The sequence below is a fragment of the Emydura macquarii genome, unplaced genomic scaffold (assembly GCF_026122565.2).
Source record: "Emydura macquarii macquarii isolate MOO-44397 ecotype Brisbane River unplaced genomic scaffold, CSIRO-AGI_Emac_v2 contig_2768, whole genome shotgun sequence".
Taxonomy (NCBI): Eukaryota; Metazoa; Chordata; order Testudines; family Chelidae; genus Emydura; species Emydura macquarii.
Genome location: NW_027132905.1, coordinates 4,493,478 through 4,621,093, shown reverse-complemented (window position 1 = coordinate 4,621,093; position 127,616 = coordinate 4,493,478). Strand labels below are relative to the sequence as shown.

Here is a 127,616-nt window from a genome sequence, read left to right as displayed (position 1 = left end):
CACCTGTCTGTAAGTGTTGCTTTGCTGCATGTAGTTAGTCTAGTGAAAAAATACAGTGCCCAGGAACACATCATCAGGTACATTCATTTCTTGATTTTGGGCCAGCTGGCCTGGTAGAGTATCACGCAGTAACTGGAGGCGAGCTGTGCGATACCAAACTCCTCCATCAGGTGGCAATGTAACAAGAAGCCTCAACCTCAGACGTTAGCAGCTGCTGTGGGTGTAGAAAAGGGAGGCACTTGTGTCTGTTGGATAGGTGCAGTTTCCTTAGGTGTTGGACCTGCTGCATTTTTTACTCTTCATTGTGTAGGCCAGCAGCAGTCTGCAGAGACCACAAGAAGAAAAGTGGCTGTTTGCTGCTATGTAAGGGCTAGGATTCCCCGGTAGTGCACGGTCTGTTTCTCCTTTTAACCTCCCCCTGGGGCTGTTCTGCCTTCATTGCTTTCCTCCAGGTTGTAGACTCCTGATCCAGCACAACAGGGAATCTGAAGAAGGGAGTTAGTGGAGCAATAGTTCTGGCTCTGTGCCCTCATGGAGCTGTTATCTATCTGGCCCATGCATGGGTTTAAGATGCATGGAAATACCACACTGTGTCCTCAGAGAACACAGGGGTACCATCCAGCATTGATTGAGGGCAGTGATGATTTCTGAGAGAGCCCAGATTTGACTGAGAACAGCAGTGGGTCTGGAGAGCGATACTAACCAGCCTCTGACTAGGACAGTGCTGGGTCTACAGACGTGTCTGTAACACAGATCTGAAAGCAATCTTTTTATAATGCTGTCACTACCAGTCAGGCCTTGCCCTGGTAATTCCCGCTGTGCCCCATTGGGGTTAACTTCAAACAAACAAACACAAATACTGTGCTGCTGTAAGATGTGTGCTTAGCTTTTCCGTCCGCTGCATATTCTTTTATCGCTCTCCTCCTGCCTTCTTGCTCCGTTTACAGCCTGATCCCATTAACAGACTAAGCTTTTGGGGGCAGGAACCCTGTCTATTTAACAGTCTGGAAGGCACCTAGCACACCTGAACAACTATACAAAATAGATAACAGGGAATGATTTTCCAGGGCAGAGTGACTTGCCCTGTTGTGCCTCTGTAATAATAATAATGTACATATAGGCGTGGCAAAAATCAATTTTTATTTTTTATCATTTTAACGGATATTTATGTTTATTTTTAAACATTTTTTCCTACTTTTATCAGTTTCTAAATTATGGGTTTTAAGGATTTTTAAAAATGTTTTTAATCTCTTTAAATTTTCACAGTTGCTGGAAATTATGAGGTGTCAGACAATAGTGTCAGACAATTTAGCTGCGGTTAGTTCTGCTTTGGGCAGGGGGTTGGACTAGATGACCTCCTGAGGTCCCTGCCAACTCTAATATTCTATGATTCTATGATAGTTATTTATTGACAGTAGGTGTTGAGATTCCAAAAGTTAAAACTTTGTAACTTTAAAACACATATTGTCAATATCACATGTCAAAATATACAAAGTAAGTATCCTTAAATCAAACTCTAATACATTCTCAAGCAGCATTTTTCTTACTTTTCCTATCTGTGATTTTCTATCATCATCAATGGAAATATTTTTTCATTAGTTTTTGTGTGTATGGTCAAACTGATGTTTACCAACATTTACCAATAAAAATCTAATCTTTCCAAACCTATGTGCATAGAACAAGGGATAATGTAGCATATCTTGGAGTGGAACAAGTTATTTATCCCCTTTTGCTTTTTCCATGTACAAGTAACATCATAACTGAAGAACATTCAGTATGCTATTATTATTCATTTTTATTGTGGTAGCATTTAAAGGTCCCAATAAGTAACTTCCTGTTGAGAGGAAGAATGATCTAGTGGTTAAAGCACTGGGACTTGCAGACCTGCGTTCAGTTCCCTACTTTGCCACTGACTTCCTGCTCATCCTTGGGTAAATCACTTATTCTCTCTGTGCTCCAATTCCCTATTAAATATAAATGCATTACAGAACATGACATGCTCAAATACTATGGTAATGGGGGTAATCATAGATAGATTATGCTAGATGCTCTACAAGGTGACAGTTCTAATTTTTAAGACCAGTATTTTAAAGACATTGGGCTGAATTCATCAGACACCGGGGATGAGTTTGTGCAAGAAACAAAGGAGCAGAAGGAACCAGGAATATGTAAGAAACAAAGCAAATACATACCTTAAGCGGTGAATTCCAGAAGAGAAAACCTCTCTCCTTCATATACTATTGTACCTCTGGTCATGTTGATCTTACCAAGGACAACCCCTTTTAGCCTGTTGAGAGAGGGTGCATGATACCATCCTGGAAGCATTAGTCTCTATTTAATCTGGTATATCATAGTATGTGTGCAAACAGAATACAGCACACGCAGCTGGATGTCACTTGGATCTGTGCGTCACCTCCATGCCAAGCACTGGGAGTCACCGATAAACGGCTGGCTTTGAATTGGTTGATTTTTGAGTGAAAGTGGAATCATCTGCCCAGAATGCTTTTTTAAAAAAAGTATAAATGGCTTACTAATGTAATCTCAGGCCCTGATCTCCCAGCAGGCCAGCAGGTGGCTTTGTCACTGATTATATGTCCTTATGAGATGTCTCCGATGATATGCATACGTTAGCATTACAGCAGGGAAATAGCTAAACCCAGTGCAGCACATTTCAGTCCAAGCAAGAATGCCGTGTGACCTGATCTGCTGCAGCCCCCGACAGTACAGCTCAGGATTTATATAGCTCTCCCATGCCCAGGACAGCTCAGGGCACAGAGGTTAAAAATATCAATAATCATCTCTAAGTATAAAGCATAGTTCCTTGTTTGACCTGGAACGTGCTGTTGATGGTTGTGTTCCCCGTGCAGCCAAGTCTATCACAGCTGGGAGCAGTCTACATGAATCACAGGCTATTGCATGCACAGAGAGCTCTTCACACTCCCTACGTCCACATACAGCAAAGCAGTGTGGGGCACTAGCTATGCACTTCATCAGCATGACATCTCCGGGCCTCTGTCCAGCCTGTGTACCCAACCATATTCTTTCCCATGGGGCAGGCCTGCCATGTGGAGGGAAAGAAGCTGGAACAGGCGGATTCTTGCTTCTGTCGTGTTCTCAGGACACAGGGCGGTAACCCTATAAACAAGTGGTGGAATTCACTCACTGCACAGATGAGTGAGTTAAGCAGTAGGGGCCAGATCGTCTGATGGTGCAGATCAGTATAGCTCCCCTGATGTTAATTGACAGCAGCATGCTGTGGGTCTCTGGCACCAGGGGGCCAATACTTGCACTTGCACCCCCCCCCCCCATCAGTGGCATCGGCAGCACCTCGAGGGGGGGGGGGGGTCTGCGGGTTCCTGCTCTCCCCTGCTCCTGCAGGTGCAGCTGGGAGCGACAGGGGCAGATGCCCCCAGGCTGCCCAGCAGCGGAGACATGATGGGTTCTGGTCCCTGTGGCTCCCTTGTTGCACCCAGCACGGGGGCAGAAGGGCCGGGAGGACACTTGCTCCCCCCCACAGTGGGAGGCCTCGGCCACTGGCAGGCCTGAGCTGGGGTTGGCCCCTAGCCACCTGCAGCAGCAGGGTGCAGCTCCTCTTCCAAGGGCCCCCTCACTCCAGGCATGGCCCCCCCTCCGCGGTACGCCACTATTAATTGAGTTATGCCAGTTTGCACCAGCTGAAAATCTGGCTCTAGGTACTTTGGTGCAGGTTCTGACCCAGCATCCCTGAAAAATTGTGCAATGCAAACTGCAGGCTGCCAGTTAGCCATAGGTGCTACTGGGTACACGCAGTGCCCGACAACTCCTGCTTTCACAGGCCTGTCTCCATGCGCTGCAGGGAGTTATTACCGCTGCTTCCAGAGGAACAAAGATGCCGACTTTCACTGGTTGGGGATGGCAGCATAGGTGCTTGCTGAATTTGGGCTGACCCTCCTCCCTTTTCCTCAAGACCATACCCCTCTGTTTCAGGTAATGTCCTCTGTTGCATTTCCCATACGTTTCTGCTCTGTGTGCCCAGGGAGGATATTGCCACCTGTACACACGCGCACGGAGTGTATTACGGTGTGTCTACCGGCTGGGATATCAGGCCTGCTTGCGTGTTTGTCAGATCTAAGCCCTGCAGCTAGGAAATGGGATTTTTCTTTAGCTCAGGGGGTACGGGCCTGGGCCTTTGGAGCAGGAAGGTCTGAGTCTAGCCTCCTTAAAGCTCCGCGGGCTTTACGTCGCTTCCCCATTTATGCACCTGCAGAGTTACAGGCAGGTTTGAGCCTCCAGTGTCGAGAGCTAGAGGGATGGGTCTGCTCCGTAGCTCAGCTGGAACAGTGCACTGGGGGTCTACATCTGCAGCCTTCTCTCCACAAGGGCCGCCCAGAGGCTGGCCCCACAGACCTCATTTTAAAGGGACAAAGCATAATAAAGTGCCACCCCCCCCCCAGCTTGAGAATTATAAATACGGACAAATAACATATGGTCTAAATTTCATGGGCCAAATTCGCCATGGACATAAGCGGGTGCAGCTCCGTTGACTCCAGAAGGAGCATTCACCCCTGTGGCAGGGCACGGAGCAGGATCCTGTTAGGAGGGAAGCAGCTTTCAGAGCTGGTCAGAGATCGACCAGGGCATCTTTTGGTTTGTGGCGCTGTGTCCGTGGACTGCCTGCTGTGTGGGGCGGGGCCCCCAGGCCAGGTGCTGCTGGCTTGTGCTGGCAGAACCCCAGGGGCGAATCTGGCCCACTGACAGCAAGACTCTCAGCATCCCTTAGATCAAATAATGCAGCAGCACCGGACACCTGCAATTCTGTGCCGAGCCAGGCTCGCTCCTTTGGCTGATTGATGGTGTCACCAGCCTGCCTCACTCTCACACAGTCTCTGCTCTTGCAGAAAAATCCTCTTTGGGCAGAGGACTGCACTCTTCTCTCTCTCTCTCTGGCTCATTTCACGCTCCGTTAAATTATGCCTCCTGGGCCTGTATGTAGCCTCGCCCATCCCTCACTGCCTCAGAAAACCAGATTAACAGAAACAGCCCTGTAAAAACAGATTCTCTCTGGCCGCTGGGAAAATTTGAGTTCCTTCCTCTTAGGGAATGGAAGCAGAAGCTTCCCACAGCGCTCATGGACCTCTAGTGTGCAGAAACAATGAATGGGGCCAATTTTCTTGTAGATGAGGATCTTTATCTTTTCACATGACAGCTCTGCTTCTACCATAATCTCTTTTATCTCTCATCCTTATTTAGCTCTGTTTTTTCTTCCTCATCTCTTGCTCTATAATGAACTCTCTGTCTGAGCGGGTGTAGATATGTATATGTACACACACCTTCCCTGGATAATTTTTTATACTTAGTTAATAAGTAATGGACTAAATCTGCTACACAGAATTAGGCATTTTGAATGACTAGAGAGAATTCTTGTCTCCTCCCACGGGATGGGATAAGTTTGAGAAACACAAAGAACGTTTTGAAAATGAGAAGACAGAAAGAAAAAGCGCTGAGTGTTTTACGGATGATAGTGGGGGCAGACATAGCAGATTTAGGAAGCAATCTGGCTACTGGACGGTCCAAACTAAGGCTCCTGATTCTCAAACACTTACTCCCAGGAGTATCTTTGTGCGCATGAATAGTCTGCTTGGGAGCCAACGAGACTATTTGGGTGGGTAAAGTGAATCACAGCTGTCTTTACTGGGTTCAGGCCCCAATCGGTATAAGGTTTGGAGCCCTATAGGGGGGAAATTTTGTCATATCACCATCCATTGTTTCAAAACACCCATCCAAAGGAAAAGTATAATAAAGGAAGGGATATTCTTTGTATATATTTTCCAAACTCTGTGAATAGGGTGACATGGACTATGAAATCTAAATACAACAGAAGGTGGCAGTCGTTTCCCCATTAGCACATCTCTGATACTCCTGCGATCCCAGATATCTGAGTCAATATGAAAATATACGTGGGATCTTCCTCAGATCCCAGATCCTTGGTTAGGTCCCACTGGCATCTCCTGCTAAGGGGCTGGTTTTCAGGACCAAGCTCCACTTGGCAATGCAATGTTTTTCTTTCTTTCTTTAGAATGTTTATCTCAGGAGGTTCCAAGGTTTTAAACTGAAAACCAAAAACACATTGTCTTTGGCAGCAGGATTGGGCATTGGGGAAATAAAAAATAACCTGGACAAGGAAGAATTTGGCTGAAATCTGATGGGTTTCATCCAAAACCCTTTAGAATTATCTGCTCCTCACAGTAAACACATACTCTCATAGTTGGTGTGAAGCCAGTTCCACAAAGGCCAAACTGGAAGAGACACGGCTTTGCTGTATAAAACCAGCAGGGTCAAGGGTGTAATCAGATGGTTTGATTGTAATTCCAAACCATTTGCATTAAATCTTCGTAATTATATATCAACTGGAAGTGGGAGCTCCTTAGACACATTATCCTGCCCTTGCATCAACTCTCCAAGCAAAGGCAGAACAGTTCTAAGGCTATTTAAAATCACAACATTTTCTCTTCCCAGTTTCACTTTGCTCGGGATGAAAAGATACAATACAGGTTTTATGGTCCTGGTTCACCCAGGCAACTTCAGTGAGATAGATAGATAGCTAGAAATCCTCACGTACAGCCATCTATCATATCTACCACTGTAGAATGGAATCATGCAGTTGCGTTGGCTAAGTCATATATCTAATGTGTCTGTTTCTCCATCCATCAGTAAAATGGGAATAAAAATGGTTATGATGGTGCTGTGAGGATTCATGCATTAATGCTTAAATAGCACAAAAATAGATCACACGTTCTTGTGTTAGTGCTAAGTGTTATTATCCACAATTCTCAACAGGGGAGTTTATTTTAAATGGCATTAAAAGACAACAAAATTGTGGTAAGGGGACCGTAACCAGAGATTCGGGATAGGTCACATTTAGGGTGACCCCTCATACGTTCCCAGAATTTGAGACATTCTGGTGCTTCCGCGAATGGCATGGGCTCGCACTGACAGCAGTGATCCTGCCCCCGCCAGCATGCCCTGGCACGCATGGTGTGTACGAAGTTATGCCTGCCGGTGTGATACCGATATTGGAAAAAGCCTTTTCCTGGTTTGTCTCAATGTGGACAGGGGACAAACCACCCAAAACAAAAAAGAGGGGTGTCCAGGTTCAAAGGGACAAGTGGCCTGCCTAGCCACGCTCTTCTGCCTCGAGGGCCCTCGCCTGGGAAGCTCCACAGGGAACCACCCTTATTCTCACATAATGGGTTATTTTCTGCCTGAATTACATCCATCCTTCCGCACGCAAAGCCCCAAATGGACTTTGTGTGAGAAAATCTGGGGAGGAGGGGGATGGATCCCTCTTCCAGGACATGGTGCCACAGCACAGCCCCCTATGGCCATTGTTCCAGGCTATGGTCAGTAACAGTAGCCACGTCCCTACCTTATCCGCTCTACAGGGAATTCCCAGCCGCTGGATTCCCATAAGCCTCTGCAGCCAGCCCCCTCTACCCTGGCCTCTTTGGAGCTGGTACTGAGACCCTGTCTGTGGTGCTGTGTTTGCAGAGGCCCCCTGCACGCTCTTCCTTGCATGGCTTGTATAATACAGCGGCCCTTACACAGGCCTTCTGCAAAGGAATGAATTCCAGCCTGTTGGATTGCAGGAGTCAGGCTCACGCACAAGGGAGAGAATATAGTGGTGTGTCTGCCCCATTCGTGGCAAGGAAAGGAAGCAGGAGGCTGGGAAGACAGATAAAGCAAGAGGAGGTAGCAAACCGAGAGCAAGGCCAAGGAGATAAGAGAGAGAAAGGGGATGGGGAGGTAGAAGGGAGACAGGTTCTGGGGCGGTGGGACTGATTATTCAGTTTTCCCTTGGTACTGCTGCCTGTAGCTAAATATACAGAAGCACATTTCATATGGTCATAGAACCTCGGCCTGGCTTGATCTCCTTCCTCCAACAGCTCTTGTATAAACCATCACAGGCTGTCCTGCCAAGGGCTCTGACATGTTAACGAGTGAGATTCCCCACACCAGCTCTTCCCTGTACAGCCTGGAATCCATATTTCCATTCCATCAGGAGCCCCAGTCCTTCCCTCATCCCATCTCTGAAACAGGGAATATGAACGCTTCTGGCTGCTCTTTATTTGTATGCGTAGTCCACACTTTGCATACATTCCTCCTGACATTTCACACTCAGCACAGATGTATAGCACACCCTTGCATTGTCAAAGCAGCGTTGCACCTTCTACCTGCTGGTTAATACTTCTTTGGCTCCATTAACTAATGTTCAAATGCTCCCATCACGGAGGAGTTAATGCACCCCCAGCCTGGCAACTTTTATGTAAGGCTTGGAGGATGGTGCCTGCCGGCCCCTCCAGTCCTTGCCCCACCAGATCTGCAGACCCCCAATCATGCAGAGTTGTCTTTGTTATGGCTCAGGGAGGGTGGATGTTGCCACAGAAGTTTGACCCCCACAGTTATGTGGGGGTGGGATCTGCAAGTGCTACGAATATAGGCCAGACTGTCTGGCCAACAGTAGCTTAAATCACTTCTGTCATTTTGTACATATTCAACAGCCAGGATATCACAGCCAGGAAATAGAGCCTTCAGGCCACATCAGATCTCCAAATTACTGACAATTCTCTAGCTGGCAATTGCTATGTTCATTAACCACATAAAAGTTTTCCACAAAGTTCAGTCATGTACAGCACTCTCTGATGTCAAACATGGAAGTCTTGGGTGCAGTGAAGGGAGAGAAATAATTCATTTACCTCCACGCTGCAGCAAAATGCCTTTGAAAGCCTCCGTTTCAGCAGGAGAGGGGAAAGAAAGAGATGTTCACAGACGATCAAGATTTATGAAAGCAGGCAGAATGTCACAAAGTGCTGCGCTGATGCAAAATGCAAATTGATGGATACAAATGCCAACATTTACAGTTGCTTTCTGTGTCTATCGTGTCTGGTAGGGATGGCCATGAACTAGATTCAAACACACACAAACATTGGGGAAGCTGGGAATCTGGATCCCCATCTAGAGACAAACTTTGCCGCTCAGGGCAAGGTATTAATTAAAAAACGCCAAACTCTTCATTGTATTTTTCCCTGTTAGAGCTAATCATTTTTGGCACAACAGCAAAAAGTATCACCAGGACCAGGAATACAAGTTATACACACACCCAAACAATCCTCAGAAAGGAAATAAACGAATTCTCATTTAGCAGAGGGCAAAGATAATGGTCTCCTCTTTGCAAAGTAATTGAAGTAAGTATACCATAATCATTTAATCGCCTGAAAGATCCTTGGAAGTGTTCCCTTCTGGAACTGTCACCATAACAACCAACATCTGTAAAGAGGGAAAAAAGCCTTCAAAACAGGTTTGATATTTTCAACTATAAAGTGAAGCGGCACAAACCTCACCAAGGTGCTAGAGAAGCGTTAGAGAAAACGGGAACCTTTGCAAATTAGCAGTTGCACTGTGCATTTGGAAAATCTTGGTAGCAGAGAGAGAAAACTCGGAGGAGGAGCCAGCACTATCCGGCCAGGTGGAGGAAGGGTGTGACTCAGGGAGAGTAGCTCTGGGCATTGGGATCAGTTCTTGCCTCTATCACAAACTTCCTGTATCACCTGGGCAACTAAATCTTTCTGTGCCTTAGATCCCGGTGTATAAAATGAGGCTGCTATCTCACAGGGGGGTTGAGAGATCAATTCATTGATGCTTGCGGGGCTCCTATACTAGCGTGATGGTGGCTAGCAGAGTAGATAGACCACGCCGGCTCGCCGTGAACCAGCAGCAAGGGCTCGGCAGACCAGCGTGAGAACTGCTGCACTAAATAATACCATATACCAGAAGGCTGCTCCAGCATAACACTTTGGTATGTGCTGGATTAAACCGAGTCAAGGAGAAGGCCGTGGCTTCCAGGAGACAGGGTTTTGGTGACTGTATACAGGGCTCAAGCATCATTTTTTCAGGCCCAGTACAAACTTGTGACATGGGCCCCCTCCCACACACACACACACCACAATCCCTCATCCCATACATACAATCTCATAAGCCATGAACATTTTTTTCCTCATGGTAATGGGGGTTGCAGCCTGGGCCGGGCCCCCCCAGGGCCTCTGCGCCCTGGTAAAGTGTACCCTTCCCCCTCCCCATGTGGGGGCCCTGACTGTATAAATAAGAATGACGACATTACCAAGAAAGATCTTTAGAACATTACTCAGCATTTCTAGAGCACTTTCCGGCCCAAGAGCTCACATTCCTCAAGCCTTACAACAGCAAAATGAGGGTGGGAGGCACAATCCTCCTCCTTTCAGGGGTGGGCAAACTGAGGCACAGGAGGCTGGCTTCCCCAAGGCATGTCAGAACTGAGAATAACCATCCCAGGAGGCCTGGCATCCAGTTCAAGCTCGCGCTTTTGCTCTGTGCTGTTGCTTAAGCTGATGACATTTTCCTTTCCTGCAAAGACACTAAGGCTGAAATTCATTCCTGTGCAGGCGGCCGGCAGAAGGACGATGCACCCCTGAAAGCATCAAAATAGGGCCTAAATGGGACTTATGTATTGCACAGACTTTGTGCCGGGTCCTCTGCACTGGGGTGACTTTCACCCCAAATCACTGTCATTTTTTTCCAGGCAATCTCATCATTCCAACATCAGAGGAACAGACTTTTTATCCTAGAGCAGTTTTACACGCTGGCATGAGAAGTCCCAGCATAAGCAGTAAGGGCTGCCAACCAGATAGCTGGATTTATTAGGCCACCTTTCTGCCTGGCATGAAGAACACTGAAAAGGAATAGGATTGTGAAATCAGCGCCTGATGTGTTCTCTGTTCCTCAGAGAAGTCAATGCCAGGGAAATAAAATCAAGCCCTTTGTGCTTCGTAAGTTTGCTTTATGTTATTGCTGCTGCTTACTCTAGGGAGAAACTTGCTTCTTCGGTCTCCAGAATGAAGCGGCATTCAAGGGGGATTTATAAAACTACAGGCTTACCTTTCTCTGGGGAAGAGTCTCAAGGCAGAGAGGAAACCCTACTCAATAAATATTGAATTGTAGGCGTGTGTTCCCTGAGCTGTTGCTTGGAAAATATCCCACAGTCCCCACGGCAATTTGCTAGCAATGGAAACTCAGGCGTATTAGCACAGTCTATTTAATTAGCGATTGCGAATTTGCCTTTTTTGCCTTCTGAAGAGGTGAAGGAAGGACAAACCCAGAGCTGCGGCCTGTAAGGTTATGCACATTCCAGAATTCCCTCCCTTTAGGCTGTGCGCATTCCATTCTCCTCCTCCTCCCAGGAGCTTTACCCCCCTTACATGTTGGCTGTTGCTGATCTATTCTAGATGGAAGGAGATCGGGTACTATAAAGATTCCCAACCTCCCTCCTATATGGTCATGCACATTCCAAGGCTCCAGCCTATACGGGCGTGTGTGTTCCAGGGCTCTCTCCTATAAGGTGGTGGTTGGTTCTGAGCTGTCTTGCAGCTGCTTCCTATAAGGTCGATGGTCTTCCAGGGTCACTCCTGTTCCGCTGGCAGACTGCCTCTGGTCCTCTTCTGGGCAGTCAGGGCTCTACTGCACTTCAGGGTGAAGGCAGCAGTTGCTGGGCAGAAAAGTGAGATGGATGGTGAAATTTGAGCTACTTTAAGGGGGGGAAATCAAGTCTATGGAAGACCCCATCTCCCACCCCTTTGCTCTGTTCCAGGATTTCAGCTCCAAAGATTTAAAATGTCTCCTGCGTGTCTTATGTAACAAAGTCTTGTATGCTGATGATATGCAACCTACTGGGGTGTACCATCTCCCCCTCTGTGCCTTATCCTCGGAGGATAAGGGTCTCTTAGCGCTCTACGCTGGAGAGCCTGGTTCTTTAGTTCAAGCTGTGGGGATCTGTGCTTTCAGGTCTGGAGGGCCCCAGTTCTTGGTGGTGGCCGAGCTGACAACTGTCCCACTAGTATTTGGCAAGCAGTAAGACAATTCCATTCTCAGTCCACTGCAGGGCAGCAGCTGTTCACCCAGTGCTACGTCCGGCTGTTATTCCAGGGTTGGGCTCACGATTGTCCCCTTCAACCAGGCTGAGCCTCAGACGCTCTTTGTCACCCTTGCCAATGAGCCACCAATAAACAATGCCAGTCTCTGCGGCAGGTAGATAACGGGACACCTAATACACGTCTAGGAGATCCCAACCAACTGTGCATTTTATTCAACAATGCCTATGTTTTGTAACAATAGGACATAGTCGTTACTATCCGACAACTCTTCTGTGTCCTACTGCCATGTGATATGAGTTTTGTGGGGTCTCAGTCAAGTTTCTAGGGAACAAGAACAGCATGGGGGGATGGACTAGATCAGTGTTTCTCAACAACTGGTCCTTGGACCGGCACCAGTCCCTGAGATCTCCCTGCCACAGTATAGGAAGCCGGTCCCTCTTATCAAAAAGGTTGAGAAACACTGGACTAGATGACTTCTTGACATCCCTTCCAGCCCTCCCTTTGTATGATTATCTTAAATTAACTCCACTGACTTTACACCAGGAATGAACTTGGCCCCAAGTATCCCTAACACAACCTCCTCCCCGCAAAAAACAACTGCCACCTTTGCGGGCAGCCTCAATAGACTGACCAAGGGCTGAGTGGGCCCTGGGAAAGGAACTCCTTCATCCCATCTGAAGATGGTCTCTCCAGGGCCGAGACAGCTGGGGTTCTGGAGCTAAACGTAAGACTTCAGTCGCTGTCAGTCTAGCACCTTTCACCTGCACGACGTCCATTTTAAGGAAAGCAGACACTGAATTTTACTCAGGCAGTAAAAGTGCTGCCTTTGCTCTGGTACAGCCTGACACTTCTCTCGTGTTTACGCGAGAGCTGTCAACCACACTGCCCAGCTCCGTCTGCTCCTGCTGTCATAACCCTGTGTTTATCTCAGCAAGCTTTGCAGCCCTGGAAGTAATTGACATGTCACAAATTCTGCCTTGATGGCTTCAGCACAGGGTCATCAGACTGGAAGATTGGGGCCAGGAGGGCGAGATCCTGATTTCAGAACATGTGGCTTTGATGTAGCAATGACAATTATGAAAAAACACAGGGAGAGGGAGCAGATATATCGTCTGGCTATTTATGGTGCTAGGGGCCACAGAAGTATCTGAGTCTCTCACAACTCTCGTGTGAGGTAGATGAATTATCTTTATACCCCATTTTACCAATGGGGAACTGGGGCAAAGAGAGAGACATGCACAAGGCCACATGGGAAGTCTATAGATCAGGGAATTTAACTGAGATCTTCTATGTCCTCGGCTAGTGCCCTAACCACCTGGCCAACCTTTCACTCACGGAGCCGTGCTCTCAGGGTAACTTACTGTAGATGGTCTATTATTAGATTACTATTGCTCAATATGGTAACTGTACGGACACACCACGAAGACAGTCTCTGCTCTCAAGGGCTTATCTTCAAGCTATTATCCACTTTGTGAAAGCCATTCTTTAAGCAGTTTGGCACATAAATAAACTGCAACAACTTTCCAATAAATTAGCAAGCGCTAAGCATGGTGACTTGCAGAAACGACTGCTAAACGGAACAGGTCAAAGTCTGAACTCTAGTATGTGTCTAGAATCAACTCTGCTGACTTCTCTGCTAAGGATATACGGGGGCCCTGATACCACAGTGAGGGGCACCCTATAAGAACCTAGGTAGATGAGAGAGGCCTGCGTGGTGGATTGATCTTGCTGCTGTTCTGCTTCACTGCAGACGAAAGCACGAGCCGACACCAACACTACTAAGTACACTTTGCATGTCTGAACGGGATCTGAGGCCCGGATCCTTAGCTGGTCAACTGAATGAGGCTGATTTGCACCAGCTGAGAATCCATCTCTGAGAGGTTTGAGGTCTAGCAGTAGTACATGATGCAGAGTTAGAGCCTTTGTCAATCTGTTTCTCTCCACTTTACTCTGTGCTTGCTCATTTACATGGTCACTGACAAGGTGTTTCTCTCCCCTGCCTGCTTTCTTCTTCAGAGAAGCAGAACATCCTGCATACCTCTCTCATCTAACTGGGTTCTTATAGGGTGCCCATCACTGTGGTATCTGAGCACCCATATATTCCAGCAAGATCCTTTCTCTGAAACTACGTCAGTTATTTTTCTGACCCTGGAACTGTGTTGCCAGGAGTAAAAACAATTACTGAGAATGACAAATGCAGAGGGTGGACACAGAGCCACCTTTCTGGAGGTGATTTACTGGACAGATATTTGGCTGAGACCATCAAAATTTGTGGCACCTGTGGCCAGCTGTATTCAAAAGAGAAAATTGGCTTTTTGTGCCGTCATGTGTTGTCGTCTCTGTCTCTGATCAACAAAGCGCAGATTTCAAACCACACTAATGAACCTTTTAAACATTTTAGTCACATGCATATGGAATCAAACAGCTGTTTTTAAAATGAAAGGCTGCTTTTTAATGTGTGTCGCCACTGGAGCTCCCAGCCCCAGCTGAGTGCAAAAGCAGGAGTCTGGAAGCCTTGGTAACAAGCACTGTATGACAGATTCCTCACAGGGAGGGTAACTGATCATATTTTTTTCTTTATTGAAGGAAATTGAGACAGAATTTGCCTTCCACTCAGACTTTCAGGCCCGAAGAGAGCATCATGATCCTCTAATCTGACTTTCTACACATTGCAGGCCACAGAACCTCACCTACTCACTTCTGTAACAGACCCATAACCTCTGCCTGAGTTACTGAAGTTCTCAGATCATGATTTAACGTCTTCAAGTTATAGAGAATCCACCATTTACTCTAGTTTAAACTTGCAAGTGACTCTGTCCTCTGCTGCAGAGGAAAGTGAAAAATGCCCAGGGTCTCTGCTGATCTGACCCAGGGAAAAATTCCTTCCTGACTCCAAATATGATGATCAATTAGACACTGAGCATGTGGGCAAGACCCACCAGCCAGACAGTTAACCACAGTCTGGCTGGTGGGTCTAACTGTCAGCTTAACCACCCTGACAGTTAGGAAATTTTTCCTAAGGTCCAACTTAAACCATCCTTGCTGCAATTTAAGTCCATTGCTTCTTTGTCCTACCTTCAGAGGTTAAGAAGAACAGTTTTTCTCCCTCCTCCTTGTAACAACCTTTTATGTACTTGAAAACTGTTATCATGTCCCCTCTCAGTCTTCTCTTCTCCAGACTAAACAAATCCATTTTTTTCATTCTTCCCTCAGATGTTGTCTAGACCGATCATCATTTTTGTTGCTCTTCTCTGGACTTTCTCCAATTTGTCCACATCTTTCCTGAAATGTGGCGCTCAGAACTGGACACAGTACTCCAGCTGAGGCCTAATCCGCACAGAGTAGAGCAGAAGAATTACTTCTCACATCTTGCTTACAACACTCCTGCTAATACATCCCAGAATGTTTGCCTTTTTTGCAACAGTGTAACACTGTTGACTCATAGTAGCCCTTCTCTGCACCTGTTCCAGTTCGAATTCATCTTTCTTAAACATTGGAGACCAGAATTGCACACAGTATTCCAGCTGAGGTCTCACCAGTGTGTTGTATAATGGTAATAACATTTCCCTGTCTCTATAGAAATACCTCGCCTGAGGCATCCTATGACTGCATTAACCTTACAGGAGCAAGACTTGTAATCTGCCTCCTTCCATTCCAGAGCAGACCACTGGTCAATCAAACCCCACGTCGTATCTGTGGCTGTTGCACAAACTTTTTTGTGATAAGTTTTGCTCACTGGATTGCAAAATCTGTTGTGAAATTCAGAAAGTGGGGAGTTGCTTGCTTTTGTCTAATCAATGCCCACACTTGATGGCTTTTGGCCTGCAAAGATCCCCCGAGCAATTTGGCAGATTGCTTGAAAAAGCAACACATTGACCTCTAAAACTTGCTGCCATAGGACATTGAGGCTAAGAGCTTTAGCAGGATTGAAAGACTGGTAATTCATGGGCTGAATCTTCCCAAGTTTATGCATGGTGGTGTGTGTGTGCACAGCTCACATGTGCAAATATCTAATCTGCAAGTTGGAATACTTTTGCCTGTGACAAGAGTGCTCACCTGGGAAGATCAGACTATGAGAAGAATCTAGCACCCACAGTTCCACTAGCAAGGATATAAATTAAAAAGACTCACCATCCTCATGCTTCAGGACAAACTGACTGCCAGCTAGGATCAGGAAGGAATTTCTTCCTATGGTGCACTATTGCAGCAGGGGCATTATAGGGCCTTTCTGCACTCATTTCAGGTTTCCAGTACTGGCTGCCACTGGAGACCGGCTATTGGGCTAGATGGACCATAGCAATTGGCAGCTAGGATATTTGCCCAGTGCCAACCAGGCTTCCTGGTGCAGAATCTTTATCGTGGAGGAACCTGCTGGCTTTCCTAGAGGGGACCATAACTGTGCAGGTCATTTGGCCCAGCTCAAAAGGTATTTAGGTGCTTAACACTGGGAATTGGAGTACCTGGACCTTTGTGAAATCAGAGAGGAGTGATGCTTGAGGCCCCTCTGATTGGTACCGAGAGAAACCCAGGCTCTGCAGAGGGGACGACGAGCCATCACCCAGCCCTTGCTGCACCAGCAATTGAGCCACCCTTGAAAACAGTGGGGGATTTTACAGCAAATCAGCCTAGTTGTCCCTATAACTAATGAGAAGCTCAGGGTCCAGCTGGTGTTTCAGCACTGTGCTACCAGAGCACAAATCCAGTCATAATTACATTATGGCATGGAGAGATTAGGCAGGCTGGCACGCAGCCCAAGCCTGCTATGCAGCAAGGAGAGCCAGGCTCTTGGGATAGCATCTGTGCACGGAGGTTTGGCTAGCCGGGGGCAAGGAGGGTGGTCATCTCAGGGACTCTGGTACAGCAATGCAAGGTCCGCTTTCACGCACCCACAGGCCAGCCCTGAACCATGCTACCGCTGTGCCTGGTTACTCCAGGCCTCATCCTTCCTAGCTTCATTGTGGATGCAAGCCCTTGGGAGTCAGGAAGTGGCAAGCTGCCCGCAGCACTCACTGTCCCAGAGGGTCCGGTCTGTATGTGGCAGGGGGAGCCGTGGGGCAGCCCCTTTGTATACCAGCTAGAGTTGGCAGGGCAGCATGGGGTGTGCGTAGGGCACGCACTCTATGGCTGGTACTGCCCCTTTGACATTGCACACCTGCCCCGCCAGCTCTTAGGAGCCATAGTAGAGTCCTAATGAAGTAGAGGATGAGTCTGGATGGATACCTGCCAGATAGATACAGGTCTGGCCTCTCCTAACGGGCTAGAGAGGAGCACACACAACCCCAGGACAATGAGTGGCTGGTGCAAGCCGGAGAGCACTCCAATACTCAGGGCCCGTGGCCGGGCCAGCTCTGGGGGGCAGTACATCCTTGTCTGTCCTGTCTTGCATCGGTGACGGATTGCACTCAGCAGCAACAGGAATGTTTTATTTAAAAGGGTTTCTTTCATTTGTCAGGGTAATGATCCGTGGCAACATGCGCACACAGACAGCAAAGTCAGCAGCTAAGGCGATGAAGTGTTCCCGCCCCACGCTCTGCAGCCCCTTCTACTGGGAGAGGCTGGGGCGGAAGCGCAGCTGGTCTGGGCCAGGCGTTCTCAGCGTTCCAGGCCCTGTGGCCCGGTTTAGTTCTGGGAGAGGAGAAGGCTCTGACTGTTGCACTGATGAACTGATACAAAGCCCAGAAAGAAATCTCTCATCTGTGGCTGAAGCTGTTGGTTAATATTTGCAGGCATCTAATCTTTGGTGCTAAGCCCTCCCCTGGGACCCACTTGAACTGTGGGAGAGAAGCGAGCACAGACAGTTACATGGATTAATCCAGAGTCCATAAAAAAAAATAAAACCCAAAACTTATTTGGCCCAAGACTTAGCATTAATATTCGCTGGCATCCAATTAGCCGTGATGTTGCAACACCACATGCCAGAAATGGAAGGAACTCACCCTGTAGTTGGGAGCTGCATCCTGACAGCACCAGACAGAGGAGGATGTTGCTGGGGATAGTTTCTGCCCTATTCACAGGCATCTTGTTGCAGCCAAGGGGGAATCTCAACGAAGAGCCCTGGCATGGGTAGCAAGTGTTTCTTGCCAGAAGAGAAGGGAGGAGTCTCTCTTGCATATGGGTAGAAGCCAGCCATCCACTTTAGCCTGACGGCTCTTGTAGCTGATTCAGACAGTCTCCCTCCTACAAGAGGGGACTCAGATTTTTGCATCACTCACTACTACCCAATAGTTTCCCCTCCTGGGATGTGATCACCTGTTTCATTATCTCCCAAGGGGACAGCTCAGAGACAGCAATGGCTGAGCTTGGGGCTTCTCAGTTTCGGGGGCTGACCTGTTGCTTCTCTTCACCCAGCGAGCTACAGCTGTCCCTTTGGTCTTGATTTGGTTACATCTAAAACAAAATGGAACACTGTGGCAGAAGGGGGAAGAGACGCAAAACTCCCAGGTAAGGGTGAGTCAGCAAAAATGAACAAACAACACAGCTGCTGAATTTGCCAGCCTGGGGTTGCTGCTCTACTAACTGAGCTCTGTCCTGTACTTGTTAAGAGATGTATTAAAGGAAATGGCAGCCAAAGGAAGGATGGTCCAGTGGTTAGGACTTGCCTGGGACTTGGGTTGTGCTTTGCCACAGACTTCCTGTGTGACCTTGGGCAAGTCACTTAGCCTCTCTGTGCCTCAGTTCCCCATCTGTACAATCTGAATAGCAGCACTGCCCTGCCTCCCAAGGGAGTTGTGAGGATAAATATATGAAAGACCATGAGATGCTCAGACACTAAGGTAATGGGGGGCCCATATAGAATCCTAGAAATATAGGGCTGGAAGCGACCTCGAGAGCTCATCTAGTCCATCACCCCCTGCTAAGGCAGAATTAAGTATATCTAGGCTATCCCTGATAGGTGTTTGGAGAACATGTTAGACAACACCCAACACCCCCCTCCCCGCCCCGATGGGAGTTCTACAGTTAGGTTACCAGTTCCAGCCTTCTCAACACTTTAGGGAGAAAGAACCTTTGCTAGTATCCAGCGTGATACCATGTCCTGAAATACTGCCCATGTGTTCGAATAGTAATAATACTGTAATAGCAATTTACCACTGCATACACTCACGCCTCCCCTCCTGAAGGGTCCCAATGCACTGGGCAGATGTCACCCACTGGCACCACTGGCACATGACACATGGCAGGTGTGATACGGAGCACATTAAAGCAAGCACACAGGGTGGCTCATCAGCCTCATCTCCTCACCTGACCTTGGTAAGCAGGAAAAGGTTCAGCAAGCGGTATTGTTTTTTGTGTATCCTGGGCTGACACAGACCAGGGGCCATCAAGGGAAACCTACATTCAGACCAGAGTCTTCCGCAAAGCAGAGCAGAGCGCTGACTCCTGGACAGAGCGATTAGGTGGCCCTGATTTTTGAACTGGCAGAGTTCAGGCATGTTGTGCATACCACCGGCTAGATGAAAAGCATAGCCGCATGTGTCAGTCACGTCTGCTCCCAGCACGGGCCAGAGGTGAACAAGCATAATCCTTAGGCTTGTGAAATGATTACACCTCCGCCTGCGGCAGTAGTTTGCATAGATCAGGCCTGCTCACTCCCTGCACTGTGTTTATTGTGGTTTAGAATTATATTTCTGCTAAGGTGCACAGAGGCCTTTGGGTACAGCTGTCTAATCCACTGCTGGAAAAGTACGTTGATTACACTACAGAGCTATAAAGAACGCCGTGGTTTGAATCTACCCTACGCACCCATTTACTGACTGCTTGGACTGTGGGTGACTCGGACAGGTTCAGGAAAGGGCTAGAGGGAAGGAGGTCTCTGTTTAGGAAGGGCAGGACATGGCCGTTCCGTCTTGGGCCATCTGGGCCATTTTCCCTTCCCCTGATTATAATGACTCGCTGAGCACTCAGGACCTGTTCGAGCAGGCACAAAACCCCGGTTTGATGCTATTCGGCTCCCGATTCTCCAGAGCAGACCAGAGGGAGGAGGCGCCGCCTGCTGGAGCCACGCCTGGGGTGTCAGACCAGCCCGTGCCCCAATGGGTTCCTAGCGGAAGTGTCTCAAAGCTGACGCTGGATTTCCTTCTCCCCATTCCCTTACTCCTGCATCTCCTGTCCCTGCCATGCCAGCTGGAAAGGCAAACACAAAGCACCTGCTATACAGCCTCCTTTCTATTAGTTGCCCACCTGTGGGACTTACAGCATGACAGGAAACCCGGCCCTCTGCTGCTTGCCCCGTTCTGGTTGCAGGATATTCTGCTGGGCCCCACGGTTGCTGCCAGGCGAGCTGTCGTGGCGATACAGACATTCTGCTGTCACGACAGATATCCTCTCTCTTTCTTCAGTTACCTCCTTGCAGGTTTTACGATTCCAAAAAGAGAACAGCAACCGGAACTCTCCCCACCGCAACTCACCGCAGTGCCTGTTGTGCTAAATCAGACACATCCGCACTAGGCAGTAAGCTCCTGGAGGCAGAGCCCATGCGGTTTGGACAGGACCAGGCACATGGAAATCAGAAAGCTCCTTCAGGTTCCTAGTTCCAACTTCTGAAAAGGAACTAGCAGTTGCCATGTGGCTAAGGCCATTTCAAACCATTGCTATTTATATGACCGAAGCAGAGGCCCCACCCCAGACTAGGGCCCGATTGTGTTAGGTACTTTACAAACACAGAGGAAGAGACACTTCCAGGCCCAAAGAGTTCACACGCTAAGTAGGCAAGACAGGCATCAAGCGAGTGGAATGAGACTTGCCCGAGGTCATGCAACAGGTCAGGGGCAAAGCCAGGAATTGAATCCTGGTCACCTGCTTCCCCAGCCACTGTCCTAGCCACTAGACCACACTGCCGCTCCCTGGGAGGGGAGGCTGATGTGATGGAACATTTCAGCTTTTTCCACCTCTCCTCCACTGCAAGAAGCCCCTCAGTGGCTGAGCCATGTATTAACAGCAGCAGCAGGGTCCCTCCCCCTTTTCCTTTCCTGTTTGTTAAAACACACACACTCCCTCTTCTTTCTCTCATTCAGTGTCTCAGGGTGCATCCAGCTTTGTGTGGCAGAGATTGTCAGTCACTCCCCTGGAGGAAGCTCCGAGTGCCGGCAGGCTGGCATGTCTTCAAGCCATCCCTCCAGGAAGAAGTGTATTCCAGGAGCACAGACATCCACATGATTTTTATTTTTGTTTTCCAGGAGTTACTTTTAGAAGAAGGGCTTTGACCCTGCTTGCTATAGGTTGATCCACACAGAGAGAAAGTGTGAAGGCAAGGACGCAGCCCCATCCCAAACAGCGATGAGACAGTAACTCCAGGTAAGTGGCTTTGCTGTGCCGTCATTACTGAATTCAGAGAATGCTCTTGCATTTGCCCGGTGGCTTGGAAAGGGCTCATTCTTGGTACCCGGCTGAGATTTGGTAGGTTTTGTCCATGGCAGAGTTTAAGCAACAGCATCACCGGGGTTGATTTCAGGTGCTGGCTGCACTGAGATATGGCATTAAGACGACGCATGCAAGCAATGCTGAAAGGAGTTTTGAACTGTTCCTGAGCAAAAGCAGGGAGCCCGGAGAGCAGGATGGTCAGAGGGATAGGGGAGGGGGGGCTGGGGGCATCCGTAGAAACAAATCACAGACCCACAGAGCGGAATGGCAGGTGTGTGGCTATAACAAGCTGCTGTTGGAGAAATTCCGCTCCCTCCTGTAAATCTTTCCCTGCATCCTCTGATAGAAACCTCCTGTATGCTGGTTTCCATTGTCATTTACATAGGAGCACACTCCTGGAATGCTGCTATCACAACCAATGGCTCTGCTCCAGGAGCAGGGCTGCTATCTTTCCTCCCCTGTTGCATGTTGTTTTTAGGAGTGGTTGCTGCTTGCTGGGTTGGGGTAGACTCTTCAGCATCTGCTCCTCCTGTGTGTCCCACCAGAAGCTGAGTGACTGCTACAGGTTCGGTGGAAGTAGGCTTCTCCCATCCAACTTTTTGTTCAGGGCTGGTCGTCTCCCTCCTCCTCCTCCAAGATCCACTGGGGTTACACCTCACTCCTGGAGCAGAATCAGGCAGTCACTCACCCAAAACCACAGCTGGATGCTTGCAGGACAACCAGCGGATCCATTCTCTTACCTCCTGCAGCCTCTGATAGCTGGTGCAGAGAAAAGTGTGTCAGGAATCTGCTTCCCCAGCCCCAGCTGATCTCTGCCACACGGCAACCTTGCAGGCTTTCGTGTCTGTAAGGGTAATACCAGCTCCTCTGGGCTGGGAACAAAGTATGTGTGAGCTTCTCCCACAGCCACTGCTCCTACACCATTCCCCCCAGTGGTTTCTGTGAGGGCGCACTAGGACTGAAGTATATAGGACTGTCCCCTACAACTAGTGCTACCTCCTATTGCTGCTTCTCTTCTGAGCCCACAGCTGGGAGCTCCCCCAGTCAACATCCGTGCCCCATTTTCTGCAGAAGCTTCTGCTGGTCCTTCGAAGCACCTTAATGTGAAAATATGAACGCTTCGTGCTTGGAACCGGCAGGTTCTAGTATGGCAGTAAAAGCCCCTGGGGGTTTTTCCCCTTCGTCACTCAAGCAGCACTAGCCCATCCAACTCTTGATCTCTGCGTGTGTTTGGGCTGCTTTAGTGCTGTTGTCCCTCCTCGGTTTATCCTCTCTCCTCCGGGGCTCAGTCGCTGAGGTGACCAGGGACAATCCTGCCACTTTGCCGGCATTACATCCCCCCCAGTTTTCAGAATCAAGTAAGATTCCAACCCGGGCCCTCTGGGTTCTGGAGCACAGGAGGTGCCAGAGCGCTGGGGAAGTAGCCACTGATGGTGCTCTTGGATTCCTCAGGCAGATTCAACTTCCAGCTGGCTGACTTCTCTTGATTGTCCTCTTTCCCCCAGGCTCTCCCTTCCCCAGAGCCCTGTCACTGTCCTGCACAATACGGGGGCTTTGTGCTCCTCCAGGATCAGTGGCTGGTTTGCAGAGAGCGAGGAGCAGAGTGGAAAGTGGGCAGGTGGAAGGGTCTCTCTCACACACACACACTTTGGGGCAGACCCTCAAAAGGTGAAAAGCATCATAGCTCCTTCCACCGAAGGCCATCTGGTACTGGCCAGTCTCAGAGACAGGATCCTGGACTACATGAATCAGGGGTCTGATCTGGTCTGGCAATTCCTAGGTCTAGCCAAGGACGGCGGAAACCTAGCACGTTACTGCTACATATTTTCTGGAGGGCAGAGAGGGGCTCAGGCCCCAGATCCCCCCTGTAGGACAGTCAATAATGGTGTTGCACTAGGACGGACAGATCCAGCTCTTACAGTGCTCCTCTTTCAGGCAATGACGCTGTAACCATGAGGTCTGTCTGAAGCAGGCAAAGAGAGAGTGGGTCTAGTCCTATCCAGGCATTGGTCTAGTCCAAGCCCTAATTCAACACTCTTTTTTTGACCTGATGGGCCAGTTTGTGTCTGAGCCATCGTGGAAATGGGGTACAGCAGCAACAGGCCCGTGACCAGGTCCATGAAAATACAGACGTTATGAGCAGCCCTTTGAGTCCTCATGCTCCAAGCCAGCAGTAAAAAGAGACCTCGGGCAATGTTAATCAGAACCGTTACTCTAAGATTGAAGCAGGGAGAAGAGTCTGGCTCGAGGTCCCGTCCTTTTCCACTTTCAATTGAATGGTGACAGGCTTGCAGCGAAGGGCAGCTTTTGCCATTATCCCTCTCCCAGATCTGCTCCTCTTGCTCCATCACACTCAGAAACTGCTGGCTGGAGCCACCATAATCTCACTGCGCACTGCTTTTAATTAACAAGCTCTATTTTCTGTCTCCAAGGGGAAAGACTCTCCCTCTCTGTCTCCAGCTCTGTCCAATTGCCTCATTTTTCAGGAGATGCCCTCTGCCATTTCTCCTATCCTGCGTCTCAAAGGCACGCGAGGCTCTACATGTATCATGACCTATGATGGATGATTGAAAATAAACTGGGTTTGTTTAGTCTGGAGAAGAGAAGACTGAGGAGGGACAAGATAACAGTTTTCAAGTACATAAAAGGTTTTTACAAGGAGGAGGGAGGAAAAATTGTTCTCATTAACCTCTGAGGACAGGACAAGAAGCAATGGGCTTAAATTGCAGCAAGGATGGTTTAAGTTGGACCTTAGGAAAAACTTCCTAACTGTCCGGGTGGTTAAGCGCTGGAATAAATTGCCGAGGGAGGTTGTGGAATCTCCCTCCTTGGAGATTTTTAAGAGCAGGTTAGACCACAGGTCCCCAAAGAGTTAGCATTCAGGGACGGATGGCTGGGCCTGGGCTACTGCCTGCCCCACTCTGCCCCGGGCCTGGCCGTGGCCTCATCCTGTTTTGTCCACAGCCTCAGCACCCAGGCCCTGGCTTGGCCTCGGCCTCCGGTCATGGAACGCGGCCCATGGTGCCTGGCTCCTGGCCTTGGTCACCAGGGCCCATCACAGCCCCGCTCCCAGCTTCGGTGCCCAGCCCTGACTGCAGCCCCGCAACGGTGGCTTCGCTCCCATCCGCAGTCTCCCCGGCTCCACGGCCCCGCTCCTAGCCCCAGCTGGGGGAAAGCAAGGGGGGCACCGGATGAAAGTTTTGGGAACCACTGGGTTAGACAAACACCTGTCAGGGATGTCTAAACACTCAGTCCTGCCATAAGTGCAAGGGCCTGGACTAGATGACCCCTCGAGGTCCCTTCCAGTCCTACAGTTCTATATCCCCAGCCTGGACACTCACCGAAACAACGCACAGATCTGAATCAAGCCATCCAGGTGGCTAGTAGTGGGGGCTGTACCGGTGCACGGTATGGGGCACACTCACCACTGGAGCTCCCCCTCATGTCAGCACGCAGCATTGCAGGGATTCTTCCCACTCCAGAACCACTTTTTAGGGACCAATCTGGTTCTGCGGTAGAGTTCCTCTGCGTGATTCAGCCGGGTCACACTTCCAAGGTAACAAAAAGTCCTGCTGTAATTGGTCAGGCCCCTGCACAGGCCTTTGCTGGCTCCCTCTGGCCTGGCAGCACACTACTTCTCAATCAATCAATCAGAACAGAACAGCATTGCCGTCTTCCTTGGCAGGGCAGCACGTGCGAGGGCTTCTCCAGGCTCTAGCGCCTCAGTACAACTCAAAACTCCAAGCACAACTGAACACTACTGGAGCATTTTTCATCCCTCTCCAGGCATGCGCCTCTCAATCTTCTTGAGCTCCTTCTCTGCTCCCTATTTCTCTTGCAGATCCCCAGCCTCAAGACAGCTTCTCTGGAGGCAGATCCCTTGCTCCAAACTCCTACTACAGGAATTAGCTCTACTCTTGTGACTCAGCTGGGAAGCCACAACCCAGCTCAGCTGCTGTCTTCCATAGCCAGGCCCGACTCCGCCTTCTTAAGCCTTTTTATTATGAGGCTGAGGGTATTTGCCATTCTAACGCCTGACCCTATTAGCCCCACTCCCTCGGGGTGAGATGCAATTAATTACAGCACAGGTGGGGGTGGCCCTATTTCCCCTTAAAGGGGACTTGTGAGTCACCTGTGGCTCTCCAAGGTGAGCAGAGCTGCATAGTGAGGTCAGGCAGGTAGTCCAGGTCATTTAGAACGTGAATATTTCTGCAACTGGATTTCAGTGCCAACTGGAGCGGGCTCAGGGTCTGATCCCTGGGTGGAAAGGAACCTAAAGTAGATCACAGTGCCCAGCTGGGATGGACTGTCGCTGCAGACCTGATGGATCCTTTGAATAGATGCTAGGCTGGGGTTTCTATGCATCGCTGGAATCTACAGAACTCCCAGTTGTGGCTGCATTTCCACCAGAAATCCCATCCTTGGTCTGGTCCTGTCCTGCCTTGGGAACTGGGGTGCAGCCATTAAAGCCCGCACTGCGCACAGTCACCCTCCCACATTCTCATACAGGTAGGAGGTGGATTGTCACACCCAGGAGTGGCCACATCCAACATCCCAGTTCTCCTTACTGGGTGGGAGTCTCTCTCCCCTTCAGGCTGCAATTGCCATGCTCCGTGTGGCAGGTCTTCCTGAAGCAGAGGCTGAACCGTGAGGCATCTATATACAGGGTGATTCTTCCACCCCAGCAATGTGCTGAGCGCTGCACAGGACGCTCAGATACAAACAGCCCTTGCCCCAAAGAGCTTACAAGCGAAGAGTAGGGATAACTTAGGTGGCATGAGCAGGCCCAAGTTAAGACAAAACAAACCCATGCAAGTAATTGCTGAAACAGCTAACTATTGTGAATATGATTATGGAAAATGAGGGAAGCAGAAACTAACTGTTGTGGAGATATAGTACTATCTATCTATAGCATATAAAGTAGGCAGAAACTCCCTGAACTGATAAACTTGCCTTATGCAATCTGCAAAGCAATTGGTCCTTTCATCCAAGAAGTATAGATGTTAGTAGTTAGGACAGATGTCTCTAAACTGCGTAGTGAATGACATGAATTGTAATATCACCCTGCACTTAAACCCCCTGGCATGTGGGCCTGGCCAGCAGGTGCAGAGGGCTGTTAGATGCCTAGTAAAGTACCCTGAGTGACGAGCAGGAGTCAAACTGAGTGTTTTGGCTCCCAGAGAACTGGATAAGGTATTCTTCTAGAATTGGACAAGGTGGTCTGGACAAGCTGAGTGGAAAGGTCTCAGAGGGTATCCCAACACTTAGATGGCTTGGCTTATTCTCAGGGGCCACTTCCCACACGTGCCTACCTTATACCACAGGCAGGGCCTTGGGATGCAGGTCACACACCAGTGGAGAAACTGGGGGTCGCTGTGCGCAGTGTACTGAGCAGCACTCGAGTCCCGCTGTCTACGCTGATAAATCCGTAGGGCCCTATGGGCACTCGGGCAGTCACTGGTTTTTCAAGCCCTTCGGTAGTCGAAAATAGCTAGTGTGGTCCGATTTTCGGAGGGGCTGAGTCCTTGCAGCTGCCACTGACTTCAGGCAGAAAATCAGGCAGAGCTCACACACCTTTAACGAGGGCCGGGGCCAGCGAGGGGACTTGACCTGTGCATCCCCCGTCACACCCCCCTTCTCAGATGTTTAGAACCAGCTGACACTCCGGCAGCACGGTAAACTCCTCTCGCAGGCAGCCGGGCAGTGCTGAATTTGTAATGAAAGAGGTGCCGGGGCTCAAGTAATTTTTTTACTTTCATAACTGACGTGGCAAGTCCGGAGGTGCCAGGGCTATGCACTGCCAAGCTGAGAGGTGCCGGCACTCAGCCTTGGCACATATTAAGCACTGCAGCTGGGTGTCTCTCTCTCTACCCCTGGTGTCCCCTCTTGCTCCCTGCAGAATACAGACCTTCTCCAGCATGACTCTGCCTTTGAAGAGACAGAGGTGGTGGATTTCATCTCACCAGATGAACGGAACGGATCTAAATAATTCTGCTGTCAGAGGCACACGTTCGTCGAGCACTTTCCCAGTTGTTTACTGGAGTGAAGAGGGCTGAACAGCACTTGGGAATATTTCTGCTTCTGCCAGCCCACCTGTCCGCACTGCTACTGCTTCATTCCCACAAAAGCAGTTCCTAGCTCCTGAGATCTCTCCATTTAGCCTGGCAGCTTTGCTGGGACTTAAAGGTCTGGGCATAGCTCTCCCATCCCTATACGCATTTAGGGGGCTGTAGCTCCAGTTTGATTTCCCATTGGGATGAACCTCAGCGCAAGAGCTGTCGACCTCGAAGCAGCCCAAATGACCTCAGAGCAGCCCAAGGGTGGGGGATCTTTGCCTTCCTCTGCAGCATGGGACACTGGCTGCCTTAAACTAGAGTAAATGGTGGATTTGCTGTAACGTGAAGTCTTTAAATCATCCTTTCAGGACTTCAGTAACTCAGCCAGCGGTTATGGGTCTCTTACAGGAGTGGCTGGGTGAGATTCTATGGGCTGCAATGTGCAGGAGCTGAGACTGTCAGCATGGTCCCTTCTGGCCGTAAAGTTTATGAGTCTATTGAGTCTTAACTAAAACTCCTTAATTGGTTTTTAATTATTGCCCTTTGAAAAGCAAAAGTCCATTAAGACCTTTTATGGTTGAGGCAAAACAACCCTAATGATTATGATGTTTCTGGCTGCTCCCAGGTTGTTTATAGTTCCAGTCTCCAACTAAAGAAAATAGCTTGATTTTAAAAGAGGAAACTCTGCAGCCAGTTGGCAGCGGATGTGGGAAAAAGAAGAAGGGAAGGTTCGGGACCAGGGAGGGTGCCAAGGCTGGGGGGTAGCTAGCTAGCTAGCTACGTAATGTATGGGGCACAATAGAAGTGATGGAGCGGAGAAAGTCTGCACTGAAAACATGACCCTCATTCATTCTGTTTTCTGCGTCAGGCTTTGAACCGTAACTGTTCTTCCCTACCGCGGTTTGGCTCAGCCCAGCACCTGTTACCTGCGGAGGGTGGCAGGCTGGAGGAGGCTTTCTGGGCCGCAGGGAAGCCCTGGGGCTGGGTCACCACTGCAGTGTGCTGCCCATTGATCGGTAGCTTTGTTTCCATGGAGGCTTGTGCAACCAACTGTGTCTCTCAACGTTTTCATTCTTTGTGCGCTGATCAATACGTTCTCTATGGCCCAACTTCTCCCTGCTCAGCTAATGTCTCCATTCGGTGCAAGAGCAGAAGCCTCTGTGGTGTGAGCCAGCTCCTCTTAGTTTTCAGGGGGTGACAGGGATAAGCAGGGAAACGGGGTGGCCCCACCTAGGGTTTTCTCTGTTTTAGTTAATCGGGTCTCTCAGCTTCCTGCAGGGAGAAGAGAATGGCCTGAACAAACATGCCTGGGGTTTTGTTAGTGAAGATTTAGTAAAGGCAACTATCAAGTGGGGTTACCCTCCCATTACGCTACCAGGCCTCATGTTACCTTCAACACTGTCTTCTCTCCCTCATTACTTTCCTCCTGACCTCGCTTCCAGCTGAATGTGGGTGCTACCTTTGCCCCCTGCTGCCTAGAGTTACCCTTCCTCCTGACCTCTCCCGCTACCCTTCTATCATTTTAGATATGCCCCCCATGACCAGAGTATCTGAGCCCCTCACAGCCTTCAGTGTATGTATCCTCACAATCCCCTGGTGAGGCAGGCGGGGTACTTTGATCTCCCTTTATACAGCTAAGGAACTGAAACACAGAGAGGCTAAATGATTTGTCCAGGGAGCCTGGGGCAGAGCAGGGCATTGAGCCAGGGTCTTTACAAGACCATCCTTTCTCCCTCACTTGCAGCTGTTCAGAATTTACTCCGTCAATGCACCGGTTTTCCCTAGATGTGAAAATGCTCCAAAGGCAGAGAATCAACTCTTCTCGGTCACACCAGTGCAGCCTCGCTGAAACCTGCCATGGCAAAGGGGCTGCACTGATTTTGCTGAGAGGAGAACTTAGCCCAGCATCTCTGCTGTAGAAACCAGCGCCGCCAGTAGAGACATTGGTGCCAAAGTTGTAAATGCCAATAAAAACACAGAGTGCAGCTGGGACCAGTCTAAATTAGGCAGTTCTTTCACGGGGCTTCGCAAGCAGCATAACTCTGCAACTATCAGACCAGATTCCTGCAGCCGCTCCCAAGGGGAATGCTGATCCTTGTTCTGAGGAGTGATAAATAAACACAGAGCTATTTATTATTCATTACAACATAATTGCAGCCTCATTTACCATCATGCTGGCCATTATATTTTCTTCTATTTGTTTAAGGAACTAGCTTAAATCACTGCCCATTTCACATAACTCAGAGTCATCCACTCTTCACGGCAAACGGTTCTGGGACCCCTGCAACAACTGGGGCTGTCAGGCGGGGATCTGCTGAGCTGCCCAGAAGCAGACGGTTCGCCTGCTCCTGTAGAAACAAATGTGAAGCTGAGGCCACTTTGAAAGGAGGACAATAAGATGCCGTGCAGATGCCCCTAACTCCAAGGGTGCACTCTTTATTTTGGACCCATATTTCTTTTCCCTCAGCCGAGCAGCATTAAAATCCTTTCACTGAACTGGAAATGATTCATAAAAGAAAAGCTGAACGACAAATTTGCAGAAAATGTTATTTCTGCAACACAATCGATCTGGTTTCCTAACCAGGCCTTTGTTCAAGCATTATTCTTGGATCTTGGCCCTCACATTTAGGCCTGAGCAGGTGGAGAGTGTGACCCCTGCTCACCCCCATTTTTCTCTTCTCAGCTGCGGTTTTCTGACGGAGAAAGGCTGGTGGGGATTTAATAGCTGTATTGAATTTTATGCTGCTGTGTACGTACTGAATAAATCCCTTGCAGTGGCAACATTCTGTTATTGTGATCACAACAAAATCCAGCATTGGTGTACGCCGGAGTTGGATTGGCTGTGTGTCGTCATGCACAATGCTGCCAGAGGCACTTTTGTGTGAGTTGTTTGGGCTTTCGCACCTTGCCGGTGCGGGGGGCCTTATTCTCATTGGGACTCTTGTTCTTGTGCGTCATGCTCGGATGCTTGCTCACGCTTGGATATTCATGTATGGCACTTGGCGGGGCCTTGTTCACACTCAGGCATTCATTGCCATTCATGGCTCCGGAGCACACACATTCACATGCAGAAGTTCTTTCCTGCAGAACGCCAGTGAACGCTTCGGTGGCAGATTTCGGACCTAGCATCAGTGAGAACACTAGTGACGTGGTAGTGTAGACGTGGCTCCGTCTAACCCTATTCAGAGTAGGAGGTGAATTACAGGTTCTAGTTTACCTACAGTAGAGAAGGCAACTGCATTTTGGCCTAGACACTTACTCTAGTACTTGATAATGGTGGCCTATTCCTGCTCAGATGCTCACACTGAAATATTCACTAAGATACACAATGCTGCTAAAGGCAAGATGGCAGATGCTCATCCTCAGGTGCAGGACTAGTTAAGCAGCCCTGGTGGATATGCCACATGGACACATTGTTGTACATGAAGCTGGTGGCTGTATACTGAACTAGGATATAGGATTGCATCCATTCTTGTGTGCCATTCTTGTATTTCTTGTACATGATACTGGTGGATGCCAATTCATCCTTGGACACCAGCTGAGAAAAACAATGCCACAGGTTCCAGCCCCCGCCTGGTATTTTATTTGTTCTCTCTCCTGTGAAACCATTTTGAAAAACACAGCAGGGGCCTGATAGACCACACCAGGCAGAGTGCACAGAAGCAGCACTGTAAGCTGAAGCTCTGTCTCGGTCGCATCAGCCTGGCAATTGGAAAGATTGCTTGGTGGTTTGTTTTTTTTAAATGTTCAATTTTAAATAAATAACATCTGAAAAACTCATTTGGGAAATGGAATGGCCGCTGGCCTCGCCTTGGTGGGTGGGTGTTAATTTTAGCATATGTTTAAAATAAGGTCTAACATTACCCCTCTGAGTGGCCATGGTAACCACATATGGAAACCACAAGTTTATGAGGGAATAGGGAAAAGTCAGAGATGTTAAGACGTTGCTGCTGCATTTGAAATGCCAGCCTGGACACACCACTGTGAATTTAGGTGCCTGAAGCTGCTCTGCTGTTTGAAATGTTCTCACTATTATTATTTACTTTTACTATTCCAGAGGTGACGTTACAGACCTCCCACCCCTCCTGGAAGGACATACCAGACATGGGGCTCCTGAAGCAAGCCAACCGCACCCTGCTGACGGAGGAGCTGGTCCTGGATGAGAAGCTGCCACGAGGCTGGCATTCCAAGGGCATTGTCACTCCTAGCCAGGGTCTCCAAGGTTCCAGCAGCATCATGATGGACAGTACCAAGATCCTTGGGGTGCAGGTCATACTGATCGCAGCTTACTCCCTAATCATTCTGCTGGGATTCATCGGCAACTCCTTGGTGATCTACACGATAGTGAAATACAAAACCATGAAGACTGTAACCAACTTCTTCATCGCTAACCTGGCCCTGGCAGACCTCATGGTGGACACTCTCTGTTTGCCTTTCACCTTGGCGTACACACTACTGGACGAGTGGAAGTTTGGGGCTGTTCTTTGTCATCTCGTCCCTTATGCCCAAGCTTTGAGTGTCCATGTGTCCACCCTCACCTTAACTGTGATCGCTCTGGACAGGTATAGATGCATTGTTTTCCACTTGGACAGCCGGATCTCCAAGAGGCTCAGTTTCACGATCATAGCCATTACGTGGCTGGCTGGGGCTGTCCTGGCTGGCCCGCTGGCCATCTTCAGAGAGTACAGGTATGAGGAAATCCCATCCATCAACCTCAAAATAGCCGTCTGCTCTGAAAAGTGGCCTTCAGTAAATAACAGAGATGCCACCATTTACAGCCTTTCCATGCTCCTTCTGCAGTATATCCTTCCGCTTGCCATCATTTGCTATGCTTACATCAGGATCTGGTTCAAGCTGAAAAGTCATATCAGCCCTACCTCCAGGAGTGAAAGCCAGTGCCGGAGAAAGAAGACGACAAAAATGCTAGTGATGGTGGTGGTGGTGTTTGCAGTCTGCTGGCTCCCCTTCCACGTATTCCAGCTTGCCATCGATCTGGATTTGGTGCTCATCTTCCATGAGTACAAACTCCTTTACACGGTCTTCCATGTGGTGGCCATGTGCTCCACCTTTGTCAACCCCCTGCTCTACGGCTGGATGAACAAGAACTACCGAAATGGGTTCCTCACGTTCTTCAGCTGCCAGAACAAGCCTGAGAGTGTCTACACTGACGGTTCAATTAGACGCCAGTCTTACACCTTCAGGGCCACCACTCTGAATGGGAGCACCAAACACTCTGCAGGAAATGGGCAGCTGCCGACAGAGGTATAGAGATGAGAAATCCAGTATCCACAGGGGCGGAGACTGATCGAACCTGAACAGTTCCTCCCAAGGCTGATGCCTTTTAGAGGGAAATGTTGTGTTGCCAAAATATCGGAGCTACCATATCCAAACAGAAGCATCTACTGTATCTATCAAAACAATCAACCTCGTGTACTGTCCATTCTGTCGTATGAAACAGGTTCCGTATTCTGTCCTCTTAGCTCTGGGCTTACTTGTCCATAAGTACAGAGACACGTTTGTTTGTATTTAAGCAGGGGAAAATGTGTTGTACAAAGGATCTTTCCATTTAAAAGGTGAGAAGATTCTCCTCTACCATTTGTTGTGAAAAAGTTTTCATTAATTGAAATGAGATCCACCACCAATATGGAATCTATCGAGACTGGTGCACATTAAATATATTCTTTTATCTGGTATGTACTAGCTCTTTATTTGTGTCTCTTCCTTGGGACCCTTATTCTTTCCTCCTTAGACAATGACTCCAAATAGGAGAATCTCACTTTACCCTAGAAACATTTAGGACTCTGCTTATTACTGTTAAACTTGGAATCAGTCTTGGACAAGCAGGACTGAGTGCTGAAAGGTATTGACATGCAGCACATAACCTTGTTCCATGATTTTACATTTCCGGTCATTGCAGACGGGTCACTTGCCCAGCACTGCCTCCAACAGGAGAGACTTTTTCTAGAACGGCTGCGTAGGGGCAGCAGTGGAATCGGTAGCTTGTTCCATGATTGCTTAGTTTAGGCAAGGATTTAAGGAGGCCCTGTGCGGTGACGCACTCGGCAATGTAAGCTGGGTTTAGTCAGTCTGGGAGCTAGAGAGCCAGGGACGTTGATGTGGAGCTGAAACAACGAGAGTTCTGCAGCACTTTTTCAACTGCATCTGAGGAAGTGGGGTGCAACCCACGAAAGCTTACGCCTGCTGAAATTAAATGTGTTAGTCTTTAAAGTGCTACAGAACTCTCGTTGTTTTTGCTGTATACAGACTAACACGGCTACCCCTCTGGAACTCTTCGATGTGGAATTGGCAGATCAAGAACAAATGTGGGGACGGGAGAGCAGAAGTGGGTTGGCAGATCATAAACAACCTCTGTGTGGATCAATTAAGCTCCTGACTCAGGATTATTGACAATATTGCTTTCATCCAGACTCAGGGATGTGGGCCTCATAACTCAACGTCCAGAACCACTGATCACTGAGGGAAAGATAAGAATCACCACTGGAGGGCCTTGGCAATAACCCCATTTTTAAGACCCTACAAATAATTAGGGCACAGTCTGTTTAGTGTCAGATTTAGTTTCTTTATGAATGCTCCAGTTTGGAAGGCAGAACTGACCTGTTAACCCACCCACCGTGATAGTCTCCCAGTACTTATGTTAGGTGAAGTCAGGCAGAAAAAGATGTATTCTTTTAAACCAACCCCTACATTTTCCTCTTTCAGGCTGCGTCAGCTGGAGAAGCATATTTTTAGCTCTCCCATCAAAGGAGACTTGATTGCCACAGTGATCTTAACAGCTCGTCATTTGTGTCATTTGAAGTCAGTGTTCATCAGAGTGGAAAGTAACTCTCCACAACCCCACAAAAGGGACTTTACATTAACCCAATTTAAAAAAAAAAAAAAAAAAAAAAAAAAATTAGATTTGTAAATCTTCAGTGGAACAAAGAAAAATAAATGAGAGAAGGATGAAAGAACACAGGAATATAGGATTTGCCATACTGGATCAGATCAGTGGTCCATCAAGACTGGAGTCCTGGGAAGCTTGGGGGGAAAAATTGCTCAATGACTTATTTGCAGGTCCTGTTTTTCTACCCCCCTCCCAGTCTTGACCTGGCTCCAGCCACGCTCACTCCTCAGCTCAGCTTTAGGCTGCCACATTAGATTAGTTCCCCCCAGTCTTTTCATTCCACTTTTCATTCCAGTTGTTTGCATTAATTTAACCCCAGCCACATGGAAGCATAAAAAGTCTACGGGTGGCACATTATTCTTTCCAAACAGAGAGACCATTGCACTGCAAGTTATGGCAACAAGACCTCACTTATGTGCACGGGTGGAGTGTCTGGCGACACCGGATTTTAAATCAAACCCCATGTGGTTCTCTTTAGAGTGCTGGGGAACTAATGGAGATTCTGCTTGTGAATTTAAGCTATGGTGTTCGGCTATCTTCTTTTACAGGAGCAAACACTGACATGACAAGGAAAGCATGACACAAATTAATTACTCCTGCCTGTGTTTGCTAAGGGCTAAATCCTGGTTTTTTGAAGTCCATATTGAAGTTCAGTTAAATTTGAGGGGACCAGAATTATGTTCTTAATCACAATCCTGGCAAAATCCATTGCTATTTAATGAATTTGTCAGTTCAGTGATTTATCTTCCAAGGAAATCACTATGTATCTTCATCAAACCAGAGAGCAACAAAAACGTTTATCTTCTTAATGGAGGTTTAAATGAGTGTCAAGTATTCAGTTTTACCAACAAACATTTCATAAAGCAATTTAGCACTCAGTAACATATGTCATAGTAAAACATCAGCAACACAGATTTTGGAGCAGATCATTGTCAGCTGAGAAGCATGGAAAGCCAAGTTTCTTTCCTAAGTGCTTGCCAAATGTCTTGTCCTATGACACTACACAGAATGTCTGATTGCAGAACAATGGACATGACATATGAATGACCATTTAATTGGAGTCAGGCTTTTAAACCAAACATGGGTCAATAATTAAATAGGCCATGGTTCTTCACAAATAAAAACCAGTGATGTTTATAGCAGAACTTTCACTCTAGCAAATTTAGGAAAAATATTTGCTCTAAAATAAATATACTTAGCAAAGTTCTCTTTGCTTTACTGAATATGTTTGCACAGTTTTATTAAGGGATATCTTCCTGTCATCCAGCTGCCTTTTTTTTTTTTTGGCTACTGGAAACAACTGATCTAAGGGCATGTCTATACTGCGATTAAATACCTATGGCTGGCCTGTGTCATCTGACTCAGGCTTAACACAAAAACTAAGGGTCACCAAATGAAATTAATAGGCAACAGGTTTAAAATGAACAAAAGAAAGTATTTCTTCACAGAATGCACAGTGGAACTCCTTGGAACAACCTGTGGAACTCCTTGCCAGAGGATGTTGTGAAGGCCACGATTATGGGGTTCATAAAAGAATTAGATAAATTCATGGAGGATAAGTCCATCAATGACTATTAGCCAGAGGGGCAGGGATTGCTGTTTGCCAGAAGTTGGGAATGGGTGACAGGATGGTGTCACGCTGGCTGGATTGGGCGGGGGGGGGGGGGGGGTGCATTTATTTTATTATTTAACATCAATATGTCTAAATCATAGTAATTCATGTGAGATATGCCATTTCAGGTACTGTTAGAAAGGCTATGATGTGCTAAGTAAGATGATGATGTTTGTGTTCATGTGTTATATGTGTAATGGAAGTTATGGATATGTTTGATATATCTGTATTTCAAATTGTGCTGTGTCTGGGCCACACCCCAGACAGGATGGCTACAGCAATAGCCTGCTTAATGGCCCATTAAGAAATTCACAGATACAAGGGGAAAAGGAGACACCTTTTTAGGTAAAGAGCATAGAGTTTTTAAAAACTGACCTAGTGGCTGACTGGGAGCCGGAGACTGAAATGCAGTAAAGGGGGCTGTGTATATTTATATATTGGCTTCTTGATAACCAGTGTGGGGAATCAGAAGCAGTTTGTGGCTGGCTGGGAAGTCTGACTTCAGTGTCACCCACCAGTGCTGGGAGAATCTGCTCTCCTTTTGCAGCCTGCCCTGACCATGGCATTTTCAGGTGGCTGCCCTAGGCATGGACGGGTCACAGATGGATCACTTGATGATCACCTGTTCTATTCATTCCCTCTGAAGCACCTGGCATTGGCCACTGTCGAAATCAGAAACTCATAGAAGATGAGGGTTGGAAGGGACCTCAGGAGTTCATCTTGTCCAACCCCCTGCTCAAAGCAGGACCAACCCCAAATAGACAGGATACTGGGCTAGATGGACCATAGGTCTGACCCAGCATGGCAGTTCTTATGTGGGGCTTGGGCTATAGGGCTGTAAAACTGCAGTGTAGATGTTTGGATTTGGGCTGGAGGAGCCTGGGTTCTGGGATTCTCCCCCCTTGCGAGGTCCCAGAGCTCATGCTCCAGCATAACCCTGAATGTCTACACCACAGATTTTACAGTCCTTGAGCCCAAGTCAGCTGACATCGGCCAGCTGGGGGTGTTTAACTGCAGAGTAGACATGCTCTTCCATATGCAGTAGCACACGTGCACGCAGGGTTTCTGTGGAAATCACATTCCTACAAGAAAGAAATAGACCCCTGGACTTCACTGCCAAAGCAAACAGGACAAAGTGGACAGCGAGGGAGCCAAGCTCTCTATCAAACACATGTAGACTGGAGAATTAATCAGCACGTTCAGAACAATGATCACAGTCCAACCAAACGCGAACCGATTTACGTTTACATAAAGCAGAAATCTGATACAATTCAAAGGTCCCCCAGTGTAACTAACCCCTGCCTATGAAATGACACTAATCCCATGACAAGCCCCACAAAACTTGTAAGTCGCTACACTGTACATTTTTAATTTATTTACAAAGCACATAGGTAGGGTCTGTTCCCGCTCCTGTTGAAGGCAATGAGAAGTTTGCCACGGACTTCAGTGGCAATAGGATGGAGTCCCCAGCAAATGTCTGTGTTGGCACTATCGCAGGACAACCTCTCCATGTTTAATCCTCTTTTCTATTCAGACCTGAAGTTATAGTGTAATTTGCAGCTCTTATGAATGCCAAAAGAACACTGGAACCACATTGAAATGGCAACACAGTCATTTAGAAACAGCCGTTGTTGTTAATAATCGTCTCTCTCTTACAAAGTCTTCCAGGGCTCTCAGAAGCCCAGGAGTACCTTATCAAACCACCATTCTGCAACAAGTCCATATAAACACAATGCAGAACTGACAAAACAGCATGGTTGAGATTTTTAAAGCAGTGTAGCGGAATTAGACACACGACAGCCATCTTGTTTATTGGAAAGCATGTGTCTAAATCTCTTAGACTGCTTTGGAAAATCTTATCCCCGTTTGTTTTCCAAAGCGCACGTGATTATAACAAGTTAGTTTAAGTGTAAATATAAGAAACGTAGGTTTGGCTTTCATTTTTCTTTTCTGTAGGGTATTTTTTGGGGCATATCCCTATCATTATGTTGCAGGTTGGGTTCAACCAGCTTGCGCCTATTTGCCTTCACAGGTGGAAGTTTCGGTAGAGTTTGAAAAACAAAAGTTTGTCCATGAGTCTCCCAACAGATTCCAGGTTTAAATGTTTTCTGCAACTCATGCAGAAGTCTTGGGCGCCAATTCTCCTCTATCATTGGTTTTTCACTGACTGATCTACACTGGCTTCAGTCAGAAGAAGGGGGCAGCTGGCTGGGGGGGAGGGGTGGGATCAGAGGGAGACAAGGGCCATCTACGTGGAATAACTGTGCCTCCCTATTAGCTCTGTGCTCATGCAGCTCCTGTTTCTCGAAAGCCCAGCTCTGCTAGTCCATCCTGTCAAGACTTATGTATCTGACAGCTATCCTAGAGCCCCTCCTAAAGGGGGATCCCCACCAGCGGCGGGGAGGGAGGGAGGTCTAGCAAAAAGAAACTACATCCCCCTTCCACTGTGCAAATCCCAGCCCTGATGGAAAACTCTCTGTGGGGTCAGAGAGGAAGGGCCTGGCTGCTGCTGCACAAGGATTGGGGGAATACAATCAAGGCCAAAGACAATGTCACTTTGCTGAGCGCGGGGCAGCTGTAGGTACCGAGTGCTGTTGAGATACCAGTTAGAGGCGTGTATAATCTTAATGCCCAAGCAGAGCAGTTGAGTGTCTACTGGAGTTTATTCTGCCTTTGCGTGTCAGAGACTGCGCGCCTGTCGCACGGCTGATTGGGGAAGGTCCCTGTTCTATGGCTCGGGATGCAGTGATCATTCGAACAGAACGTTCTGCAAACGGGATTTGCCGGTCTCAGTCTTTGTATTAGGAGTTGGAGCCAAATATTCTAAAAGGGCCTCTGGGCTAGAGAGACCAGGCTAATCCCCCTTTGAATATTTGCAGCGCATAAAACTTGTCTCCTCCCTTCACTGTGAAAGCCTAAACAAATAATGTTAAAATGGTTTATATTTTGCCAGATGTGCTGTTGGACATAGCCCCAGAAAACACGGCCCTGGGCTTTTAAACAAAGGCTCTGCAGGAAAACAACCACCAGGTCAGGAAAAAGAGGAACCGATTCGAGCAGGAGATGGCTGGGATGCCCTGCTCCAGAAAGAGGTCAGTGACAGCTCAGAGCTTCACCTGAAATCCGGCGTTAAGCTTTTCATTATTAGCGCTTATTTGTTCCGAAGCCAAATTAACCTTTTGCTTAGACACGAGCTGCAATTTTGGTGCCTTTTCTGCCTGGAATTGTCGTCTTCTGCGAGTCTGTTTATCATGGGGGCATTGGGGTGTCCGTTTTCTGAAAGACCATTCTGGGTCAAGAGTAACTCCAATGACTTCAAAAGAGTTACTCTGGACTTACATTGTGAAGCAGAATTCGGCCCCATGTGTTAGAACAAACAGGGCTTCAGCCTCTTTTCAATTCCTCCCTTATCTATTTTTGAGGTTCTTCAAGTGCCAGAAATAATATTGCATACTCCTGCCACAGCATTTATCTGTCTCTTGAGCTTATTTCAGTGAAGAGATTTATATAGGAGGGGCTTGAGGGGAAAGTAGATTTTTAAAGCTTATCGTTATCTCTGTTCTCAGCATTTTGTAAATTAAAGATAAATCAGAGAAAGCCAGAGACAAAGTCACAGGGCCCCACAGGGCCCCCATTTATCTTCAGACATACACAACACATTTAATTAACTGCCCAGACACCCAGCCACTGGGTGCAGAAGTGCTGCATGTGTATGGGACTGAATGAGGTTGTAATTCTGTGGGAGGAAAGCACTTTTCCTCTGCTCATAATAATACCATTTGTCACTCACAATTTATATTCACCAGGAGATGCTTTTCCTGACTATATGATTTCAGAGCCAGTGCGGTGTAATGAGCAGAAAAGGAACAGTGTAGACATCTCCCGGTGCTCACAGGAGGAAAGGGTCATTAAGTCCTTTCTTGTTTATTGTATTTTTTTATTTTGTTTTTAAGGCTTTAGCAAAGATTGAGAACAGTAGAGAAGGAAGCCCTTTGTTTACCACCCGTTTATTAACGTGTAAGGGTATGGAGTCCAAACAGGGCCACTCTGCTAAACCCCCCAAACTTTCAGACACCAAGAGTGAATGAGCAATTCAGGTGCTGGCCCACTCCAAAGATAACCTAACTGACTGATGACATCCTCCTCCTCCTGTGCTCAGGTTATAACATTACAACTTCTGACACTTTAGAGGAGGCACCTATGGAAGAATTTTCTAGGGGAGTGTGTCTGTCATTGAAATGCTGAGCAGATACCACCAGCTGTGTATGTGTGAAGGGCAAGAGCACGAATAGCTGAGGGTTAGTGAAGTCCAGAGTCCAGGAGGAACAGAGAGACAGAGTAAATTTCACAGAGGGCCAAGTGCACGCTTAGTTGCCGTGACAGAGCAGAATGGGTCTGTATCAGATTATGAACTCCATTTTGTGTTATGTGCTGAACATATGTCTCTGACCGTGCCCCAGGGCAGCCTCTTAGGGGGCATTCAAGACAGCTCCTTTCCCTAACACCTGCCCTGGAGCAGTGCTTGACACCCTTTTGAAGGGCTATCACTGAGAAGCCATCAAGGCAGCAACCCAGGGCCATCGACTTTGATAGGCTGGTAGTTGAGTGACAATCAATGGATTTTCTACGGGGGGGTGGGGGGGAGGAGGTGAGGGGCAGGCCCCCCACCTAGGTGCTGAGGAAAACATGACTGGAGGGGGGTTGGAGCTTCCCCGTGGAGCATATGGTGGGGTAGGGAGGGGCCCTGCCTTTTGCAGGGGGACAGACAGACTGAAGGACTAATCCTTGCCCTAGGTAAGGGAGGACACCCGGAGGGTAAAGACCAGCGAGGATTCTGCCCTGTTTGAAATGCTGACAAACCTGACTCACGAGAAGGGGTGAGATCAGCCCAGGGGAGGAAGCGTTCGGACTTTTCTTTTGTTTGTCAAAGATCTGTGCCTCCTGAGAGCTTTAAGAGCAAAGTTGCAGTAGGTAAGCAATTCTTTCGCTAAGCCCATGTTTCTTGCTTGACCACCACGTTCTCCCTGAAGGGGCTAAACAAGAAGCCCAGAGTGTCCATAAGGGAGCTCTGGGGGAGCCTTTGTAAGTGAGAGGGCTGGCTTGGGAGGTCTCAAACACCCGCTGTGTGGTCCTGGCAAGTTGGGTGGTGGCACATCATGTTCCAGAGAGGAGTGTCTGACGAGACAAGATGTCGGAGCTAGGGAGTGTGCCCTAGGGTCCCAGAGCTAGAAACAATGACTAAACTCCACCCAGCCCCAATTGGCTTGGAAACACAAAGCACCCAGTGAGTGGATTCTCTCACAACAGGATGACCATCCAGGGGGTACTGAGCCCTGTTTTAACAGTCACATCCCAGCACACCTGACTTCACAGGGCTCCCTGGGTTGCATAGGCAGGTAAGGTAGAATCCCAGCTCTTCACAGCACAGAAGTTCAAAACCCCTTTGGAAATAAAACAGGAAACCCTGAGGATGGAAAATCCTGAAGAGAAAGCTCCATGGGCCATTCTAGTGGTTGGTTAATCAACATTTACGTAAATCACGGCAGCAACATCAGTTACTCCAGTCTAGCAATCTGCTTGCAAAGCATGGAGCCTGAGACACATTGACAGCTTCCTGACACTTCAGTCTATCAGAGACAAATATTTGATAGAAGTTTCCTCAGATCTGACTCTCAATAATTTGGGTGCTGATTGGATATGAGGGTCCATTTTCCTTTTGTGTTATCACACCAGTTCTACTGCACACAGCTAATTTACTCTTACTGAATTTCTGAATACATACAAAGTCAAGAGTTAGACAAGACACCAGAGATCGATTCACAGGGACTTGTCCTGTCTGTGGGTGCACACAATGAACTTTGGGGAATATAAGGTGAAGGCAAAAAGACACCCCTGCATGTGGGCAAGTAAACAGACAGCATGTTTTCATTCATAAAATCAGGATCTCCATCAGGCTTGGTTGAAATGCTACAAAAGACTTTTGGGGGGAGAGAAACTTCCTTAGACAGAGGGTTAGCTTGGTAAAGTAGGTTTAATCTCTAGGTTTAACCTCCATCCAGGGTAGGCATTTCACAGCAGAGTTTGAACGTGCTCTAATCCAGCTGTCGACCACAAATTGGTGCACACTGAGGCAGCACGGTGGTACTCCTGACAGTCAAACTCTTAGCACCAGAAATAAAACCTAGCCCAGGGAAATAAGTAAGGTATTTTCATTTAAAAGCCACAAGAGAGGCGGTTAAATCTTATGGTCCCACAGACATGTGCGCACATTGCCCCTAAAGCCCTTGCCAGATCAGATAGTGTTAACGCTGGATTTGTTTCCAGACAGGACCGCTATTATTTACATTTAAAAAATCAAAACCAGAGTCGTTAGCTAGAAGATCATCTCCAATATCAAGAGGCAATCAGTGAATAAAATAGCCTCCGCTAATGCATTTGAACAGCAATTCAGCATTTCATTCCAGTTTGGTTACCGGCGGTTTTGCTACTTGAAACACCCTTTTTAATTCCCAAGCAGTGGTTTCAGTGAACAAGGCTCATTTCTCAGGGCCAGACCGGCAATGCCCAATTAACCAAAGCGAATGGGGCAGAGCAAGCTGGCAAGAACGGATTGAAACGGTCAATTGCCAGGAAGGTGCCAGTGATAGGCTATTCCTTGCGGTAAAGATGTCACTTCCAAAGCAACAGTTTCCTGGTGACCTCTGACCCAGATAAGCCGTCTCCCTCTTGACTGATGCTGCAGTTCTTAAATCAGGAAGAATTCCCATTGGCTTCATTGAAAGTCAGTGCAAATTGGCCAACTCATGCCTTTAGCTCTTTTACAAATCCCAGGCCTAGTAATTCTCTTAGTAAATGCATAGAGGCTAAACTGGAGTCTGTGATAGGAACTGCCGGGTGCCTATTGGCCAGAAGGGCCTAGGAAGAATAGACCCCTCCAAAACCTGGGTATAAAACTATTGACTGTAGGCCCTTCACAACACAGAGAGGCTTTCTAAAAAACATTTAGTTTTCTAGGGAGTGTTCTGGTCCCATGAGTGCCCAGGTAAACAAAGGTTGAAAGGGACTGGAGAAATAAAGTATGCACACGGATACAGATCAATATACATTCTGGAATGAGTAACTGGGAACTCCTCGTTTCCATACCTGACAACTGTCTTCGCTGTGCAACAGGAAACCAGGGCCTTTGTTATGCTGTCAGCAGCGCTATTTCTATGCTGTGACTCACTAAGGGCTGCTTCCTCATGGGTAGAAGTGGCAGAACTTCGTAATGCTATTCCAGCCCTAAATGTTGAGAAAATGGAGCAAACGTTTCCTGTACGCCAGCCACATCAACTACTTTGAGTCTGACACACTGCAAGTCATGCCCCTATGGCATGAGGGGATAGCCAAGATCTGAGGCCTTGCTGGGCTGTTTCTATTAGGAAGAGAAACTGATCATATGAGTCATTATTCCTTTGTTACCATCCTGTCTATTTACAAAGAGTAAACACAAAGCCCTGTTTCCCAGAACATAGTGGAAACAAACGGCAGCAGACAGTTTCCTTGTGCACAGTTTCCAAACCTGCCCCTCCAGCCAGTCCCATGCCACAAGGAAATCTATCCCTCTATTCCCTCTCAGGGACACACTTTCCACTGCTTCTCTTGATGTATGCTGACTTCTGCTCTCATACACAGCTGCAATGCAAATCATTTCCCTAGCTCCCGCATTTCCCATCAGTCCCAGAGATATCCCTCAGATCTCATGGTTTAGCCCTGCTCAGGCGTCACCATGCAGCTGGTTGCCTTGGGCAGTAGCCTTAGTTTCCTGCTATCACTACATGAGGGGGCATTTAATTGCTCCTTTTGTTCAGCAGGAAAGATAGAGTTGTAGTACATCCATCAGCTTCAATCAGGTCTGTGGTTGTATGTAAAACAAAGACCCACTTGATGGCAGCCACTAACACCTTCCAGCATAATACAAGCAAGCAAAGTGAGTAGACAAGTTCTTCAGCTGGAATGATTCTCTCTTCAGAGCAGGGAAGAGACAACTAGCGCCTCTCTCCACATTTCTGATCTCTTTGGAAGAGGGGAAAATGAGAAACCCCCAACAGCTGTTCCTCATTATATTACTGCCCTCTCTCAAGGGGACAGCAAACTTCCAGTGCTCGTCCACCCTCCTATCCCAAACCTGCTTTATCCAGAGACTGGGAGCCAGTACTCCCTGTACTCAGAGGTCTCCCTCCCGAAGATCTCAGCTGTGTTACAGCTTCCTACTATGTGCTGTGTTACAATAGGAGGTTATATGTAGATACAAATGATTTAAAAGATATTTATTAAATGATGTTTCAGCACTTGCTACAAATTCCTTGTACTCTGCACCACATGAAATGATTTATGTATGTCTCTGCAGCAAGTCATAAGAGAAGAAGTTTTAAGAAGTCTTGTAGCTAAAGCATAGGAATAGGCAACAGCAGTTTTGCAATAGCACCTAATAACCCCGTCATAGACCAGGATCCCTTGTGCTAGGTGCTGTACAATCACACAATCAAAAGACAGTCCCTGCCCCAAAGAACTTAGAATCTAGTAGAGGTGGTCAGGAAATATCCTCATCCCCACGCTCACTTTTAATGCAAAACCAAAAAACTTTAACATTTTGGGGGACATTTGTTGAAGGCTGCTCCCTCCCCCCCCAATTTGTTCTTTGATTTTCAGCACCAGAAAATGTCAAGAAGTTGGGCAAAAGTGTTGTGTTTTACTGAAAGTTTTCACCCAGCCAGCCAAAATTACTCCGTGTGCAGTTTTTGGTTTGCAGTAGCTGAAAAAATGGAAAGTTTGGGGAGGTTTTGTTGACAACCTGAGAAGTACTGTGAAAAATGGAGATTTCTGTTTCAACAAATATTTCAGCCGTGTTTTCTATTGTGACCAGGGGACTTCTGATAATGGTGCACAGACTCCCCTGGAGTGCAAAATCTGAGTCTTATGGAGGGCAATCACCCCTGCCCCCAGGTGGGTGTTGCCTGCAGCAGTGTTACTCAGATCAGAAACTAATGCCAGGTGGAAAAGCAAACAATAGTTCCATGGCAAGCCTACCTTTCCTTCATACATTGACAATCAATAGTCTCTGGCTGGGTCCTGATCCTCACCAGCCCTTCTCTCCGGGAGCAAGAGATCTATTTTCCCTTCCAGCCAGGCAGCAACCTCTGGGCCCTCTCCAAGCTTGACAGTACATGCAGATGTAGCAGGATGGGGAATCACTGAGCCCAAAGTAGCTCGTTAAACCTTGCTAGGCCAGTGTAGGGTTTGGATACCTGATCACATCTGTCAGAAAACCGAACCAGCTGTGCATTTTAGTCCTGGCTCTCCTGTGAAATCTGCACCAAGCCTTGAACCTCTGTGCCTCAGTTTCCCCGTGTGCAAAATACGGATAACAGCTAACTTACAGAGGTATTCTGAGCCTTAATCCATTAATACTTTCAGAGCTCTCTGCACTGGCTAGTTGAATTGCGCTACAGAAGCGAAACATCATATTTGAACACATACTACAAAATTAAATTTGTCATTTGCTAATAGAGATGGATGTTGCTTTCATTTAGTGTTGCTAAAAAGCTCAGTGAAAAGCAGGTGCTGTCTCGGAGCTCTCCTGTAGGAATAAATTACCAGAAAATGCCAAACAATCTATGAATCCAAAGGGAATTTTCACTATCAGCAAAGGTGCAGAGAAGTATCTACGGTATTTAGGCAAAATCTGTATTGATTTTAATGGGAACTATGCTTGAGTAGAGACTCAAAGGACTGCAAAAAGATCTGTAGATCTTGGAGATAAAAGGTGCTATAGAAATATATTGTAAAATATGTTCTGCTCCACGGAGGCTACATTTTTAATAATCAGCATATTTTAACAAACTCTCACTGCTGACATGTGCTGTCTTGTATTTCCTTCCCCAATTGCCAAGAGGTACAAAGTGCAATTAGTAGCTTTCGCCAAGGACACAGCTGTAAGATTGCAAGCCCTGGACTGTGGCAGCAATGAATGGACTGAAGAGAAGAATGGTGCAAGCAGGTTATAAAGGAGGTTTATAATCTCACACATATCTTGGCAATCAGCAACGATGGAACATGAAATTTAGAAGCAGCATATAGATGACCTCATGAAGGAGAATATTTATCACATCCAGATTAAGCTGCTGGACAGCAGACTGCTGTATCTCAGCTGTTATGAATAAGATGATCGGATCACGTCCCCCTGGACCTGCAGCCCATATGCTGTCTGCCTGTTAACACGCAGTGGAGGTGGTCTTTTTTAAAAACAACCCGAATCCTTAATGCTTTGTACTTCACATCCACCCAAGAGTCTCAAAATGCTTTACACACACTAAGGACAAAATTCGGTCCGGAGATGTGCGCCAACCACACCTGGTTGTAGTGTCAGATCCAGAAGAGTATTAAACAAGATACAGGCAATGGCTCCAATTCTGAGCTATGCCAAGGGGGTGGGGGGTAAAAATGGCTTTATGCAAGCATTGCACCGCTGGAATTAAGGGCAGCCAGTGAGTGTGTGATGCTTCCCAGGGATACCCGGGGTCGTGAGGCACCTCATTACCACTGGCCCAGAGCATGAGAAAGCCTTGTCTGTGCCTGATGTGTTGCCCATGGAGTTGGGGAGCTGACCTACAAGCACTGTCCTCTAGTCCTTGCAGTCACTCTACGTGTTAGTGATTGGCCCACCCCAGTCCTCGAGGGCTCCGAGCATCTCCCTGGAGCATCCAGCCCGTTTCACTGGATACTCACAGATCCGTTGCTTCCAAAGAAGCAGTACACCTCAGTTTACCCGTTTCACCTGAGATCACCGCTCCACTTAGCGCAGAGCACTTAGCTGTGTTATAGTGAAATCAAGTCTAGTTTTATTTAACAAATCACAGAGACTCAAGTATTGGAAACAAATGGTTACATAGAAAATAAAATCATAGTTTGCATTCTAGGGCCTAGACTGAAGATACTTGAATGCCTTGTAGCGCTTGTTCATCCAAAATCTTTGCAGTGCTTTCATCGGACAAACGTTGTCAGCTTGCCTCCTAGCTGAAGGACTCAGTGCGTTTTCTTACAAGATAAGAGAGCAATCCTCTGATATTATTCATAAGCAGGACATCCCTACCTGTTTTATTCATCCTGCAGATTTCATCTCTGGTAGGTGTCGCAATCTTTCATTTCCCAACTGGCTGAAAATGCAAATAGGTATGCAGTGAAAGGCATAAAATACACAAATGGCCAAACAGGGAGATAGGTGTCCGTTACCTGCTGCCAGAAAGGAACCTTTTCGAGGTTTATCACCTCCTGGTAATCTGCCCTAACTTCAAGAACATAATTTTCAGTATAGATACGTAACTCCTTAAATAATATCCTTACACACATTCATGATTAAGATGACCAGTGGGTTACTGGCTCTCTGTAGAGATCTCACATGCTACCCTTTGGTAAGCTATTATGCAGATATCAGACCCAAGGGACCCCTGGAAAACCCTATACAACCCTAGTGCCCTCTGTCAGCTGGCATCAAGTGGTCCCTAGGTCACAGGCTGCAAGGATTCCTGAGGGAGCGGCTGGTAGCCCAGACTAGCTGGAACAGAATTCTTTTGTTCACTATAGCGCATTTGCTGGTGTTTCATCATCTAGTTTTAAATATCCCCACTATGGGGTATCCATTATTTCCTTTGAGAGGTTATTGCGCACACAAGTAGATTGCACCATCAGGAACTGCCTCCTGACATTCTGCCTACATTTTTCCTTTCTTAATTTCTTCCTATGATGCCTGGTTATCTCCATGTACCCTAATAAATCATTCCTCTTCCTCCAGAATATTTTCACCCTTCGGATATCTTTATGGTCATTATCACATTGCCTTCTCCTTAAGTCTCTCTTAGCCATGCTTATATGCATAGAGCTCTTTTAGTCTCATTTTGGAAAGATACCGACTCCAGCTCCCTGATAATTTTTCACCACTCTTTTCTGAACTCCCTCCAATTTGTCAAGATCTCCATGGCAATGAGATGCACAAACAAATGTTCAGGGAAAGAAAATGGACCTGAGGGTAGAACTAACCCACTGAGCCTCAAAAAACACTCCAGTGAGCTAGATCAGTGCAGGTTTTACAGTTGGGCAAACGGAGGTAATTCCTTGCTCTGACCATTAATCAATATGCCTTTTTATAACTGCCGTATAACGAGCCCTTGAGTTTTACAGAGGCGTGTACGCTCTATAGTTCACTCCCTTTATTGGTTTGGTTCTGCTAATATGTTTGATATGGACACTTTCTTCTGTCAATGAACTCGGGGTGGCAATCTGTTAGAGCAAAAGGTTTTGGTTCAACCCTTCCAGAGTAATCTTTTCAGAGAGGGACCATACAACCAGGCTAGGATTTGCCTGGAGTGATGCCACACAAACAAAACAAGACCTGGTGAAATAGAGCGTGCTTTTTGAAAGGAGTGTTGATAATTGAATATTTCAGAGTTACTATGGAATGTGATTTCATTCCTGGAAGCTCCCCTCCTGCATAATCCATAAATCCCCCACAAAGACACTGAGCTTTGGACCCTCCAAGCAGCTTTGCCGTGGCTCTTCATCTGAGCCATGTGCCCCAGGGTTTAGCTCACTGGGTTCTCCAGAGTGTTGACGGATGCCAAGTCGCTCAGAGGAAACTGAACATAAGGTATTGGCCTCAAGCTTTGCTTGCTGGAGACTTGTAAACATTTAGAAACGCTCTGTTGTGCAAGCAAAATAAAGGCTCCAGGCTCTTCATTTGTTTAATTGACTCAGCTGCTGCAGGTGATAAGGTAACTCCTGGCTTCAGTTTAAAGTGAAGGCGATTACAGCGAGAGGGGGGAAAAGGTGAACTGGGCTGCAGGCGGATGACATGGTGCAGACTGACACCAATCGTTTCAGTGGCCACAGACGCATCCCCACAATACCAGATATTCCAGTACTTCTGGGAATGGTATGACCCCACCCCTGCCAGTGTGTGCGTGTGAGGTCATGTCAGCAGGGGCAGAGCAGAGCCCTCTTCAAAATGGCGTCCTCCATGTGTGATAAAACCACTGGCCTTATACCAGTCCTGCACAGGGAACAAGCCACAAACAAGCCACACAAGTGACCTGTCTGGACCCCAAGGGTCTGGCACTCTCTCCTCAAGTGGAAATAGAAGATTACCAGCATTGCACTTAGGAACAATATTATCCCGTTCAAAACAACGGCATAGGCGCTGCAGCTATTCAGAAGGTCACTGCTAAAACATGAAAGGGGAAGAACTGTTCCAGGATCTCTCAGTTATTTCTCAGTCACTCCGTGTGCAGCCAGATTACGTTCAGTGAGGATGCACTGAAGTAAGTGAGCCCAGAACGAGTTCCTGTGTTTGTTTACCATGATACAATGGAAAATGCTTTACGAACAGGAAAGCTCCTTCCTTGCTGGAGCATGGTGACTGGATTAGAGAGTATAAGTAGCTACATGGGGAACAAATATGTATTAATGGACTCTTCCGTCTAGCAGAGAAAGGTATAACACAATCCAATGAATGGAAGTTGAAACTAGACAAATTCAGACTGGAAATACTGTCAAAACATTTGCCTTGAGGGGGTAACTAGCCATTGGATCAATTTACAAAGGGTCATAGTGGATTCTCCATCACTGACAATTTTTAAAAATCAAGATGGGATGTTCTTCTAAGAGATCTGCGCTAGGAATTATCTTGGAGAAGTTCAGTGGCCTGTGTAACACAGGACATCAGACTAGAAGATGAACACAATGCTCCCTTCTGGCCTTGGAATCTATGAATGAGCCGGATTCCAGCCTGCTTCAATGAACATACAATCTAGGAACTGCAGAGGAGAAGACGCTAGTTGCTCAAATGGCTGGACAGGGCAGTGAGTCTACTTTGTCCTGTTCTAGATAGGTTCTTATACTGGGTCTCATCATAGTATTTGAACACTTTCCAGTCAGGCATTAAGCAATGTGGCTCTCATCTGCTCTATCATCCTTTCCCTGTGGAGGGAAGTATGTGCAGTGGAGTGGTTTTAATCACACACACACAGGCAGGGTCAAAGAAGTGTGCCTTGTACTTGGAACAGAAGGTGGTGAGGTTTGTGGTAGTCCTTAGTTCCCAGGGGAGTTCACCTCAGTCTCAGACCACGCTCAGAGAAAGTTCTGTCTCCCACACAGATGAGCTTTACCCTTATTGTAGAAAAGGTGGTTGTGCAGGTAAGCAGTGTTCTCAGCCAGTCTTCAGCCCAGAGCTTTATATGGGCTTTTAAATATCCTGTGTCCAGCCCATGCTGTGCCTTGAAAATAAGGATCAGGACCTTGAACATGATTCAAAATTCTGTGGGAAGCCAGTGCAGCGAGCAAAGGACGGGCTTTACAGCTCATAGTAGCCTGCGCTGCTGAAAAGACGTGCTGCAGCGTCCCATACTAACTGGAGTTTCCTAAGCACTGAAGGCTTCATGCCTAGGTCTATCACCTTGCTGTAGTCCAGCATCCTTCAATACCTCTCAGCAGTCCAGCCACGAGGTGTTGAAGGCATGAGTAACTGAGGCCAGGTTATCATTTGTCACTGTGGGATGGAGTCTCCCAGCCAACCGGAGATGGTAGAAAGCATGACTCAAAACATGACCCCTACCTCCTGTCTCAGGTGAGATAGCAGCATCTCATGGCTAACAGAGCCGAATGCTGCAGAGAAGTCCCAGAAGAGGAGAATGGATGTCTGTAGTCTATCCATTGACAGGAGATCATCCATCAGTGCCACTAAAGTGGTTTCAATTCAGTTCTGGCCCGAATCCAGATACTGCCAGGTCTAAAGTATTAGCGTCAATCAGATGAGTTTAAAGTTGGCCTTTGGCTAGCTTCTCTGTGAGCTTCTCAGGAATGGGAGGTTTGACACTGGTTCTTTCCAACTACCACCCAGTGTATCCAGGAGGGGCATCTTCCGTGTGGATTGGATTACTGCATGTCTGAAGGAGGAAGGGAAGGTTTTCTTCTTTGAAAGAGGCATTGGCTATTTTGGCCAGAAGTGGCACCAGTTGTCCATAACGCTCTTTCAAACGCCACGACGGGCATCGGGTTTGATTCACAAGTCTTAGGTTGAAACTCTTTTAAGGTGTTCAGAACTTCTTGATGCCTGAATGTATTGAACTCTGGGTGGGAATGCAACTGGCTATTGGCTGATGGGTGTGTATAGGCATAACAGATCTATGCTCTCTCATGATCTTTAAGAAGCTGATTCATGATTTTTAAGTGCTTGATGTTAAGAATACTGGGAAATAGTTATGTTTCAACATCACCACCATACTCTTCTCTCTTTGTTCATGGTACAGCAAAGTTTGTGTGGGGGAACATGGTCTAATCACTAGAATCTAGTGGTCTGTCCATCATCTAGGAGCCAGGAGTTCCTGTCTTCCAAAACTGGCTCTAATACTAACTTTATCTATGACCTCAGTAAATCAGGTAACTGACTTCACTGGGAACTCAAGCACATGGAGCACTTCTGAATATTAGGCCTTCAGCCTCTCTGTGTCTCGGTTTCTCCATCAGTAAAAAGGGGATTGGAGGCTGCTGGTCCATCTCTCAGCCCAGGAAGGACTAACCCCACACCAAAGTCTGTTCACGCCCTTCCTTAGGGCACAGTTGTATTCTTCAAATATAAAATACCAAAGCAAAGCTAGTTCCCTGGCCAAAGAAAGCTGCAGGGGCCTTTTGCCTTACATCTTTCCCCCTGCTCCAGGGCCAGCTACAAGAACCCATTTACTGAGCACAGCTTCCCCATCCACTACTCCACTTACTGGTTTTAATAATCACTTTTGTTCAGATTCTGCTCAGAGGCCCAACGCCCCTTAAAGGACCAGCTGCCCTCTGACAGGGATAAAAATATTTACCTACCTCACTTGAGATGAGCAGTTAGTTACTGCACGTAAGGTGATAAGTACTATTACTGCCAGGGAAAGCTGCTTACTGAAGCTGCAGCCTTCAATTCCAGGACTCCAAATATCTCCTCTGTGAATCACTAGACCAAGCCTCAGCACAAAGGACATTCTAATTTCCAAAGGCAATGAGCCTGTAAATGGCTGCCCCTAACCAATGAATACATTTACCAGCTCAGTGAGACATATATCCTTAATTTGCGGGCTCTGAATGGATCTGAGCAGTATGTTACATTGGAAGCAGACCCATCATGCATCTAATTCATTAACATGGTCATTAAATAATGGATGCAGTCTCTCTATGTAATACTTCTTTTTACAAAACAATAAACAAAACCAGAACAAATTAAAACAGGCTGCTTTCGAAAGATAGCATTGTTGCTTAGGAGTCTCAGGGCCCAGCATGTCTGCAAGGCTTCTAATCAGACAGGCAGAGTAGCACCACATTAAAATCAGAAGGTAATATTATTTCTGGAACAGCAAACTAGGAAGAAGTACAAAATCCACATGACTTCTGCAAGACCAAGCAGTTAGCCTCAGTGTACAGCCTTGGGCTAGCGCTCTCTTTGGATGAGTCTCATTTAGCACTAGCAAAAAGACGAAGCCTTCATATAATGCAATCGGGCAAAAAAATCAGCCCAGTATCAGTGGAATGTAGAGATGTCCTGACCACGCCCCATTGCCTCTTTGCTGGTAGAAAGAATGGAATGGGGGAAGAGGATAGCACAAGTGCTGGTGTGACACGAACGGCTCGCCTACAGGGGCGGCTCGTGAACCGCCCGTTCTCGGAGGCTAGTAGCCTCCATCTCCACCCCTTCCACCCGAAGCCCCACCCCCTCTGTCAGAGCCCCGCCCCAGGCCAGGCAGGCCCCATCAATTCCAGAGCACCCCAGGCAGCACCAGTGGCAGGCGGCCTGAGCAGTCCTGGAGCCTGTGCCCCAGCGCTGCTCCAACCCACCCTATCCCCAGGCTGGCTGGCCTGCACCCCAGCACAGCCCCGCCCGAGCACCAGCCCATCTTCCCCCCCACGGACAGACTGCTGGCCGGGCCAGAACCAGCACCGACCCAACCCCGCCCTTAGAGTGCCACCAGCCCAACCATCCCCGGCGCGCTGCCAGCTCATGCCACATGCCAGTGCTGGTCCATCCAAGCGCTGGCCCGCCGCACCCCCAGGCTGGTCAGTGGCCGGCCTGCCCCCATTGCCAACCCGGCCCAGAGTGCCCCCAGCTCCTGAAGTACAACATGCCCAGCGCTGCCCCCCCGAGCGCCGAGCACCAGACCACCCCACAACTGCTAGAGTGCTAGTCCAGCCTATCCCAGTGCCAACCCACCCTGTCCCTGGGCTGGCCGGCCCACCCCAGCACGAATGCCGTGCTGGGCCAGATGGCCTCAGCCGTGGAGAGCCGGACTGGACTGACCTGCCCCAGTGCTGCGATGCCCCAGCCCCAACCACCCCAAATCCTCTGGCTGGGCGGCCAGCTGGCTGCACCCCAGGTCCCCCCAATGCTGCTGCCAAGCCCATGTGAGCGGGACGCAGCAGGAGGGGGCAGAGCATCAGCGGGGCCACGCCTGGCTGTCAGGGAAGACCAAGCCTCCCCTGGCCTTACATACCTGGCAATCATACTTGCCTATATTAAGATGATCCTTCTTTGTCTGATTATGTCTATCATTAGATGGCACCAGCACTGCTGGACAAAACCACCACACAGCATCCCAGGACTTGAACGTGTTTCTGTTAACAACTCTTGTAACCCAGTGACTTGCTGATACCAAGTGGCAGAAGACACACACGGGTTCCAAAGGATTTTAGAGGGGTCCCCTGGGTCAGATATTTGCATAACAATTCAATAAAAAGCATGGCTCTCAGTAGACCGGTCATGTGCCAGCAGCCCACCAGTCATCATAATCATTTCAAAGTATATGTATGGCTAATATTCAAGAACTATGCATCTATTCAATCTATTCAGGCTCAAGTCTCAGCACCAGCTGAGCAACATCCTTCTCCTTCAGCAGACAGCTCCCTCCAGACTAAGCAGCAGGGCCTGCCCTTTATACTTCCTGTTCCTGTCTTGGCCCCGCTCTTCTGTTTTTGGCATGGTGGGCGTGGCTTCCCTATGCCCACCTTCTGGAGGCTTGAGTGGCAGTTCCTCCTGTCAGTCTCGGAGGGAGGCCACGCCCCCTCACTACACCTATTTAAGTGCTGTGTGTCAAGCAGAGCAGTGATAGGAGGTAACTGGTAAACTGGGGGATACCGTTTATTTGGAAGCCGTGAATCTGAATACTGCGAGTGTCCAGTGGAACAGGGGCTGAACACTCCAAGGAAACTCTTGGAGGACTCGGGGTTTGGAATGTGCCTTGTGCTGCTTGTGGCCGGTGACAAGCTGACCAATGGCAGGCACAGACCAGACTTCCTCATGCTAAGGGCAGGTGGTGGTGCGGTGCCTCACAACCTTTGTTACACCAGTGAAGCAGCACACTACTTAACTCAAATAACTTACTAAAAAGGGGAGCAAATGCAAAACTGCTGCCCATTCAACTGAGGACGGAAAAGGTTTCCACTCAGAGAACAAGAGAAGTACTTTAGCAAAACCAGGAAACATATCCCTCATCTTTTTAAATCAGAAACAAGCAGAAAAAATACTTAAGGGTGGTTTGGGGGGGGGGGGGGGAAATCATCCACAGTTGCTTTAGGACCATAGAGATTGCAAGAGCAGATCAGACCCATACAGTCCAGCAGTCTGTCTCAACGAGTTCTGAGTGCTCGATGCTTCACAGGAAGGTGCAAAAACCTCTTGAAAGGACAATTATGGAATAACGTGGACATAGGGGAAGTTTCTTCCTAACCCCTTTCAGTTAGTGGCTGCTTTATTCTGCAACAAGAGGGCTTAGAGTCCTTTATTTTGTATCCTATTCAGCATTAATGGATGTTCTCATTATCTATACGAATAAAATACTTTTTCTGAATCCTACTAAGCTCTTGTACTCCAATGAATGGCCATGAGTTCCACAGATTAATTATTACTGTATTGTGTACAGAGGTATTACCTTTTGTCAATTTCAAGTCTGTTACCTTTCAGTTTCATTAGCTGTCCCTTGTTCTTTTATTATGAGAAAGAGTAAAAAAGAGCACCCAGCGACCATGCTCAATGCCATTCGTTACTTTGTTTGTGTCATGTCCCCACTTATCTGTCTCCTCTACAGAACAGTCCTAATCTTTCAATATTCCCCTCATATAGAAGTCAAAAAGGGTACAAATTGAATTTTTTTTTTTTAATATAAAGGTCACCTTTAAGGCTAGTAAACAATGATATAAGGATAACTGGACTATAAAAGCAATTTGAATCTGTACCCCTTATTTTACTGTGCTTAAGAAGATTTGACTAAATGCCTTGAAAATGCTTTATGTAAGCTCTTTAAAACAAATTCAGTTATCTTACTGTGAAATATGTCCCCAGTCTGATTACTGTTGGCTAGATTTTGTTTGCTGGGGACTCAAAAGTCAAAGCAATTTCAAAGTAAATAGACAGGCTGGTTTTGTTTTTTAATTTATGAAACCCCAAGTAAGCACGTGGGTTGGGTATATCAGGTCTCTGATAAATTGAAATATTTATGCTCTTGGAAGGTTGAGTGAGAAGTCAGTGCAATAACTTGCTACATTTAATGGTTATTTTGCTCTTAATGAAATTAGGAGAGACATTTTTCCTTGGAATCTAGTTTAAAATCAATCAGTGCTTGAATGAGAAAAGAGGAGGTAACAGCCTTAACTCATTAACAGTCTAGGTCCTGAGTAATTAATTACAACTTCAATAAAAGAAAGGCAGTTATACTTAGGAATCCAAGATTACATCATTTTTGTACAGGGATATTTTGGGATGGGATAATTATTCTGGTATTACCCCCATTTTTCCATTCCTCAAGGCCCCATAATAGAGATCTTGTCCTTCCAGCCCAGTAGAGATTGTGGTGCTTCCTTGTGGACCTTATCAATACTACTTTTGGGATGACTCATGACAATCACGCCAGGGTGAAAAAACATGATATTGTCTGTGCAGTGACTAAGCATGCTGTCTCTGCAATGTTCTGCCTAGTACTGAATGTATGTTACCCCTGATTTCTACTAGATAGAAATTGAAATCTGCTCAGGTGTTTGTGACTATGTTGCTCTCCAGTGGACAGAGCATATAAACCCAACTACTAATGGAGATTCTTTTTTAGCTAAAGCAATTGAGGATGGTGTTTTGAAGCAAAAGTTCTAGATATTCTATACTACTTGCTGATCACCATAAAATCTCTATCAACTATGAGTAGCCAGGGGTTTGTTAGGCTTTTACAACAATATCTAACTCCTTTCCAGTATAATTCTTAATTTTAACTGAAGAACAAAGCCTCAATAATGAGAATTTCCTAAACATCCTGACCAAAGTATCTTAATCCTAATTGGTACAACTATGCTATTCCTATCCTGAGCTGCCACATACTCCATCTCTGTTAATACCCCTAATTTTCCAATGACAGTCCAATCCTGAGCAAAGACTTTGTCGCATTAGAAGGGGGACTAAAGCTCATTATGGTCAAAGATGGTCAAGGATGAAACAATCTAACTCATTTCAGCCTAACTCTTTTCAGGCCAGGTTGAGGTCTGATCTGGTAGCTCAGTAAGAAGTGCAATATGCTGTTGAACAGGAGACCATCAGGCTCAGCTTCTGAGACATGCATTTCAGGAGTTAAGAACATCCTGAAGATATTTTGAGCTTCAGAAGGCATCTGACACTATCTTTTTTCCATCCGTTGGGGAGGTGGGCAGGGGGTCTGGCTATTAAATGGCATTGCTTTGTTGGGGGAAGGTTATATGGCTTTTTTTCAGTTGCTCTGTGTGTGTGTGTGTGTGTGTGTGTGCGCGCGCGCGCGCGCACAGATTGAAGACATGGGTGGAATTTCTACGACTCCTTCCACTCAAAATGGTCCATCTTTCTTAATCCCTGCTTTAGCAAGAGAAGAGCTTTCTGGTTAGCATGAACCTTTGTTAGGGTTTGGGGAGGTCAAGGAGGGCATGTACGCCCCCAAAATAGAAAAATGTTGTGTAAGTAAATGTACTGCATAAACAACCAGAACTACATTAAAAGCCTAACAAATCTAAAAACAAGGAGGCTCCTGACAAGCCCTACTGAATGCTTTAAAATCTGTGAGAAACTACTGTTGTTCCCACTCCGGATCTTTTACACTATGTATATAATTAAGAACATTGAAAACGTTAACATGTCTGGGATCTGGTGTTTGTCCTTGCAAACACTTCTCAAACAAAGCTAAATAGTAACAGGACCATTGTTGCTTCTCCACCGGCACCATTTTAAAAATAGTAACACCTTGTTTCAACATTTCTGCAAAAAAGTGATCCATTTGCAGGAAGACAACACACATCTCTCTCTCTCTCTCTGTATTATATTATTTTCATTAGTCTATTTCTCAGACTTGCATCTTCATCAAAGTGCTGAAATTACTATCAGGAAGAATCATAGGACTGGAAGGGACCTCAAGAGGTCATCAAGTCCAGTCACCTGCACTCATGGCAGGACTAAGTAATATCTGGACCATCCGACAGGTGTTTATCTAACCTGTTAAAAATCTCCACCAATGGACAACCTTCTTAGGCTGTTTATTCCAGTGATTAACCACCCTGACAGTTAGGAAGTTTTTCCTAATGTCCAACCTAAACTTCCCTTGCTGCAGTTTAAGCCCATTGCTTCTTGTCCAGTGCTCAGAAGTTAAAAACAATTTTTCTCCCTCCTCCTTGTAACAACCTTTTATGTATTTGAAAGCTGTTATGTCCCCTCTCAGTCTTCTCTTCTCCAGGCTAAACAAACCCAGTTCTTTCAGTCTTGCCTCACAGGTAATGTTTTCTAGATCTTTAATCATTTTTGTTGCTCTTCTCTGGACTTTCTCCAATTTGTCCACATCTTTCCTGAAATGTGGTGCCCAGCACTGGACACAGTACTCCAGCTGAGGCCTAATCAGTGCAGAATACAGCGAAAGAATTACTACTCATGTCTCACTTACAACACTCCTGCTAATATATCCCAAAATTGTGTTTGCTTTTTTTGCAACAGCATTACCCTGTTGACTCATATTTAGCTTGTGGTCCACTATGACCCCAAGATCCCTTTCCGCAGTATTCCGTCCTAAGCATCATGGGCCTCTACGAGTGAAGGCCTTCAGGGTGGATGAACAGTAGCCATAACAACCCAACGAGACTATCACGTTCATTTTAATCAGTAACCAAATCAGGATCTGAAACTAACTCATCAAAAGTGAAAAAAATCAGTACACTAGCTCAGGGCGTCACCTAGTCCTTTCTCACGATCAGTGTGACTTTGCAGGGAGCTGAAGAGGGAGATCCATTTTACCCTCAAGCCTCTCAATTTTTAAGACACAGTGATTTGGGAATACTGGGAAGATGATGCTTTCTGTCTCTAAAGGTGGCCAGCATGCACACTTCGTACTCTTGTGCAAGCCAGTAATGGAGATCTTTAGACAGCAATGTTCTTTTTTGGTTTCTCAAAACACTATTACAGCAGGATGGAAAAAGTTTACTTACTGCTGGTGTCACTTTTCAGCAATAAAGTTGTATGCCTGCAGGATGCTCAGAAATGCCACTTTAAACAAAGTTTTCATTTCCAATACAACTGACAGTGCGCGCGCACACACACACGCTATATATATATATAAAATGAGAAACTTCTCTAAGAACAATACGCAAAATGTAGTGCTTCCTTTCAAGTCAGACAGACACTTATTTTCACTTGTTTCCTGTATTAATTTATTTACAGGTTAGCCCAGTGAACCCAGTCAGCCTTTCCCCCTCCTAATATAATGATATACAATATCTGGGATCAATTTGTGGAATGTCTAGGATTGTACACTGCCTGTATCACACGTAATACAGAACAGCTTGACACCAATTACACAGCCACACAAGGCAACCAGCTGCAGAACTCCAGCAAGATAATTGCCCTCAGATTTAACATTTGCAGTCATCTCACTAGCAGCTGGTTTCATTAGATGTAAGGAGCCCTTATTCTAAGTCTCTCAGATTTGAGGTATGTTTGTACTTCTAGGATGGATGAGGGCTTGATTTCCCTCTAATTAGAGGTGGAATGCCTGTAAAATATATAAGTAGATATAAACAGAAATAAAACCAAAACCAGAAACAGAATTACTAAATGGGTACCAAGAGGGTAGCCTGCTTTCAGGCAGCTCATGACAAGGATCTGAATTAATGAGTTGTAGGTATAGAGCTCTGAAGTTATCAGTTCCCCCATCCCTCCTTTTGGGGGAGCTGTGTGCTAGTTCTCAGTGCCAGCTTATAGATCGAATAAATCTGATTTTCTTATTTTTCTCTGCTGTTTCAGAGCTGACAGGCATTCTTCTTTGTAGAGCCCTGCACAGATATAACATTTGTATCTGCATCCGATCCACAATCCGCATAATATGGTCTGCGGATATCCACAGATTTGCAGGGCTCTAGATATAAAATGTGTATCTGCATGCATGTGTGAGCCTGCAAAAATGGTCCACGGATATAAAGCGGATATCTGCAGGGCTCTGATTATTGGGAAGAGAGACACGAAATAGTGGGACCAGAAAGTCCCAAGACTGTTAGGAGCAGCTATGGCAGTTGGGGTATGAGTTGGCAGTGGCTATGTCAGTTGGATTGGCCATGACAGATGAGTGGGAGCGGCAGCACATTAAGATCAAGATGCAGGGATGGACCTTTCGTTCTGTGTTTATACAGCACCTAACACAACAGGATCCTGGAGTTCTTAGGCACTATAACACAAGCAATACATAAGAAAAAGTTCCCATGATGGGTCTGTCATTTGGAAGTAGTTACGGCTGTTGTAAAAAACACTGACTGGGGGCTGATGTGTCATTTGGAGTAAGAGCTGGAAGTGGCTGTGATACCTGCAATGATGCAGGAGAGGCTGTGAGAGCTGGGGTGAGAGGCTCTTGCGAATTAGGAACCTTGGTGATTGACATTCTGCTATTTCCAGGAATGCCATGGGCCTGACCCTACCTTGCTGACATGACCGCCCCTACCCCATGAGGGACGCCATTTTAAGGAGCACACCACCCTGCCCCCAGGTCCCCACCTACACTAGGATTCCCACCCCTCTGGTTTTTACCTGGATAGTCTGGGTTTTGACTTGTGTGGCCGGGTGCCCTTTGACAAGCTTTGATGTCTGGTTTTTTTGATCTGCAGAAAAGGTGGCAACCCTCTCTGCTGACTTTAATTTCATCCACTGAGAGATGCTCACCCAGCGAATACTCGCTATCCTAACGCGGAGGGAGACAGGACCCAGTCAATCCCAGCCCTTCCTGTTCCGCTCATGCCAGACTGCTCAACTGGGTGGGGAAAGTTAAGGACATTTCTGGAGCTTGGAGTTCCAAAAGCCTGGAATTTAGCAGGACGTGGGAACTGGGCAGGTGTGCAACAACTGGAGGATGGGGTGCTCCCCTCATCTCCCGGGTGGGTGTGCTATGCCAGGAGAACAGCAGTTTCTCTTCCTTCCATACTGCCCCTGTGTGCGCAAGTGGGTGGGGCCTTCTTCTCTCTCAGGTACTAGTGCAAATAAGGGGAGTCTCTCCCCCACTCTGGGCAGCCATGTAAATGTAGAGGGAGTCCTCCCTTTCACCCCAGCTGTACGTGCAAAAGGGGGAGCGCCAGTCCCTTCCCAGCATGGGTGTGCTAATGAAGCAAACCTCCCACGCTGTGTGTTTGAGGAATGAAGAAGTTCAAACCAGTGTTGACATGAAAATCCCCCTACGTATGCAAATTGGGCCTGTTAACCCTACAGTGTGTGGGGGCAAATGTTCCTGTTTCAGGGGATCCTGTTTCCCAGAACAAGGTGTATTTTCTCCTTGACTGATCATGCTCCCTGATCTCCTGCTCTCCTCTTCCTTTCACAAGAAGAACACTTTAGAGGCTCTCTTAGAGTTGCCCCCTGGCCCCGTTTTCCCCCACGCTTGGCCCTTTTTGGGGGTAGCTGCCCCGGCAAAGCGACCAGAGCGCTCCCTGGGCACTGCCCGCTGTCCCCTTCCAGACAGCCTGGGGGGGGGCTGGGGTTTCCTCTGCCCCTCACAGCCGGCCAGCCCCAGGCAGGAGCCGCACCGCAGGGAGCCCGTGCAGGGTGGGGCCCTCGCTCGCACCTCGTGGGAGGTCGCCCCGTGGGGCAGCGCCCGTGCCCCTCACCCGGCTCTCGCCAGCCACCAGCGCAGCCGGCCGCCAGCGGGGGCCGGTTCCCGCCAGGGGACAAACTCCCGCCAGCCGCGGCTCTCTCGTGTCCCGGGCAGGGCAGGCGGCGCTGGGGCAGCCCTTGTCCCCCCTGTCGGGGCGGGGGGAGGGGCAGGGGTGTGCGCACGGCCCCCTCTTGCTTCCCCCCCCCCGCTCTTCTCTGGCTCGTCCTTCCGCTCCCCGCTCCCCCCTCAGGGCTACCCCCGGCCTCCTCCAGCCGGCGCCGGCCGTACCGGAACTCGGACTGCGCCTGCTCAGCCTCTGACCCCGGAAGGGCTTGTGCGGACAGGGAGGCACTTCCGGTGCGGCGGCTGAGGAGGAGGGAGGGGGACTCGGTCGGCTGGCAGCGAGTCGAGGGCCGGCTGGGAGGCTCCTGTGAGCGCTTCCCCTCCCCGGGCCCGTGGCGGCTCCTGGGCCGGGCCGTCTCCCCGGCATGCTGGGGCGGCCGCCCCCCGCCGCCCCGCGCAGCCCGCCCCCTATGTCGCTCGCTGGCCGCTCCGCCGCCGCCCCCTCGCTGCTGCTGCTGCAGCGCCGGACTCCGTGGCCCGGCTGGCATGTGAGCGGCCCCCGCTCGCCCGCTGCTTCCCAGTGAGTAACCGCCGGGACCCGCCCGGCCAGGCAAGGGGGGGGGGGCGGGGTGGCTGCTCCGCTCGTGGCCCAGCTCCCGCCCCGCCCCGCCGTGCCGTGCCGGGCGGAGACCTTGGGGCCTCCCTGAGCGGCTGCTCTGCGGGGCCAGCTCCGCCCTTGGCGGGGGTCAGACCGCTGCTCTCCCTGCGCGGGTGGGCCGAGTCCGCCCTGGGCGGCGGGGTCGAGTTGAGGTCACACGGCCTAGCGCAGCCCGACCTCAAGGTGGCCGGTTTTCTAACCTAGGTCCGTGTCCCCGCAGCTCACTGTAGCCGCCCCTGCCTTCCCTGGCTTTAAGGCACAGCGGAGGCCTGTTTCCGTTTAATCTTGTTCTGCCCTTGTGCTCAAGGGGATCCCTACATTTTGATTCCCCTGTTGCCACTTCATAAAGCCTGCTTCAGAATAAACGGCAGGGGCACCTCTCAGGCTAATTTAGCCTCCCTGCGCTTTGTTTGTGGCCTGGCTTTTGTGAGCACCAACAGATGGTGTTTAGAAGCGTCCAGGGAGAACTGGGCTGAAAAAAGATCAAATTCATTTCATGGTGGCTCCCCAAAAGTTACTGGCCCATAAGTCTTAGTTCAAGTCCAGCCCACGGCCGTTGCATCTAACACCTTGAAAGAACATGGCTAGTCCTCTGACCCGGCTAGTCTTTATCACAGTGCCTTATGTACATTGGGTGTCTGTGCTGCATTTACTTCCACAGGTGTCCCTCTGTTTTTGTACTATGCAAAACTCAAGGGAAAAAAGTGAAGACAAAGCTAAATATCAGATTTGTCAGTGGATTCAATGGCCAGTGCAATCTTAATTCATTATCTTAAACTGAAAGACATTTACTAAAACCAAAGTGCTTCCATAGTTAACTTTTTTTTGGTAAATGGTCTGTTTAGCAATGGAGGCTCAATATGATGGCACTGAAGTAACTGTGGTGATGGAGGAAATAGAGGGCACCTATACCTATGCATCTCCAGTACCCTCAAAGAAGAAGAAAAGATACAGAAGTTCTGGAGACCAAGGGGAAAAGGCCAAAAAACCCAGGTGAGCACCTCCCTCTTCCTTGCTCAATTAATCTTTGGCTTTTGTACAACTGGGAGTAATATTAATTTCTTCTGGTATAAGACTTACCGCTGCAATATACTTGGGCTACTTATTGCCCAGAACTGCTACTCAACTTAGAAAAACACATTTATAGCCTATATACAGGAATCTAGCATGATCACTTTGATATTCACACACACACACACACACACCTCTCATAACTGCTGTTGCTTGACCAGAGTCCTGCAGTCTGCAGTTCCATGTCCTGTGGGATTTACCTTAGAATACAACTGCTTTTCTGCAGAATTGCACTCCAGAATCTGAAGTTTCATTTAAAATGAAATTGCAACCAGAAGGATAGCTAAAAATACACTCGTGTTGCCTGTCTGACTTAGCAAGCAGCCTGAAATAGTAACTGTAAGGATGAACAACTCTATTAATCTAAATAGAGTATTGACAGACACCTAATAACAACTTGTATTAAAGGTCACTGAAACATTCTAACAGACTTTAGTACTTTCACTTTAAAACACTTATCTGCTGCTCTGGAGCATGGCAGAGTTTAGGCCAAGCTAGCACATGGGGCCTAGGTTATAAAATGGAGCAGAGTCATGAACAGGTAAAGCATTTACCTCAAATGAAAGCAAAGAAAAGGAAATTACTATTTTAAAGACAGTAAAATCAGTTTGATGTATATCATACAACCAAGAGCTCTACAATTCAAATAGCTGCCCCCTTGAATAGGAGCCTGCCCCCCACCCCTAAGCTAGTTTATAATCCCAGTGATCTATTCTTTCTGAGAACCAGGAGTTGAGTCCTCAGACCACCTACCTAGAACTAGACTATAATATAAACAATCCCTTTTGTTCCCTGCGGCACTTACCCACAATTGCTTCCTCAGACCAGCCACAGTTTCCTAGGTATCCATCTTACAGAGAGCATTCCTGGCTTCTTTCTTATATCCCTGGGCCTGGCCTGAGTTAGTCACATGCCCTTCCTATCACATGACCATAATCATTTAACCCACCTGGGGAGTTGAGAGCTTGTCACAGGTGGGTCTGAGGCCCATCCCCCCTTAAGGGGCCAGCCATCCTTTGACAGAACTCAATAATTGCATGTTTAATTTGTGATCTACCACTTTACATCCACTAAATGACTAAAACACTATTAGAGACTCAAGAGTGTTTCATGTTTTGTTGAATGCTTGATATTGGTCTGTGCACATCCTGGTCCTTCCCCCCCAAGTCCCCTTATATGCTTTTACTTTTATTAATAAAGACTATTCCATTTTTCTGGTTGTCTGTGGAAAACCAAGACCATAAAAGTTCTCATAATTGCCCTTGAGGCCAGCATAAGACTGTTGGCATCTTTGTTTCAGGTGTGATGTTAAGGAATAGACTTTGAGTTCAATATCCACTTGTGTTTCAGATCTGCTTACCTCCTCTATTATTATGATATATATTTGAAAGTACAGCAGGAGCTCCCCCACCTCCCCCAATCTGAAATTAACAAGAAGATCAGTGAGAGCTGGAGGTTGCTGAGTGTGGCTGAAAAAAGCTACTATTTGGAAAAGGCCAAACTGGAGAAAGAAGGCTTGGACCCAGTAAGACAACTTTCTTAAATAGTTTCATCTCTCCTGCTACCTCTGGGCAGATGAATAATCAGTTGCTGCATTCTTTGCTTTCTTCTAAAAAATATGATGACTAAAATATTAGGAAAAATATGTTGCCAGCTATTTTTGACTTAATGTACATTTGATTTTGGTGTCAAATAAGCATTGTTTATAGTGTATTAGGACGTAGTTGAGATGACCTCTCCATCAGAATTGAAGAGCTGCTCCATTTCTTTAAATTTGCAAAGCATTTTGAGTCCCATGATATCTGATCATACTGGAATAAGTCACCTTATAGTGCAGTCCTGTGTATTGTAATCTGACAAAGCACACTGTATAAAGGGCCAGAAGCAGATTAACTATATGCATGAGATGGATGTTTTAAACCAGCCTTAGAATATGGCTGACTTAGTGGCAGTGCAGATCAGTACTATGCGGGAGAGATGCATTTAATTAGATTCTGATCTACAGTCCTGCTAGGGTTAGGATTGTTGTAGAGGCTTGTGGGTGGGAAAAAGGTCATTTCTTCGGTTGCTCAATCCAGCTAAGGAGCAGCATTGGCAGACTCCAAAAGGGTCCTGTCCAGTATTTACTGGTTAGAGGAATAGTGATTTTCAAGTAAGGCCACCAGGATGAGTGGCATTGAAGAAGGAGATAAGAATAGAGGAGAGATTCTGAAGGCTCTGTTAGAGATGTGAAGGACTTGCCAGCTATTTCCCTTTGGAAGGTATTTGAACTGTAATGCATGCACTTAATGTCCCTCCCTTCCCGAAAATACCATGATCATTAATTAAACCTGCTTCCTTCTGTGTGTCTCTTGCTCCTCTGTTCCATTCTTCGTCTTTTCAACAGAACTCCAAGTTGTCCACTCTGACTGCAGTAGTTCCAGACATTCCAGGTTTCCGTAAAATCCTCCCTCGTTCGGATTACATAATTATCCCCAAAACCACTCTTCAAGAGGACAGGAGCAGGCAGCACCTAGGACTCTGTGTGGCACAGGGCCAAACTGCATCTGAAGGAGTAACAGCTTCTACCAACATCACAAGTGTTGCCCATGATGCCACGCAAAACATCCTTTCTGTGGACTCGAGCCTTGTTGGCATTTCTGAACAGTGCATTGCCATTGAAGGACTGGCAGAAGAGACTGCCTCTTTCGGTCAGTCAGACACTATAGAAGAAGTAGTTGCTTCAGAGATTCTCTCTCATTATGTCAGACCCATAGCAGATAAAATGACTGGAGATATCCTCCTGGATGAGGCTTCTTTGGAAATAGGAGAGGGACATCCGTATCAGACAACTAGTGTGGTTATTGAAGAGACCTTGGTTAGCAGCTCCAGAGACATCTCCAATGGGAGCATCGCTGTGGCACAACCCCAGGTTTCTGATGGTTTGTCTGTAGTAACAGTGGTGACCGGGAGGGTAAGCGAAGCTAGTAACTCTATTTCTATTAACTTATTGCCTGAATTTTTCCTATAGCTGCTTAAAATCTTGATAGTGATTCATACTGGCTGAAAGTGACACTAATAAATTATGCCACTCCTGTTCCACATTTCAACTAGATAAGTAGTGATGGAAGCAGCAATCTTTCCTCAGTATAAATCTGTCAAAAATGCGGAGCAGTGTCCCCTCTCCTCCAATACACTATTCCTTCAGGCCTAAAAGTGCTGGATCAAGCTGTGAGGTTTGCGTTGGATTCCACAGGTTTACTAAAGCATTGTTCTATAGAATCTGTGTTTTAGCTCTCTGTCCCCCATGGCTAACTTCTCAGCTGCAGAAGACTGATGAGGACTCCTTTTGAATCCCATGGTTGGTTTTAAGGATTCAGTGACAAAGCAGTTTCTGTCTAGGAACTGAGTATGTTGCTATCATCATGCTTCCATCTTCTCTTAGATTGTGAGGAGAGTGACAAACAATCTGCTAATCCAATCTGCAGAGCACTCCCACTAGGCCATCACTCCTGAAATCCTGTCACTTGTACTGCTGATGCCTCACTTCTCTACTGTATGATATGCTCTTACATCTGGTGTTGAAGAGACCCTCAATAAAAGATCAGAACACAGCTAGCTAGATGTGTCCCCATCATGTATTTTTTTTCCTCTTCTCTTTTTATTTTTAGGACACCAATAAAAGCAGCTCCTCCATGCCTACCACACAGTTTATCATGCTACCTCTCCCAGCTCATTCTGTTGTGGAGACCCCAACATCAATCAAACTGGTGAGTAAAGGAGGAGCTTGTATCTTTCTCTTAGGGCTTTATCTAAACTAGTATTTGGATGGTGCTGGTATCTTAGGGTGGACAAGGCACACTGACTTGTCTTCACTAGGCTGTCTTCATTTTGGCTAACACCTTCCAGCTCCTAGCCTAGACATTGCCTTAAGAGGTTTTATCATGTACCCTGACCAGATGGCTATCACGTCCTCTCTCAGGTTATACATTCCTGTATATTCTAGTGCAACAGCTTCAGATCAACTTTAAAAAATGGAGATTTATAATGAATATGGAAACTAATACAATAAGTACAATAGTTTTTTGTGTTGCTTACTCTGATAGTAAATTTTATTTTATGCCATTTTCACAATTACATCTGGTAGTATGCTACACATTTTTGTAATGGTGCATGACTGTACTATATAGGTTGACTGGGGAAGATGGAGGTGCTGGCAATTGTACTGAGACATAATTGAGGCTTTGCATATCTAAGGAGAAATGGAAGACAGTTCAGGTTTTCTTAAGGAGAAATGGAAGGTAGTTCAGGTTTTTGTTAAAATCATCATCAATGAGATATTTCACAATTTAAGGGTCACCTTCAGATATTACAATTAATACCCCACTGCCGGTGATTAGATGAGTTCACATCTCTTGGCTGTTTGCAGACTGTTATGTCAATGAATTAGCTTACACTCAGTTCATTTTTCTTTACATTCATAAAGAATAGAGATAATTTTTAAAATGCAAGCTTAGCTTCTGCAGCTGCTTGTGCCAAATTGCGCAGCTGCAAAAAACATGGGACATGGTAATATTCAGTGATCAGTAAAGGGACCTGGACCGCTCAACCTCTAGATTCTGACTACAGTCCTGACTCACATTATGACCTTTAGGAAGCAAAATATTTAACCTTTCTGTGCATCAGTTTGTCAACTGTAAAATGTGTAGTCCTACTTGCCTTATGGGGGATTGTGGTGATGATGGAGTTAATGTTTGAGTGCTGACTAGAAGAGAATGATGATTGTGATGTGGCTTTATGTACCTAGTTCTGCAAAGAAATTCTTGGCAACCCTTTTGTTTCAGACGACCACCTACACCCGCAGGGGCCATGGAAACTGCACCAATCCTGGCTGTTCTTTTACTTATGTCACCAGACACAAACCGCCAAAGTGCCCCAAGTGTGGAAACTTCCTGGGAGGGAAATGGATTCCAAAGGTAACTTTCCACACTTCACGTAACTTTCTTTTATTTCCGGTGTTTGAGTCTTAGCTGGAAAGTGATGCCTGAAACTCCAGAGTCTATGCTGGGCGGGTCAGAGACGTAAGGAAGAGAATCCCTATCCTTTTTCTCCCGTGTTTTTGCTAGAATAAGTCAGCAGTGAGATGGTTACACTTGTTTTCTATCACAGAGCACTTTCCTGGATTTATTGTCTTGGTGTTGAGGATGCCACTCATGTAGTAATCTTGAATAAAAGGGACAACCTTGTGAAGCACTGGCCCCTACACAGGATACTGTTTTCTTGATTTCTGCCTGCAACAGGATGCCAGTATTTGAAAGGTGCCCACAAACACTGCTTACAGCATCAAATGGGCTTAGGGACTCAGTTCAACCACTTGTCTCATGGTCTTTTTAGAGACAGATAGGTAAACAAAACAAGCATTTGTAACAGGCTAAGATTCCACCACAGCCATTTTACCATGGCCTCAAAAGGAAACAAACAAACAAACAAACTTCAAAATCACTTGGGAGCCAAGCCACAGGAATTCTGCAGTGGAGACAAGTGCTATGTGATGGATTTAGTGGCTGACGCACATGTTTTTATTCATTAGTGGTATTACAACAGTTAAAAGTAGGGTTTTGCGCAGCAATATTGAACGGTTGGGAGGAAATTCCAGAGGAAAAAGGAGGAAGGTGTTGGGTTTGAAGTTTGTTTCATAAAATATTCTCTGTTCGGTACATAATTTCAGTACCAAAGGAGGGAGGACACAAGCCTTGTTCAAATGGAAATCCTCTTTGGCTGAACCCCACGTTAGTTATTGGCCTCTTCTTTGGCAGTATAAAATGGAAAGTTATTCCTTCAGAACCTTAGGAAGGAGTAGTGGAGGAATATATTGAGTATATCCAAGAACTCAGGTCACTCATGGCATTTAATTCAGGGGACACATACATGAAAAAAGTCTAAGGAGGTTTAATAGGTGCAATTTTCCACCAGACCTAAGTGGCTTTGTCCGAGTCTATCCTTAAACCTCCTTTGCTCTTCTCTTGTGATGACCTATTGTAAGCTCCATGGGGTAGGGACTATCTTTTTTGAGGGGGTGGATGTGTTGTGGAGTGCCTAATACAGTGAGGCCCTGGTCCATGATCGCAACTCCTAGGTGCTATCCGAGTACAAATAAATAATGGCAGCTTGTTCAGCATTCTTTTGCAAATGTGCTGAAGTACACAGACTGCCAAATGCAAAAATCGCATTTCTATCTGCAGCTGGTGTACTTACTGTGGTTGTAAGTAACCCCTGAGGTTAGTAGAGCTGAAAGAGATTTGAGGAAACTTTTAATTTCTCTTTTTCAGTTTTACTCTGTGCATTTGGCAGCACTTTTTGGTCAGTTTCACTGTTTTGTTGATGATGCAGGGCCTTGGATAGCATGTGCACCTGTGTTTTTTTTTTTTTTTTTTACTAGTAATAGTGGCCATGGAGCTGAAGCAGAAAATGAACAGGCAGCAGGAAGGTGTGTGCAGTGAGAAAGTGGGATAGGGGTAGACTTGAGAATGTTTATAGGTTTAGGTCTGTCTAAAAGATCCTTTGGAACATAAACTAAGCAGAAAATCCTTTAATTTGATTTTTTTTTTTTTTTTAAATTCTCTCTGAACAATTTGAGAGACAAGAAGGGTGAGGTAATATCTTTTATTGGACCAACTTCTGTTGGTGATAGACAAGCTTTTGAGCTTACACAGAGCTCTTCTCCATTTTGGTCCTATAAAAGATAAACTTCCTTTGGCTTTTTCAAGGAGAAACTTTCCCTGGCTTCAACCTCTGAAAAAAACCCGTTTTGCTAGAAGTTTGAAAACCCTCCCTTGGGGCATCTCTGCTTACTGAATTCCCCAAAATAAGGCGTTCCTGAGTGTTTCCAGAAACACCCTCTGCTACAGTCTGGTTCAGCAAAGTCTTATCTGTAACAGACCTGGCTGCTCACTTAGTACACTTAGCTTCTAGATTGGGTGTGCTGAAAAGGCAGCTTCAGAGAGCTGGAGCTGTAAAAAATAGGGTGTCGTATTTAGAGAAAGCAATGGATGAATGAGATCTCAGGTGGCTATTTTTGATAGTAATGCTGGTGTCCTGAGTGGGTTTAAAAAATGAGTAAGGCCTGGCCTATGCTTAAAATTTGTAACAACTTAGCTGTGTTGCTCAGGGATGTGAAAAATTCACTTGCCTGACCACCATTATTAAGCCGACTTAGCTCCCAGAATAGATGTAGCTAGGTTGATGAAAGAGAATTCTTCCATCAACCTAGCTACTGCCGCTCAGGAAAGGCGGATTACCTACATGGACTGAAAAACCCCTTCTGTTGCTGTAGGACGTGTTTATGCTATGGTGCTACCGCGGCGTAGCTGCAGCGCTGCTATTGTAGCACCTGTAGTGTAGATGTGGCCTCTTGCTATGAAATGAGTAGTGTTTGGGGGAAAAGGCATGATGGGATAGAACACTCTGTATGTAATGTTAACGAGGACCTCAGTGTATGAGGAGATAAGGTTTGTTCTGGCTTTATATACAAGTGTCCTGCTCAGACCCTTGCCTTGCTGCTCCTCTAGTAATGTTAAGCAGCCATCAGCAAATCAGCCAAGATATGAATACATTTTGGATATGAAAGTCTGAAGCTGAGGCATGTTCTGATCTTTTTGTTCTGTTCCTAGGAAAAGCAACCAAAAGGCAAAGCTGAGCTGAGTTCAAGTATTCCTCTCAGAGCACCTGGGGCTAAAAGAAGCCAGCCGCCAGTAGGCACAGAGCAGGCAGCTGCTGAGGAGAATGCCACCAAGTCTACTCTGGAAAGCTCTGAAGCGGTCAGCCAGCTACTGAATGCAGCACCTGTTCGGGAGCATATGCAGGAGACTGAATGGGAGGAAGTGATCATCTCTGAGGCTCACATCCTCGCAAACAATGCGCAGGCCCAAGACAGAGGGAATGCATCATCAATGACGCTGGCTAAAGATAGTGATGTGCAGGGCAACTCCTTAGAGCAGACTGAGAAAGACAGCATAGGGATAGGGTCACAGCCATCTGCCGAGATGACAGGTCCACTTGCCAGTCGAACTTCCACTGTAAAAAAGCCAATGGGGTGAGTCAGTTTTGAGTGATTCATAGAAGTGCCACACTCAGCCATCATTTGCATGGCAGTGCTGATGGTACTGATCAGTACTGGCATCTGAGTTGCTTGGATGGCTCATTTAGGTGTCAAAAGAATCAGGATAAATCTGAGGTCAGATGTTTGTCCTCAAAAACATTGTGGCTATTAGTTTCGCTCTCTTCCATTCTGCCTTCTGCCCTGGTATGTGACTGCACTTCACTGGCCTAGGTGGAACTTTCACTACAACTGCACTTCTTGTCTTTCAGAGTTGATGCTCTTGCCGCTGCACACAAAGGACAAGAACTGAAGAGCAAACCAAAACCCAAGCCCTCCTTACTTGCTGCTGCGAGACCCATGAGAGCGATCCTACCTGCCCCTGCCAGCTTGGGGAGAGAAACCAGCACAGAGCAGCTCAGCAACCGACAGGCCTTTCCAAGTAATGGTAAAAGCAAGAAGCTTCAGCTCTAAGCCTATTGTGGATAGTTTCTTAAGCATGGGATGGGGAGAAGAAGGCAATTAGCGCATGGCATGTAGTGGAATGCTCCATTTGGAGTGACTTGCTGAGTTGGTGTTAGTGTTGATACCCTACAAAGACCTCTTAGAAATGTTGAGTTTAAGTACTTCTTTGGATTACAGGTGATGTAGAGTTTAGTGTGTCTTTTGTTGTCCTCAGTGGACAGTTTACAAAGAGCTACTTCACCAGCCCCTCAGCTGGAGAGAATGGGATTTGCAAAGCCTACTTTGATCAATTCAGGTTCAGAGGATAGCAGCTCCACTGTCCAGTGGCTGCATTTGCCAAAGTTTTCAAATTAAAACAAAAAGCACATTTCACACACTTAACCTGCTGTCTTCTTTCCTTCTTTAAGATAAGCATTCCCCTGTGAGAACCACAGGCCTGAAGCCCAGTACGCTGAAGCAATTGGGTCAGTCTGTCCTACAGCCATCTAGCATGGGTGAGCGAAAGGTAAGAGTGATTCTTGCTTTTCCAAATGCACGTTCTCTCCCACTTGGATTTCTCTGTTAGGTTCAGGGTAGGATTTCACTCTTCTGACCTGAATGTGTGGAAACTGAGCATAAATCTGGTAACCACATGGTGATGGGATTTGTGACCAACGTTGCTTAGTACTTGAGCTTCCTATGAGGCAGCATAGGCTAGTGGTTGGAACACAGGACTTTGGAGCCAAGAAATGTGGAGTTCTAATCCTGGGTCTGACACTCTGTGGCCTTGGACTAGTCCTTCCGTTTGCTTTTTTGATAACACCTCCTTAGTTATCTCAGAGGGGTATTTTGGGGATGTGTTAGTGCTTTGAAGATGTGATGTGTGATAGAAGTAGTATTATTGCATGTGTGCTGTGAGATGGCTGGTTAGGAAGTGAAGCTTGCAAAGCTGTTAGAATAGTTTCTTTGAATTTTAACCTTATAATATGCAAAACAGTGTACTAAAATCCTTTGTTACTAAAAAAGTGTCCATTGGTCTCCTTTTAAAGCCATTAATAGTTACTGCTTGTGGGCTGTAATCAGTGCCAAATCTGTCAAATGTTTGATCTGTGGTTTTTTTTTGTTGCCTCCCCACCCACTCAACCACTTTCAATCTACAGTTCCACAGCAGTCCAACCAGCAAGGCATCTCAGGTGAAAGTAGTGGAAGTCAAACCAGATGTATTTCCCTCCTATAAGTATAGCTGCACCGTAACTTTGGTAAGCGTCTTTTGGTGGCTTGATTCCTGATGTGTGGCGCCATTGAGCCTCTTTTGCGAAATGGGCAATATTCTTGAAAGGCAGTTGCTTTCCTCTTGGTGGTGATGCTTTGGACCTGATCATTCTAAACTTGACAAGGCTTTTGTGGGTATTCTGGCTGTGCAGTCTGCTCCAAGGCACGGCTTGGGATTTGGCTCTTTCAGTTTTAAATGCAAGTATTGCCAGCGTAAGGCGCTGCATTAGCAGCGCTAAACATCTCAGTCTCCTGCATGGGTAATGGTAAGGCACGCTTCCCTGCATGGCCGTACTAATAACGCTTTCCTGGAGGAGCCAACATTAGAGGGAACAAGGTTGATCAGTCTCCATGCTGATGTAATATTTGTCCTCTTGAGACTGCCATAAGAAACGCCTGTTGCAGTAGTATTTTTTTCTGAGGTGGACACCTGTCTACTAGCAACTGGCCTGAGAGGTCAGATCCAGCCCATTTTTTCCCATGAACTGCTGTACTGGCTTCAGAGGGTAATGATTTCAGGTCACTATTGACCTGGGCTGGATTTGAGCCGGTGACAAAGTTAAGTGGTCCAGTATGGTATTACAAGTACTATGAGTCTCACAGTCCTTACGATTTGGCTTCTCAGACAGGCTCCTCGCCCTCTTGGCTTATTTCTCTAGAATGGCTCTACTCATGCAACTTTCAGGCTTGCACAGAAATATCCTGGCTCCTCGTGTGAGAGAAAGAGCTTGTGCTTTAGGTGTTTTTCATTGCTGACTTACAACAGCTGCACTGAACTAGAAAGTTAAATGGTGTGTTGAAATCATATTTGCTACTAACCCCTTAAGAATTGGATTTTTCTTGGTGCCCTAATGCAGTTGTAATTCGCCCTTGCACTAATACAAATATCCTATTATTGCTGAATTTGTTTCCTCTGCCAACTACCTGTGGTATTTGCAGCCAGACTTAAAGCATAATAAATAAGATTAATAATACAGATTAATTGAACTGATCCTCTAAGTAAGTGGCCATGCCTGTGGTTTATCCCCTGAAACTATGTGTTAGACATTGGGGGACAGAGAGTGTGCTATTCTAGGAGATTTCTATTGTCTTGAGCTTGTTGGCATATGAAAGTAAGATAGGCATATATTTCTTTCTCTTTCCAGGATTTGGGATTGGCAACATCACGTGGCAGAGGGAAGTGTAAGAACCCCTCGTGTAGCTACGTATACACAAATAGACACAAGCCGCGGATCTGTCCCAGCTGTGGCTACAACCTCGCCAAAGACAGAGCTGATAAAACTGTGAAATCCCTGGTGAGTTCTTTTCTTTCATGCTTGCTGAATTAGAGTTAATTGTATTTGATCTTTTAGATTAATAGACTTCAAAAGCCAGAGAGACCATTGTGATTATCTAGTCTGACTTCCTGAATAACACAGGCCATAGAATTCATCAGAATAATTTCTAGATTGTACCTATTAAAAATCATCCAGTCTTGATTTAAAAATTGCCAGTGATGGAGAATCCACCACGACCCTTGGTAAATTGTTCCAGTAGTTAATTATCCTCGCTGTTAAAAATAATAAAACAAAATTGCCTTATTTCTAGTCTGAATTTATCTAGCTTCAGCTTCCAGCCACTGGATCATGTTAAAGCTTGCTGTAGTCTGTTGGCTTTCTGGGTTGTGTATAGAGCTGATTGAAGCTCAGAATTTCCATTCTGTGGGAAATTGACAGTTTGAAATTTGTGTTTGCTCTGAATTAGAATAAAACCAAAACTATTAAAAATTTTCCAAAAAATGAAATTGTTGAAAAAAATTTAGTTTCAGGTTGATTGGAAAGTTTGGTTCTGATTTTGACTTTAAAAAACTGCTTTGAAATGAACAGTAATTTAGAAACGAAGTTAAAATGTTCAATTCCAGCAACGTCTGGAACTTTTCTATTCTATTGGAATGTTTTTGTCAAAATGGAAAATTTATCAAAATTGACATTCTCAGGTGAATGTTTAGATTTTGATGGAACAGCATCTACTGACTGAAAAAACAATCCACTGGAAAATTGTCAACCCACTACTCGTGTAGTGACCTCTTTTGGGGTCTATTGGCTGCTCATAGTAGTGAATGGTAGTTTTCACTGAGAATAGGTTCTACAGAGTAATAGTACTCAATTGTACCATGTGGGGAGAGGTCCACAATTAAAAAAATGCTTCGTGGAGCCTAAATGATAAAATAAAGAGTTTGCCCTATTCTTAGCTAGCAGGCTTAGCATGTAAACCAGTTGCAAGCTAGTCTGTACAGTAAACTTGTTTCCTTCAGCTGCATTTTATTCTGAAGTACAAAATTGTTCTGCATACTGTATGAAAGCTACCCTCCCTCCCAAGAAAGCCCTCTAATAACCCCATGTGAAACTCACACATACACAGATACTTAAAGTACATAATGTTTTCCCTTTAACTGCTTCCTTAATGCACTAAGCTGGGTTTGCATTTTTGAGAAAGAATCCAGCTTGTTTTTCTCCTTGTTGGATTTTTTGGACTTCTCTGGGTTTTTTTGTCACAGTCTTAACATCCTTGTAATATGGTTTGTTGTTGTGGAATCAATGCTGTCTACCCTTTTCTTGGACAGGCCATTTATCTTATCACTAGACTAGACCGAAACAAAGCCGAAGCATTGACATGATGGGTTGTTTTACTGATTAAATGGATTAGAGGCTATGTTCTTTCTGTCCTGTTGAGCCCCCTAGTGTTTGGTTCTTTTTTTCCTGTGTACGTTAGTTCTTTGAGCTGCTTGTCACTTGTACTTCCATAGACTGCGTTATAGTAACTTTTTAATTACATTGCATTCAGTGCTGGACACTTAAGAGAGAACTAACATTCAGTTGAAAAATCACCTCCTCGGTGGATTTTTATCTTCTATGGACCATGCAGTATGTCTGACCATGTGTTACAGGGGAGGAGAATTTATGCAGTAGCCTGCAATTAAGTAAATAAAGTTTGCAGAAATGTTAGAATGTAAATGCCTTTGCAGTCCTCATCCCCACCCTCTCCAGCATCCAATGGTAACATTTGGCAATCACCACCAAATGTTGTGAAGGCCTGTACTGCAAAGAGTAGTCACTTATGCAGGGGCTGGTAAATCATGGTAGTTAAGGTTTCCTCACTGCTGCATTCCACCTATTTTATAAAACAGTTCTACTGAAATAAAAATAAATAACCCAGCGCTTAGAGCTATGAGCTGCAGACACAATGCATTGTGTAACAGAGCTGGGGACTGGAGTCAGCATTTCTGGATTCTGTTCTATGCAGTTCTGACCTTGGACAGATTACTTAATATCTCTGATTAGAATACTTATCTACCTCTATGGAGCGTTCTGAGGCTTCATGATAAACTTTTTGCTCCATATTTGTCTGATTAAAATCAAGTGAAATTTTGACTCTCTTTCTAGGAGGTCAGCTCAGGTCTTCCTGATGTGTTGAACACCAATGAATCCCTAACGCAGTCCCAGAAAGAGATCCAGCGCCAGTCTACACTGCAGCTGCTGCGCAAAGTTATGCAAATCCCGGAGAATGAGTCAGAACTGGCAGAGGTCTTTGCACTCATCCACGAACTCAACAGCTCACGGCTCATCTTGTCCAACGTGAGTGAGGAGACGGTCACCATCGAGCAGACCTCCTGGTCAAACTATTACGAGTCTCCATCTACGCAGTGCCTCCTCTGTAACAGCCCTTTATTTAAAGGGGGACAGAAGTAAGATTCTGTTTTAGATTTGTGACTCTCACTTCTATACTGATGTTCTGTGTTAAAGCTGTTTTTGAGAAAAATACTGCTTTATCCTCTCCATATGAAAGTCTTTGTAAACACCATGCACTCTGCATCTCTGAAGGAAGTGCACATTTCCCTTAGCTCTCCAGATCAGCCTTAGGCACATCCATGCTTTTGAGAATAGACTGTTGTAATATGTACTATTGTCCTTTCTGCATCTGGGGTAGGGTGATGGTGTTGAATGTAGCTCTTCTGAAAATGAAGGACTTGCAAATACTACCCAGAAGCAGGCAGTGTGTAGACCTCCCATCCACAGCTCTGCCCATGCACCTCAGTCCTGATCTGTAGTACCACTTGCTACTCCAGTTCTATACCCTAGCGTATTTCTGTCCAACCTGCAGGGTCTCTGTTATCCAGGATACTTCAGACCTTACTGCTCAGGCCATCATATCAAACTGTATGGTATCTTTCTGATAACATCCAATGAACCCAAGTTTCCAGGCATGAAAGTTGACAAGTATTAATCCTTGTGCAGCTACCATCTTTGAGATTACTTCAGATTCTTTTGAAGTGCAGCAACAAAGATTCCCATCCTGTCACAGCTCCTGCACTCCTTTGCTAGTTAGCTTTCAAATGAATGTGAATGCTTGAAGTTTAACTTGATGCATGGCACAACCTTAAACTTTCTTCTCCCATTGAATTACTTGTCCCTATGGGCCTTTTTGTACGTTGAGATTTTAGGAAATTGGGTATGAGCTATCCCTTGATTTTTCCAAGTACAGATGACAGTTTCACACCCTTGAGCTTTGCTTTCTTACAGCAGACAAGCTCAGTGGGTGAGTGAGCATTAAATCTAGATTTAAATCTTATTTGACATCTGCTTCTGGTTGCTAATCCCATTTTGTTTTTCCATTCCTGATGCTTTGTGAAGTGTGCAGTGAAGCAGATGTGAATGATGCAATAGTATAGATGTGCCGTAATACTACCCATTTTCCCCATTCTCATTTTGTTGCCAGTCAGAGTGCTTGCTGTGTGGATCCTGTTAGTTGTGATGGGTCATGCATTGATTCTCAAAGTTTAGCCTAGGTTTGATTCTGTCTGTCTTTCAGAACTCAGGCTGATGGTTTTGGAAAGAATCTCAGCAATCAATTGCCTTCCCATCTCTTCGACTAGTGGCTGGTGGGTTTACTCACTAGTGGGATAATGGTGTTGTTTTTTTCCTGCTTGTATGTTACAGTTCTCTTGCTAGTCCACAGGAGTGCTGGTTGCTGACTGCTAACCGGTTACAGGTGGTTACTGCCCAGGTCAAAGTGTGTTTGAATCTGCAGTGCCTGGCCCTGCATAGCTTCACTGATATATACACAGGTAGGAAAAAACAAAAACAACTATCAGTGGGCTAATTTATAGAGACCAATTTGCAGAAATTCAGGGCTTGAAATCTAGGGCTTCTGGACTATGGCAGAAGAGTCCTTGCACAGAAAAGCTCTTCTCCCCCACTCTATCAGACTTGACTTTTTGGACTGAGAAGTGTGCTCCTGCTTATCCTCATGCCTTACTGAGGTATATGTTAAGCATGTTAGTGACTGAGAATACACCCTGCTTGTTTTTGTATATGCAAATAGTAAATAATTCATTCTGTGTCAGACAGGGAGCACTCAGGCTCAGTTGAAAAACTCTGAAATTCCATGGGCTTCCCAGTCCTTTTTGGCTGAGGGAATTGAGGCTGTGATCACTGTAGGTTTTATAAAGCAGTGCAGGGCTGGGCTGTTTAAAATTAAAGGCAAGACTCGAATGGGAGCTAATCCTGCTGTAGTGCAAGGAGAGGGGATAGAGATCCCAAATGTATTTGACTTTCTAAATCAAACTCAGCATGCCTCATTTAGTAGTAAATGAGTGTTTTATGTTTGGTGTCTATGGGATTCTAAATCTTCCCCAGTAACAGCTGTATTGTTTGTTAAACTGCAGGCTTGTTCAATGTGGGTAACAAATTGTTAGTGAGCCTGGACCTTTTGTTCACAATCCGAAACCATATTAAACTCGGAGAAGATCCCAAAGTGGCAGTTGGCAGCGTCCTGCAATCCGTACAGGAACAGACCGGTAAGGTGCTCCCCATGCCCTTTCTTGCAGCAGGGGCTATTCTGAACTCGCTGACTTCCCTCTTCACCGAGAATGGCGTGGAGGGGCATTGGGGTTTAATATTAGATGGAAGAAATTAAGGATTGCTGGATTATAAAAAAGGCACACGCAGCCCTTCTGATGTTTAATGTATTTCTGTTGAGCTGGGTAGGATTTTGGTTTTGAGAGAGGTTTCTACTGTATGTGTTTAAAAAGATACTGAATCCTCTCTTTGTGTGCAGACCAATGGAAATGGCTCATTTCAAATTAATTTTGTAGTTAGCAACAGTCAAATGTATTGTTTGGTGGCTGCTGCCATCATCTGTGAAAAGGGAAAAACTGTCTCTCCCTCTCCATCTTTCACCTGGACTCTGGCTCCATCCCCATCTTCCCAGCATATATCATTTTATAGCACTTCCCTTCCCCCATCCAGCCATCATTAACTTCTCTGCAGAAAGGAAGGGCTTACTCCTTTCCGGGGCAGTTTGCAGGACAAGAGGGGTAGGGTTACTCTGGCAGCTAACCTGACTGTTTGCCAAGAACAGCAAGGGGTAAAAGAGAATGGGGCAAACAAAGAAGGCCTGAGTTTTTAGTTCAATCAAGTGAACCAGGCAGCTGGCTTGGAGACTGACCAGTATGGTGAAGTCAGGCTGAGAGGGCAGCAAAGGTCTTAGGTCAGGCTGCAGGGAGATCTTCATTGATGCCTGGAGGATGAGGGATTGGAGTTCTGGCATGATGGAGGTGTGGCTGGAAGTGTCCAGGTGATTGGGACAGAAAGTGTTTAGGTGATTTGGCATCAGGGAACAGCCTTTAGGAAGTGAGATCAAAGCCATTCCCAGCCATAGGCCTACTGATGACACAGGTGTTTCAGTGTTAGATATATTCTTTCTGAATATTTATTCATTTAGCCTTTATTAGAAAAAGGCCCATACAGGCTTCAACTTCCTCCTTCCCAAGCAACAGAACACGTGACTCTTTGCTTCTTGAAATGCTTTGGCTAGGGGTTTCTTTGGTTAACTTAAAACCTTGTTTGTCTCTTAATCCTTTTTGGGGGGAATGTTTATCACTTTAAAATGGAGTAGACTGTGTCTCTTCATCTTGTTTGCAACAGGTCGTTGCCAGCTTTCCTGAGCTACTGATGCATATTCTTAAGTGGGGGTTTTATGGTCAAACTCTACTTTCTGAGGAATCCAAAAACATTATATGGAACTCTCTCTCTTAATTGGAACTGCCCAGCTGCCTCTGGGAAGCTTTTTCCTTATCAGTGATATCAGCATTTGAGATTCCAAAGGGGAAAGACACTGACACCATGCAATGAAATTGCTTCCAAGAACTACTATAGATTCCTTCTGATGTCCAGCTTTTCTGTTACATCCTGAGTTGGCCTGTTGCTTATAAAGGCATTTCAGCTGGCTGAACTAGGAAAGAAAGCCATTTCAAATAGTACCTTTATGATTCATTTGCCACAAAAATTGAATGGAGAGATATCTATGGAGTGCGCTTTCTCTTCAAAGTAATGGAGTGTTTTCTGTTGGTGTCTAGTGGTGGTACCTCTCCACTGGCTTTAGGAAGTGAAAGCTGTGTGAATGCAGTTTGGGTATACTGTGCAAATGACCCCAAATTAACCTGCTCTTTTCTTTCTAGAGAAAACCCTGAGCCCTGAAGAGCTGAGTCAGCTCCAGGAGCTGCTGTGCAATGGCTACTGGGCCTTTGAGTGCCTCACTGTCCGGGACTACAATGATATGATCTGTGGAGTCTGTGGTATTACGCCCAAGATTGAGATAGCCCAGAGGAATGTGGAAAATGTCCTGGCACTAAAAAACATTGAGGTAGATTGTCACAAATGTTCCCTCCAACTTTTGTATAAAGCACGTCTCTGTTATAGGATCCCACTCCAGAGCAAGCCCCATGTGTGCAGAAGTGACTCACCAGTTAGCGCCTCCTTGTGGCTGGGTGCAGGGTTGCTGGGCCTTCCCCTTGGTTGTCTCCTGTTGGTTGCCTCCATCTGTATCTTCTGTGGGCTAGCCCGTAGCCAGGTCATTTAAAAGTTCGCTCCCCTTCTGGGTTATCCAAGTCCAGCTGTAACTGGTCAGGCCCAAACTGGCTTCTCCCAGCTGGCCTCTTCATAGTCCCTTTGGCCGGCTCCCCCAGGCCAGCAGCAAAGTCCTTTCAAATCAAAGAGAATCGCACTTTTCTTTCACAGAGCAGTAGGTCCCAGGGCTTCTCCCAGGGCCCCTCAGTAGAGCTCCAGACTAAAACACTATTAAATATCTTTCACCCCTCTCTGTGGAACACAGGCCACAGGATAGCCTCCCTGGAGACCACTACAGAAGCCAGCTCCATGCCTACAGCTTAGCTCTCCAGTCATGACCCAGCTCAACTGCTCTGCTCCACAGCCAGCCCCTAACTGCTGGGCTTCCTCCCTTTTAAAGTCCCTACGCCCAGCATAGGCGTGGCAAGGCAGAGCTAATTAAACAGGGCTGGCTAGCTCCATGTCTCTTGGCCATAAAGGGGCAGGCTACCCTGGTAAAGTCTCAAGAAAACATTTGCTGAGTCTGATCTTAGTAATTCATTGTCATTACACGGGAGGACTTTGTCTAATGTTTTCTGCTGATGCTGAACAAGAGCCTGTGGCCTGACTCAGTGCTGTCCACACATTGTCCTCTCTTGGGAGAGACATGTTATAGATGAGGAGTTTGGAAAAATAGGGTCTGCCCTACTGGATCACACGATTGGCCCACCAGGATTCTGGGAGAAGGGAGCTGAGTGGAACTCTCAGATCACCCTCCTCTTGTGTGTTGACTTGGAAGCATCTTTCTGATTTTGTTAGTAGTAGTTTCTCTGAGGTGTCATGGGTCGTTTTCCTAACACACAAGGGAACGAATGGGGCTATGTAGTAAACACTGTTTCTAGCTAAAGCAGATTGGTCTGAATCCTTGTAGGACAGAAGGATCCTGTGGATTCCAACCCCATATACAGTAAGGAGACACCAGGCTCCTCTTCCTGCTCCGGAGGAGTAGCCATATTGTTAGCTTTACTGCTTCTGTTTCAAGTCACAAGTGTATACAGAGCTATTTAGAAATGAAGCATGTGTGCTGCTGAATATATGATCTGTTTGTTCTCTCACCCTTGTTAGTTTACCTGGCCAGAATTCTTGTCATCCAGTGAGGTAAATGTGGAAGATTTCTGGTCCACGATGGAGACCGAAGTGATAGAGCAGGTGGCGTTCCCGTCTAGCATCCCAATCACCAAGTTTGATGCCTCTATTATTGCCCCCTTCTTCCCGCCGCTGATGAGAGGAGCTGTGGTGGTCAACACTGAGAAGGACAAGAACCTAGATGCACATCCGGTGCCAGGTAACTCATTGCCATGGAGCTCCTAGGGCCGCTTTGGCTAGCAGTGGTACTGCTGTTGGATATCTGTAGATGACCCATCTGTGGTTATGAACTGAGGATTTTGTTACACAGTGCTCTAAAGAGAAGTGCTTGGCGCTTCCTGGTGGAGTCTTTATATCCACCAATGTAAAAGGGGGGATGTGTAAGTAAAGCTTTGGTATCTCTAATGATGAATTTCAGATGGGGGACTCTGTCTGCCCAGGGGAGTCTGAATACTTAACTGATCTGCTGGAGGCAAGATACAGAGAAACTTGAGTGAACACCCCATTGCCCCAAATAAAGTCCATCAAAGTCTATAAATAGAGATGTGTTTTCAGAATGTGACCTGGAAATTTGCTGCAACTGTTAGAAGATAGATATAAATACTCTCTATTCTGTTTTGTGAAAACTTGTATTCTGTAGCTGCTGACAGTACCTGTTCCATTCTGCTGCCAAGACACCCGAAGGGAGTGTCACAGGTCTAGATGGGAATAAAAGAAAGAAAGGGCCAGGGGATGCGTGTAATACAGCTCTGATACCACATCCTAAATTTACTTCTGGTTGATGCTGTTAATACACTAGGTCAGGACATACTGTGTCTCAGAGTGAGACAAAACCAGGAGCCATGGGTGAATAACTTGCGTCAGAATTGGATTCACCATTACAAACTCTTTCCTTACAACTCTGGTTAGCGGAGACACTGAAGCTTTCACCTTGCACTGGAGAGAACGGACTCTTAGGGCTTATTAACTTCTAAGGGGCTGTGAATTTAAAAAAAAGAAAGAAAGAAATGTTAACCTCTTCATTCCTGAATTGAGCTTGAATTCCAGGGCAAAGGCTCAGGGGAGAGTTGGTAATAGCATGTGACCCTTCTGAAGCAGAAGGGGGGAAGTGGCCAGTTTGGGGGAGGGAACTGGAGCAGGAAAGCTGGTGTAGGAACAGCAGCATTGACCCTTGGAAGTGGCTGGCTGGCCTAGGAAAGGGGTTGCAGCTGGGTGCCAGCAATGCACACTGGAGACGCAGCATGCAGGCATGTGTGTGGGAGAGAAAGGAAGAGATGGGCCAAAGCATAGGCCTAGAGCTGCAGGGCCAGCTCTTAAAAAAATCGGGGGCTTGCGGTGCAGTGGGACTGCAGCAGATTGGTCTCCAAGCTTGTCTTGATGCCCACTTAACCCTTTAGTCCCAACAAATTACTTCAGAATATTTGGGGGGTTGAGTGCTCATTGGGTTGACTTGGTCCTACTAACTCCTAGAATTGGGGCATGTTAAATGTCCTGATTCTAACCATCCAGAAAACCTCATTAGAAAAGTAAACATCTGCTGACTCAACAGTTCACCATCGGGCTGGGCTTTGCCTTTGGTGCTGGGACTTTTCATGTATTCTGCCTCTTTACTGTAGCCTCTCCAACTTCCCTTGTGTTACTTGGTTACCATCCACCCACCCACTTCTGAAGAAACTACATGGTGTCCTTTCCCATCTGAGGGCGGGGGTTGATAATGCTTTCTGCTTTTGCAGGTAGTGGAACTGCTTTGGTGAGGCTGCTTCAGGAAGAATCCTGCAAACTGGAGCAAATCAACTCTTATAGCGAGGAAGAGCTGCAGCACTTCTTGACACGGTGCAGCATCCCCTGGGGGGCAGCTGACACGAAGGTAAGAAATCTGTTCCCTCCCTGCCATCTCCCCACCCCACCATCTGGTTTTGGAAGGAGAACCATTCTCATGCCTTCTTGTAAGATAAGAAGAGGTGATAATTATTCAAAATGGCAACATGAGAAGTAACTTTTCACTTCCATTGTATTTAGGAAGGAGAGGGATGGATTAGAAATGACGAGTCCCTGTACATTACAGGGTAATTGACACGTGATGAAAAAATTCAACCCTGGTGGGTTGGAAAATGGAAACCTATAATTACTCTGTCATGGGCTTCTCATCTTACAGTTGCTTGTCATCCTCATGGTACTGAGCATGGAATTAAAAGGCTGTTCGTTACCATGTGATCAAATACAACTTCTGTGATATTTCACTTACCGTCATGACCTTCTTTGGAGAGTCCCAGGCTTTGATTTTTAATTTAAATGCAGGCTTTTCTCTTGGTCTTTCTGTTCTTAGGACCAGCTCTGTTACTCCCTCCTGGCTCTCTATGACTTTGTACAGAATGGGACAGATGCCAAACAACCCCCAGTCCACCACACAGGAGGCAAAATCTACAAAGTGTGTCCACACCAGGTAATGCAGATTAGAAACTGCATTGTGGCTATAAGGTAGCCACAGGTGCTTAGACAGTAACTTGACTGACACATGACCTACCACAGAATGTGGTTTTTCTTTTGGAAGCATAACCAGGAGGCTGAGAGGAGACAGGTAATGAATTCGGAGTTCTTGTTCCCCACGCTCAGGGGCGAGAAGAGATGAGCCTTGTTCTCTCTTGGAGGGGACTTTGTCTTCCAGAATCATTCACACCATGTGGCTAGCAGTAAGAGAATAAGACTAGAATGGTTGCTGTTGAATTTTTGACTTTGCCGCAGAGGTGGGATTGGAAATTATCATTCCTTGCCTGGGATACAGTTGGCTTGTCTGGGGAGAAGATAGAAAATTTTCAATAACATGAGGTTGCTGTGTCCAGCTAGTTTCTAGATGCTCCGAGCAGAGGAAGTGTAATGTTGGATTAGTTCTATATTCTTTGTTGCTCCTTAGAAATTCTCCTCTATCAACTCCAGTGCAATGCACCAGACCAGAAATCTATGTTTGTCTTCTTCACTTTCTTCCTAGGTGGTGTGTGGTTCAAAGTACATTGTTAGAGGGGAAAGTGCCCGGGATCACGTGGACCTGCTGGTCTCCTCACGCCACTGGCCACCAGTCTATGCAGTGGATATGGCTTCTTCAGTGGCACTGTGTGCAGATATCTGCTGCCCTGACCTGACTATCCAGATGTGGGGGAAAAACCAGGGCTGCTTCTCTGACCCCATGGAGCCCCCAACGGTTCGTTACGTTGTTTGATCTATGCTGCATGTGAGGATACTAGAAATTTTCGGTGCTGGTATCAGTATTCTCTGCTGTGCAGTTAATGCAAAGTTTAAAACAAAAATAGCAAGGGATGATTTTTGCATCCTTTTGTTACTAGCGTAATCTTGGAGTTTGACCATAGCTCTCTGCCTCTTCCGATGACTGAACCTTCGGAGATGCATATTTCATGACTTGCCCAGTGCTGTGGCTTCACTTGTACATTGCTTCTGAGGACAGTTACAGACAAATTGTACTGTCTGTATCGCATGACATTTGCACTCCTCACAGGGTCGGTGGTTTACCGGTGCAGTCTGTCTATTGAATACCATAGCTATCCAACTCATGAGCAGTGGAGACGTGACACGTTTTTAAGAGGGACAGTGCTGTGTATCCTGTATAACATACCTTTTACTATTGACCATTACTTACCAGGTTGGGAGGCTGGGGAATCAAAGAACAGCGCTAAGGTGCTGCTGATGTTTTAAAACTGTCTGTGTGGTGGCATGGGGGTGGCAATGGGGTGTATAAAGCCACTCTTGTAAAACTTTTGGGGAAAGCCACCTATAGCTGCTTCCACTCTGCTCTAGGTAATCATTCTAGTCTCTTACATTCAGGGAAAAGTTAGGGTTCTATCTTATTTTTTTAACCAGGCTTGGTTGAGGGAAGCTGCTAAGCATTCAGCTGGCATGTGTGCTTTTTCTCTCTCTCTCTCAGCATGTGTCCTGCCCAGAGCTGTTAGACCAACACTACAGTGTAGATATGACTGTAGCTGAGCACTCTGTCCTGCACCCAGTCACCAAATCCACAGCCCGTCGAATTATTCACACTGGGACAGAGCAGAACAGCCAGAGTGATCCAACTGCTCGGCACCGTTCCATCTCACTGTGCCGAGAGCTAGAGCCTTACGGTGCCATCATCACTGCCATCCAGGACAGCAAAGCCAGCAATGTCCGCCAAAGGCCCATCACCTTCGACAACGCGACACACTATTACCTCTACAACCGTCTGATGGATTTCCTCACCAGCAGGGAGATTGTGAACCAGCAGATCCATGAAATCGTGCAGAGCTGTCAGCCTGGTGAGGTGGTGATCCGGGACGCACTGTACCGACTTGGAGTAGCCCAGATCAAGACAGAAACGGAGGAAGAGGAAGAAGAGAACCAGGAAGATGACGGAGAGGTGGCTGATTAAACCACTCTTAGCTGGTGGTTAATCCCTTTCTAACCATGCAGGTGGGCGTGCTGGACTGCTGCAAGGTCTAGGCAGACTGGCCAGGCTTATCTGAGGTAGCTTTTTTTTTTTTTAAAAACAAAAACTGTGATGCTGCTGGCTTTGACTGCTTACACTGACCAAAGAGCCATGTGCTTCCAGAGGATCATGAGTGCCGCTGTGAGCGTAAGTTCCATTAACATCCTTGCTTACAGGATGGGATTCCCTTCCAAGGTGCTTCTTGGACCCATTGATTTGTCGTGCAATGTGCTGTTCTCATACAGCAGCTGGATGGGGTGGAGAGGAATCAGTTTCCAATGTCTGAGATGGAAAAGCACATTCCCCCCCCCCCCCTGATCTTGTTTGCTGACCTTGTTAATATCATCAATACAGGGCAGGGTGAGGGGGAACAAAAGTGGACAGAAGAAAGGCAGATGAAAACGTCCCTGTCCCCCCAAACACTACTCTGAATGGATTAGCATGATACACTGACCTTCCTGCTTTGGAGTCACACCTTCCATCGGGCCATGCGTTCCGAAGGAACATGCTGAATGGCCTGCAGCTTTAAAACAGTCATGTCTGGGTAGCCTCATGGGAGGTGGGGTGCCTGGGACAGAGTAAGGAGTCACAGGAGGTGGATGCTCCATCTCGGTGTCAGTAACAGTGCAGTAGTGCAGGTATTTAGCCTGTGGCGAGCGTGTCCGAGTTCCTAGGACTGTTAGTCCCTTAACAGGTGGAGCAGTAATAATTAGTGAGATGTTGATGGTTATCTGCATTAACTAGGAGTTCACCTTAATGGGTTGCCCTTGACGCGGCTAGTCTAGGAGTAGCAAACTTCTTTAAGGACTGCTGTGATCTGTCTAAGGCAACAACGTTTTAAACAGGAGAGGCACTCAAATTCCAGGCCATTTTTTGGGGCACTTTATTCTTTTAGCTGTTACATCCCATTCATGGACTTCAAGGAGAATTCACATTAGTCTTACAATTGGGGCTGAATGGCAAAGGACATCTGTGCAGCAGTAACAAGAGACAGACAAGGAATACAATGTAGCCAGAGAGGCCCATTTTCTAATCCTCTCCCCTACTGACACTGTGGTTGAGGGGGCTGCATCCACTCTGCTTTCTGGGCCCACAGCACTGCAAAACTTAAATGGGTCTTGTGCCATCTACACTGCCCTGCCTATTTTCCTTTGATGAGCCCGGTTGAGTCCCCTTTGCCTCCAGCATATTGAAACAGCAGCTTAAACCCTGTTTGTGAAACTACATGCATTGTCCACTGACACCCTTTCTCTGCTGCTGCTGGCCATAAATCTGAAAATACACATCTGCTCTGGCTCAAACAAGGTAGAAGGTGGGATACTGGAATGGTGGGAAACCAGGACAACTTCCAGGAAGGTTTCTTTTGTGTGGTCAGAGGAGTAGTTAAGAGACTTGCGGTGTGGATGAAAATTCCCTTCTGTGAAGGGGAACCTATGGAGTACCATACTGTAAATGTAAATGTATTAAGTCTGAGCAAATGCAGTAATTATAGTGTGGCGTTTTTCTGTTTAAAAATGTTAATTTATTATAAAAGACATTAGTGACTTTTTTCAGTCCGTGATAAATTTTAATAAATTATCCAATTTTTTGGGTGAAACTATGTGGCCAAGTGAGGTGTTTTTTTTTTTGTTTTTTTTTTATTGTTTACACTTGACAGCCTAAAGATGCTGGTAGCCAATGAGAAAAGTTTGTAAATCAGTCGATTAGAGTCATACCGACGGACAGATGCATTAGCCAGGCTACTGGCACAGAGGCATGCCAGCTTCTCACAGCTACCTGAACTTCACGGGAGGAAAAAATTAGGAAAAAATTGTTGGTCTTCTCTGCAGGCCTAAGTTCTGAAGTAACCTGGGCTCCTAACCCCAGTGTTGAATCTGTGAAGTTTTCAGAAAAAATTGTTTTTAAAGACAATTAAAAATGGAAATAAGACAGCCCCTGAGATAAAGAATGAATCCTATTGTCTAATTATAAAACAAACATCAGGGTCAAACATTCCCTCTTCCTCTGGATTCCACAATCCCAGCCCTGCGGCTATGACCATGACCAGCATTTCAGATATTTGGGTGGAGATTTATGCATCATCTGCTGCTCTGGTAAACACTGACACTTTGGGTTCTCACTGATGTCTGCTTATCGTCATGCTGCAAGCAGTTAAATGAAATGTATGGTCTAGGTTTTGGTTCACTGTACAACAGGTCCAATTCATTCCTTTGTGTAACTCCACTGACTCAGTTAACACAACGTGTGAATTAGCGTTGGAGCACTCCAGGTGAGAACAAAGTTCTCGATTGCCAAATAGCCAAGATACAGCATTGGAGAGCAGGGGCTGATTAAGTTTATAGTCCATAGTCCTACAGTTACTTGTACTGTGCTGATAATGAAGATTTTGTGGGAGGGAAGTTGAAGTAGGTGACATCTCACCAGTAAGCCTCTCCATCAATGATGTGGGCTTTTTTAATCATTTCACTTACATCTTCAGCTTTTTGCTGTTTCAGTTGCACATTGCACTGAAGGAGACAGCGGAGGTAAAGAGGAACTATCTCCCTTCAGAAACCAGAAGGCCATTGCTACCCCAGTCTCTCCAATATTACGCCAGCCCATCCTGTTCAGTGAGGTTTTCACTATACTTTGTGTGTGGCACAAGCACATACCATATTCTCATCTATTTTCTTCCTAAAAGTGTCTTCACCCATCAATGAAGATATCCTACAGTTGCATCCCTCCTCCCTGCACACTTTCCAGTGCTAACTTCTCCCAAGTATGGATAGGCTACTCGGAGCAAAAGAAACTTGCCTTTAACAAGTTTGCCTGCTTGTAATCAAAGTCAACCTTCCAGGAACTGGAAAAAAGAAGAGGTTAGTGAGATACACAAAGAATTATCAGAGCAAATCAATATGGTCTGGAGTGAGTGGCTAGGCATTGCCCTTTTTCTGATGCCTGAAGGAAGGGGAGGAGAGAGGAAGGAAAGATTCCTATGCGGTCATCTAGGAAAAAAAAATTAACAATATTGCTGTGTTAATCACGGTAGTTTTATTTAATCGGCATAATGTTGACAAGTGGAAACGCATTAGCTTGTATTTAGTTGAAAGGAATAATTTGTCTTCAACATAAGATTAAACCATGTAGTAAAGTTTAATTAAAAATGGCCCAGAAAATAATTGATAGTAGTAGTCTAATAAAGGCCAAATTACGTAGCTGCTATTGTACAGTAAAAGTTGCCTAAGCCAGGTCAGTGCATATACCCTGTCATCCTAATGTATTTTGGCAGTGCAGTCTGGTAAGGCTGGCATTTGTTAGAGACTCCCTTACTGGAGGTCTTACTCTAATATAGAATAGTCATCAGAATAGGCTGCTGTGTAGAATTAGTAACCCCGAGTAACAAGAATTAAAGATTAGAAATGCTTTCTGTGAGGACACTGGGCCCTAGCTTATGAAAAAATGATCTCGTATAACAACATTATCAAAATAAATCAAAAGGCAAATATCTACATTAAAACATTCCCATAAGGGCTTTGGTATAGGCAGTAGTTGCTGAGTTGCTACATTAATTGTTCAATAATTCAAACACACATTATAGGATGTTTATAATGCTGAGCTGCTTCCAGATCGATATAAAAAGCTGCCATTCCTTGATGGGGATTTATGTTCCATGTCTGTTTAAAAAGAGCATAGCTGTACTTCATATTTCACCTGAGGACATTCACCCTTGTGAGCAGTAATGGTTCACAGGGACTGTCCTCTCAACAAAATCTGTAAAGCTTAGTGGTGCTTCAACAGTTGAAGAGAGATGCAGAACCCTCACCTGCACTGAGATGGGAGGTGGGGTCTGCCACTGATTTTATTTACTTAATGCCAGACAGAAGCTTTCCAGCTATTCTGTAATGTGCATAGATGGAGGAGGGGGAGAGAGACTAGTGAAGACAGAAGCTGGTTGTTTCAATCTCTGACAGGCTGTTCAGGGAGATGGTTGTTTCTAATGTCCTGAGATAGACCTGTAGTTAAAGTGGCTTGCTTTGAAGCTCTCCTGCATGCAGGCGCACTCTCACATACAAAAACACGAGGATGCCATTAGAGGTGCACAACAATACATACCCCTGTAGAACAATACATGGGGTATGTGGGCCAGTCTGCAAAACCGACCTTTGGAAATTTCTTACAAACCAAAAGCCCAGCAAGAACTGGCTAGCATGGACTTAGGAGCTGCTTGTCAGGACAACTGCATCAATGTATGTTACCAGTGTTGGTGAGAGACACTATGGGCATCAGATCTCCACGGATCATGTTTGCCATTCCTGGTGCCTCTGAGCTATGCTGCCACATAACTGCAGGGATCACGCCTGAGTTTTGGCAATTTAGCTCCTCTAATGATGCCTTTTCAAGTGGGGAATTTTGTAATTCTTTCACACTTCAGAAAGCACAGAGATAAGGAGACACTTAGCATGAAGAACCTGCCTTCTAACTGAGGAAGTGACCAAGTCCTTTGCAAATGATGGGGGAAGAACCACCCACATTTGACCTTACAGATTAACAGAACTGGTAATTGTTGCTCTTCAGAAGGGGCTGACTGCTGTCTCCTGGGTCACAGGACTCCTCGCAGCAGCCAGGGGGCTCACACACGCTGTCTTTCTCCACGCTACCAGGCAGGTTTGTATAGTCCTTAAAGTAAGAAAAGGCAAATAGGTTTCAGTCCATTGAGTTTACTTAGACCCAGCTACGGCCTACTTCTCTGTCACTGGCCATCATGGAAATGCTGTGGCCACCACACCCAGCAGCCTTGTCGTTCTTGCGTCAATTTCTAGTTGTGAATTTTCCTAGGGGAGGGGGGAGATGCTGAACTGCCTTTGATTTCAATAGGCATTGACTGCACAGGAGCTGGGCACTACCTATGTGGGTGAGGCGCCAACTAGACTTCAAGCCCTCCGATGTAATTGGTCAATACGGTTATCCGCTGTGGGCATTGCATCTTCTATGGTATGGCTGTAGCTGGCAAAGGGGAGAGGCTCTGATCTCCAACTCTGCACAGGACTAAGTGATTTTTATTTCGCCTTCGAAGCACTTCATTGATTTACAAAACTGCTACGGGCCAGGCGAGAGTGGGGGGCTGTTGTTTAAGTGCAGGGGAGCAGCTGTGGATAATCCAGCACTTGCTTAGGAGGCCTCTAGGAGAGCAAATAAGTGCTTTCTCCTGGGCCGTTGGATATCTCCGGCTACTGCTCACAAAGTATGGCGCCGCCTGTCTCCCTGCTTTCACTCCACTCCAATGGATGCTACCACCCGTTGCCTGTGTAAAATGAATGGAGATGGAGATGTGTCCACACCACAGAACATCATGGCTATTGGCAGCCTCAACTAAGTCAGCCTGCTGGCGTAACCATTTTCTTAGCACTTAGTAGTGGTCCCTAGGACTCAAACAAATAGACACAGTCAGAGAACTAGCGCTGCCAATGTACCTGAGGGCCAAACTGGGGGCCTTTGTACTCCAGGCTGTACCTTTTTGTGCTTTCCACCAGCACGAAAAAGTGTTCATGTTGGTTAAAAGTTAGAGCAACAGATAAGGCAGGGCCCAAGAACGCTTGCGTGTGGGAAGGAACATCCTTCCCCCGCATCTTTATCTGCACCCCAGTCTCTAAAGCGTCTCACCTGTTCCTTGTTGACATCCAGTTGCTTTTGAATGAAATGGCATATCTGGTCGAAGGTGGGCCGCTGGGTGGGCTGCAGATGCCAACATGCTTGCATGATGTGATACCTGCAACAGCAATAGCAGAGCAAGTCTGTTAGCCTCCTTTTGAGCACTGGGTGCTGACCTGCCCCGAACAGGTTGTAGAAGCCGTTTCCCTGGGAGCAGCAGTAGGATGGACACACTTCATGCCTGGGGTGTCTCCCCTTTTGGCCCAAGTCATCTTTCACCCTCTCTGTGCACTTACCTTCCATGCTTGGGAGGAGTAAATAATAAACACTGGCAAAGTGCCTTTGAGTTCCTCAGCTGGCATTGGCTCTAGGAGAGCCCAGGGCTGAATAGCGCTAGGTGCCTAAAGAGGCAGAGGCCCGACATTCATGCAGGGCCAAGCACGGCCTGTGTATGAGAGCGGGCTGCTTTTCTGTTGGCTGCAGAAAGCGTCGACGCTCCTGCCTCCAGTGGTTAATGGAATTCATTTGGATAAAAGCCATTTCCGTAATAGTTACAAAGTCAGGGGTGAGGCCATAGCATGGGTGGGCTCTGCAAGGAAACTACAGGCTGTTCCCAGAAAGCTCCATCACTCCCTGCTAGTCTATCCAAAGGACACATACCTAGAGCAATGGCATTGCTCTTGTGTGCCATCTTAAGAGGCAGAATGAGCGGCTCTAAGCAGAGCTGGGTCTGAAACAAAGCCCCAGAACCAAGCATTCCCAAACTGGGGCCTGGTTGAAACCGTGATGGAAACTTTGCGGCTTGTCTGTCTGTACAGCTAGAGTGATTCATCATGAATGTGCTAGCAGTAGCGCTCATTGGCCCTCTAGTTCCCTAGGTAACCTACATCCAGCTTTTTCCACTAGCTGTTGTGCCTGCTTCCTCTGCTATCCATGCATGTCCAGGGGCAGTGGTTGCATTTCTGGACGACTGTACTTACATTTCCATAGGAGCAAAGTCTGGCCTGGCCATCTGATACCCCTGCTTCACCATGCTGTAAAACTTGCTATTCACCAACATGCCAGGATACGGGCTTTTACCTGCAACCACAAAAATCAAGATGTGGTTTAGAGCAGAGGTGATGACAGGAGATCTCTCTCGTTCAATCTTAACATGCAGCATGCTTTTGAGTGGTGCTGAAGGACTTTCCTTGGACTATTTCACGTGACTGAGCAGGAGAGTTGCTGTGGCAGGTGGCTGATAATAGACACTGTCAAGAATCAGTAATTTGTACAGCTGATGTTAAACACGTTCCTTTACGCCCCCTCCAAAAAGCCCAGTTTCTCACTCGGTCTTTCCCCAATCCATACTTGTTGCATAAAGACATTTGTTTATCGGGAAGCGATGGAGGTTGATACACAAGGAGAACTTTGAAGGATCCTTCCTTACCCAGCGAGAAGATCTCCCAGAGGAGGATACCATAGGACCACACATCGCTCTGCACTGTGTATATGCAGTCAAAGATACTCTCTGGGGCCATCCACTTCACCGGCAGACGGGCCTGCAAGGGCAAAATGCTCTACTCAGGGGACAACTTGTCCACTTACTCTACAATTCTAGTCCTGTTCTCTCCCCCTCTGTCCTTAACCCCCACCCTTCCTGCCTTAAACATGCTACACCTCACCTCTGCTAATGCTCCCATGCTCCCCAGGATTGGCACCGCCTCAGTTACTTACATTGCCTTTGACGACGTAGTTTGAATCATTCATGATGTCCCTGGCCAGCCCGAAGTCACAGATTTTGGCTACACGTCCGTGGGTCACGAGCACATTCCTTGCTGCCAAGTCCCGGTGGATGCACTGGACAGAACAGATGGCAAAACAGCATCCAGATAAAATACCTTGATACAATGCTAGTACATCCTCAAAACCTCTGCCTCTGGTCCCTGTAGGAAGAACGTAATTGCCTGCCCGACGGCGGTGTGGTACAGATGAGTTCATGTTTAATGTTTGTAAAGCCCTTTAAAATACTAGACGTCAGGAATTACAGTTGCACGTGCTCTCCCTCTCATTTTATAAGTGCTCCTTCTGACAATTTATTATCAACGTAAGAACTGCTATATGGAATCAGACCAATGGTCCAGCTAGCCCAGTATCCCATGTCTGACAGTGACCAGTACCAGAGCTTCAGGGGGAGTGTACAGAACAGGACAATTTGGAGAGATCCACCCCTGGCTTCTGGAAGTCAGAGGTTTACGGTCAGCCTGAGCATGGGCGTACATCCCTGTCCATCTTGGCTAATCACCATTGATGGACCTATCCTCCATGAATTTATTTAACTCAGTTTTTGAACCCTGTTCACTCCACTTCTAAAACACTTCATACAATATCCTGGAATCACTTGGCCCTGTCCGTGGGTGCCATGTGGACGGCTTCTCAGCCGCACTAGGTCTTTGGCTACCGTGTCTGTGAAGAAGAGGCAGTAAGTTTGCTCTTTCTTAAAATATTTATAACCGGTTCAGAGAGAAATCTCAACCGTCACTTTCTGTTCCTTTTTCCTGGAAAAAAGGATCTAAATGCAGGATGGGGCAGGACCTCATGTAAAAGCCATAGCAGAAGAGATGTGAAAATGGCACAGCACACACAAAATTCAGTTCAGTAATGCTGCACTGCTATAACAGGCTGTGCATGTAGTGCCACAAACACAGACCTGCTCAAAGGGGCAGGATTATGGAATGAAATCTGAACTAGCTACGGGGTGAGGTATATGTCGGCCTGTTAACCTGCTACCCCAAAAGTGGCAGTTGAATAGCAGAGGCCTCTTTGCTAGCCCCCTTGCCCAAGACGGAAGGGGGCAGGTGTCCACAGCAGCAGTTTACTCAGAAAGAAAGATGTTCACAAGGCTGACGATGTTTTGTCCCTCAGCTGCTTTATGGGATGGGCTATCAAAGGGTTTCTTAATGAACCTGCTTGGCAGCCCTTGGACCAGTGTCCCCTTTGCACTTACGTTCTTTGAGGCAAGGAAGGCCATTCCCTGGGCCACCTGACTGGAGAACTGTAACAGGTCATACAGATCCAGGGGACGAGCATCCTCCTGTTCTTCCTCTGCCCTCTTGCCTGGAACAGAGAAGAGCTCTTTATAGTTCACACAGGCCAGTCCGCCGGCAGAAGTACGTGCTGAGTACGCTGGATTCTGGCCCACAATAGGGAGTGATGTAAGCAGAATTGCGCTCAGGATGCAGAGCCCAACGGAAGACTGAGATCATACCTGGTAATTTACCCTCTGCTGGCCTGGAGTCTGGCGACGACACAGGTCTCATTTCCACATAGGTCTCCAAACACTGGCTTGCAAACCCACTGTCACTGAATCAGAGAGAACAACAGAGGGGACAAGCTGTTAGAAACCATCAGGATTGTGTCTGTCTTTTCATCCTGTGCTGAGCAGAGCAAAACTGCCAAGTACCTGTGAGGGATGGCTTATTTTCAAAGCTGACCTACAGAGCAAAAGCAAATAGCGATCTAAATACCCAGGGCTAATCCGATTGTGTGCGGGAGCATTCAGCAAAGAAATACATGGTCACTCCCCTTTTTAGAAGTGTGCTTTCCCCTTCTGGGAAAGGTACTTCCTGGATCAGTGTGACTGGCCACATCTCATTCCGCGACATGATACCAGGTGTAAACAATGGAATGGTTTTGACTGAGGAGGGGTAATGGGGGACAAGAAGCATAAAATCACATATGTGTGGGAAACGTTGTAGGTCATTTCCAGAGGTTTCTGAAATGTACCAGTCACAATTTTCCACTCTCCAAGGCCTGGCCAGGTGCATTCTGGCTTTACAGAAGATTTTTAAAAATTACCTATACTTTTTTTTTTAAACTGAAACATTTCTACATGAAAGTAACATGACCTTCCAACCTTTTGCCAATACAACCTTCCCACCACCTCCTGCCATCAGGCTTTGTGCATGTACAATCTCCAGTCCTGATTCTTACCGTCGGACATACTTCTTCTCCAGATAGATATTTTTGTAATCGGCATTGCTATCCAGAGAGGAGTCCAGGCTCGAGTCCTGGATGATTATGGACTCTGTCTTCTTCCGCAGGAAATTCAGCAGATCTCCATAGCGACAGTACTCAGTGATGACCAGAATTGGGCCTAAAAAATAGGAAGTGGTGATCACCAAGGGGTGACTTCATTGCACCCTCTCTCTCTTTCCTGGAGGCCTGGTTTCCTCTTTAGACTTGCATGCCTGGCTGTGTGTGGGGGAGTAGGCACATGAGCACATACATAGGTGTGGTGTGAGTCTCCACTGGAAATGGTAGGTTCTAATAAATTAGATAATCTCGAGACTGCAGCTTCAGTCAAATATGGGCCCATATGGGCTAGTGGTCCCTAATTCTTGTATCTATGGAATGAGAGGAGTAGCTCAGGCAGGCAGATTTGTTTATACCTCTCTTAGGGCACTCTCTGAAGAAAAAAATCAGCAATGGAAAGCTTCCACAAGCATGTTCATAGATTTAAGGCCAGGAAGGACCAATATGATCATCTAAGCAGATCACCTCCTTGGGGCTACAGGGGGAATCGGCAGCTTAAGAAGTTCTCTAAAGCCCCTGGTGTTCCCCTGGGGGTGGAGGTGTCGCTGAAAACAGAATTCAGGAGGTTGTCGACTGAGGACCTCCGAGGGAATGGTGCCGTCTCATCCTACCTCCATGGGTACAGGCTCCCAGCAGGTTAACAATGTTCTCATGGTGGCCCAAGTGACCCATGATCTTCAGCTCGGACATAAGGGCCTCCTGCTCATCTGCGTGGGCTGCCGCTGGAATGAATGAGGACTAGATTACCTCAAGTCTGACATAGCGCAGGGACAGAAAGAGAGAAGAGGTGGGGGGAAGGAGAAAAGAAAGGGGGATAGCTGGCGGGGGGTGTGTGTGTGGAGGGGAGGCAAGAAAAGGGATGAAAGAGGAGAAAATGAAAAAGGGGAAAACAATGGAACATTGGGGAGGGAGAAAGGAGGAAAGAGATGAGGCATGAGAAGATGATGAACATGGTTTCTTTGCCTGTATCTCTGGATATATCTGCCTAGGGAAGCTAGGCTGCTTTGCCACAACCGATGTGTAAAAAACATGCATTTTAATCCAGTATCAGCAGCCAGTGCAACAAGCACAGCTGAAATACTGTGCACGCCAGTTTGTGTTTTCAGCCCGTCTGGCTCTGCAATCTGCTCGTGACTTACATTTGAGCATCTTTACAGCCACTTTGAGGACGGTGTCTTCTTCCCCCAGCCCGAAAGCAGTGGCTTCCACCACTTTTCCAAAGGCTCCTGCTCCCAGCGTCTTTCCTACAAAAATAAACCCGCTTAGAAGAACCAAAAAAACCAGTCATGGCTATGGACAAAGGCCCTCCAGATATACCTGCTGACATGTCAGCAACAGAACCCTGGCAAGATGTGGAACCCGTGAGCAATATGGAATCCACATGTGACATGCAGCCCTCCCCATATGTATAAAGGATTCACTGAGAACAAAGACAGAGCCATAAGGGGTGAAAGTCCAGACATGGAATCAGTCTTAGCTCCAGTTGTCAGAAAAAGTCTGGAGGCTGTGATCTCTTTCGCAGTGTGTGTGCCGGCACGTGAGAGGACGGGGCAGAATCATATCACCCTAGCTGTGTATGGGAGAGAACATGCAAGGCTGCACAGAGGCAGTATCGTGCTGTTTGTTGTTCTGCATGCAAAAGATTGTGCGGGTTTGGATGGAGGAAGTACTGTATTGTGCGGTATTGTTCTAACCCTGTACGCAAGAGGACAAGGGTTTGGACATCGTCAGCATCATTTTAGCTGTGCTCATCACAGAATCTGGGTCTGCAAGTCGAATCACTGCCCAATGCTAGAGAAGCTCTGAACGTTTCTCACCGAACTGCAGGTTGTTCCTGGGGAATTCCCATTTCTCATTGTAAGGCAGTTGGGTGGGGTCAATAAAGATGTAGTTATTCCCTTCACAGGCCTCAATGATCTTCCACCGCACCTGGTATTTTGGTTTCTGTAAAGAAGAGAATCTGATTAATCCAGATTTCTTCTGTTGCTCTAAAGGGCTCTTTGAAACCAAGGACACTTATCACACTGACTTTAAATCCCCAGCACAATCCCTTCCCTGAGGCATCACACTTTCATTACGTCGCTCTACAGATTTTGGGGAGAGTCCTATTTTTATACCATCAAGTGCTTCTTGCTTTTTGAATGTGGGGTGAATGGAGAGAAAGCTGAGAAGCCGGTTGTAAGTATTATGACCTACATCATGGATCCTTCTGGCTGGTCGTGACGCCTGATTGCCCCCCACTCTTGGCTGATTATTAAGAACTACACAGTCCATCAACTGGGCTTGGAAGTGGGACTGGCACTCCCGTTTTCCTCCTTAAGTAGCAGCCAGGGGACCCACCGTGATCTCAGAAACTGTCAGTCTCTTTTCATTCTCTGGACAAGCTTATTAGAACATCTAGGGCCATGGTGCTAGAACAGCTGGTGTGTCCCAGAAACAGGACATTTTAGCTCATCTCTAGGTGGTTTGAGCTGGGCAGCAAGTGTCAGAGCAGCAGCCTCCCTTCCCCTGCATTGCATTCCTGAACTAGCACCGCCTTGTGCTCTGACTCCATTTCGCTGAGCACAGCACTGGCATGTGTTTTGTTCCTTTGAAACGGAGAAATAGAACTTAGCATTTCTCCTCTTCTGCCTGACTCTGATTCTGGCAGAAGTAAACAGGCAGGGAAGGGGAGAGCAAGCTCTGCTTAGCGGTGGGCAGAAGCAGCCATCAGCATGATACGGTTGGTGTCAATATCACGTCAGAAGGATGGAGGAAACTAGACTGATGGAAGCAAACAGAGAGGAAGTGAAACAGTTTGGTCTTAGAGTGATCTGTGCTGCTCGTCCCCATGAGTGAAAGGGAACAAGATATCTCCTCCTCTGTCTGTACAGCAGGGCCTACGGCTTGTCTTTGCCCACTGGCTCTGTGCGAGCCATGGCCGTGATGATTCACTTTGTGGCCAAGCTCCAGGATGTGGACATCTTTTTCCTCCTCCGCTGCGTCTTCCTCCTCCTGATGTTGCTGGACGGCACTGCGAGAGCTTTGCTGATTTTTCCCCCATGAATTGTCTCAGGCTGCAGGGATCCAGGGTGGATTAAGAAACCCATCAGTGATGCACGATCCTTTTAGAATCGCCTCCTGTATTTCTTTGTGTTTCAGGGCCCTCCTGAATTCATCGGTGCTGTGCTTACACTCGGCTCCCCATTGGCCTCTCCCTCCATATCAATGGTGGAGGCCTGTTCCTTCCAGTGATGGTAAAATCCAGAGCTGAGGTCTCAGTGACTTAGGGTGACTAGATAACAAATGTGAAAAACTGGGCCAGGGGGTAGGGGGTAATAGGCACCTATATAAGAAAAAGCCATGGATATTGGGACTGTCCCTCTAAAATCAGGACATCTGGTCACCCTACAGTTACTGTGCCCAGGGCTGACATTTCTCAGAAGTGAAGCTAGTTTTTCCTCATTTTAGGTGCTAATTATCAGCTTAAACAGACGAGAAACAGGAGTTCAACACTGAGGATAAAACAGGGCATGTAACGAGCGGTGCCAAAAAAAAACCCCCAAAACCAAAACCCTTCAGTCCTGACAAGAAAAGAAATCCTGTTTCTAGCAGTTGTGCAAGGAGGGACAATTTGTGGTTTACTGTCAAAACCCTATCACTGATTTCCCCAAAGCAAGAGATGGATCTCACAGGCAAAAAAGGGGCAGTTCATGTGAAGACAATAGCTAAGCTAGAGACAACTGGGTGTTAGCATTCCCAGCATCCACTTTCACTGTGGAAACAGCTTTCTGTTGCATGAGCGGGGAAAAATGGAGGCAAAAATTGCAAAACGCTGGTGGAAAAGGCAAAGTTTTGCCCCTCAGCGGACTGTGCATGTTTCAACTGATCCATGCAAGATACTCTTCAAGTTCACATATGTCAGTTCAGAGAAGCGAGAGCTGGCCCCTTTGCCCAGTGCGCTGAGTAACATCCTGCACAGATTTGTGAGCCAATCACACTGGGATGAGTCACTTGGGGAGCAAAAGCCAGCATAAGAAGTGGCTGGGATTTTGGGGGTCTGCATCAGTGGTATTCCAGTGGTATTGATTGACTAATCAGAGCAACATGTTCTTGTGCTGGGAGAGGGGCCTTGAGGCCGGCACGGAGTCAGAATTCCTCCTGGGGTTCTCGATCAGTGTGCGCTGGAAGAGCAGATCTGCCTCCCTTTGAGTGGGTATAGCCTGACTTTGCCTGCTGTGCTCACCCAGAGCGTCATCCTCATCCCGCCCGCTTCCAGCAGGCTGATACAACCACTGGCAGGTGCCAGGGGCAGGGCTAATGCTCCTTTCTGAGAGCGTGCCCGGCGTGGGTGCAGACGACTGAGGGAGATACTTCTTGTACTCTTCCCCTTCACTCTATCCCCCAGGCAGAGGCAGGCACAACCCACATTGGAGGGTTTTTTTTCCCATAGAAAACAATAGATGAAAATAACACCAGCCAGAAGACAAGCCCTCAATTCCCTTTTTTGATGACAAGGCCCTCTTGCCAAACCAGCATGGCTGGGTGGAACCAAGAGCTCTGGGGAAGGGCAGTGGGCTCAGGGACTGGTGATCGTTCAAATCCTACGGTATCCCAGCCAGGAGCCAACTGGAGCATCAGTGAAATGTCAGCTGCCTGGCCCAGCTCCTCAGGCTCCTAACTTCCATTGATTTCAGTGGAAATTAGGTGCCTAAATACTTTAGAGGATCTGGGGCACTGTGGCTCCTGAGTGAGCCCACAGGCTGCATGGCTGGGTGAGGGCGGTGCAGTGCATACAAACATTTATACAGGGGCCAGAGAACAGGAATCAGAGTCTAACCTGGTTGTATTTGTACAGTAGGAAGAGGATCAGCAGGAGAAGCAGGACCAACGCTCCCACAAAGGTGGACAGAATGGGGTTGAAGAGCTCACTGGGGACAATCCGCATTCTTCCTAGAGACACAAAGGTGAGAGGGTGAGAACGAGACATTCAGATGTTTCTTTCACTAGCGCATCATCCACGGTAGCATTTTATTCAACCAGCTATTGGCACTAGTATCCCCCTGTGCATAATTACATAGAGGCAGCCCCAGAGAGGACGTGCTGCCCCCAAAGGAATCAGGAGAGGGAGGTCTTAATGTTTCAAGATAAAAAAAATGGTACACAAAGTATATAATAGGACAGGGACGAATGACAAAAATCACCCAGCCCTTGGTAATATGTGGACAGCTCTTGAGATCCACATTCAGTGAGAACATGCCAGACAGAGTAAAAACCTTTGGAGTAAAGACCTCAGGATTTGACCCAGAACGATTAATAATGAAGGAGCCTGCTAGTCCATCTGCCCAGGGCCAACGCAGGCCTGTTCCATACAGAATGTTGTCTAGTGCTTCCACTCACATACACCTTTGTCCTCTCCTGCATCTAGGGGATCAGTACCAGGAGCTGCATATCCCTTAGGTTACAGGAAGCCCTACGGAGGAACAGGACTGTCATGCAGTCCTATTAGAACCTACTGTCCTTACAAATCTAGGAAATATACCCAACCTCCATCTTACCATCTGCATCTCATTGTGTGACTCTACCCTGGTGCTCACATGGTTCATGTGCACGAAGGGGTGGACAAGAAATCTCACTGTGTTGGGATACAGCAGACAATTATGCATTTGATGTGTGTCAGTGTTTTCTTTATAAATGGAACAACTAGAAGCAGGGTCTTCTGCTGAACCACTGCCATTTTGGGGATGTCCAAGATGGGAAATGTCACTGTCATCTCCACAGGTTAAAGCTACGCTCAGCGGCCTGCAAGGTGAAGTTTCACTCTGGGTTAAATTAGCAAAGCCAAATAAATACTTGAGAGAAAAATGGCCTGGCTTTGAACATGAAAATGAGTGGTCTGGCAGATCTGCAGTGCGAGCTGTATGTGTGTTGAGTAGCTTACGTCCATAGTAATAACAGTCTTGAGTTGAAATCTCTGAGTCTCCATATGATAGTGTCTTATGTAGGGGATTATATTGGTGCATTACCTTCTCTCTTCCAGATTTCACAGGATGAGAACGTGCAGGGGAGCAAGACCTCATCTTAGAAATCCAGGATTTACCAATATACCTACAATACTATGGGGCCAGAAGAGAAATTTTCCCCAAGGCAGCAGATGTGTCTGGAAATGCCAGTACGAATGGATTAGATTAAGCTTGAAGAGATGTGTCTTTTCCCCAAAAGAGCCACTAAGCACCAAGAGAAGGCCAGGTGATCCTTGATGATGATATTTTTTTCTTGACTTCATTAGGTTTCAATTTACGCTGGCAGCTATGCTATTTTGCATGTAATTTCAGGAATTAGTCATGCATCTCCTATTGATCTTCTAAGGAGTTGTGTGGTAAAAGCCCTTGGCATCATACTAAAGATTTACCCATCCCTCCAACCTCCAGAAGATTCAAACCCAAACTCTCCAGGCCACCAATTATGTTCTCAAGGATGCAAGCAATGAAAACTGAAATCCCCCTCCGCACTGTGTTACTAGGGACAGATGTGTGGGGGAGATGTACTTCATCCCGTCAAGTTAGGATTGACGTGGTTTCTCTCAATGAACTCAACAAGAACAGGTAGTGGGGCATCTGGAGTGTATATACAGGAAGACTGGACCGCCAATGGCCTGAATCCATCTTTAATTCAGGCCTGAATTAGAATTTATTATCTATAAATAATAAATGCTCTTGATTTATCTCACCTGTAGAAGGGACTAAGCTAAGCATCTGTGAGTCATTCCCCTCGCTGTTAATTGCCCAGCAGCAAAAGGTAACATTGTCCTCCAACTCCTTTATCTGAAGGAAGCTCTCTACAACCACCATTCCAGAGGGCAATTTGTCGGTGACCTGTGGGCTCGTCTCATTCAGAATCAGGGTTTTTCCCGGGTCAGATCTGCAGAAACACCACGCAGGGGAGAGAAAACATTTCCATGGAACACACCTGACTACAGATGGAATCCTTTGCTATAGCATCACACAGGGCTAGCGGGCCTCAAATGGCTAGACCAGAGTCCTGTAACTGGGAGTGGGGGGGGTGTCATAATGCTACATGTTGCCCCTCCAATTCAGAGAGACGAGACCTGCCTCAGGAAGTAATTCAGTGGTGGTAACCCCTCCTCCCGCAGGCAGGGGATGGAGATAGTCCGCAAAGGCGTGCCCCTGCACGTGAATGGGAACACTGAACCCATCGCCTGCTCACTGCATGTGCTGCATCCACTCAGTTGTGCCAACGATCCCTTTCCCTAGCAGCATCAGTACTGGGAACAGCTCCTCCCTCCCCAATGGCAAACCCGGGCTGGGTTTTGGGGCCATAGCGCATTAACAAGCGTGTTTTACTGCATATTCTAGACACGGCTGTTAGGAACCGGTGCACAGCACCTGCCGGTGTTGGAAAGCCACCCCCGCGACACACACTGGAATCCATGAACTCCTATTTTAAATAGCAGAAGAATTCTCCGTTGTTGTGCTACTGGACAGAACTCTGAGGTGTCGCCATGGATCTTTTGCAAGTCTGTGCTGAGCATTTCAGCAAACACAGGCGGCGTTTATGGGCAATCGCTGATCGCTACTGCAGAGGCAGGGAAGGAAGCCGCAAGTCCTGGCACTGAGATTGGGTGCCCTGCACACGCTCTCTGAGGTTTCTCACCTGTCTGCATACCCAGGGCATTGATACCACTCAATCCGTGGTGCAGGGTAACCAGCGGCTTCACAGTGAAGGCGCCTGGAGTCATTGAAGGCTGTTCCGGCATGACGGATCTCAGGTGGGACTGAACAGGGAATGCAAGGAGCGTTAGGTACGGAAGTCACATGAACAAAGCGCTCTCTATGCTCCATCTCATTTATGTGCCATGTTGAAATGGTTGGGGAAATGAGTATGGGTTTGGGGGAAGGGGCAATAGCTCCCTTTGGTCTCTGGGTCTGGTCTTTGGGATCCAGATTCCACTCTGGCCCTTCCTTGGGTTGCATCTTGGTAATCTGTCTATCCAGAGAACGAGGTTGGTGAGGCGATATCTTTTACTGGACCCACTTCTGCTGGTGAGAGAGACAAGCTTTCGAGCTACACAGAGCTCTTCTCCAGGTGTAAGCTTGCAAGCTGGTCGCTCTCACCAACGGAAGTTGGCCCAGTAAAAGATATTATCTCGTCCCCCTTGTCTCGCTAATATCCTGGGCCCAACACAGCTACAACCACACTGCAGATCCAGAGACCAGGTGGTGCATGGGCAAACTGCTGCATGCCACCTATGCCGGACATCACATTCCTGACCGCCTCCACGGGTCACCTCGGGGAGTGAGAATTCATGGCACTTCCATAGGCCACCAACAAACGCTCAGGTGGTAACAACTTGTAGACAAGGCACCGTGATTACTATGAAAGGGCCACTCGGGCAATAGTTACCATCGCCCTATGGAGTGCGCCACCCCAAAGGCGTAAGTGAGGCAGCATTTAGCAGCTTTCATGTCCTCGGTGGCTGTTTCGATTGTTATTGTGACAGCTGCCTTCCGGGAACTAATGCTGTAAGCTCCTCTTGCCTGCAGGAAGAGCAGAGACCATCTCCTCTCATCCCCTCGCTGACTAGCCCGTTGGCTGGTTTCTGCCTGCTGCTTGGCAGATTTGGCAGTGTGACAGAAGCGGCACAGAGCAGGGCGCTTACATTTCAGAGAGATGCTGAAGGTCACTGATGCATTGGCTTCCTCGTTCTCAGCATAGAACGTATACAGTCCGCTTTCGTCTTCCTTCAGCCGGTTCAGGGCGAGCGTGTTGTTGTACCTGTCCCGAGAGAGAATAAAAGTAACTGATGGAAGCTGCATGTTACAGAAACAACCAGGACACTCAGACCTGGGGAAACGCAGAATGCTGCACAGTGGGGGTGCATACACATTTGCAGGAGCCCGTGTGTTCCTAGCCCTAATCCACACATAGCCTTGTGGGTTCCCGTGTCACTGATTGCAGTTAGCTGCTTCACTCCCAGTGAAAGTCAGTGAAAATCTCCTCTTGGACACGAGTCCTCTGCTGCTGAGACAGGTGATATTGGCCAGGACAGCAGTGTTACTTTCGGTTCTGTTTGGAAAGTGCTATGGGGGCTTCCAGTTTCAGCTGGCCGGTCTCTAGAGACAGACAAAAGGGATCTCAGCGTCATATCTGCAGGAGCTTCTGTCCTTGCCTTGACCCATGAACCTGGGTTAAAGACACCTGCCCCTGTGCTCTGCCAGCCTGGGAGTGCTGTGAATGTTCTCCCCTCTCCAGCACCTCTTAGGTCTGATTGTCAAAAGTGCTGAGCATACGGAGCTTCCACTGACTTCAAATGCATCTTGTGATGTAGACGGTGACGTGAAAGGCATCAGGAATCGGTAAACAGCTGCCACATAATATCATAGGCACTTCTGGACTGCTGGCCCAGAGGGGTTATAGACTAGAGGCTAAAGCAAAGGAATGGAAGTTTGGACCCCTTGGTTCTGTTCCTAGCTCTGCCACTGACTTTCTCTGTGACCATGAGCAAGTCACTTAGCCTCTCAGCAAGAGGTTCCTATCTGTGAAATGGGGGAATACATGCTTCTCTGGACTCAATCAATCCAAATTTGCTAAGCATTTTTATAGTAGCACCTTCATCCAAGGATCTCAAAGAGCTTTGCGAATGTGAATTGAGTGAGCCCAGTGAGATGGTCATTATTACAATCCCCATATGTGCGGGGAGAAATTGGGAGCATTTTCCTCTCCGCACCCTCCAAAATGATATCTTCTTATCATCCCCCTGTCTGGAGCAGGAGACGAAGGGAGCAGCTTGCCTCCAATGGGATTTTCCCCTATTCTCCTTGTTATCTATAGTGCTGACCCAACAAAGTGATAAAACAGCACAAGCTCCAGGGAGTTTATAGTACACCTTCTCCAGAGGGAGAGAAAACTCAGACTGAGGAGCTGAAGCCTCCAGTTTGTAGTTGGGAAGGACCGCGAAAGGCCAGCCACACCGATTTTGAAAAGATGGATTTTCCTGGTTACTCAGCTTGCCCCACCGCCTGTCCCATCACATCAGCATTCTCGAACACCAGGCACGGGGCTTAGAACCCTGACTCCGAGTGACGGCCGGCCCTCGGACATGCATGTTTCCCCTCACCTGCCCATGGTTTTTCAGTAATAGCCTATTCAGATTCTTCACTGCTGTTGGCGATGGAGCTGGGTAATGGAGGGAAGTCCCCTCACCCCTTTAAATAAAATACTTTTCTACCAGACAATCCCCTGTAGAAGGGTCTGCTGTAGGGGGAGCCTGTTCCTAATGGAAAGGATCCTGCTGGCGGTGTTGGAAATGCTCTGCTGATGAGCCCAAAGGGCTATACTATACCTGTTGTTGCCCGGGAGCATTTGGTCCTCAGTTATGGCGCTCACAGAGTGTTTTGAAGGATTCTCGTGTGTCCAACTCCAGTGGCTAAGTCTGGGGTAAGCCTCGATCAGAACCTGCAGCTCCAGATTTCCCCCCAACTTCACTTCTTGACTGCCGTTCTGCACAGGCAACAGACGTACATAACCTCTCTCTGAGGGACAAAAAGAGCAAACCCAGTCAGTGAGCGTGTCTGTGAAGGGTGATGGCCATCCACATTCAGCTCCACCGGTCTCAAGAGAGTTGTCAGCCTTTACACCAGGAGTGGTTTGGGAGTAAAGAAGTCTTTGCTGATCCCAGGTCCCGGTAGGATCCAGCTCAGCCTGACTTGGGACAATGAAATTGCACTCTGTCAGTGCTATGGCGTCTTCTCCCGATGGCCTTTCAGTTACTCTCAGAGCTTGGGGCGCACCAAGGTCACATTTCATAGTCAGATTCCATTGATAAAGGGTTAATAGATGGCTAATCAATTGTCATAGAATAGATTGTTAGAGTCCGAGCAGGACGATTGGTTGCTTAGAACCGTGGTTTATGACTATCTTTAACACCATCTACTCGTGTTCTTATAACCATGTGCGAAATTCTCATACCTGCAACAAGCGTATAGCATCTATTAACCATACATTAACACTTTATAAATAGAACCTTCGCATAAACTGTGATCCAGATCTAAACCCAGGCATTGGAGAGAACAGCTGATACGACAAGGACTTGAGGTCAGCAGATTAGGTGATAGGATAGTTGGGGAAGGAGAAGGAGCTGAAAGCATTGACTGAGTCAGCTATGCTGAAGAGTGATGTGGCTAAACTAGAAAGCTGTATCACCTCTACATCTCCCCGGAGTTCAGCCCATCCCCTTTGCCAAGCCCCTGGCCTCTGCTAGTCTGGAGAGCACATTCACATTTGAGCCCTCCTTCCCCCAGCAGCACCCAACAGACTCCTGCTTCTGTCATCAGCTAATTTGAACCCAGGAGCTTCAGAGCGAAAAGGACACGCTGCTGCTTTTTCAACTACAGAAGTATCTCTTTCAGCTTGCGTCTGCCACTGGAAAGGGGTACACGCTCCTCTAGTGTGGGTCAGCTTTTGTTTCAATGACCTTTGGTGTGACTTTGTCTGATGAATTTTTTTAGAAGCTGTTTATTAAACTTGTAGAAAGAGAGAAAAATCTTCCCTGGCTTTGCATCTGACTGGACTAGAGACAAGATCACTAACTGGATAGTGGCCCCTGTCCCTTTTCCATCAAGACACCTGGATTTCCCTTTTCTATCCACTGTAGAGATATGGGATTGAACCACGTGGGTCCAAGCCAACATAGGAACAAGATTGTGGTGTTCGATGCAAATGAATGAGGGAGATGAGGTTGTGTATGTGTGTGCACGTGTGCATATTTCACGATCACACTTTTCTTGCCCATTCAGGATATGCTCACCTACAACCTGGAGCACAGTTGAAGAATTACTTGATCCCACAGAATTGTTTGCAATACAAATGTATTGTCCACTGTCTCTTACTGTCACCGCTGGAATGTGTAGGGTGAGGGAATTGTGGTAGTCCTCATTTACATAGGTGGTGACGCCAGTGATGGTGACCTGCAGCCATAGGGAAGGAATGTTAGCGTGACCCAGCGTTTGTAATGAATGTGCCCTTCACCTTGTTTTCTGCCCTACCAGACCCTGTCCGAGAATGTATATGGCTAAAATGCGCCCCAGTGGAGACAGACACATACAGTTAATTGAGGTATTCAGTGCAGATACTTGTAGCATAGACAGGCACATAGATTTCTTTACAGTTATTGTCAACTCTTTGATTGTGAGCTATAGTTACATTGCATTACCTGAACAGATTGATGTATTTTGTATACTAATAACATCTCCGAGATTGAGACATTAACAACCCTGAAACAGGAACTACTGTTTTATCTAATCGAATCAAATCTAGATCTTTAAAATGCACCCATCAAAGTTTTATCTAGGTATGAAAAGTATTAAAACCAACCCATCCTGTATTAAAGTCAACACAAGAAAATCTCTCCCACTCTCCCCTTCTCCTTGCTCTAGGGCAGGGGTGGGGAACCTCCGGCCCAAGGGCCGGATTCGGCCCGCGAAAGAATTTGATCCGGCCCGCGGGCGGGAAGTGTGCGCCGCCGAAACCCTGCCGCCGTCTGCCCATTTTCGGCGGCGGCGGGAGCTCGGAGGTGGTTACTGGCCCACGGCACCCCGCGGACACTGTAAAACCGCGCCGCCGAAAAGACGGAAACGGCGGCGGCATTTCGGCGGCGGGGGGTGGAGTCGGCGGCGGCGCGGTTCCGTGGGGGGTCGGGCAGTTCTCGCCGCCGGAACCCTGCCGCCGTTTGCGCCTTTGCGGCGGCGGCGGGGAGAATTCGGCGGCGGAATCGGCGACATGGCCCGCGAATGGAGGTAGCAATATCAAAATGGCCCTTGGCAGGGAAAAGGTTCCCCACCCCTGCTCTAGGGGAATATGTGTGCTTTGAGGGTGTTTGTTGTTTTATGAAATAGGGCGTTGATGGGGGAAGGCTGGCTGGGAGAAGTGGGTTTTGTGTTTCATTCTGAAGGCGTTCATGTTCAGCAAACTCAGATAAAAAACCCACCCACTTTGTTCTCTGGTACAATAAGACGCCCAGAATGCATCTCTTAACCCTTTGTAAACTGTCACGGCACTGACGGAGAGAGGGAAAGGATGGCCGTGCTTACGTCTCCAAAGCTTATGTACAACACGCTTCTAATCATGTGCTTCAGTCCTGTGCTCCAGTCAGCTGCTACCATAGAGGTAGAAGACTCTGAGTCAGGAATGACTCTTGCCACCTTCCCCCTCCCCGTTTTCCAAGGAGATCACATTCCCCCTTCAGGGCATAGGAAATTGACTTACATTCTCAGCTGGATGGATCCACTTGATGTCAAACTTGTGGGATGGAGAAATTAAATTGCAGATGACCTGGAAACTTTCCCCCTGTATTCGCACGTGTTCTTTTTGCTCCACAGTGACTGAGAGCGGCTTTACTGTTGCTAAATGGAGGCAAAGATGGGCCCGGATTAGTTACAGGGGGGCTTAAAGGCCTCTGCATCCTTGAAGAATCCCCAACTTTTGCCACCATCCACTTTAATCCCTTCACCATCATTGGCACCGCCTTCACCATCCTCATCATCACTCCTCCCAGCGCTACCACTTTCAGGGCAGAGCCATCGCTACTAGGCTTAAAGGGGAAGGAATCCCTGTCCCTTCTGCATGTTTACCAATCTGCAAGGCAACACTGCACCCAGGCCCTCAGGATCTGCAGCATTCCCGAAGGAAGAGCAGATTTTCCTTCAGGCTCCTGGTTCATCTACAAGGAGCTGCATGATGCAAACAGCAGGGTGCCTAGGCTAGGGCATTATCAGCATTAATAGGAGTGCATCGATAAAATATATTATTCATGTAGTAACGGCGGTGTACATGGGACTGTCCAATGGTACAGCAGTGCTAAACAGAGAATAGAGACAAGCTTCTGTCAGGCTGTAGAATAGTCTCCCAAGAAAGGGAAATATTCCCATCAGTGGGAATATTTAAAACTAGACTGGACAAAGTCCTGGGAATACACTGTCAGGAACAATCCAGTAGCTGTTTCCCCATGGAACTGCTGGAAGAGGTACCACAAACCTAACCCTTTACCTTTTAGAACAATCAGTCTGATTTTCGATGACCTCTCCACTTTTCCGCTGATCAGGGCCCCACACCTGTAAGACCCTTTATGATCTTGCTGCACGCTGTATATGGTTACTCCATCCAGGGGGCTGAAATAAAACTCAGTCCCTGGTAAGACGGGAGAATAATCGTCCTTCAGCAGAGTAACGTTGGACCCGTAGGCTGGGTCAGTGATCAGACATGGGAGCCGTGCGTCACGGCCTTCGCTTACTCTGACGCTGACACTGTGGACATACCACACCTTCTCGGGATCTATGGAAGAAACCAGACAGTGGAATCAAGCAAGGCGCAAACACTTTGGGTGAGATTCCAGCAGGTACATTTCAGTTAAGGCCCAGCTTTCTGTCTGTCTTGCATTGCTGCCTTGGGTTAAACTGCTCTAGCACCTAGGCCTGCTCCCACTGATAACCCTATGGCTCATGAGTTCTTTAAATCTCACTTGGCAAGACAGATGCAGCCTCTGACACCTAAGGAGAGGGGATGTGATTAGTAGCATGAATAAGATGTGAGGGTGTGAGAAAGAGAGATGGACACTTAGTGGAGCACCAAGTGATCAATGAAAATTACCTTTTAGCAGGGGCTGAAGGTTTTATTAATAAACCGGCTAAACTTGAGGACACCGTCTGATTGGCTAATGAGGAGTCTGTCTACGAGGCTTCCATTAATAGCATGGGTAAGCCTTTGCTATTCAAACCATTACGACAACCATTTCACAGGCACAATGTTACATTAGGGGGTGAGATGCTGCATTCCTTCGCTGAGTGGCAGGAGCAAGGCTCTGTGGCTTTCTGTCTGTGATGGCAGGTAACAAAACTCTAAGCCTGTCCCCACTGTGTGCGCTAGAGGAATATACTAGCAGCAGTAAGCGAAACTTAGGGCTTGTCTGCACACGCAAGTTATAACGGTGTATGCTAAGGTGTGCATTTAAATGCATGCTGTACTGGTGTAAATCCCAAGGCGGTCACTCCAGCGTATGTGCCGGGATAAGAGGACCTTTTTTGGTTTAGCTTATGTTGTTTTGGAAGGGGTTTAAGCAAAACCCAACAAAGGCCACTCTAATCCCGGAATTATATGGAATATTCAGCTCTTACACAGCATTTTTCATCCATACAGCTCCAGGCACTTTACAAAGGAAGTCAGTATCATCATCTCCATTTTACAGATGGGGAAACTGAGGCACAGAGCAGTGATGTGACTGGCCCAGGTCATCCAGCAAACCAGCAGGAGGCCAGGAATATTGACCTTCTGAGCCCCAGTCCAGCCACACTGCCTCGCTAAGGGTGAGTGAGAGCATCCACATGGGTGGTGGTGGTTATACTGGCATACTAGTATTGGTTTAGCTATACTGATATAATTACACCAGTGTAACGGGTAAAACTAGCCCATGTAGATAACCCGTAGATGAGTGACTAAGGGAAGGAATGGCATTAGCTACCTCTCACAAAGAGATGGACAGATGCTTTCTCCATGTCGCTGCTGTTGGTATAAGCACATTGATAGGTCCCCGTGTCCCTGTAGCTGGCGCTGATAATACGGAGAGTGCTGTTAGAGCCACTGGAGTACACAATCGTATTCTGTCTTGTGCTGATCCATTCCACACTGAGATCCCCGTAACAGTGCAAGTTTACAGGATCGCCTTTGTTCACAATCATGGTGGTGACGTTAGGGTCGATTGTCGGAGATGCCAAGCCTGCAAGCAAGAAAGAGAGGATGGGTAAACAGTCGATGTGCCTTACAGATAAACTGGTGGGATCTCACCTCAGCTCGCATGGAGGGCCCAAGGAAGAGCCAAAATGAAGACGAGGCTGGCTGGCCAGAGTTGGATTTTTGCATCATTTCATAGACATGGCAGCGATTCTGAGCACCACGAGGCTGAGGGCTGGCTGGTCTTTTTATTTTAATGTCTTCTCCGATGGAATGAATTTTAGGGGAGGCAGTAGTTGTTGTGAGAACATTCAGAGCCTTAGCGACATCTGCTCTTTTGCACTGATTAATCCAGGCTCCTGGGTTTCTTTGTTTTACTTTCTTAGACGTTGTTCTTTTCCTATTGATTGGGATTTATTTGGCAATAAATTTCACTGTGGAGCTGTAAATATCCTATGCAAATTGTGTGGGGGACCTAATCCTATTCCTGTATTTTTAATTCAGCAGCAATTTTCCTTAGTTTTCTGCTCTCCATGTACTACATTAGTGCAAACATCAGATCAGAGCAGGAGAGAAATGTGCCAAACTATTTGGTGCAGAGCCCGTTGAAAGAACTCAAAGCATTGATTTTGTATCAAAAATTGTTTTGGGGAAACTAATTTCTTGGTGGCTGAGTAGTGGATTTTGAAAATTACAAAATAATACATCAGATTTATGTAAGTACTCAAATACTATGGTGATGGAGGCCAGATAGCTACCCAGATCTGATAGAATTTCATCCTTTGTACTCAAAAAAATGGTACAAAGGTGAGCAAGAATTATTATTGCCGTTTTACAGACGGAGAAACTCAGGCACAGAGCAGTTAAGTAATTTAGCCGAGGTCAAACCGTGTAATGGGCAGGGCCAGGAGTGGAACCCAGGATTCCTAACTCACCATCCCAGACCTGTGCACCGGCTCACACGATCGCCCAGCCTGATAATCACCATTTTACAATGGGTCAGACTTCGGGCCTGAATTTTAGTTGCCATCTTTCCCTTTAAGAGACATCGTGGAATTAACTTCTTCATCAGTTTGAGTAAAGGGGAACCTGGAACCTCCTCCAGCCCTCATTGTCAGAGAGAGAGGCATTTTTTTTGTCCTGTCAGCGAGTTCTTTTAGTCACTGCCTATATTTATGGAGGGGTGGGGGAAGTGAAAAATGAATCAGTCCTCTATGGGGAAAAAGCTGCAACAACATCCTTATGACAGGTTTTCTTAGAGGGACAGGAAACACATTGCAAATGGCTATCTGTGTTCTGAGGGGGGTGGCTTGCCCCCCTCTCCCTCGTACACAGGCAGTCCCTTCCAAGGGCTGGCTAGTCTCCCACTTCTGCTTTCCTTCAGACACTAACCCCTTCCCCAGATCTTAAAGGAACACAAACGCAAGTTAAAAATACCCTTCTGATAACTGGCAAAGTGCTCCTAGTGTAGACGGCCTACCTCCACATGAGCAGACGTCTGCAGAGCTACGTGTGTGAAACACTGGAAAGGGTGGAATATGGAATATTGCATAGTTCTTGCCCTTGAGCTTTTTCTTGCTGGTTTTTTGACATCATACAGAATCAGGGGGAAAAAAATTATTCCCCAAGCAGAGAAGGAAATATCCCACAATCCTTCTGAAGGCCAGATTGTCCATGTATCTACTGTTTCCCGCTCCCTTGTATGCCCGGATTCTGCATGAAGGTGTGGGAGCGGATCTACGTGTACGCTGGGTTTTTGTCCAGCCATCAATGTGCCATGCCCTCTCTGGAGCACCTACCTGTGGTTTGCTTGGTAAACTCTTAGCACTGGCCCTCACTATTAAGGATCTGTCTACACTGCAGTCTGGAGGTGTGATTCCAGCACATGTAGACAGACCTGACCTGAGCTTTGCTCTAGCTAGATTAAAGCTAAACTCAGTGGGTCGACATGCGCAGCAATCACACCTCCCTCTGCAGCGCAGACAGACCCTTCGTGTCCAAGGATTTACCATGGTTTGGCCAGATAGCGAAGGACCAGCCATGTTCCGACCGGATCCCTTGATATGGTTGTAACTGTAGGGCAGATAGATGCTTATTGTCAAAGGACCTTTTCAGAAGGGAGCGTTATGATCATCTAGTCTGACCTCCTGCATAACATAGGTCAGAGAACGTCACCTTATACGTCCTGCATCACGCTCGTATTTTGTGGCTACGCTAGCACACATCTTTTAGAAAGCCGTCCCGTCCAATCTTGATTTAAAGACGTCCCGTGATGGAGCATCCACCACCCATGGCTGGGATGGGAGAATAAGGAGTAAAACAAAGCAGGAGTGCTGAACGGGGCCCTGCCCAGATAAAACATGCACCAGGGCCAGTTCCCGAGCGCGAATGGAGTTGCTGGGGAGACACATTAGGACAGTAATGCAGCCCCCTCCCGCTTCTCCGTAACGTGGCCCGAGCTCTGGCTCAGGCTTCTGTTTCCCCGCTGATCAGAATGCGACTTCGCACAAAGCTGGAGAGTGTCACCCACCAACTTCCTCATCGAGTTGTCGGTAACTGCTGGCCATTGGCTTTACCACACCACAGTTGTGTAACAATGACCTCCAGTTACAGGAGGAGGCCCATCCCCCCTCTACCATCCCAGCCATGACAATCAGCCAAGCCCCTTCTTCTGGCCAGAGCTTGCTGTTCTTTTGGAAACATATATTCCCAGGGACTCTAAGCACGGAGGCAGGTGCTGGTTTCCAGTGAGGTTCCCGCCTGAGAATGCATGGAGGCCCGGCGGTTTCCCCAAGGATCACACACAGGTCTGCAGGACTTAAACCGGGCTTTGGAAATTGAAAGGGCATGGGTCCTCATGGCGCAGAGTCCTGTATTAGAAGCAATTCCTGGGGCACTAACTAACCAGAGTCAACTGCAGCATGCTTCAGTGCCCGATCTCTGTCTCTCTCTCACACACATCACAGCTATCCGGTCCATATTATTCTAACAGCCAAGAAACATCAGAATCAGGAATAATCTTACATCTGTGTCCCTATCAGAGCATCGCCCCCATTCCATCCCTCCCCACCTATTGGGGTGTCCAGTGTTGTGGCATTCTATGCCTTTGTTAGGACCCCCTTAAAACTGGTGTAGCCCCTTGGCAGACATGTCCCAGCCTGCCAGGTATCAAACACTCAGGGCCGAACGTTCAAAAGGAGTGAGGCTCCTAATCTCTATTTAGTTTCCTAACGTCCACTGAAATCAGTGGAAGTTTGGAGCCTCGCTTCTTTAGAGTGGTCGGTCAGCCCTCAGAGCCCCGTCTTCAAACACAGGTGCCTTAAAAGGGTGTCCTAGTCCCACACTTGAATACGCAAAGAAGCCGTCACTGCATGCGTGTGGAGCATCCGATGGGGGATTTAGCCCCTCCCAGGGATACCACATTTGGGAACTGAGCCCAGAGTCATGAAAGCAATAGAGCGTATCTGGGCCCCAGAAACTGGTGCCACGATCTAGCAGGAGGACACACCGCAAATGCCAAAAGAAACAGCTGAACTGAGGAGTCAAGAAACAGACGCATCAAATTCAGACTGAAAACAAAATACGACCCTCTGGAGACTTATGCAGGGATAATCCAGGTGCAGACAAATTTAGGGATGCTTCAGGATTCTTGGTGCTGTGGCATTTCTGAATAACTCTGATAATACTCAGCTGTCCAAGACTTCATGGGACCACGCTATGGGAAACACCTGGCAATGCCTAATGAGATGGACCCACTGAATGTGGATCTACATTATAAACATGTCCAGGCTTCAAGTGGGGGGTCCTGACAGAGATCTCTGGGCTCCAGGAAACCTTCCATCTCCCCAGTAATTGCCTAGTCCACATTATCCCAAGATCCCATCCTGCCCAGGGTTCCCAGCCGTTCCTGTCTCCTTGGGACAGTCCCGGATGCTCAGTTTTGTGAAGGAACTGCACAGTTCCTTGCAGGAAGTGGGCAGAGCGGGGGTTGGGGAAGGAATCTCTCCTACAATGTCACCATTGCTGGAAATGCAAAACCAGAAAACATTCCGTTTCCAGAGGGGCCTCCTTTCCATGTTGTATTTTGCAAATGTCCAACCTGGCCTGGAGAATCCTGGGACAAGACACAGTGACAGGAAACAGGCACAGCATCCAGACCAGAACAGACGGCACAGACTTTGCTATAATCCTCTCCCATCCCATACAAGGTGTCTGAGTTTACACATCCATTGAAAGACTTAACAATACCCTGGGCCTATCCCTCATCCATCTATACTTACAACGATTTGAGAAAGAAGGCTAAATGGCTTGGGCATGTTGTAGGAGTATAAAAAGCCAGTATTCCTAGACAAGCCCTTGACTGGATTCCACTTGGTGGAAGACAGAAAAGAGAAGGACAAAAAATGACATAAAAAAAAAATCAAGGAAGATGCTGCTGCCATGGGAATAGATTATAATGGAGTGAGAAATGTGGCACTAGACAGTCGGAGGTGGAAACACTGGATAAGGCACAAGAGCATCTAATCTCTATTCGCCACCAGCTTCACCAAATGGCTGCAACCCTTCAACACAATCTGGCACAGCATAGTAATACCGTAGTCACCCAATAGGTTACAGGAACTGGTGCAGGCTGTTCAGTTGGTTCTCCCGCATCCTCAAAGTAATGAATGGCTCATGTCGTTGGGCGGAGGGGGACTTAGTTGAGAATAAGCTCCCCTCAGATGGAGCACCTGATTTTCACTGAGGATCCTGCTTTTTACACGGCCTTCCCAAGAGGAAAAAAAAACCCAAGGCTTGTCCATGCTCATACAATAACACTTAGCATTGCTATAGTGCCTCAGATGTTCAAAACGATGGCACAGGCATTACTAATAGACGGAGCCCGCAGCTCAACTGAGATCTGTCCTCGGGCTCTATCAGCTCACAGCCCTTTGCTGTAACAGCCAGGACGCAAGGGACCAGATGGACACAGGTATTTACGTGCCTAAAGATGCAGATGGGCACTGAGTGGAATTTACAAAATTGCCTACGTTAGGTGCCTAACTCCTGTTGTTATTATTTATCTGGATTCTCAGAGCGTCTCATCAGGGACCTGGATCCAGCCGTGCTAGGCGCTGTACAGACACAGAACAAACGTCAATGGGAGTTAGGTGCTTGACCTGATCAATAAATTCCACTCGATGCCTATCTGCGTCGTTAGGCACGGAAATACCTTTGTAAACCTGTCCCTAGGAGCCTAAAATTGTTTTGTGAAGCCCTGATCATTTTGGCATGTCGCTCTTAGCATAGAGTCATTCACGTGCGTCCAGTGCTACAAAGGAGCTGCAATGATCCTGCGAGGCAAACCACCCCTCACCTATTCCACCCGTGTCATACGGACCGCCTTTAACTCGCCCACAATTGCAGCAATTTCCCCTGGCGACAGTCTGCTGAGTTAGGGGCTTGAACGTCTCGCCCCGTCCCCTCTTGGTTTGCAGGAGATGTGCTCGGGAACCCTGCTCTCCCTTTCGGGGTCAGGGCTGTGCGCTCTTTGGGCCAAACCCGGAGCGTCTGACTGGCGTTTTCATCCCATCCGGACTCAGGCAGCGTCTCCAGGCCAGTTTTTTAAAAAGGTTTCTGGAGTCGTTAGGAGTTCGGTGCTCTTGAAAATCCCACTAGGCGCCTATCTGCATCTTTAGGTTCCTAAACCCCTTTACAAATCTGGCCCAGGGACTTTAATGGGAGTTTGCTTGAGAAAGGAGGGAGCAAACACTGAACAAGGAGTTAGGGCTTCTTCTCTTCTGCACAATCACCTATGGGCTGTGCAGAAAGAGTCCATCCAATATGCAAGTCTCTAGCCACAGCCTATATGGAGTTGGTGCTGTCAGACCTACCATGCCAGATGTTAGCCGCAACCAGGAGCACCAGGACGCCAGCGTCCATCTCCCCTGGGATGAAGGTGCTTCTTCAGCCCAGGTCAGGTCTGCTGTGCTGCAGGAGACGGAACAGTGCCTCCAGCCCAATGGATCCTCTTGGCTCGAATGGAGACAGCTGGAATGGAAAATGCTGCTGATTCGTCTTCCAACTGTTCTCTGCTGCCGTCTCTCTCTGGGATCAACTTCTTCTTTTCTTGTTGAACTGACCACACATTAGGAAATCCCTATTTCTTTGTTAAAAGAAAAAAAAAAAGGGGGAGTTATACAGCGTCACCAATGGCAGAAGACACCCGTGTGCACCGTTCTGCTCAACCCCGTTCCAAAACAACCCTTCATCGAAGGCCTGGGTTGGCCTGCTCCCACCCATGTGTTCCCCTGAGTTTGTGATGGTAAATTATTTACCGTCAGAACAGCTGAATCATGAAGCGGAGATTTACGGAAAATGTTATTTACGCTAAACACACACCAGCGTAAGCGGCAAGGACAGGCCAGGACTCTGCAAAAGTCCTACCGTAAGCCACAGGATTGGGTCCGGACTGTGGAGAACTCTGCTACATGCCCATCACACCAGAAATGAATCCTCAATCACTGCAAAGGGATTTTCAGGGCAAATCTGGCATCAAATTTAGATGGTGTAAAGCCAGGGAACACACTGGGTCACAGAAGTGGAGGAGCTGGCACATAGCGTCAGCCCCTGAGGGCCTTCCTCTGTGTCTTCCTGGTGAAATCAGAGAGTAGGGTCCAAGTAAGGGCTGAACGAAGGCCTGATCCTCAGGATTCAGTTAGCAGAAGTCAGGTTGTACCTGAGGCCATCATTCCATACACGCCTCAGGCGTCCAATGCATGGGAGGAACATTGTTTCTTTGTTTTATGTGTGTACATTTTAAATGCAAGGAGAAGCCCCCTAGGTCAGACTTCCCCACTAGCAGTTAGGTAGGACAGTTCAGTGAGCCACACGCAAGGGAATTATTTGCAAGCGTTAGCAAAATTGTGGCCACTTCTCACTCTGTCGAAAATGTTGTAAACAAGAGTCAAAGCCAGTTTGCTCTAAAGCAGCAGTTCTGGGCTGAACCTTGGAGCGAAACAGCTTTACTGGGCTACATGGGACTCTGCTGGTGTAAATCAATGTCGCTCCAGTGAAGTCAATGGGGCCATGCCAATTTACACCATCTGAGGATGTGGCCCAATACATAGCACATGGTGCATTCTGCAGATAGCACTAACTCCCTTCGCTGCCTTTTTTTTTAGCCCTTTGCAATGTGTAAATGCTAAAAGAAATCCTCATGGCAGCGCTTCTGCCAAATCTCAGGAGGTCCCAGATGCATGCAAGTGTACCTGCTTTATTGCCTCCACCCAGGAGATGGGAGAAGCAGGCTTGCAAAACTCCTGTCAGTTATTTGGTACCTTGATCCACTTAGCACTGGAGACAAATTACCATAGACTTTGTGGTACACCAGCCCCACTTCTCCTGCTCTGATCTTATTTTTCTGTACAGAAGGAGCTTAAGAAAAGATTCAGGTTTTTCCAGACAGTCTTATGCTCGGAGGTGACACTCACATTGCAGGATATGTCTGCCTTCTTGCCATATCACTGAAAATAATGAGACTCCCTTTCCAAAGGCCTGGCTCAGAGCAGGTTTATGGAAAGTGGGGTCAGAGATATTCTTGGTGAACTTTACCTTGGGATCCTTCCAAATAACTCCTTCTACTGCCAGAATCTGGCAAATGGGTGTAGTTAAATGTCTTATTCAGGCACCATTTCCAGTTGCGTGATTGCAGCTCGCCTTCTCTGGTCAGGCCAGAGGATGGGGTGGGGTGGAGGAGCACTAGACATGAGCTCAGATGTTCATGATTCATTCTTTCCTCCATACATGCATCTGATGCCCAGGAGCAGTAATGGGGATTCCACATGTGCTGGTGAGGTAGAACACACTTCTTAGTTTGGTGCTTGAACCCAGGGCTCTACATTTCTTTACGGGTCTTCAATGCTTCTTGTGAGACAGGCCTGAAAGCTGAAGTCCTCTGTTTATTGATACAGCAGATGATACACAGACAGTGGCAGTGCAGGTTTCTCCCATCCTGCACTGCCAATGCAGGGAAGCCAGATTGGATCAGATCTAGTCTGATTGGCCCATCTAGTCTGGGTTCCTGCTAGTGGCCAGTACCAGTGGCCAGCGGAAGGTGCAAGAAACTCTTTAGCAAGCACCTGTGGACTTAGCTGCCCATAGGAAAAGTTTCTTCTGATCCCCATGTACATCAACCCCGAACTGGATGAATCACCTCTGGGAGTGACAGGCTCATGCCCTGATGTGGTTTATGAGGAGGGAACGTGGCCACTGGGCATGCAACTGAGACCAGCAGTTTGTTACACACAGGTCATCACAGAGTGGCCAATATCTTTTATCATTACCAGATGGGGCTTGTCAGTGCAGGCTTTGCTGGTCCAAAGCAGTTTGAATCTGTTGCCATCAAGAGACCTCTTTATGCAAGTGGGAGACAGCAAAGAGACCCTTCTCAGTGAGCTGTGCAACCTATGCATTATTGATTGATTACTTACTATTATTATTTATTGGCCGAGCTGTTAGCTAATGACCTATGCCTGGAAGCAATCCTCTTCTTACATAACAGTAGCCTTTCCAGACAAATAAAGTTCAAAGCCAGAAAAGAAAAATGGAAAGCAACTTAAAGCTAATGTCTAAGTGTGTTAAAATGAACACAGTAGAAATACCCTGCGTGCAAATGCCAGAGCATAAAACCAAACTGGGGCTGATTTGATCTTGTCCATAGCTAAGTGAGGGGTTGATTTAATCAAGTGCAAGACCCAACGTGAAGATTTATCTCCTCCCTTCACTGTTCTGTCTGGCAGGGGGGAAAAAGAGGGGGTTGAGATGACGAAAAAAGGGAAAACAGAAATGGCATAAATGTGGTTTGGCACTAAATAATCAGAACTTATAACAAGCATCCCTGAAAATCTGTGGCATAGCAATGCCACCCAACAGAACAGATTTAATGTCTCTTGGTGGATCTGAGCAGTTTCCAGGATTTGGGTCAGAATTTAAGCAAAACTAGCTAGTCCTTATGGCTGTGGAGAAAGTCTAGGTCTCTGTGGGTTTTTAAATAAAAGGCAACTTTGGGAAGGAAAACATGTCCTTTCAGCAGTTTTTCCTGGCTTATCCAAGGAAAGAAGAATCCGCACTACAAAATCTGAAGGGCAGGTCAAAGAGGGGGATTCTGTCTCAAATGTAGATGGCTTCCCAGAGCTGGGTGTTTGCAGATGAGGAGCATGGTGCAAAATGGCTGCTCAAAAGTGCAGGCAACATTTGAACTGTTTCTCCCTCTCTCGGTCTTTCAGGCCAGAGGAGATTTTTAAAGGCTGTTTCTCTCTCCTCTTCTTTTTTTTCCAAGAACAAATGCCAGCTCAGAAGGAACTGACTCATCAGAAAGAACAAGTGTTAAACCAGCCGAGCTCATTTGCAAAGAAAGGGAACAATCTCTCAAACCGCTCATCCATTACTTCTTCTGGTACTTCTACCTCTGGAAAGACCCACGGCAGAATGTGCAAAATGCCAGCAAACCGACTAGTGAAATCCATAGGTAACAAACCATCCCTGTTACAAAAGAGCACCGCTGATGGGACTGGAATGCCGCTGGACCTTAGCTGCTCCAGATGTGATATATTCTAGATTAATGTATGATCATATCACCCCCAGTGGCTGGTCTCAGAAACTACAACAGGCTGCTAAATGCTGACAGCTGATGGCGATATTCCTCCAGGTCGGATCCTCATCTAGCCCTGTGCCCTGAAAAAATTCCCACCATGGTCCCACCAGATCAGCTCCACTGGTAGAAGCGATGCTGGGAGTCTTACTGTAGAGCTCTTGATGCAGCCAGTGTTTATTGTCTGACCCTGCTCAGTGCAGGTCCGGATAACATGCTGGGATAGCCCTCAGTACCCTCTCTTCACTAGTGTCGTGGGTGAGGCGTAGCAAGAGGGGAAATGTGGGAGGGAGGCGGAAAGGCCTCAGCATTTATAGTAGGGCCCGGGCTTTTGCTACTGAAGATCCCCAGGTTCTTCCCTTCTGGTGATGTTGGTGATGGGTCTCGGGGAAAGAGATGCTGAAGTTCTTATAGTAAGTAAGTGAGAGAAGTTCAGCTATTTTAGGAAGGCTGCAGGGGAAGCTGATGGCTGCAGCAAACCTCTGGCCTGTGTGGGCTATTGCTGGCGGGTTGTTCTCCTAGGCTGTGATGCTCATATTACCCCCATTCCCAGTAGAAACGCTAGCATCCCATCACCTAGACAACACACCATATTCGGAACCACAGTGTCATCTCTCAGCCTCATACCAGGCTGGCGCTGTGCCGGATCCCACTTCACCAGATGCCAGGCATTTCTGCCCAGATAACAGACATCAAAGAGCCAGAAGGCAAAAGCATGGCTTCCTAACTGATCCTGGAGTGGCAGAAAGATGCAATGAGGTGTCCCTGAGGACTGCCACTGAAGTCCCCCTGCTATCAGTCTTTCCCCAAGCGAGCAGCATTCAGGGTTGATGTCTCCACAAGGAGGGACCCCCAGGTCTCGGATCATGCAGGGGTCACGTGTGGCAGTATCTGGCAGGAGTTCAGTGGCTCAGAAACAAAAATCTTTGCATTTAGGGGTTTCCGGGTTTGCATCCAAGAAGATCCACAGTCAGGTCAGATCCTTTTGCCGTGTGTGAACCACTTTAATCTGTTCTGGCTGTCCAATCCCTCTCTGACTCATGCTCACATTAAGAAGTGAATCCGTCTGAGCCTGTTATCCCTGTTACTTGCCCTTCCTTGTAAATGTGATTGTTAAGTCAGAGGCATTACAGTTCTTGCAGCCAGTTCTTTGAGAGAACTGGAAAACATTTCGGATTTTACACTGGCCTCTATTTCTATTCTCTCCTCTCCTTATACTCCTACCTCTTACAAAGGATCCACCTGGTGGAGACTTTTCCTCCAGCATAGGTGGGCTGTATGTGGGCAGGGGGGATCCTCCCTTCAGAGTCCTCTGGTACCACAGCATGCATCCTCCATAAAGCATCTCTAGCTAATCACAATAACACTCCCACAATGCCTCTCCTGGCCCATAGTCAATCCTTCTGTCTGTAGGTGGCTGTTTCCCACCCTTGTTTGGCCATGGCCATGAAGACTGATGGGATGGTACTGGGCCCAAGCACATACTACACGAAAAGAATGACATTGTTATTAACCACAAAGCTGGACTATATTATCACCATTTGTATGTTGATAAGAAGCCTCAGACTTAAAATGTGAAAACTGCAGGCCTGAATGATAATTAATTTGCAAACTAGTAACCTCAGGTAATTAATTAATGATGGAATAACCCGTAGGAACATGCAAACAGTTTGCATCTGCCTTGTCCCGAGTAAATAGTAATAAGCATTTTGCACAGAATGTAGACGGGGGAAGAGGAGTCGTCCCTGGCTATGCCCACGATACCAAAATAAGCGTCTGCTAAAATAATCAGAAATGAGGCATGAACAATACTGACAATCACATCATCATTAGGCTTCAGAGTCAACATCCCATTAGATGGATCGTTTTAGTTCCTCTGCAGACTAAGGAAGACAACACGGCATGGGTTCATATTTGGAATGGGGCACAAGCCAAGTTCCAGTCCCCCGCCCAGTAGGCTTCATTGCTGCTGCCACAGCCTGGAGGGGAAAACAGAAGAGAATGGCTTCTCACTTCATGGTCAGGTGAAGTGTTATGCTAACAAGCATCTAACCCAGCTCCCCGATGACTGGTGCATTTCTCTGTGTCTCCTGTGTGCTCCCCACAACACTGACAGCTTCTCTTTAGCGCTTGTGTGTTCGTGCCAAAGGTCTGAAATCCAAAGAGGGGCCTGGGAGTGAATGGACCGGGTGGGAACTGGTTCCCACAGTAACAGCTAGCTACATTCCCCCTCCCTGTTTTCCATCTCTCTTCTCCCCAGGGGATTCAGGTCCCCGCTGCAGCCTTCCTTGAGAAGGGGATTTTTCCACACTCCCTTGCTGATTCAGCTCCTGCTGACTGAGTTTATGGACAAAGGGTGCCAGCCTGCCCGTGACAGCTCAGCCTTGCCGTGTGAATCAGAACAAACCCATCTGCCTTTGCCTAGGGAGAGCCGTCCGGAGCTAGTCAGAAAACCGTCAACAAACAACACAGCACGTCAGAGAAGGAAGCAAAGGGCCTGGCCGTGCCAGCGGCTGAGAGCAGGCGACTTCACTGTAACGGCCTCCTATCGGAGTCTATGAACAAGCAAGGGTCACTATCCTGGGAAGTAGCCTGCCTGGCTTCTACTGTTCTAGGGGACAGCCAAAGACGTGGGAAGGAAGGAGGCAGGGAGCCTGGACTGAGGGGTTTAGTACAGAGGAATTGACTAATGTCCCTTTACATAGTTTGGAAGATCTCCTGGAAGGCCTTCTCCACCTTCCCCACCCTCCGCCTTCTGGAGGGCTCCCAAATGACTTAAAGGGTCACTACAAGTGTCTACCTGTTACCGTGGGGATGGAGTGGAGGGTGGGGTGAACCTCGGGTGGGAGGAGGACCAGGGGGTGGAAGAGATAGCTACCCAACCACATCACACCTGAGCTCTCCCTCAGGCACCCACGCTAGACACTGCCCCCATGCCTGGCGTGTGAGATCGGCCCCAGCTCTCTGAGGTGTTACACCTCCTGCTTCAGGGTTTAAGCCAAGCTCCTGGTGCTTGGGATTAGGGTGAGACATTAAGGCATGGGCAGGTTACCCCACATCTGCTACTGATCCCTGAAGCACCTGGAGCTGGCCACTGGGCTAGGGGGACCTCACCACCTCCTGTGCTCCTGTTCTGACTCGGGGAGATACGCCGGGGCTGCTCTCCAGGACCGGAGGGCCGAGCACAGCTTCAGGCCCGGTTTGATGACTGCTGGACCTGAACGCCCAGCATTTGGGTCTGGCTCTGTGGGCAGGGAGGCAGCGTGTTTGGGCGCCATCATATGCCAGCCGTTGGCTCATCCCGGGGCCCATACTGGGTGCTGGGATGGGGAGATATCACCCCACCATCTCTCCGGCATAGCTGTACGGTGCTGGAAAAGCAGCATCCTGGCTGCCTCTGCCAGTGGGAAGCTCTCTGTGACACAGGCCTTTGGAGGGAGGGGAGATGGAGTAGGGTGGAGTCTTCAGGAGGGGCTCGTGGGCCCTTGCTGGGGAGTGTTACCAGAGCCCCGATATCTCCCGGTAACGCTAGTGAAGGTCATTCCATCCACTCACCTGCCTCCATCCAGGGCAACGACCTCCTGTCTGCTCAATAATCGAAGGCCTCGAGCAGAACCATCCACATCCACAGCAGGGGCTTGGGCACAAAAACTGGCTATGTAGGCCATCTGTCCCTGCGTGGTACCAGGGCTTAGCTTGTCCTAAGCCTGGGGAGTTATACGGAGCATATTAACATTCTTCTCCCTTAACCGCCCCACAGTTAATCTTCATTCCCACCAAAACACAAATGCAACCAGACCAGAGATCATTGAGGGGCAGGGACCAGCCATAACCGCCACAAAAGACAAACAAATTAGGAACCGGAGCGAAAACAGTTGAAAAAGAAGAAATACCTTTAATTTTTAAAAATCTTTTCTTAAAAACATGTATATAAAGTTTACAGCATAAAAATAATATCTCACTGGTATAAATGTGGCTTAATAAGAGCCCTACAAATACATTTGTAAACCTAGGATAACGTTAACTTTTTGTACCTTAGTTTGAACTCTGTTCTGTGTCTTGCCCCACGATGGCTTAGGACAGGTTAATAGGAAAAATGCAAATACAGATGCTGGTTCCATTCAGAGATTCCACACAGGCCTAATAATGCGCTTTAAGAAGGAGCAATCCCAACAGATTATCCATATTGCACCGGGGGCGGGGGACTGAGAGAGATAAATCAGTGGGCAAACTCAGGAATGCTTTGGAATTGATAGTGCAGTCTATAGAGGGGGAAACAGCAAAAGTACAGGTGAGGCATACCAGTCCCGTGTGTCACATGCCCTCTCACTGCTTGGCTCCTCAATTGTATTCATCCCCCAAGTCTAGGGGGGGAAATCACGTTTGGCCAAGCTCTTCTCGCAGTAACCCTGGTGTGAATCTGGAGCAACTCCATGAGGCTTGAGGCACTCCAGATTTACATGGGCATGTCTGAGTGCAGGATTTGCCCCTCCAGAGAAAACTGGGAATTTCCTTTAACTGGTCCATTGGGTAGGGTGCTGACTTGAGAGTCTTGGGTTTAATTCCCTGCTCTACCACAGACTCCTTGTGTGACCTTGGACAAGTCACTTAGCCTCTCTGGGCATCAGTTCCCTTCCGTACAATGGCTATCCAGGAGTGCTGTGAGGAGAAATACATTAAAGACTGGGAGATGCTCAGATACTCCAGTGATGGGGGCCCAGATAAGTACCTTAGGTAGAACCAAATGGGTTGAGGCTGATAGTCCGCTTGGCGGGCAGGCCTGTCCCAAGCTGTCTGTCTATAAGGCGTGCCGGTCATTGCTACTGCACGATTGGGTGTGCACGAAGTATCAGTGTAAACACAAGTTCACCTTTAAAAACCGCATGGCTGAGTGGCTCCAAGCAAACCATTTGATTTGATTCCCTTTCATTTAGCTCTGCACCAGGCCACCACAGCTCAATATCACCTGCTTCCTAATCCACTCCCCCTTCCCTGCAGGATGTTCCCTTTCTGATCCGCCACTGCCACTTGACACCCAGGGCGTGATAGAAATTACGGTCTCTCTGGAGACAGCCAGCGTCAGATATCCTGCTCCGGTTCTGAGCTGGCACTTCACACTTTGGTTCCTACCAGTTCAATACCTTCAGAAACGCAGAAGGTTGAAACAAAGGTTCGAGTGCTAGTAGGAAGGAAGCTGCCTAGCCTACGAGACTTGAAAGCTAGGGAAGGGCAAGTCCAGGAGATCTCACTGGGCAGAATTTCATTAACTGTTCTCTCCCCGCAATTTGTTACATTCCCAGCTGCTGCAGTGTCACCGAGACATACTGTGCTAGGGTTACGTCAGTGATCTGTCTGATGCAGCTCAGGTTTCTGATAGACTTGACCTAAGCCAATGTCCATCCAGGTCTGGAAATCCAGGGACTGCAGCAGCTTGGTCCCACACCCCATGCAGTAGAATTGCCACCTGCAGTGGTGGGATGTAAAACCTGCAGCTCAGCTGCCCTCCTGCTGTCTGAATAGAAACACGGCAGATAAACCAGCGTGTGGTATTTCGGGTCACCAGCGCTCTAGGGTAGGCTCAGAAGCCAGCCGCCCTCAGAATGTTCTTAAATATAAAATGTGGCAGTTCTGTGAGCCCTCTGCCAACCCGTTAACCCCTTTGCAAAAACTGGCAAAGCTGGGATTGGCATCAACTGACGTGGGGGGAGATGGGAGGGTGAAAATGAAGGCTCTGGGTCTTTAAATTCACCCACCCTATTTGGGGGAAGAGTAGAGGCACTCTTAGCTCCCCACCTGTTCTGGTCCTGGCAGTGGCGGGAGTCAAGTTAAAACTTAACTGGAGCAGGAATCTTGCATTGCTCTGGAGGAGGAGATGATGAGATAACGTGTGAATCTAGGTTCTCTCTCTAACCTCTGTGCAGTGGAACAAGGAAGTGATCATCGCCCTCCCCATTGCTTGGGATGTGGCAAATCTCTCCCAAAAGGATATAACTGGGAGAGAGGCGCCTCTACTTACTCCAGTATTGTATACTGACATAACACAGTGTTCCCCAGGATCTCCAGCCAACACTTAGCAAGTACCTGTCTACTTCCTGCCCATTGGTGCAGTACCTCCCAGAGAGCTGGCGATCCTAAGTTAGGGGGGTCTTTAACACCAGTTTTGGCCAACTTTCAATGACCGCTTATAGTCATTGCACTTAACTCCCATCTCACTGATCCAACTCCACCAAGGACCTGCTGCTCCCGAGGGGTGAATAGAGAAAACTCGTTTACAAGTAAAGTCCACTGTGCTCTAGATTTTACAATGTGACGAAAAACACTGCACACGACTCTCCTCACGTAAAAACAATCCAACCCAACAGAAAAGGACAAACAGATTAAAAACTGCATACATGTCAGTCTGAGAAGCACCGTAAACTTGGAGAGAGACGCTGTAGTGTGACAATAGTCCCCTGGATA

At 47.1% G+C, this 127,616-nt stretch overlaps 3 protein-coding genes and 2 long non-coding RNA genes across 8 annotated transcripts; 2 read left to right on the top strand and 3 right to left on the bottom strand.

Annotated features, from left to right (window-relative positions):
- Positions 1–11,329: 11,329 nt before the first annotated feature.
- On the bottom strand, positions 11,330–63,926 carry LOC137165726 (uncharacterized). The gene is made up of 3 exons (XR_010923470.1): positions 63,641–63,926; positions 47,000–47,063; positions 11,330–11,554 (listed from the first exon to the last, which is right to left on the bottom strand). It is a non-coding gene; the product is annotated as an uncharacterized lncRNA (long non-coding RNA).
- On the bottom strand, positions 28,103–34,241 carry LOC137165725 (uncharacterized). 2 transcript variants are annotated; one of them, XR_010923468.1, is made up of 2 exons: positions 34,058–34,241; positions 28,103–28,624 (listed from the first exon to the last, which is right to left on the bottom strand). It is a non-coding gene; the product is annotated as an uncharacterized lncRNA (long non-coding RNA). The 2 variants fall into 2 exon arrangements; XR_010923469.1 differs by lacking the exon at positions 28,103–28,624 and adding an exon at positions 29,046–29,452.
- On the top strand, positions 31,439–32,998 carry LOC137165724 (neuropeptide Y receptor type 2-like). The gene has a single exon (XM_067567122.1). It carries the CDS (start codon positions 31,457–31,459, stop codon positions 32,618–32,620), a length of 1,164 nt encoding a protein of 387 aa, XP_067423223.1. The 5' UTR covers positions 31,439–31,456; the 3' UTR covers positions 32,621–32,998.
- On the top strand, positions 62,557–87,704 carry HMGXB3 (HMG-box containing 3). Of its 3 annotated transcripts, none has more exons than XM_067567120.1 (19): positions 62,557–62,757; positions 64,186–64,360; positions 65,222–65,788; positions 66,486–66,584; positions 67,659–67,790; positions 70,485–70,906; positions 71,182–71,351; positions 71,782–71,879; positions 72,514–72,612; positions 73,771–73,920; positions 76,048–76,349; positions 77,602–77,729; positions 78,330–78,461; positions 80,124–80,308; positions 81,616–81,835; positions 83,370–83,503; positions 83,963–84,079; positions 84,623–84,832; positions 85,571–87,704. In XM_067567120.1, exons 1-19 carry the CDS (start codon positions 62,597–62,599, stop codon positions 86,045–86,047), a joined length of 3,978 nt encoding a protein of 1,325 aa, XP_067423221.1. In that variant the 5' UTR covers positions 62,557–62,596; the 3' UTR covers positions 86,048–87,704. The 3 variants fall into 3 exon arrangements, with proteins under 3 accessions (XP_067423221.1, XP_067423220.1, XP_067423222.1); XM_067567119.1 differs by having other exon boundaries at positions 71,182–71,357; XM_067567121.1 differs by having other exon boundaries at positions 71,182–71,357; positions 84,623–84,862; positions 85,571–85,629.
- Positions 87,705–89,115: 1,411 nt separating this feature from the next.
- On the bottom strand, positions 89,116–117,623 carry CSF1R (colony stimulating factor 1 receptor). Its single transcript, XM_067566721.1, has 21 exons — positions 117,400–117,623; positions 111,318–111,572; positions 109,850–110,134; positions 109,070–109,206; positions 107,613–107,772; positions 106,149–106,338; positions 104,466–104,581; positions 103,460–103,580; positions 102,516–102,706; positions 100,626–100,738; positions 97,624–97,750; positions 96,946–97,050; positions 96,418–96,528; positions 95,705–95,867; positions 94,980–95,074; positions 94,719–94,828; positions 93,449–93,571; positions 93,162–93,273; positions 92,713–92,812; positions 91,745–91,850; positions 89,116–90,760 (listed from the first exon to the last, which is right to left on the bottom strand). The coding sequence occupies exons 1-21, from the start codon at positions 117,446–117,448 to the stop codon at positions 90,629–90,631; spliced, it is 2,901 nt and encodes a 966-aa protein (XP_067422822.1). The 5' UTR covers positions 117,449–117,623; the 3' UTR covers positions 89,116–90,628.
- Between the last annotated feature and the right edge of the window lie 9,993 nt (positions 117,624–127,616).

What these genes read in the sequence shown, in the direction of transcription:
- LOC137165724 (XM_067567122.1), top strand. Translation starts at nt 31,457, where the DNA reads ATGGGGCTCCTGAAGCAAGCCAACCGCACCCTGCTGACGGAGGAGCTG.
- HMGXB3 (XM_067567119.1), top strand. Translation starts at nt 62,597, where the DNA reads ATGGTCTGTTTAGCAATGGAGGCTCAATATGATGGCACTGAAGTAACT. An exon ending in ACTGTAAAAAAGCCAATGGG is followed by an intron (nt 70,907 to 71,181) that starts GTGAGTCAGTTT and finishes CTTGTCTTTCAG; the next exon opens with AGTTGATGCTCTTGCCGCTG. An exon ending in ACAGGCCTTTCCAAGTAATG is followed by an intron (nt 71,358 to 71,781) that starts GTAAAAGCAAGA and finishes TCCTTCTTTAAG; the next exon opens with ATAAGCATTCCCCTGTGAGA.
- CSF1R (XM_067566721.1), bottom strand. Translation starts at nt 117,448, where the DNA reads ATGGACGCTGGCGTCCTGGTGCTCCTGGTTGCGGCTAACATCTGGCAT. An exon ending in TGCGGCTAACATCTGGCATG is followed by an intron (nt 111,573 to 117,399) that starts GTAGGTCTGACA and finishes TCTTGCTTGCAG; the next exon opens with GCTTGGCATCTCCGACAATC. An exon ending in TGTCCATCTCTTTGTGAGAG is followed by an intron (nt 110,135 to 111,317) that starts GTAGCTAATGCC and finishes TTTCTTCCATAG; the next exon opens with ATCCCGAGAAGGTGTGGTAT.